This window comes from Notolepis coatsorum, assembly GCF_963971535.1.
Source record: "Notolepis coatsorum genome assembly, chromosome: 3".
Lineage (NCBI taxonomy): Eukaryota > Metazoa > Chordata > Actinopteri > Aulopiformes > Paralepididae > Notolepis > Notolepis coatsorum.
The window spans coordinates 68,570,091-68,714,269 of record NC_140167.1 but is presented as its reverse complement, the minus strand read 5'-3'; the positions used below and the strand labels follow the sequence as shown (position 1 = coordinate 68,714,269).

General features: G+C 45.1%; 2 protein-coding genes across 4 annotated transcripts; one reads left to right on the top strand and one right to left on the bottom strand.

Annotated features, from left to right (window-relative positions):
* Positions 1–4,418: 4,418 nt before the first annotated feature.
* Positions 4,419–13,014, bottom strand: polr2h (RNA polymerase II, I and III subunit H). Of its 3 annotated transcripts, none has more exons than XM_084309783.1 (6): positions 12,848–13,014; positions 12,397–12,492; positions 12,210–12,293; positions 6,347–6,440; positions 6,176–6,259; positions 4,419–5,355 (listed from the first exon to the last, which is right to left on the bottom strand). In XM_084309783.1, exons 2-6 carry the CDS (start codon positions 12,467–12,469, stop codon positions 5,238–5,240), a joined length of 453 nt encoding a protein of 150 aa, XP_084165909.1. In that variant the 5' UTR covers positions 12,470–12,492; positions 12,848–13,014; the 3' UTR covers positions 4,419–5,237. The 3 variants fall into 3 exon arrangements, with proteins under 3 accessions (XP_084165909.1, XP_084165910.1, XP_084165908.1); XM_084309784.1 differs by having other exon boundaries at positions 12,397–12,489; positions 12,968–13,005; XM_084309782.1 differs by having other exon boundaries at positions 4,478–5,355; positions 12,397–12,489.
* Positions 13,015–26,558: 13,544 nt separating this feature from the next.
* LOC311225845 (lisH domain-containing protein ARMC9-like) lies at positions 26,559–136,657 on the top strand (the record flags this gene model as incomplete). The annotated part of the gene is given in 19 exon segments (XM_084311238.1): positions 26,559–26,600; positions 27,599–27,697; positions 30,220–30,377; positions 31,965–32,104; positions 40,662–40,819; positions 43,072–43,173; positions 100,439–100,511; positions 103,044–103,194; positions 103,280–103,493; positions 107,648–107,663; positions 112,482–112,605; positions 114,034–114,173; positions 114,703–114,727; positions 114,729–114,765; positions 125,327–125,401; positions 125,994–126,084; positions 128,178–128,224; positions 131,427–131,477; positions 136,538–136,657. Coding segments are annotated over 19 exon segments (1,863 nt in total).
* Between the last annotated feature and the right edge of the window lie 7,522 nt (positions 136,658–144,179).

The following is a 144,179-nucleotide window of genomic DNA, read 5'->3' as shown; positions in this document are numbered from 1 at the left end:
AGTATGGTTTTGTCAATAGTCCAATGTACAATTTTGTTTGTTTGTACAGAGTCTCCCCCCCCCCCCCCCCCTCAATGTACAGTTTTGCTTGTTTATACAGTGTGCCCCCCCCCCCCCCCACCTCCAATGTAAATTACCCAGTATGGTTGTCAATATCCCAGTGTACCCAACCCCCCCCACCCAACCTCCTCCAATGTACAGTTTCTACGTCAAATGTATATACTCCCTTTTCTTGACTCCTTCTGTATCACAAACAGTACTGTATTTGCAAATCTGGTATGTCATAAATGTATAGATGTAGCAGTACTGACTATCTGTATGTCATGTATGTCATATATGTCCTGATGAATTGAAAATGGGGGACCCTGATGTAAACAAGACGAAAGTCTTTCTCTGGTCTGCATCCCCTTAACAATTGTGTGTATTGAGCTGTACTGTATTGTACCCATTCTGCAATCTGTTAATAAAGTTTTCAATCAATCAATCAATCAACACGGACTAGTAAACGGGCGCAGCCCTGAGTGACAGCACGCACATGTTTTGGTAGTGTCCAGATCCCGGAAGCGTGTCTGATTTTCCCTAACGGAGTTGCACTTCCGCGTTCGGTTTGCGCGATCTGATTGGCCACTGACGTTTTTTTCAGCGCCAATCGCGTTACTCCTAACAAACTGGAGTAACTCTTTCGAAGTCGCTCTCTTTCGAAGTTGGTTAAGGTTAGGGTTAAGGTTAGTTGGTTAAAGTTAGGGTTAGTTGGTTAATGTTAGGGTAACAGCCTGCTTGTTAGGAGTGGCCAATCAGATCGCGCAAACCGAACGCGGAGGTGAAACTCCGTTGGGGAAAATATACGGGGGGGGGGGGCTGCAAAGCCAGCCCATAACGCAATATTTTTCACATACGTTGTTTATAAAATTATCCGTTAAACTTAAGCATTCCCACTAAAAAAATAAATGTCCTTATCGGCTATGGGATCTAGAGAATATCCAGTTTCAGATTCGACATCACTTCCGGTTGGTAAATACATACGCATAGCTGTACCCCAATTCAAACCTTATTATTATGAACAAAACAATCATATATAATATAGTAATATATACTTACAGTGGTGTGCAAAGGTCTTAGACCACCAGAGAACATTTGGTATGCACAGGAACTCAGCTTTTTGGAAAACAGGACATTTTGTTTATTTTAATTGTATGCATTTCATTTTTCTTCATTTTTCTGAGCAAATAAAAGCGTACTGCCCAGATAAATAGTCGCAACACAACTTTTCTCATGTGGCCTAAGACTTTTGCACAGTACTGTATAAAGTGCAGTCCAAAAGTCCAGTTTTTGGCTCTGTACTCCAGCACTTTGACTATGAGGTTAAAGTGCAGACGTGCTGCTTTAATTTGAGGGTGTTTACATCCATATCAGGTGAAGCATGTAATAATTGAAGCCCTTTATATACATAAGTTCTAAAACATAGACTGCACTATACAATCTGGAGGGCATGTAGCAGTGCACTAGACTAGACCGCTAGATGTCATGATAAAATTCAATCAAAAAGAAAATACAAATCACCACCCTTCTGTGATGATTCTAATACAATTGGACATGACCTTTTAAATTTGACTATGGAAGTCAATGGAGAAATTGGGACTTTACTTTCACTTCGTGACAGGAGGGTGATGATATATGAACCCTCAGGGACTCGACAACACAACAATCAGAAGTCAACTACATATCCCATACTGTGTTTGAATATTCTGATGGAGAGTCCACCATACACCTAAAATGAAATGTCCCACTCAAATGTACATTGGTCACTCAAATGGACAATTGTCTCTTTAGTTAAAAAAAATATAAAAAATGGGGGAATATACGAATGGCTCCAATTTACTTGACTCACTTGATATGGATGTAAACACCCTCAAATTATAGCTGAACGTCTGCACTTAAAAATCCAATGTGCTTTATTATTGCCAAAACAACAAATGTTTCACTGGACTCGAGACTTACGGACTGTATATACAATAGTAAATTGTCATTTATAATAATGTATATTCCACTTGTAGAATTGAGCCACGACAGAAAGCCACATGTGTGTGAAAACGTCAGACAGGTAGACCCTGCACTTTGGCCTGCAGGCCTCATCTGAACACTTAAACTCACGTAGGGATCTCCACAAGCTGTTGACTTAGCAGCTTTAAATTGATGGGATGTTTTCCGTAGATGCCATCAGTGAAGCTGCACAATAGACGATGTCCCACACGCACAAGTTAAACCTAGTGATTGTCTCCATCCCCATACCAGGGCCCTTGAGTCAGTGGAAGCTACTCCCTTGTCCTGTGACTCCCATTACCACAGACACTGTGAATCCTGTGTCTCACACAAACTGCCTCTTTCAGCTCCAACTATAATTCAATTGCAATCTGCAGAGCGTCCACATTTTACCTTGCTACCACCGAAGCAAATATAGAACGTTAACCTCAGGCGTGTCGGCGAAGCCAAGCGGGGAGCTGAACATTTTAATCACGCAAAACACAACGCGGAGCCTCGTCTTCACCAGCTAACCCTTTCACTGCCACACGACAGAAGGTTAACCCTTTACTATCACTCACACAACCGACGGTCGCCATCGGTTGTGATAGTAAAGGGTTAACCTTCTGTCGTGTGGCAGTGAAAGGGTTAACCGGCTGTCGTGTGGCAGTGAAAGGGTTAACCGGCTGTCATGTGGCAGTGAAAGGGTTAACCTTCTGTGTCACCGCAGTGAAAGGGTTAACCGGTTTGGTAGTGCGGCAGTGAAAGGGTTAATTTCTGGAAATGTTCACGTTTAGCTTGTGGAGTACTCAAAACGCTGTGATCCATGTCATCAGATTTGCGTAGCATTTTCTTAGAAGATAAAACCATTATGACAATTACATAGGTCTAAGTTCACTTGGACCTTAAGCCGAGAATTAAGTCTATTCTTATTATTCTGACCTGATATTATCAGGTCATACTCATCCCCCCCCGACATACCACAAAGCGCTTTGGGCAGTCCTTTGTGCCGGTGGCAATCAGGCTCCACAACCAAGCAGGGCCAGGACGGGCCAACTGCTGTGGACTGGAGGAGCTGGGTTGTGGACTGTAACAAATTAATTTAATTATTTAACAACACATTCATGATTGGACTGGTTTCTTTTTCACCACTTTTTTTTTAGCTCTTTTTAGTCCTATTTTAGCTCTTTTTATCCCTGTGTACTTGTCCATCTTGTTTTTAACACATACTAATAAGTGTTATGTATGTTATGTATAAACTGTTTTTTAATTGCCGTTTTTAAATTGCTGTTACACTGTTTATGCTGTAAAGGACATCTTAATCTCCCCTTGGGGATAAATAAAGGTTTTCAATTCAATTTCAATTTTAAATTTTAAATACGTCAAGGGTCAACATTTTAGTTAGCTAGACTAGATGCGTATCCAGGTGGCGTGTAGCTTTATGCCAAGCAAGCAGTGCAAAAACTTACCGTAGTGGCATGCAGTAATGCGCCTTTCATTTTCCGCCGCCCAGCGCCCAGGTCGCGCGGAAATAGGCTGTCTATTGCCATTCTCTTTGACAAACTCTAACCTTAACCAGCTCCTTAACAACGCCTAAACTTAACCGTTCTAACCTTAACCAACTCCGAAACCATGCCTAACCTTAACCATAGAAATTATATTGCCATTCTCTTTGACAAACTCTAACCTTAACCAGCTCCTTAACAGCGCCTAAACTTAACCGTTCTAACCTTAACCAACTCCGAAACAATGCCTAACCTTAATCGGCGAAAGAATACACGTTAAAAAAAAATCACGTTAAAAAATATTTTCGATGGGATTCGAACTCGCCAGCAAACAAGCCATAGGATCCACAGCCATGTGTCCTTGCCAATTGAGCTATTGCTAGATACTGAATTTAGGGGCGGTGACTTATATATATTGAGCTCCGCTCGTGTCGCATGCGCGGGCACCTCGCGCGAGCACGCCGGCGCACGCACGCACCTGAGCGAGCACGCCGCCGCCGGTGCACGCACGGTAGCATTTGTCTGAAAAGAAGGGCGCTTTACCGCACTAGCGTGCGGTGACGAATGCGGAAGCATTTTTGCACTGCTTGCTTGGCATTAACGTACAGGCATCCAGCGGGCATCTCTCGCAGGGGGAACAAATCTAGGAGGACCGAGGTTGTGTTGAACTTTAAGGTGCCAGAAAGGGAGATAAAGTAAGGAGCGGGTGATAAGAAAATGGGCATATTATGCCAGAGAGAGAGAGAATCCTGGGGGGACAGGGGTGTTTCTTTGGTATTTCAGCTTGGAGAGAGGGCTTTTTCAGTCTTCTTCTTCTGTATTCAGCTCACAGAGAGAACCTGAGAGCAACCTATTTGTAACTATTTTGCTGTTTATGCCAATAAACCTGTGTTATAAAGAGAATACCAGGAGCCTGTGTGTCGTATATTATCTCAAGGGGAGATTTCATTCAAGTGACTTTACTTCAACATCCAACAACACAGTCTATCCTGAAGGAAGACAGGATAAGTAACATTAATTAAAAGTCAATCAAATCTAACAGGAGTATTCAAATACGGAGTTTAGGTCTGGAAAAGCGGTTTTGTAGGGTCTCTAGAAAGTGTTGGATGGTAAAAGTGGGCTGGTACCTAACACAATTTGAGGGGGGGGGGGTATTATTCAACGGGTGAGAAACAAATGTACCACTCAGAAATCACATTACAGACAATGACAAAACATGTAATTTCCACTAATGAATGTGTCTGTGTGGCTTTCATTCCAATTTGTAGAACGTGATGTATTGTAAAATAGCACACCCTTCTATGGATCCATCGTGGTACGCGGTTACATACAATGCGTAGGCACTGCAGTATATTACAACACAAAATGAGCAAGAAAACATCTGTACAGTCTAAGAAGACTGGGTATCCCAAAATCAATTGTATAAAAAGTCTTTATTTACATGATTTCCCAGCAGATGGAGATCGCTCTGGTTCCTTTGCATCACACTCTTTTACTCAATAGTCCATCCCCATGGAAAACCCTTTTTGTAACCAAGTTAATAAAATAAACAAAAATACATATCTTACAGCGTTCCAAGTCCTCCGAGCTTCCCTTGGTGATTAGACATATAAACTCCATACTTTCCACACACAGAGTACGAATGTATGGGTTTTCAGTTCAGTGTGGTGACGTGAAGGAACGTGGCGGTGCAGGAACTGGGCAGAGTGGGGTTTAGAAGGCCAGTTTCTTCATGAGGAGGTAGACCCTGGAGTCCACTTCAAAGCCGTGGAGGTTGTTGGCGTCGCCTTGTAGCCTCATGAGGAGACCTCCGTAAGACACGTAGGCAGAGCTGAAACAACACGGTCAAGGTTGAGACCAGAAGATTAGAAGGAATTAGATGTGAAAAGGTGCTATAGATGACATTCAGCCACTAGATGCCACTTTATCCAATCGGGTGCATTCCACACAGGGAAATGGGAAGTAGGGAGGGGATACATGCAGGCAACTAATGCAACTAAAAATAAAGATTACTCTACATAAAGATTTTATCTTATCTTAGCACCTTTAATTAACAGTTTACACTTTAGGCACCCGCGGATGCTCTTCATCTAGAGCGATTAATATCGATGAAAGAGATATACAAGCTGGAAAGAGGATACACAAAAATCCTATTAAGTCTCTTTAAGATGTATTGAGGAGAACTGGTGTTAAAGAAAATATTGTTCAAAATCCCAGGGCACAATCTACAGATGACATGTAAGCGAGATATGTACTGTAAATAATTGCAGCATTATAGAGGCGGACCATTGACAGTCATTTGTCCTAATGCTTATGCTGAATTTAAATTGGGAGACATACTGAATGGCACTGTTCCAATATAGTTTAACATGCTGAAAAAGCCATGTGAAATAATCAGATTTTATTTTTACAGACGATATTTGGCCGATTGTAGAACTGCCATTTCTGTGACCTTTATACTAATATATTTTAGCTTAGGTGCCAAGTGAACAAAATAATAGCAATGACATGGACCTGTTTTCAAAGAACAAATAGATTTGAATTAATTGATCGTCCAATTTAAGTGGTTGGGTCATTTAGGACAAACTAGGCTCTCGCTATTGACATTGTTGTAGAAATAGATTTAGAAAAAGTGAAGCTACGTCACTCACAGGCGTGTGGCTGCTTCTGTAGAGGTCTCGTCACCTTCGATCTTGTAAACCTTCCCGTACATGACGTAGTCAAACTGGTCCGCTCTGGAAAATTCAGACAGAGCCAGATCAGATAACAATACACATCTGAAGATGTCAAATACAGACCGACAACACCATCAGAGATCATACCTAGACGGCCGGTCATCCTGTGGATTGTACTCCCCGTCGTCAGGTGTTCCATCTTCATATAAAGTGCTGGCAATAACCAATCGGAACTTGTCACCTTAACGAGAGGGACATGGGGATACGTATTGTATTCATAACACAAACACTAATAAGACAACTCGTGCTAATCATCTTAAAGGAACACGCTGATATTATGGGAAATGTGATTGCCAAATTTCCCTCGGGATGAATAAAGTATTTCTATTCTATTCCATTACCATCTTCTTCAGAGTCAGACAAGAAGATAAGAAGATACCAATTTCCTCCCTGTGCGTTCAGTAAAAAGCTCTCCGGCTGCAAGCTAGCCTAGCTTAGCACAAATGAATGGAAGCTTAACCGGGGAAAGAACTTGCCGTCACACGATTGGTGCGACCAGAAACATCAGTGGCCAATCAGAGCGCAAAACGGGAACGCGGAAGCATGCACCGTTTGGGTTAAGAATACAGGCATCCCTAACACATAGTTCTGTCTGTGAATTACGTTGAGCCACCACAAAAGATGAATCCAAAGATTAATCCAGTAAGAATAGTACTAGGCTATATAACATACATCTTTGCAAGTAGATTACATTAGCAAAATGCCCTTTTGACATATTCATAATCATGAAAGTTTATTTGGAAGTATTTTATATTCTGTACTTAGTTTTAAAGTGGTCAGACAGTTCCCTCTGTATGTAATACAGACAGTCTTCACACATTCATAAATAACACTTACAGAAAAGCTTATTGTGCACTGTAATAAAAGACGTTTTGTTCAATGGGGGATTTTTTCATGTACCGAATACCGTGAAGCCGTGGTATTTTTGCCCATGGTTATCGTACCCTCAAAATGTCACACCGGCACATGCCTAGTCTACACTATAGGCTACACTACTAGGTCTACACTATACTATAGTTTAAGGCTACTGTCACTGGTTTACTGCATTACAGTACTGTTATATTGTCGTTTTTTTTATCAATAAAAAAAATATATTACATATATACCGGTATTGTTGGTGCTCCTTACATTTTGGTGGGTGCTCCTACATTTTTGCTGGTGCTCCCAACTTTTTGAAGTTTGGAGCACCAGTGCTACCAAGTAAAAATTTTAATTTCGAGCCCTGTATACACATATTCACCACGGTATAAAACGGGAATGTATGGTATTCTGTATTCTGTACTTCTGTATGACAACTATTAAAGAAACTTGAAACTTGGATGAAGAAATTATTTCTTTTTCACAAATTGAACGATAGATACTCTATGTCAAATGGGCAATAGTATTATATCCATAGCTATGATTATAATATAGTTTGAGCCCTGCAAACAGCGCCATGTATTCCTATTCTTTAAAGCGGTGGCCTTCTTACTAGGGGTGCACGATATTGATTTTGACCCCGATACCGATAACTTTCTGCTCCTCAAGGCCGATACCGATAACCGATATTTATTGTATTATAAAAAAAGAATTAATGTAGATTCCTGTAGTTTTGACCTAACCAGATTTATCATGACATGATTGTTACTACTATGAACAAAACAAAGCCAAGACAACAGTTTTGACTGATAAAGTGACCATAGTTATTTTTCCAAATAAATATAATTTGAATCAGAAAATTCACAATCCGTCAACAACTTATAATACATCCAACCTAACAAGTCACCTGCAACATCACCACCGCTACGATGGTGTGTTAAAAGCCTACAACGACGCGCGAGCAGCTAAAGCTGCTGTGAATCCAAAGCCAGCTACAAAGGAACCCGCAGCGCTTGTACCCATTGACGAGGCGTTTGCTAAATTAAAGAAGTTTGACAGAAATGACCCAAGGGCTCAAGCTGCTAGCTTTTAAGCAGTGCTTGGTGGTGCAAATTAACCTGGCTACTACAGAGCAATAAGCTTTAGCTGCTTGCGCGTCGTCGTAGGCTTTTAACACACCATCGTGGTGATGTTGCAGGTGACTTGTTAGGTTGGCTGTATTATAAGTTGTTGCCCTTTTCCCTCCTCGTGGAACTTCTGCATTGCATTTGTTACAAACTTTTTTCCTCTGAAACTATTCCCACACTACTGACGCCATCTTTGTTTACATCCGCGCTGCCTCTGAAACTTATGTGGCTACATCACAGCCAAGAAAGGGAGCGCTGGATTTGTGTAAAACGCCCTCTTCCTAAACCACACGCTATCAGTCGTACCACTGTACTGGCAAAACGGGAGGAGCCTACAGTAAAAACAAATGCCCTTCATCCCAATTCACCCACACCGCATTTTTTTTTACCAAAAAATATATTATATATTATCGGAGCTAACAATAACGTTATCGGGTTTATCGGGATGACGTCATAATTGCTGATATCGGCCCGATAATTATCGTGCATCCCTACTTCTTACCACACGGTACACAGCGCCATCTGGCGCTGATTGAGTTAAGATGGCTAAAATTATATGCAAGCACAGAAACAGAAAAAAAGTATAATAATACTTTAGACAGTGTTAAATACAATTTAAGATTATTTTTAAAAGTGAATCTACTGTAAATGCAGCAGAGGTTTTGAAGCACGTTATTGCAAAGAGTTAATGCTCTAAAAATAAAAGATCTCCTTAAAGCGTTGGTTTTTGGACCTGGCAAATCAAGCTGCCCACTACTGGAACCTCTATTGTAATGCTCATTGCACAGTATTACTAAAAACAATCTGTTTATGTATAAAAACAGGAGTTTTACTGCTCATGACCAACTTGAACAGCACAAGTATCAGCTCAGTGAGGATTATGTTCTTTGATTTCTCCAGCGCCTTCAACACCATCCAGCCGTCACTGCTAGCGGAGAAGCTCTCTGCGATGCAGCTGGAGCACGGCTTGGTGGCCTGGATCAAGGACTATCTCACTGAGAGGCCACAGTACGTCAGACTAAAGGACAGTCAGTCTGACGTACTGGTGAGCAACACCGGCGCCCCCCAAGGAACTGTGCTGTCACCCTTCCTCTTCACCCTCTACACACCTCAGACTTCTGCCGCAACTCAAGCGGGTGCCACCTGCAGAAGTTCTCAGACGACTCCTCCATCGTAAGCTACATCACCGACGATGATGAGGAGGAGTACAGAGCCCTGGTGGAGAGCTTCGTGGGGTGGAGCGACAGCAACCACCTCCAACTCAACACCAGTAAGACCAAGGAGCTGGTGGTGGACTTCCGGAGGGGCAAGAAGAGGCCCCCCCCGACTCCCATCTCCATCCGAGGGGTGGATGTGGAGATGGTGGACTCATACAAGTTCCTTGGGGTACACCTGAACAATAAACTGGACTGGTCGGACAACACAGAGGCCCTCTACAGGAAGGGACAGAGCAGGCTGTTCTTCCTGAGGAGACTCAGGTCCTTCAATGTGTGCAACAAACTAGGGATGCACGATATTGATTTTTTGACACCGATATCGATATCGATACCGATAACTTTATGCTCCTCAAGCCGATAACCGATACCGATAACCGATATTTATTGTATTATTAAAATAATATTTTGATCAAATTTTTTTCTTTTTTTTTAACATGAAACAAAACATATCACAATACAATAATAATACGTCAAATGTATATACTCTCTTTTCTGGACTCTTTTCGTATCACAAACAGTACTGTATTTGCAAATCTGGTATGTCATGTATAGATGTAGGCAGCACTGTCTATCTGTATGTCATGCATGTCATTATGTTATGATGAATTGTAAATGGGGGACCCTGTCCCTGATGTAAACAAGACGAAAGTCTTTCTCTGGTCTGCATCCCCTTAACAATTGTATGTATTGAGCTGTACTGTATTGTACCCATTCTGCAATCGGTTAATAAACTTTTAACCAGACAACAGAAACAAAAGCCAAGACAACAGTTTTGACTGATAAAGTGACCATATTTATTTTTCCAAATGAAAATTCACAATCCGTCAACAACTTATAATACATCCAACCTAAGACGCTCAAAGCTTTTTTTTCCTTCTTTTTTCAAAGCTGTCCGCCTTGAAAGAAAGGCTTTGAGTGGACACATAGCAGGTCGCCTGCGGCATCACCACCGCTGGTGTACGACGGCGCGAGCACGCTTAGTTGTACCTATTGACGAGTCGTTTGCTAAATTAAATAAGTTTGACAGAAATGACCCAAGGGCTCAAGCCGCTAGCTTTTAAGCAGTCCTTGGTGGTGCAAATTAACCTGGCTACTACGGAGCAATAAGTGACTGCGTATTCAACCAAAGGTTGCATCACAGCCATGAAAGGGGCTAGCTTTGCTTAGCTCCCCGCGTCGTTGCAGGCTTTTAAGTTAACACAACACACCATCGCAGCGGTGTTGATGCCGCAGGTGACCTGCTAGGTTGGATGTATCACAAGCCGCTGCACTTTTCCCTCCTCGTGGAACTTCTCCATTGCATTTATTACAAATAGCAAGCAAACTTTTCCTCTCTGAAACAATCCCCACTAGCGTCGCCATCTTTGTTTACAACGCGCTGCTTTCAAGAAACGTACTACGTGGCTACGTCACAGCCAAGAAAGGGAGCGCTAGATTTGTGTAAAACACCCTGTTCCTAAACCACACACTATCAGTGGTACCACAGTACTGGCAAAACGGGAGGAGCGGACAGTCAAAACAAACGCACTTCATCCAAATTCACCCACACCGCATTTTTTTTACCAAAAAATATATTATATTATCGGAGCTATTAATAACGTTATCGGGTTTATCGGGATGACGTCATAATTGCTGATATCGGGCGGATAATTATCGGCCCGATAATTATCGTGCATCCCTACAACAAACTGCTGCAGTCTTTTTACCAGTCTGTTGTGGCCAGCATCCTCTTCTATGCTGTGGCATGCTGGGGAGGCTACATCAACTCAAGGGACACCAACAAGCTCAACAAGCTGGTGAGGAAGGCTAGCTCAGTGGTGGGAGTCGAGCTACCTAGACTTGAGGTGATGGTAGAGAGGGGGATGATAAGGAAGCTGGCTGCCATCATGGAGAACCCCTACCACCCCCTCTACGACGAGCTAGTCAAGATGAGAAGCTCGTTCAGCCACAGACTCATTCCCCCCCGACACTCAACTAACCGCCTCGGACAGTCCTTCATACCAGCGGCCATCAGGCTCACCTCCAGGCTCCACAACAGGGGGCAGCGACAGCGACTGCTACCAGACATTGACCTGGGACTTATAGGAACCCAAGGAGGACAACCTACACTACCTTAGGCTTACTGCACCCTATGTGGATACTGTGATACTGTGAATAATGTATATTTCAGTGGATACCGTGATACTGTGAATAATGTATACTCAGTAGATAGTAAATTATAACACTACCTCATGCATACTGCACCTTATGTGACACTGAATAATGTGAATATTCCTCAGCTAGTCAGATAGTAAATTATATTGACCATATTGATCAAATTGTTTACACTGCCTGTGTTGTTTTTTACTACCTGTATACTGTGTTGTTTTACTACCTGTACCCCCCCCCTCCCCCCATGCTGCTATGATGCCTGAATTTCCCCAAGGGGATCAATAAAGGAATATCTTATCTTATCGTATATTAAAAGACAATCTATTTTCAACGTTAAGCCAAGAGAGGCGGGCATGCATACTGCTCACATTAGACCTTTTAGTGAGCAGCCCAGTACCAACCGTGCTGCCCTGTTCTGGACCACCTGGAGCTTCTTGATTGCAGCCAGATAGCTTTCTATTCTACTGAATACACAGAGGAAATTGGTATATCTTCTTGTCTGACTCTGGAAAAAGATGGCAAGCGCATTTTCCATAATGTTGGTGTGTTGTTCCTTTAGTATAGACATTAGACAAAGATGAAAACGTCTCGTCTTACCAAGATCCACAGGATAGATCTGGATGTTCACATCCAAGATGAGGTCCATCTTGAAGGACTCACTTTCGCAGTGTAGACGGGACACTGGAGAAAATAATCAACCATGGTAGGTCATCAAGCAAAACAAGCTTGTTTGAAACAGAAACATTTCAGTAAACTTGTGATGTTAGTTTAGTTACACTCTCACCTCTGTCAAACTTCTTGCCATCAGGATCAATATCTTTCACATCAAAGATGTCCTCAAACAGAATGCCAGCCATGTTTCTCTTGGTCAATGGGCCTTCTCGGGAGAAAGAGAAATAGGGCAAATCAATACTAATATATTTATACAAAAGCTTAAAAAGAAAGTGCCCAATCCGTGTCGTGGTAAATAGGATCCACTTCACTCAAGTCTGCAAATTGTAGCCTATATCATGAAGCGTAACTGTAGATTGGCTATTTATACAACTTGCCCCATTCAATACATATAGCGTTAATGACAAATACATGTTTATCTGCCAGGCAGTTGTGAACTTGCCTGGATGCCTGCTGGCTCTAGTTAGCGGTTAGCCTTGTAGCCGATACCCCATAGGTTATGCATACGAGGCTTGTTAGCACTTTAGCATTAGCTTGTTGCTCGTAGATATCTCTCAACTTACTTAAAACAAGACGGATTTCTTCAGATGATCACACTTTGCCCTGCCTACTTTTTCTATCGGTGGCAACGCGTGATAAAAGTTGCGCTGGGTAAGTTATGTAAGTAAAATGTCATTCATTACTGTGAAATCAACGGTGCCGCGCAGCAACAATGTGCTTCATGACCTTTGACCGTTGACACTCGAACTCCAATCTCTTCCGGTAGAAAAACGGTAAAATAAAATAACGAATATTCAGGAAATGTAGCTCAATATAATATTGCACAATTTACAATAATGTATCTTATTGAAATATGTTTTTTCCCGCTAAAGATATTAGACCAAATAGTTAGACCAATTGGTATTAGTACAATAAAGACCAAGCATGGCTTTGTCAGTATTCCAATGTACAGCCCCACCCAACCCCACCCCACCTACCCAACCTCCTCCAATGTACAGTTTCCATGTCAAATGTATGTCAGTATTCCAATGTACAGTGTCCCCCCCCCCCCCACCTCCAATGTACAGCCCCACCCCACCTACCCAACCTCCCCCAATGCACAGTTTCTATGTCAAATGTATATGCTCTACTTCTGGATTTTTTTAGTATCAATATTTGAAAATCTGGTATGTCATAAATGTATAGATGTAGCAGTACTGTCTATCTGTATGTCATGTGTGTCATATGATGAATTGAAAATGGGGGACCCTGATGGAAACAAGACGAAAGTCTTTCTCAGGTCTGCATCCTCTTAACAATTGTATGTATTGAGCTGTACTGTACTGTACCCATTCTGCAATCTGTTAATAAACTTTTCAATCAATCAATCAATCAATCAGTCATTATTTGCGACGTTTGTCTCCACTTTCCAGCTTCGGTTTCACAACAATCTGGTTGCTAGGTGTTTTGTGTACGGTTTCTAGCATCATAGATATCTATATATAATATAACACTATATAGATATCTATGGCTAGCATGGCTTGCTAGCTAGCGCCTCTTGTTTTTAGCCTCTGTGCGCAACCATGAGTGTAGTTGACGCGCTTTATTTCTAAACCTAGCCGCATTTCTGGCAAGACGCTCTCTGGTTGGCCGACGCCTGTTTCTACACTGGTTAAGCACTCTTTCGAAGTTGGTTGAATGAATGAATGAATGAAAACTTTATTTAACAGATTGCAGAATGGGTACAATACAGTACGGCTCAATACATACAATTGTTAAGGGGATGCAGACCTGAGAAAGACGTTTGTCTTGTTTCCATCAGGGTCCCCCATTTTCAATTCATATAGACATTTATAACATACATGACATTTATGGCATAGGGACATATAGGTATTTAGTACTGATACATTTGTGACATAAACGGTATTCAAATATACAGTACTGTTACCCCTAGATCCTGATTGATTGATTGATTGAAAACTTTATTAACAGATTGCAGAATGGGTACAGTACAGTACAGCTCAATACATACAATTGTTAAGGGGATGCAGACCAGAGAAAGACTTTCGTCTTGTTTACATCAGGGTCCCCCATTTTCAATTCATCACTGACAGAGTATATACATATGATGGGGAGGGGACTGTACATTAGGAGGGGGTGGGTGGGTGGGAGAGAAATATACATACGGCGGGGAGGGAATATATACATGCGGTGGGGAGGAGACTGTCTATTAGGAGGTGGTGGGGGTTTTGGGCATTTACGGTGGCCAGTTTCGAATTGCAGCCTCCCGTAGGTGCTCTTTAAGAGCGGTTTTGAATGTGGGCAGGGATTCACATTCCTTTACAGCTTTGGGTAGGGCATTCCACATTGTTGTGGCATAATTGCAAAACGTGTTTAGTCCCTTGTTTGAGCCGAATCTGGGTTTAACATGATTTGTTGAGCTTCCTCTGGTGTAGTGGTTGTGGTATTCACTGACCTTTGGGAAGTATTTTGACATGTACATGGGCACCCCGGTCGTATAGTGTATCTTGTAGACCAGGCCCATTGCAAGTTGCTGTACTCTGTCGTCTACTCTAAGCCATCCTAGGTTGTCAAAGTGGGCAGGGGTGAGGTGGGTTCTGGGGTTCAGGTCAAGTAGTAGTCAGACCAGTTTGTTTTGTGATGTTTGTAATTTTGTTTTAAGCGCCTTTGAGGTGCTTTGGTACCATGAGGTGCATGCATGTACTCTATCCCCCCCCCTCACAGTGAGCTGTGGTGTTCCACAAGGAAGCATACTAGGACCGCTACTCTTCCTAATTTATGCAAATGACATGTTGTCAGCCTGTGACTGCAACTTGTTCCTGTTTGCGGACGACTCAGCCCTGCTGGTCTCTGACAAGAACAAGTTGCAGGTTGAAAAAACCCTCAGCTCGGAACTAGGCAAAATCTGCATATGGCTCGCTGATAACAACCTATCATTACACATGGGCAAAACAGAGTCCATTCTCTTCGGTTCAAATAACAAACTCAGCAAGACCGATGGCTTCTCAGTTGCAGTGGGTGACAATATTGTCACAAGGAAAGACGAAATTACCTACCTGGGTTCCATCCTAGAGGCAAATCTTTCCTGTGACAAAATGGCATCCAATGTAATAAAAAAAAGTCAACCAACGAACTAGATTCTTGTACCAGATCTCCTCTCTGGTAAACAAGAATACCCTGAAGACTCTGGCAGGAGCACTCATTCAAGGGTACTATGACTATGCGTGCACCTCATGGTACCAAAGCACCTCAAAGGCGCTTAAAACAAAATTACAAACATCACAAAACAAACTGGTCAGACTACTACTTGACCTGAACCCCAGAACCCACCTCACCCCTGCCCACTTTGACAACCTAGGATGGCTTAGAGTAGAGTAGACGACAGAGTACAGCAACTTGCAATGGGCCTGGTCTACAAGATACACTATACGACCGGGGTGCCCATGTACATGTCAAAAAACTTCCCAAAGGTCAGTGAATACCACAACCACTACACCAGAGGAAGCTCAACAAATCATGTTAAACCCAGATTCGGCTCAAACAAGGGACTAAACACGTTTAGCAATTATGCCACAACAATGTGGAACGCCCTACCCAAAGCTGTAAAGGAATGTGAATCCCTGCCCACATTCAAAACCGCTCTTAAAGAGCACCTACGGGAGGCTGCAATTCGAAACTGGCCACCGTAAATGCCCAAAACCCCCACCACCTCCTAATAGACAGTCTCCTCCCCACCGCATGTAAGCGGAGAGCCTATTGGGATGCTAGATCCTAATGTGAAACACTGTGATTCTACCTGTCTATCTTTTTATGCTCGCTTATGCCTGTATTTTTTACTGTTGTGAAGCACTTTGAACTGCAACCTCTGTATGAAAAGTGCTATACAAATAAAGTTATTATTATTATTATTATTATTATTATTATTATTATTATTATTATTATTATTATTATTATTATTATTATTATTATTATTATTATTATTATGTATATATTCCCTCCCCGCCGTATGTATATTTCTCTCCCACCCACCCACCCCCTCCTAATGTACAGTCCCCTCCCCATCATATGTATATACTCTGTCAGGATCTAGGGGTAACAGTACTGTATATTGGAATACCGTTTATGTCACAAATGTATCAGTACTAAATACATATATGTCCCTATGCCATAAATGTCATGTATGTTGTGTATGTCATAAATGTCTATGAATTGAAAATGGGGGACCCTGATGGAAACAAGACAAACGTCTTTCTCAGGTCTGCATCCCCTTAACAATTGTATGTATTGAGCCGTACTGTATTGTACCCATTCTGCAATCTGTTAAATAAAGTTTTCATTCATTCATTCATTCATTCATTCATTCATAGTCATAGTACCCTTGAATGAGTGCTCCTGCCAGAGTCTTCAGGGTATTCTTGTTTACCAGAGAGGAGATCCGGTACAAGAATCTAGTTCGTTGGTTGACTTTTTTTTATTACATTGGATGCCATTTTGTCACAGGAAAGATTTGCCTCTAGGATGGAACCCAGGTATATTTCGTCTTTCCTTGTGACAATATTGTCACCCACTGTAACTGAGAAGCCGTCGGTCTTGCTCGAGTTTGTTATTTGAACCGAAGAGAATGGACTCTGTTTTGCCCATGTGTAATGATAGTTTGTTATCAGCGAGCCATATGCAGATTTTGCCTAGTTCCGAGCTGAGGGTTTTTTCAACCTGCAACTTGTTCTTGTCAGAGACCAGCAGGGCTGAGTCGTCCGCAAACAGGAACAAGTTGCAGTCACAGGCTGACGACATGTCATTTGCATAAATTAGGAAGAGTAGCGGTCCTAGTATGCTTCCTTGTGGAACACCACAGCTCACTGGTTTTTTGTTAAGGTTAGAGTTTGTCTTAGAGCGTGACGGCAAGTTCTTTCGACGGTTAAGCTTAGGCACTCTTTCGAAGTTGGTTAAGGTTAGAGTTTGTCTTAGAGCATGGCGATAGAACGCCAGGTAGTTTGCAGGCTGTTTGACGTGGAAATGGGCAAAGACACACTCGTCACGCGATTGGGCAAACGCGTCAGTGGCCAATCAGAGAGCGTCAGAGTCTTTCTCTGGTCTGCATCCCCTTAACAATTGTATGTATTGAGCTGTACTGTACTGTACCCATTCTGCAATCTGTTAATAAAGTTTTCAATCAATCAATTAATCAATCAGTCAGTCAGAGCGTCTGCCAGAAATGCGTCTAGGTTTAGAAATAACGCAGTTGGCGCTACACAGCAGAACGATTAGCTGACGCGCTTGATTGATTAATTGAAAAACTTTATTAACAGATTGCAGAATGGGTACAGTACAGTACAGCACAGTACAGCTCAATACATACAATTGTTAAGGGAATGCAGGGAGCATGTCTATGTTCCCCGGGTCCTATGTTCCCCGGGTTCTATGTTCCCCGCTTTGATTGATTGATAGATTGAAAATTTTAGACCACCAGCCCTGATTCCAAACTCTAACCTTAACCAGTTCGAACGAGGGCCTAAGCTTAACCGTTCTAAACAAGGCGGACATTAATAATTAATAAGATAATAAAAAATTATAAAACTTTCAATCTATTAATCAATCAAAGTCAAGTCAAGTCAAGTCAAGAGTTTTAATTGTCACGGCATACAGGTATACAATGAAATGCGGCTGGTCTTGCCCGCGACGATGTGCAATACAGTGGTACAACATATAATAGAATCCAATAGAAAATACAGTGGTACAACATATTAATAGAATCCAGTAAAAACAACAGTGCAATAAACAGGTACATGGTGTGCCATCTCGGTATCTGTACATAGTATTTACAGAGCATATAGGACATGCTAGGTAGCTCAACAACATGGCACCGATAAGAACCACCAGGGTTAAAAATCGCGCTGAGGCATGGATGCACACTGAAATACTGGCCGCTATGAAAACCAGAGACAAAAAATGCTCTGAACTTCATAAAAGTCAGACAAAGCTTTCCAAAAGCTCAAACAGTGAACTCCAAGCCCACGTGGTTGAACTAAAAATCCAAAGAAACAGACTAAGAAATGACGTAAACACCATGATCAGAACCGCAAAAAGAAATTTCATCAACGACAAAACTGAGGAAAACAAAAACAAACCCCGCGAACTTTGGAAATTACTCAATAATCAACTAGGCTGCAGTAAAAAACTTAAAACCAGATTCTCAAACATAAACATAAAGACGGACAACACGCTCATCACAGACAAGCTGGATGTAGCCAATTACTTAAACATCTTCTTCACAAACATAGCCACAACACTGGTAAACAAACTACCCTCCCACTCAGGGCATTATGGGGTAGAACACATAGTAGCATACTACAAAAACCTAGGGGTCCACAAAGACGACTTCAAACTTGAAATGGTAACAACCGATGAGGTACTCAAAAAATTGAGCGCCCTCCAACCTAACAAGGCCACTGGCCATGACAACATCCCCTCCAAATTCCTCAGAGACGCAGCAGCCGCCATCACCCCAGTCATCACACACATAATAAACCTCTCTATAAAACAGGGGCACGTCCCCAAGGACTTCAAAATTGCGAGAGTGACCCCTCTACACAAAAAGGGCAGCAAATTAGACCCAGGCAACTACCGCCCTGTTTCTATTCTTACCTCCATCTCGAAAGTCATGGAGAAAATAGTCTACGAACAGGTCGAAAAGTACCTGGCGGAAAAAAACCTAATCTACGAATTCCAATCTGGCTTCAGAACGTCCCACTCCACTGACACATGCCTCCTCTATTTGAACGACCACATCAAACAAGAGGTGGACGCTGGCAAATACTGCGGCATGGTCATGCTGGACCTACAAAAGGCCTTCGACACTGTCAATCACTCCATTCTAATGGACAAGCTAAAAGCAATTGGTTTTGATAGCCTATCAGTGAGCTGGATGCAATCCTACCTGGAGGGGAGAGAACAGATGGTAGAGGTAAACGGTACTCTATCCCCCCCCCTCACAGTGAGCTGTGGTGTTCCACAAGGAAGCATACTAGGACCGCTACTCTTCCTAATTTATGCAAATGACATGTCGTCAGCCTGTGACTGCAACTTGTTCCTGTTTGCGGACGACTCAGCCCTGCTGGTCTCTGACAAGAACAAATTGCAGGTTGAAAAAACCCTCAGCACGGAACTAGGCAAAATCTGCATATGGCTCGCTGATAACAAACTATCATTACACATGGGCAAAACAGAGTCCATTCTCTTCGGTTCAAATAACAAACTCAGCAAGACCGACGGCTTCTCAGTTACAGTGGGTGACAATATTGTCACAAGGAAAGACGAAATTACCTACCTGGGTTCCATCCTAGAGGCAAATCTTTCCTGTGACAAAATGGCATCCAATGTAATAAAAAAAGTCAACCAACGAACTAGATTCTTGTACCGGATCTCCTCTCTGGTAAACAAGAATACCCTGAGGACTCTGGCAGGAGCACTCATTCAAGGGTACTATGACTATGCGTGCACCTCATGGTACCAAAGCACCTCAAAGGCGCTTAAAACAAAATTACAAACATCACAAAACAAACTGGTCAGACTACTACTTGACCTGAACCCCAGAACCCACCTCACCCCTGCCCACTTTGCCAACCTAGGATGGCTTAGAGTAGACGACAGAGTACAGCAACTTGCAATGGGCCTGGTCTACAAGATACACTATACGACCGGGGTGCCCATGTACATGTCAAAATACTTCCCAAAGGTCAGTGAATACCACAACCACTACACCAGAGGAAGCTCAACAAATCATGTTAAACCCAGATTCGGCTCAAACAAGGGACTAAACACGTTTCGCAATTATGCCACAACAATGTGGAACGCCCTACCCAAAGCTGTAAAGGAATGTGAATCCCTGCCCACATTCAAAACCGCCCTTAAAGAGCACCTACGGGAGGCTGCAATTCGAAACTGGCCACCGTAAATGCCCAAAACCCCCACCACCTCCTAATAGACAGTCTCCTCCCCACCGCATGTATATATTCCCTCCCCGCCGTATGTATATTCCCCTCCCACCCACCCACCCCCTCCTAATGTACAGTCCCCTCCCCATCATATGTATATACTCTGTCAGGATCTAGGGGTAACAGTACTGTATATTGGAATACCGCCTATGTCACAAATGTATCAGTACTAAATACCTATATGTCCCTATGCCATAAATGTCATGTATGTTATGTATGTCATAAATGTCTATATGAATTGAAAATGGGGGACCCTGATGGAAACAAGACAAACGTCTTTCTCAGGTCTGCATCCCCTTAACAATTGTATGTATTGAGCCGTACTGTATTGTACCCATTCTGCAATCTGTTAAATAAAGTTTTCATTCATTCATTCATTAGTAGTGCAAAGCGGGGAACATAGAACCCGGGGAACATAGGGATGATCCCGGAATGCAGACCAGAGAAAGACTTTCGTCTTGTTTACATCAGGGTCCCCTATTTTCAATTCATGATTCATAACATATATGACATACATGACATACAGATAGACAGTACTGTTACATCTATACATTTATGACATACAAGATTTGCAAATACAGTACTGTTTGTGATACAAAAAGAGTCTAGAAAAGAGAGTATATACATTTGACGTAGAAACTACATTGGAGGAGGTGGGGTGGGGGGGACTGTTGTACATTGGAGGTGGGGGGTTGGGTAGGAGGGGTGGGTGGGGGACACTGTACAACTGTACAAGCAAACCTGTACATTGGAATATTGACGAAACCATACTTGGTCATTTATTGTACATTGGAGGGGGTTGGGTTAGGACATTTACAGGGGCCAGTTTCGAATTGCAGTCTCCCGTAGGTGTTCTTTGAGTGTGGTTTTGAAAGTGGGTAGTTATTCACATTCCTTTACAGCTTTGGGTAGGGCGTTCCACATTGATGTGGCATAATTACGAAACGTGTTTAGTCCCTTGTTTGAGCAGAATCTGGGTTTAACATGATTTGTGGAGCTCCCTCTGGTGTTGTGATCGTGGTATTCACTGACCTTTGGGAAGTATTTTGACATGTACATGGGTACCTTGGTCGTGTAGTGTATCTTGTAGACCAGGCCCATTGCAAGTTGCTGTACTCTGTCGTCTACTCTAAGCCATCCTAGGTTGTCAAAGTGGGCAGGGGTGAGGTGGGTTCTAGGAGTAAGGTCAAGCAGTAGTCTGACCAGTTTGTTTTGAGATGTTTGTAATTTTGTTTTTAGCGCCTTTGAGGTGCTTTGGTACCATGAGGTGCAAGCATAGTCGTAGTACCCTTGAATGAGTGCTCCTGCCAGAGTCTTCAGGGTATTCTTGTTTACCAGAGAGAAGATCCGGTACAAGAATCTAGTTTGTTGGTTGACTTTTTTTATTACCTTGGATGCCATTTTGTCACAGGAAAGATTTGCATCTAGGATGGAACCTAGGTATGTCATTTCATCTTTCCTTGTGACAATATTGTCACCCACTGTAACTGAGAAGCCGTCAGTCTTAATGAGTTTGTTATTTGTTCCGAAGAGAATGGACTCTGTTTTACCCAGGTGTAATGATAGTTTGTTATCAGCGAGCCAGGTGCAGATTCTGCCGAGTTCTGAGCTGAGGGTTTTTTCAACCTGTAACTTGTTCTTGTCAGAGACCAGCAGGGCTGAGTCGTCTGCGAACAAGAACAAGTTGCACTCACAAGCTGACGACATATCATTTGCATAAATTAGGAACGGTAGCGGTCCTAGTATGCTTCCTTGTGGAACACCACAGCTCACTGTGAGGGGGGGGGGGGGGGGGGGTAGGGTACCGTTTACCTCCACCATCTGTTCCCTCCCCTCAATGTAGGATTGCATCCAGCTCACTGATAGACTATCAAAACCAATTGCTTTTAGCTTGTCAATCAGAATGTAGTGATTGACAGTGTCGAAGGCCTTTTGTAGGTCCAGCATGACCATGCCGCAGTATTTGCCCGCGTCCACCTCTTGTTTGATGTGGTCGTTCAAATAGAGAAGGCATGTGTCAGTGGAGTGGGATGTTCTGAAGCCAGATTGGAATTCGTAGATTAGATTTTTTTCCTCTAGGTACTTTTCAACCTGTTCGTAGACAATTTTTTCCATGACTTTCGAGATGGAGGTAAGAATAGAAACAGGGCGGTAGTTGCCTGGGTCTAATTTGCTGCCCTTTTTGTGCAGAGGGGTCACTCTCGCAATTTTGAAGTCCTTGGGGACATGTCCCTGTTTTATGGAGAGGTTTATTATGTGTGTGATGACTGGGGTGATGGTGATGAGACTGTACAGAAAAAATGTATACGGTGGGGAGAAAATATATACATACGGTAGGGAGGAGACTGTCTATTTGGGGATTATCTTGAGTAACCAGGTCATGATTTCTGGAAAGAGACGTTGCTGTTGAGTTTTTCAAATGTATTTTTTAGCACATTGCATTGTGAGTGTCATTCAGCTCCATTATATTGGAATGGCGGCACTGCAGACATCTCTACAGCAGATATATCAAACTCTTCAAAACACACTGAAACTATCTGGATGGATGGATGGATGGATGGATGGATGGATGGATGGATGGATGGATGGATGGATGGATGGATGGATGGATGGATGGATGGATGGATGGATGGATGGATGGATAGATAGCATAAGGGGGGGGGGTAATTTTGGGTGAACCGCCCCTTTAATATAACCATAAGCGGCCGTGTTTCTGTTCTCAGCCTCCACCATTGTTTATTAAGTCTCATGATCCATCAGGGCCAAAACCTCACGCCACAAGAACAGTTTCTTCCCCTCTGCAGTGCGCCTCATCAACAAGGCTCGGGACCCCCCACTGTGTTACATTAACACACCTATACTACACACCTGGACTATATATTTGTAAATACAATCAAACTCTTCATACTTCACTGTTCATACTCTTTGCACATAACTGCCCAATTGCACAGCCCTGCTAAATATTCCATCCCATTGTATTGTTATTTTTATTCTAATTATACTTGACCACATCGTGCACAGTTGTACAGCCCTGGCCTATTTCTTAATTCATAATTCTATTCTATTCTATTGTGTTTCTATTTGAACTTAGTTTATATTCCATTTTATTTTATTCCACCTTGTTTTCTTATTATCTGTCCGTTATTGTCTGTCCGTTAATGTCGCACCGAAAACGACAGAATCAAATTCCTTGTATGTGAAAACTACTTGGCAATAAAGACCTTTCGGATTCTGATGATAGCTGTATAGCAGCGGGTGCCATTCTACCACATGTCCACTATGCTGTGCTACAGACCATCCTCAGAGACATAATCTCACACATCCCCCAAAAACATAAACTTTAGTTTGACAGTTTATTGAGAGTAAATTAGTTTGAATATGGGCCACCAGTGATGTCGGAGGAGGACATTGAATCATTGTGTTAATTACAGCTCCATGAAATGATGTTGATGAGAAAATGGAAATACCTTGTCCTCCCCCATGCTGCTATGACACCTGGATTTCCACAAGGGGATTAATAAAGGAACACTTGACTTGACTTGACTATAGGGACTCTGCTGCCTTAAACACATTGCGCTGTAACTAACCGCAACACAAGGATTCAAGGTCACAGTGCCCCTTTTACACAGTATGTCATCATTTTCTAACCTAATCTAACTTGAACCCAAAACCCTTCCAGAGACCTCAAGTATGGTCATCATCAGTTAGATAGTGACAGTAGGGATGTTTGACTTTGCACCACGTGGCCAACGAGTGAAAAACACATCCCTGTCAAAGGGGACATTATTATTCATTAATTCGAAGAGATTAAACTTGTCAAGAATCTATACGTATATACCCCACATTTATATGGTCAGAGAAATCACGGATTGGGACTTTAAATAATTTATGGTGACCCTTGAGTGTGTCGAGCATGTACCAAGTTTCAAGTTTCAAGTTCAAGTTTCAAGTTTCTTTAATAGTTGTCATACAGAAGTACAGAATACTTTCATACAAAATGCTTCTTACTGTTACGCTCCAGAGACTGTGCTAGACAAGATAGTATCAAATAACATAGTATAGCATGTAATTTAGAAGTAGAAAATGAGGTCACAGTGTTCAGTATAGACATATGTACAATGTTCGATGCAGAATAGACGTAACTGAGTTACCATATAATATACAATACTGTGCAGTGTACTAATGTACAATACTATATAGTGCAAAGCAGAAATGGGATGAGGTACAATTTAGGTACAATTTACAGTAAGGTGTACGAGTTGTAGTGCAATCCTTCATCAATAAATATAAAGTGTGGGGAGTGGGTGCTACAGTGTGTTTGTTTAAAGTGAGTGTGTGCTATAAAGTGTGTGGAGTGGGTGCTACAGTGTGTTTGTTTAAAGTGAGTGTGTGCGTGTGGATGTGTGTGCTATGTGCGTTTGATGGTTGTTGTTGTTGTGTAGTGTTCATTGTTCGTTTAGCAGCCTGATGGCCTGGGGATAGAAGCTTCTTCTGAGTATTTCTGTGCTCGCCTTGAGACTCCGGTATCGCTTGCCTGACCGCAGCAGTTCAAAGAGGCAGTTGTTCGGGTGACTGGAGTCTTTAATGATTCTCTTAGCCTTGCCCCTGCACCGCTTGTTGTAAATGTTCTGGAGGGTGGGGAGCCCCCCTCCAATTGTGCGTTCGGCTGAACGTATCACTCTTTGTAGTCTGCTTCGGTCTTGTGCAGTGCTATTCCCAAACCAGGAGGTGATGTTGCCAGTCAGGATGCTCTCTATTGTACATGAGTAGAAGTTCTTAAGGATCTTCTGACTGACTTGGAACTTCCTTAGGCGCCTGAGGAAGTAGAGGCGTTGTCGTGCCTTCTTCACAACACTGTCAATGTGTGTGGTCCATGTCAAGTCCTCGGATATGTAGGCTCCGAGGTACTTAAAGCTGTTGACTCTCTCAACCGGTGCCCCGTCGATGCTGAGGGGGCTGTAGTCCTTGACCCCCGACCTCCTGAAGTCCACAATCATCTCCTTTGTTTTGCTGACGTTCAGGGAGAGGTTGTTTTCCTGGCACCATCCCGCCAGGACCTTGACCTCTTCCAGGTAGGCCCTCTCGTCGTTGGCAGAGATCAGGCCCACCACCACTGTGTCGTCAGCAAATTTGATGATTGTATTGCTACTCCGCTGAGCCACACAGTCGTGTGTGTACAGGGAGTAGAGGAGGGGACTCAGAACACAGCCCTGGGGGGCCCCTATGTTGAGGGTGATGGATGAGGAGGTGCAGTTGCCTGCTCTCACCACCTGGGGTCTGCCCGTCAGGAAGTCCAAGACCCACTGGCAGAGGTCATAGTTCAAGCCCAGGTCCCTGAGCTTGGCTATGAGTATGGAGGGGACTATGGTATTGAATGCCGAGCTGTAGTCGATGAATACCAGAGTCACAAGGTGATGGGTTGTCCTCTGGTTTACACTTCTACCCAGTCCTTGCAATTAATTAGTCTTCAGTCAAATACTAGTAGCCTTTTGGCTGTGGCTGGTAAGTCTGTCACTTCTGTTTGCCATTTCTTTCACGTATCCAACCTATCTCTTTAGATTAGATTAGATTCAAATGTATTGTCCTATTATTGGTAGGAGTACAGTACAAGAAAAATAAGTTTGGCATCCAACCAGAGTGCAAATGTAGCAGTAAAGTTTAATAGTAATAATATACAATGTACAGGTGAGTAAAACTGGATATAAAATATATGAATTAGCACTACAGAGTAATAGTGCTAGTCAGATGGATGTACAGAGTTGTAGTTTAACTAGTAAGGGATATGTACAGATATAGATATAGTATCTACATATATGTAAAAAGGATTATATGCAGGTATATACAGACAGATGTGGATAGATATACTGTGAATGAATATATATGACAATATATACATGCTATCATACATATGGGTTATATGCAGGTGTATAAGTAGGTATATAAAAGGATTATATGCAGGTATATTCAGACCGATATGGATATATGGGGTAAATATATAAATGTGTATATTTATATTTTCTATCCTATAAACTACATTTGGCTGCTAATAAGTCAAATTGGCTGGTAAAAGTCTTAATGTGCTAAGTAACCACTGTGATTGGTTGATAAAAAGCTGTATTCTCACACCCTACTTGTACCTGCATAGTGAATTGGCAAGACAGAACCAAAATAACAAGGGTACTTTGTAGGCATTCACTTTTTACCAGAGGGCCCTTTTACTTTTATGTCAATGCAGAGAGGAATGGACAGGAAGTCTCTTGAGACATCAGATATGAAAATAATGGCTAAAAAGAACTCCAATAAGAAGCTGGAGTCTCAAACGGTAGTCTGTCTCCCCTGGTGGTCACCACTCCACCCCCTCCTAATAGACAGTCTCCTCCCCTCCGTATGTATTATTCTCTTCCCACCGTATGTATATTTCTCTCCCACCCCCTCCTAATGTACAGTCTCCTCCCCAGTCCCACCGTATGTATATATTCTCTCCCCACCGTATGTATATTTCTCTCCCACCCCCTCCTAATGTACAGTATCCTCCCCATCATATACTCTGTCAGGATCTATGGGTAACAGTACTGTATATTTGCATATCGCTGCTGTCGGGACAAAACCTCATAACTCCAAAAACCCAACTTTTCAGCAGATGAAAAAAACGAACACAGATTTGAGGGTGAATAGAGTTAGGAGGTTTAGACAGATGATCGGTTTAATGCTTTCCCATTGTTTAAACTTTGTAAAACCCACACACACATATGGAGGATGATCTACAGAGTTGATTTATATTAAAAAAAAAATATAAAAAAAATGGAGTTATGAGGTTTTGTCCCGACAGCAGCGATATCATATATGTCACAAATGTAACAGTACAATATACCTGTATGTCATGTATGTCCCTATGCCATAAATGTCATGCTGTCATGTATGTTGTGTAATGTCATAAATGTCACTATGAATTGAAAATGGGGGACCCTGATGTAAACAAGACAAACGTCTTTCTCTGGTCTACATCCCCTTAACAATTGTATGTATTGAGCCGTACTGTATTGTACCCATTCTGCAATCTGTTAAATAAAGTTTTCATTCATTCATTCATTCATTCATTCCATTCCCAATGCAATTAATGGAACATGTACAGTAATCGATCGAGTGATTGGGTCATATTGATTTAGTCAGTCATTGCACCGAGATAAGACATTTATACACTGTATAAACCTGTGGTGTGGTTTTTCAGCTGCTCATCATGATATACGTGAGGCATTGTTCACCTCCTGACATGTACACAGCTGTGTTTTATTACTGAAAGAGATCCTTATGTGCATTTAGGATTCTTGGACGCCGGAGTTGAAGGTGAAGCTGGACCAGTTCCTGTCATCAGTGACATTGAAGGCCTCCAATACTCCAAGGCTGCTGGCTACTTTATATGTATCCTTATAAGTGTGGCATACATTACTCACATGTTTTATATGTATCTTATAAGCATGACATACATTACTCACATGTTTTATATGTATCTTATAAGCATGGCATACATTACTCAATACTCACATGTTTTATATGTATCTTATAAGTGTTGCATACATTACTCAATACTCGCATGTTTTTATATGTATCTTATAAGTGTTGCATACATTACTCAATACTCGCATGTTTTATATGTATCTTATAAGCATGACACAAAGACACATTACTCACTCACATGTTTTTTCTGAAATGTCTGCAGCACAGGTTCTTTATAAGGAGCTTTGGACATTTGAAGTAGTGACGGGTGACAAATATATATATTTGTATGAAGATATTTTGAGCGGTTTAATATCAGAAACAGAGAAGCGACGCTGTGAGAGAGAGATGGAACACCAACGTGGTCACTGTGTGGCGAGCCCTGGCTTTGTGGCCTTGCCAGGTGGCGAGTGGTCAGCTCTCTGAAACTCAGTATTCCACGGCGCACTTCACAGCCCTCACTGAGACGCCTGGCTGAGCCCGCGACACGCCAGGTACCAGCAGCTCTGGCTGAGCCCGCGACACGCCAGGTACCAGCCGCTCTGAAGCCCATTCGTAGCAAACAAAAGCCTCTGGAAATTGGCTGTGAATAATAAGTGGAAAAATCAAATCGGCAGCAGTGACTCAGGAATTCAGGTCATTCCAAGACCGGCTCTGGCTCCTTCAAAAAGCCTTTCTCTGCCGAATAAAGAGCTTGTTAAGATGCAGACTGCCACCCAAACCAGAGTGCTTCTCATGCTGCAAACACCCTCTCTGATATTTGCCCACCAATGGGTACGTTAGAGGAGCAATTCCACTGCAAAGCGATATTATACCCGGCAACCAGATTGAAGCGTAACTGGTTGATTCTCTCCAGTGTGGCTGTGGCCAAAGCGATCACTGAGCCAGACGTCACAGTGATGCATAGCTCTGCCCTTTTGAAGACGGGTGGGTCATTCACATCTCCTGATACCTCGATCGGCTTCCCTCTCTCTCTCTCTCTCTCTCTCTCTCTCTCTCTCTCTCTCTCTCTCTCTCTCTCTCTCTCTCTCTCTCTCTCTCTCTCTCTCTCTCACACTCTCGCTATCCACATAGCTTTTAAAAAGGTGTGGAATAAAAGTATTGCTTATTGATTAATGAATTTATCATTTAAAAAACAGTTTGCAGGTCCAAAATGAATGTTGTTGTTTACATGTTGCAGGCATGTGGAATGCACCTGGCCTGGTTAAATGACATGCTGGTGCTGTGCGACATCTATCTATGTTATCTTTTTTTTGTATCTACTTTTTCTCCCATTTTTCTATTTTTTCTCCCATCCCAATTTCGTATCGTCCAATTCTACCCTCCCCTGTCTCGAACGCTGTTAGGCCATGCCTCCCACAAGCCGGCTGCAATGTGGACTAAGCCTTACATCACGTGTCCCCTACGGTACTTGAGGAAGCAGCCGTCGCATCTTTTCACCTGCACAGCGCAATCTCTCAGCGTCGGGGGTCTGCGTGGGAGGGACACGCCGCCCCCGTCGCTTCCTGATTCTGCTGCGCAGGCGCACCAACCGACCTGTAGGAGTCGCTGTCCACAACGTCCGATCCCCACCCATCAGCTTCCCACCCCCTAATACTGCCAATTGTATTAGTATGAACGACCAGCCAAGCTGATAGCAATGCGGAGAGCTGGGCTCGAACCCAGCGTCTCCTGCATTGGTGGCGAGCGCCTTGCCCACTACACCACCTAGCCGCCGGCTGAATGTTATCTATAGCACCTTTAAGTCACTGACTGACTCAAGAGGGGAACCGAACCACATCACTGTTGGGGGGACAACTTGTTTTACTCTGGTACAAATACAAGAGATTCCAAGCATGGTCACACCTAGTGTCAACCTCTCTCAACCCCACCCACTGGTGGTTTAAATGGCAAATGAGAAAAGGATACACATTCAACGACTATTGTTACTTTGATATAAAGCACAGGGTGTTGAGTGTCTGGCCGAGCGTATTACATTGTCATGGAATATGTTGTTTATGTAATAGTAACCATCTGTTATGTTGGAAATACTTGGAATAATCAGACAACACGTTGTTGCAGCTTAACAGTTTTTACTCAACTGAGACACATGCATGGTAACGTACACCAGAACATCAACGTCAACGTCACGTCCGGCCATATGCCGTAACGTGAATCTCAACACATGAACACGACACTGTCGCAATAGTCAGAACACTGGTTAAAGTGCTGGCACTCGCTAGAGTACCAGACGTAACATATGTATCTGGGGTGATGCCTGTGGTGGCGTGTTGAGTAGCCCTGCTGTAGTGCAGGAGCGTCTGTTGGAGACCGTTGATGAATGTGCACCCTTGTGCCAGGTGGGCCCTGATGCCATTCTTCAGGGATTGGTTCAGCCATTCCACACCCCCGTTCGCAGCCGGGTTGTAGAACGACGTGCGGATATGACGTATCCCCTTACCCCCCAGGTAGGAGGCCAGTTCGTGGGAGATCATTTGGGGGCCATTGTCCGTCGTGATTCTCTTGGGAAGCCCCAGCGTGTGAACAGGGACTCGAGAATCTCAATCAGCACCCCGGCTGTGACCGAGCCCACGGGCGCCACCTCAGGCCACTTGGAGTGGAGGTCGTAGACCACAACGAGGAAACGCTTGTGGTGCGGTACCCCGTGCAGTTCACCACAGACGTCGAGCTGCAGGTGCTCCCAGGGTTGGGACGGCCAGTCCAATGGCTGCATGGGCGGGGCTGGGGCCCTGGTCTTCCCGCTCAGAAGACAGGGAGTACAGTCCTTGACCAGGGTCTCGATTTCGCTGTCGATGCCTGGCCACCACACCAAGTCATGACACCGCTGTTTGAGCCTGACTATGCCCAAGTGGCCCTTGTGCGCCATAGTAAGGACACGCGCCCGAAGGACACTCGGGACCACAGTACAGAGCCCACGAGCGACGCAGGAGTCGTTCCAGCACGACAACTCGTCCCGGAGTCTGCTATACGAAAGCAGCTCGTCAGGTGTCCTCGCCGGCCAACCCTGCCTGATGTAGGTTGAGAGCGCAGAGAGGACAGGGTCAGCAGACGAGGCATCCTGGAGCTCCTGCAGCGACACTGTCTCTTGGAGGGGAGTGTGGAGGAGCTGGACCAGGTCATGCTCAGCCTGGTCCTGATCGGGAGTCCCCGTGGGGGATTGCGTGTGACAGTAGGTCAGCTACCACGTTGTCCCGGCCCGGCGTGAACTGCAAGCCGAAGTTGTACTGCTGCAGGCGGTCAGCCCAATGATGGAGGCGGAGCGGTTTGTGGCCAGTGCCTGACGTGGCGAGGAGGGTAGTGAGAGCCTGGTGGTCCGTCCTAAGCGTGAATGAGCGGCCGTAGAGGTACATATGCCAGCGCTCACATGCCCAGATGCAGGCCAGAGCCTCTCGCTCCCCCACTGAGTACCTCTGTTCTGTGGGGCTGAGGGCTTGTGAAGCGAAAGCGACCGGCCTCTCCACTCCCCCATGCAGCTGTGACAGTACTGCACCAACGGCTGCAGTGGAGGCATCACACGTGACGAGGGTGGTGCTGTCTAGGTCGAAAAACGCCAGGACTGGTAATGAGGTGAGCTGGGACTTGAGGAGGCGCACAGCATTCGAGCAGGCAGGTGTCCAGAGCCAGGGCTCGTCCTGCTTCAACAGCTTCCGCAGCCGCCATGCCCAGGAAAGAGGCCACCTGGGCCACTGAGGTGGGCTCTGGGACATGGTGTATGGCCTCTGTGTTTGACTGGAGCAGTTACATGCCGTCAGCCGAGAGGCAGAACCCAACAAAGTCAATGGTCGTGGTGGCGAAGACACACTTCTCGCTGTTGAGTGTGAGGTGGTGCTTCGCCATCGCACTTAAAACGCTATGGAGGCTCGCGTCGTGACTCGGCAGTGGCCCCGTGCACCACGATGTCATCAAGGTAGATGGCCACCCCGGGGTTCCCAGCGAAGACGGAGGCCATGATCTTTTGGAAGCAGCTGGGGGCGGAGCTTAAGCCAAAAGCCATGCGTTTGTAATGGAAGACCCCTCTGTGGGTGATGAACGCGGTGAGGTTGCGGATCTCTGGGTGTAGTGGCACCTGGAGGCACCCCTGACGAAGGTCCAGTTTAGAAAACACCTTGGACCCGTGGAACTGGGCGGTGACCTCCTCTGTGGTTGGCAGGGGGTATTTATCAGGGACGATGGCCGTGTTTACCGCTCTCAGGTCCACGCAGAGTTGCAGCCCCCCTGACTTCTTCTTTGCTACCACCAAGTTGGAGATCCAGGGCGGCGCCACCTGTTCGATGCTGTCGTCGTCCAGCATCTTCTGTAACTCGGTGGCGATGTTCTCACGGAGAGCCAGGGGCAAACGGCGAAGGGGCTGGATGACCAGAGTAACTTTTTGGTCGAGCAGGGGCTGGTGAGCGAAGACCTGGAGGCAGCCCACGCCGTTGAACAGTGCAGGCCACTGTTGCCGCCAGGAGACAGCGGCGGCGGTGTGGATCTCTGAGCCTGTGGTGTCCAGCAGAGAGAAGCCACTGAAGAGGTCGAGGCCGAGGTGGTTGGTCCCTCGGCGTGCGATGTTGAACTCGAAGGCAGGTGGAGGGAGCCAACGATGTCGATCTTGGAGTTGGCGTAGCCTCGCAGGGTGGTGGTGGGCGGGCCCAGTGGCTTGTGGGAGAAGAATTGCGAGTACGTCGCCCAATTCAGTAGAGACACTGTGGCTCCAGTGTCGAGGAAGAGGGGCAGTGTGATGTCACCGACCACCAATGAGCACGTTTTGAATGGTACTCGTCCTGAGCTGACATTATGGATGATAGTGGTCGGTGGCTTGGAAGCGCTAGCTGGGGCTGACCTGCAGACCTTGTGGAAGTGGTTTAGCCTCCCGCAGTTGGAGCAGGCTTTGCCACGGGCAGGGCAGGTCTGGGCTCTGGAGTTGTGCGAAAGGGAGCCACAATTCCCGCATGGCTGGCGTGCACGGTCACGTGACTGGGAGGCTAACAGTATACTGTCCCTGCTGTCGTCTGCACTCACGTTGAGGAGGGACACCCTTGAGCTGAGCGTGCTCGCAGCCTCTACTGGCGTGTGTGTTGGGGCTGGGGGAGGTAGACAAACTAGCTGCACAGCTCATAGCAGATTTCACCTGCACTGCTAGGCTAATAGCTACTGCTAATGTGAGTTCGTCATTTTCCAACAGTAGTCTTTCCCTGATTTTATCACTGTTAGTGTTCACTATTAGTTGGTCTCTAACCATTTCATCTTGTAATGCCCCGAATTTGCATGAGCTAGCCAAGCCCCGTAGGTCCGCAACGTACTGCGTTATTGACTCGCCAGTACGTTGATGCCTCCGTCGGAATACAACTCGACGGAGGAGTGCACTCTGTGGAGTGGCGAAATGTCCCTTTAAGAGCGCCACAACCGAGGGCGGTTGGGTGGCGCAGCGGACTAAGCGCTCGTCACCAACGCGAGAGACACTGGTATCGAATCCGGCTGTCAGCGTTGCCTCCGGCTTGGCCGGCCGTCATACTGGCTCAATTGCTAGAGTCAGCGGGAGGGAAGCCGGTGGGGTGGTATTCTGGTCGTTGTAAAACAGCGACTCCTACAAGTCGGTCAGGGCGCCTGCACAGCAGGGGAGGGAGATGGTGAGGGTAGTGTGACCTCCCACACATTACACCTCACCAATGAGAGTCTGCGCTGGCAGGGGAAAGATGCTGCTGGCTGTCTCCTATGTCTCGGAGGAAGCATCTGATAGACTTCAGGGCTCCCTAGACCGACCAGTGGGGCGCACATGCGAGCAACGACCAGGAAGGGGAGGGGGGAATTGGCATAATGACAAAAAATTGGGATGGGAGAAAAACACAGAAAAACAGGAGGAGAAAAAGTGGATAAAAAAAAGAGCGCCACAACCGACGCATATGTGTCTAAGGTGCCAATCGTTTCACACACACGCTGTCCCTCCACACCTAAACAGTGCAATAGTAATGCACGTTTCTTCACCGCGGATATATCCAAACCGGTAGCCAGAAGATACGTCTCGAACGAGGAAATCCAGCACGCCCACGGGATGGGCGGCTCACCAGGTAGAGGTAGGAAGGGTGGAGGCGGTGGGATAGAAAATTCAGCCATCTCTCGTCGCCAATGTTATCCAATCCAATCCAATCCAACTTTATTTATAAAGCGCTTTAACAGCCACAGGGGCACAAAGTGCTGTACAGAGGGAGCATATTAAAAACTATAAGCAGCACTAAAAACAGAGAAGAAAAAAAATAGGTAAACATAGGCAGCAATACAAATTTAAATAGATCAGAGTACTTAACAGATTGCAGAATGGGTACAGTACAGTACAGCTCAATACATACAATTGTTAAGGGGATGCAGACCAGAGAAAGACTTTCGTCTTGTTTACATCAGGGTCCCCCATTTTCAATTCATCATAACATATATGACATACATGACATACAGATAGACAGTACTGCTACATCTATACATTTATGACATACCAGATTTGCAAATACAGTACTGTTTGTGATATGAAAAGAGTCCAGAAAAGAGAGTATATACATTTGACGTAGAAACTGTACATTGGAGGAGGTTGGGTAGGTGGGGTGCAGGTTGGGGGGGTGGGGGGGACTGTACATTGGAGGTGGTTGGGTGGGGGGGGTGGGGGGGTGGGGGGGGGTTGGGTAGGAGGGGTGGGTGGGGGACACTGTACAACTGTACAAGCAAAACTGTACATTGGAATATTGACAAAACCATACTTGGTCATTTACTGTACATTGGAGGGGGTTGTGTTAGGACATTTACAGGGGCCAGTTTCGAATTGCAGTCTCCCGTAGGTGTTCTTTGAGAGTGTTTTTGAAAGTGGGTAGTGATTCACATTCCTTTACAGCTTTGGGTAGGGCGTTCCACATTGATGTGGCATAATTGCGAAACGTGTTTAGTCCCTTGTTGGAGCCAAATCTGGGTTTAACATGATTTGTGGAGCTCCCTCTGGTGTTGTGATCGTGGTATTCACTGACCTTTGGGAAGTATTTTGACATGTACATGGGTACCTTGGTCGTGTAGTGTATCTTGTAGACCAGGCCCATTGCAAGTTGCTGTACTCTGTCGTCTACTCTAAGCCATCCTAGGTTGTCAAAGTGGGCAGGGGTGAGGTGGGTTCTAGGAGTAAGGTCAAAGTCAAGGTCAGACAACACGTTGTTGCAGTTTAACGGTGTTTACTCAACTGAGACACATGCATGGTAACGTACACCAGAACATCAACGTCACGTTCGGCCATATGCCGTAACGTGAATCTCAACACATGAACACGACACTGTCGCAATAGTCAGAACACTGGTTAAAGTGCTGGCACTTGCTAGAGTACCAGACGTAACACCATCATCTCTAGAACTGACCCAACAGATTCAAATACAGAACAAATAAATTAAGTGTTCGACTTTATCAACCAAAACATTTCTTTTTCATCTGCAATGGCCTCTTTAGGGCCAACACAGATGCTGTTATGAATACTGATGTGATAATCAAAGGTCAATACAGATGCTGGTTATGAATACTGATGTGATGCCAGAGGCTGTGATTGTGGTTTTCTGGGTAATAATTCACACAGTGTCCAAAAAGTAAGAAAGTGTATTTACTGATTCAGTATGGACCTTGTCTTGGACTACATACAGTATTCAATGACCAGAGACACGTAATATTTTTATTGCCATGAATTACACATGATGTTTGTCAATTAAAATGTCCAAGTTAAAAAAGTTAATTGACTAGCAAATTAGCTAAAGTTAGTGAACATTATCGATGGCTTTTATATTTATATAGCTAGCATAACGTTAGACAATTACACTTCATTGTACATGGCACAATTCAAATGGGATAAAATAAGTATTTGTCTCTCACCCATTCTCCTACGTAGAGAGTTGGACGACATTCCACTTGTCCGGTGCTACCTATACTCATATTATTTTCTCTTGACATATTGAACAAGTAATATTGTATTACTGTTCCCCACCCATATTTTTTGTCTTATAAATAAGAACCGAAAATGTAAGACTAGGCAAGCCCGACCTGGATACATCGGGATATATGTATGATTAATGTAAACATGATTGTAATGTGTACCGTATATTCAATGTCTAACACTCAGTGGTACTTGATGCATGCACTACTGCCACTACTGGCTACTGGCTAGCAAAGGTTAAGCCACTAAAGCACCACCACCATACACTACACAACCCCCTCTTATGTATAAAAGAGACTAAGAAAGGCGTCTGGGTGGCGTAGCGGAGATTGCGCTCGTCACCAATGCAAGAGACTCCAGTCTCGACTCCCCGAGTCAGCGTTGCCTGCGGCTTGGGCCAGTCGTCATACTATCTCAATTGGCAGAGGTAGCGGGTGGAAAGTCGATGGGTGGGGATTGGACGTTGTGGACAGCGACTCCTACAGGTCGGTTGGGTGACGCCTGTACAACAGAGACAGGAAGTATCGGGGGCAGCGTGAGCCTCCCACGCGTTACTCCTCGCCACTGAGAGTCCGCGCTGTCTGGTGAAAAGATGCGACTGGCTGTCTCCTTGTGTACCGGAGGGGACACGTGATGCAAGGCTTCTATCCTCACTACAGCCGACCAGTGGGAGGCATAGTCTAGCAACGTTCAAGACAGGGGAGGGGAGAATTGAAGGGGAGAATTGGCGATATGAAATTGGGATGGGAGAAAAATAGAAAAATAAGGAGAAAAAGTGGATAAAAAAAGAGACTAAGAAATATGGGGGGAACAATAATATAATATTAATTTTTCAATAAAATAATATGAGTAAAGGTAAAACTGCTTAGATTACTTCCTGTTCAGGCAGAGATGTTTGACAGTGGAACATTGTGCAATTCTCTGGGTAGGAGAGTGCTGAGACTCGTGTCGACCTGCCCCTGGTTCCCAGGTCTGGCAAAAAGATATTTAATACATTTCATGGCATCTGTTCAGCTTTGTTTATTCACTGTGTCCATGGAAACGACAATGAACACAGCCATAAAAGTATGGCTTCCTTATGCAGAAAAGCCATAAAACTATAGTCTGTCTACTTTTCTGATAACTACATCACTGCATAACTCATAAATGTTCAGACAAGCTTAATATTTGGTTATACTCTGTATACACTCAATTATTAAAGTTATTTTCTTTGAAACTAATTTGGTCACGGATGTCTGGATTTGGCACAAATGTTTTCTCTCTTGGGCAGAGGTGTTTAGCAGGCTGTGACGTACAGGCGTAGAGAGAGGCTCTGTGTAGGAGTGCACAAAACCCAACAGTAAACAGGATAAGGTTAAACACAGACCACTACACCCAACAGTAAACAGGATAAGGTTAAACACAGACCACTACACCCAACAGTAAACAGGATAAGGTTAAACACAGACCACTACACCCAACAGTAAACAGGATAAGGTTAAAGGAACACTCTCCTAGCTTAGCACAAATTAATGGAAGCGGATACGGACCACTAGCCTAGCTGTTGGTTAAAAACACCTCTCCCTGAGTTTTAAGCTAGGCTAGTGATCCTAACTAGGCTAGGAAACGTAAGGTTATCCTATAACCCTAGTTATATGATACTGGCTGAGCGTCTCGCTCTGCCTTCTGAGATAACCCATTATCTCAGAAGGCAGGGCATTACCCAGGCGTCCTGTTCTGGGGCAGCCATTGATGGTTTGGCTGCTGAAAGGGTGAATCTGGAGGAGATGTGTCTGAACCCTACTGTGGTTAACACCATCCGGAACGCGCGCGCTCCGTCCACTACCGCGGTTTACGCTGGGAAGTGGCGTATTTTTCAGGAGTGGTGTGAGGTTGGGGGCATGGACCCAGTGTCTTGCCCCCTGGACTCGGTTCTTTCCTTCCTCCAGTCTATCCTGGATAAGCTGTCGGCCTCGACGGTGAGGGTATACGCCACGGCTATATCCTCTTGTCACGTGGGCTTTGAGGGCGGTACGCTGTTCAGCCACCCTCCAGTGAAATGTTTCCTGCTTGGTGCTCAGCGTCTCAAGCCTGTGGAGCGCTCTCTGTCTCCGAGTTGGGACCTCCAACTGGTCCTGGGTCGGTTGTCGGAGGCCCCGTTTGAGCCTCTTGAGCAGGCGCCGTTGGATCGGCTGTCTTTTAAGACCGCGTTCCTTTTGGCCATCACCTCAGCTCAACGTGTGGGTGAGCTGTGTGCTCTCTCGGTGCGGCCTGAGTGCCTGTCTATTCGGGCCGATAGCGGGGTGACTCTGAGGCCTAATCCGGTCTTCGTGCCAAAGAATATCCGGAGCTCTTTTCGCTCCAGGGATATTGTGATTCAGGCGTTTCATCCTCCTCCTCACGCTAGTGGGTTGTAGTCGAGCCTTCACCTGTCGTGTCCTGTCCGTGCACTGGGGGTTTACCTTAGTCGTACGCAGGGTCTCAGGGCTTCCGATCAACTGTTTGTTTGTTACCGTGGCCCTTGCGCAGGTGAGGCGCTGTCCAAGCAGCGCCTGTCACATTGGTTGTGCGAGGGCATTGCCTTTTGCTACACGTTGGCTGGACAGGTTCCCCCCGGGGGCGTCAGGGCGCACTCCACTTGTGGTGTGGCGGCCTCTGCTGCCCTGTTAGGGGGGGCCTCGGTGACATTTGTGCTGCGGCTTCCTGGTCCTCCCAGAGTCCTTTCGTTAGGTTTTACCTCATGGATATGACTGGGGGTTCTGTCTCCCAGGCGGTCCTGAGGTCTGGGACCTCTCCTGCATCCCGTCATCAGGTGGGCTAGCAGGGGTGTGTGGGTGTGGACTGCGGGGTGCTGTGTCACACGTGGTCCCGCTTGCGCTGTGCGTTCGGGGGTGCCTGGTTCCCCTTTTTTCGCACTTTGGTGGAGTTGACTACCTCCCCCCCTTCGTTAGGACGGGCAGATGGATGGGACTCCCCTCCTCCCAGGCTGGGGCTTACGGGCCCTCAGGGGGTGCATTTGTCGGGGCCACGCATCCGCTCTGCCCTTTATCTCAGAAGGCAGAGCGAGACGCGAAGCCAGTTGATATATAACGTAAGGTTATCCTATAACCCTAGTTATATGATACTGGCTGAGCGTCTCGCTCTTTAGCGCCCTGAGGTCCCTTGGATGTTTTCCGTTTATGGGAATCGAACTGGGAAGGGTGAGGCGTGACCACTTCCGGCGTAATATAGGGGACGCATAGGAGTGGCGTGGTCACATGCAAGTGGGTGCATTTGTTTTGTTCCCCGGAGCACACTAGGTGCTGGAGATAATGGGTTATCTCAGAAGGCAGAGCGAGACGTGAAGCCAGTTGATATATAACCTTCTTGTCTGACTGCACATTTCCCATAATGTTGGTGTGTTTAAAAACAGACCACAAAACCCAACAGCAAACAGGTTAATAAGGTTAACAAGTTTACATGCCAACCCAATATCCCAACCCAGGTGTCTTATCAAGGTTTCTATGAGGACAAAAGTGTATCCAGGTTATTGAAAACGTGATGTGATGTTGACACCTGGCGACACGTCACCAAAACGCTCCCCTTGAATATTCAAAAATATAGTATATGGTAAATGGTGCATTTATATAGCACTTTTATCCAAATCGCTTTAGATTTTGTTCCTCACATTTTACCCATTCACTCACACACCGATGGCGGAGGCAACCATGCAAGGTGCCAACCTGCTCATCGGTAGCAGTTAGGGGTTAAGTGTCTCGCTCAAGGACAAGGACACTTCGACACGCTGCCCGGGAGGAGCGGGAATCGAACCGGGAACCTCCGGATTACCAGACGATACCTCCCGAGCCACTGTCACCAACATTTTAACACAGCATTAAAATGTATATATCGGTATCGGAAATTAAGAGTTGGACAATATCGGTATATCGGTATCGGTAAAAAAGCCAATATCGAGCATCCCTACTAAAAACCCAAGGGTGTCGGTTGGGTCAGTGGGACATTTGAGTCACAGATCCACGCCTCTGCCTCAGCCTAAATCCACTGAATCCTAAGCAAACCAACGACACAGTAAATAGGCTCTCACTCCGGGTGAAACAGGATATTCTCCCCGCCCGACACACAAAATGCATATTTGATTATAATCCGTGGCAAGCTGTAGGATTCCTATGTGTGTTTTCCTTAACACGCGTGACGCAGAAGGAAGGAGGAGGGAGCACCAACGGTGATTGTTCCTCCCCAGTCTCCTATGCAGAGGACATACTTCAGTTTGTAATCTCACAATTATGACAAAATGACCACGACCAGAAACCCAACCCCTTGATGTGTGACTGTATTTTATTTGTCTGTGTGTCTGTGTGCGTGTTTGTGTGTGTGCGTGCGTGCAGGGGTGTAGCTCCAGATTCTGGGCCCCATGAAATAATGTATGTGAATGCGAGCGCGCGTAAGCGCGCGAGATAATTTTTTTTTGGCCATTTTTTTATTGATAAACGCATAATATGGTTTTTACCTATACATTCGGATCAGCAGTTCAGCACCTGCACTGTTGGTGGGTGAGCCTAGTAAAGGATGTCGCATTGCGTTCATCTTCAATGAATGGACCAATGCAATAGTCTACCAAAGCCCCCCCCCCTCTCTCTATATATCTCACACACACACACACACACACACACACACACACACACACACACACACACACACACACACACACACACACACACACACACACACACACACACACACACACACACACACACACACACACACACACACACACACACACACACACACACACACACACACACACACACACACACACACTTCAGAAACAAACATAGTATCAATGAGAGCAAATAATACACCTGAGTGATGTCTAGTAAAATATTTTTATTTTATTTTTTATTTTTTTGGGCCCCCCCCAGTGCTGGGCCCTTGGAATCATCCTAAGCTACCCCCCCCCAGCTACGCCCCTGCGTGCGTGCACAGAGACCATGCAGCAGTCGCAGCTGCAGCTGGTGGAGTCGGAGAGGCGCGCGTCCTGCTACATGAGGCGCTTCACCAAGATGCAGGCCGACTACCACAACCTGATGGGAGTCGCCGCTGAGCTGGTGGACTCACTGGAGGCCACCGTCAGTGGGAAGATGGTAGGGCGGACTGAGAGCACAGACACAGTCACAAACAAGCTGATGAGGGTTGCTCGTACACACGCACATAAGCGCTAAACTGATACTAGGGCTGCACGAGTATGGCAAAAATCGTAATCACGATTATTTAGATTTGAACCATTATTTACCAGGGTAGGTTCTGTTTTAACCGGTATTTACCATGGTACGTTCTGTTTTTAGTATATCAAAGCAGGGTAGCCGGACCAGCACTCACAGGTTCAATGTTTTTTAATGGCAGCCTGAATAAAAAGCAGACATGTTTCGGACAATGTCCTTCTTCAGTGGTATGGCTAGCCAACTTTATGGGATTACAGCACCCAGTGTGAGAACTTGTGAGCGCGGTCTAACTTGACTATATAGGTTCTGTTTTTAACCTTTATTTACCATGGTAGGTTTGATTGATTGATTGATTGATTGAAAATTGTATTAACAGATTGCAGAATGGGTACAATACAGTACAGCTCAATACACACAATTGTTAAGGGGATGCAGACCAGAGAAAGACTTCCGTCTTGTTTACATCAGGGTCCCCCATTTTCAATTCATCATAACATATATGACATACATGACATACAGATAGACAGTACTGCTACATCTATACATTTATGACATACCAGATTTACAAATACAGTACTGTTTGTGATACAGGTGATATAGGTTCTGTTTTTAACCTTTATTTACCAGGGTAGGTTCTGTTTTTAACCTTTATTTACCAGGGTAGGTTCTGTTTTTAACCTTTATTTTTAACACCCTGCTTCACATTCACACAGTTACATACATTCACACCTGGGAGCTGCTCAGTACAACCACAGTCTGATGACACTGTTGACCACTAGGATCTGCCCAGTACAACCACAGTCTGATGACACTGTTGACCACTATAGGAGCTGCCCAGTACAACCACAGTCTAACACTGTTGATCACTAGGAGCTGCCCAGTACAACCACACAGGGCCGCCTGGGAGAAATGCGAGGCCCTGTGCGAGATTTAAACGCGATGAAAAAGGGCCTCGCGGGAAGGGGGGCCTTGCAAAAAAAAAAAAAAAAAAAAAAAATATGTGTGCGAGGCCCCCCTTCCCGCGAGGCCCTGTGCGACCGCACTGCTCGCACACCCCCTGAGGCGGCCCTGCAACCACAGTCTAACACTGTTGATCACTAGGAGCTGCCCAGTACAACCACAGTCTGATGACGCTGTTGACCACTAGGAGCTGCCCAGTACAACCACAGTCTAACACTGTTGATCACTAGGAGCTGCCCAGTACAACCACAGTCTGATGACGCTGTTGATCACTAGGAGCTGCCCAGTACAACCGCACAGGGCCGCCTGGGAGAAATGCGAGGCCCTGTGCGAGATTTAAACGCGATGAAAAAGGGCCTCGCGGGAAGGGGGGCCTCGCAAAAAAAAATTAAAAAATAATGTGTGCGAGGCCCCCCTTCCCGCGAGGCCCTGTGCGACCGCACTGCTCGCACACCCCCTGAGGCGGCCCTGCAACCACAGTCTAACACTGTTGACCACTAGGAGCTGCCCAGTACAACCACAGTCTGCCACTGTTGACCACTAGGAGCTGCCCAGTACAACCACAGTCTGACACTGTTGACCACTAGGAGCTGCCCAGTACAACCAGTCTGACACTGTTGACCACTAGGAGCTGCCCAGTACAACCACAGTCTGACACTGTTGACCACTAGGAGCTGCCCAGTACAACCACAGTCTGACACTGTTGACCACCGAGCAGCTGGAGCAGTTGGGGGGTTAAGTGCCTTGCTCAAGCGCACTTCAGTGGTTGGTATTGAGGGACGGGAGAGAGTTACTCATTCACTTCCCCACCCAGATTTTAGAACATCATATGCGTCTGGTGTTTCTTTTTAACACAATGAATATTATTGAAATGAAAAACAGTAAATTAATAAATAAGTGAGAAATTATATAAATAAAACAAATAATAACAGTATTATTAAATAATCATAAAGTAGTATTAAATAATAATTGTACCTTGATTATCTTGTTTTCATGATCGTGGGAAGCCAAAATCGTAATTGAAACACGATTAATTGCCCATGCAGCCCTAACAGATACACACACCTGCGAGGACACAAAATATATATATGCAGACGTCTCGTACACAAACACACTCGACAACTAGACGACTTGGGCCGCTAACGACACGGCAGCCGCCTTCTCCTTCCTCCCTGCTCTTTTAAAAGCTCAGGGGGCCGCGGTGTTGTTCACAGATCTCCCCAGAGTACCTGCGGCAGAGTGTCTACGTCCGTCTCTTCAGCTGCCAGATGAGGCAGAGCGTGGAACAGAGCATCGACTTCACCAGGCCGGGCACTGTGAGTGAGGGGACACACACACGCACGCACGCACGCACGCACGCACGCACGCACGCACGCACGCACGCACGCACGCACGCACGCACGCACGCACGCACGCACACACACACACATGTACAGAGGACGCGACCCTGGTCAGACGCCTCTGGTTTTAGCTCCGCAGCGATGTACTCACTTTTAGCTATTATGTTTGTTTTTTCCACTTTTCTATTTAAAGCAACACTGGCGGGTACGTCATACGACCGTCAGACACTTATGGACCTGAACCCCGGGCTCAAAGAGGAGTTTGGAGACACTTTTGACCTAGAATGGCCAGCAGAAATCAGACGGGAGAATGGCGGCAAGGAAAAGGACAAAGGAAACGGCAGGAGGAGACACAGAGGGAGACGTGGAGGTATCAGATTGAGACTAAAAAGAGCTGCTTACCGCCCAGCAATTCCATCCATCTTTCTGGCGAATGCCCGTTCGTTGGAGGGTAGGATGGATGACCTGAGAGCGAGGGTCCGGTTCCAACGGGAGATGAGAGACATCAACATTATTTGTCTCACAGAGACATGGCTCACGTCGACGACTCCGGACAAAAGCGTATCTCCCTCGGATGCCTTCACAGTCTTACGTGCAGATCGTACCCCTGGCTCAGGAAAGACCATCGGCGGCGGAGTCTGCCTCATCACGAACAATTCCTGGGTTAATCCCGAGGGGGTGCAGGTTCTCTCAAACTCGTGTTCGCCGGACTTGGAACATCTTTCTATCCTGTGTCGTCCGTTTCATCTCCCGAGGGAGTTCACCGCGGTCGTCATGACTGCCGTGTATATCCCCCCACACGCGAATACGGGCAAATCGCTGGGCGAACTACACGATAATCTCAACAGACACCAGATCAAACACCCAGACGCAGCGATGGTAGTGGCCGGCGATTTCAACCAGGCCAACCTGAAGAAAGTGATGCCGTCCTTTTTTCAGCACATTGCTTGCTCCACCAGAGGGAAAAACACACTCGACCACTGTTATTCCCCGTTCAAAGCCGGTTACAAGGCAGTAGCCGCTCCGCCATTAACGGGGTCCACAAGCTCGAGCGATCATGACTCCATCTTGCTATTTCCGGCATATCAACAGAGATCACGTGACGCCGTCGTGTCACGTGAGACAAAGAAGTGGACCGACGAATCAGAGGCCACGCTCCAGGACGTGCTTACAGACACGGATTGGGATATGTTCAAAGGAAGCGCCAGTGACGTCAGCGAGCTAGCAGACACAGTGGTGTGTTATATCACAACAATAGCCGATGGTATTGTCCCCAGGAAAACGGTGTGGATTTTCCCAAACCAGAAACCGTGGGTGGATAGCACTATTAGAGCAGCTCTGAACTCTCGTACCACCGCCTACAACCTGGGTAGAGAGTCAGGAAACATGGAGGAGTATAAGGCTTCAGTCTATACTCTACGCAAGGCTGTCAAACTTGCTAAGAGGACATATGCTGATAAACTGGAGACACAAATGGCACAAAACGACACAAGAGGATTATGGCAGGGACTGAAGACAATAACTGACTATAAAGTCAGCGCCCCCTCAATGGGGAGCGACGACGCCTCCCTCGCGGACAAGCTCAACATCTTCTACGCTCGGTTTGGTGTAGACAGTGGCGCTGCTGGCTCTCCGGCTAGTGACGTCACTGGCGCGCCGGCTGTTGTGGAGGGGGGGGGGCAACCGCGAGGGGGGGGGGACGCTCTCTCGTTGTCGGAACACAGTGTGAGAAGAGCATTTATGCAGGTGAACACCAGGAAGGCTGCTGGCCCAGATGGCATAACAGAACGTATACTCAAGACCTGTGCCAACCAGCTGGCCCCTGTGTTCACCGCCATATTTAATCAATCACTGGCGGAGTCAGTGGTCCCTGCCTGCTTCAAGATGTCTACCATCATCCCTGTGCCGAAGAAACCCTCCCCAGCATGTCCAAATGACTACAGACCGGTGGCACTCACCTCTGTGGTCATGAAATGTTTCGAGAGGCTGGTCAAGGACCACATTTGTGCCTCCCTCCCCAGTGATATGGACCCTATGCAATTTGCATACAGGACAAACAGGTCCACCGACGACGCGGTCTCCCAGGTACTGCACAGCACCCTCTCGCACCTTGACCGTCAGAAGGGGGGCTACGTGAGACTGTTGTTCATTGACTACAGCTCAGCGTTCAACACCATAGTCCCCACCAGACTGGTGGACAAGCTGATCGAGCTAGGTCTGAGCTCCGCCCTGAGCGCCTGGGTACTGGACTTTCTGAGCGAAAGACCCCAGGCGGTCAGGGTGGGGGGTCAGACCTCCAACACCATCACCCTGAGCATCGGGTCCCCCCAGGGCTGTGTTCTGAGCCCCCTGCTGTACTCACTCTACACACACGACTGTGTGGCCAAGTTCAGCTCCAACTCCATAGTGAAGTTCGCAGATGACACGGTGGTGGTGGGGCTGATCTCGGACAACGACGAGAAGGCCTACCGGGAGGAGGTTGAGGTACTGGAACGCTGGTGCCAGGACAACAGCCTGCTCCTGAACATTGGTAAAACCAAGGAGCTGATCGTGGATTATAGGAGAGGACAGCAGGAGACGCACACACCACTGATGATTAACGGGGCTACCGTGGACAGGGTGAGCAGCTTCAAGTACCTGGGGGTCCACATCTCAGAGGACCTGACATGGTCAACACACATAGACACAGTAGTAAAGAAGGCGAAACAGCGTCTCTACCACCTGAGACAGTTAAGGAAGTTCAGAGTATCGGGAAAGATACTCCAGTCCTTCTACTCAGGAGCTGTAGAGAGCATCCTGACCGGAAACATCACTGCCTGGTATGGAAACAGCACGGCACAGGACAAGAAGGCCCTACAGAGAGTGGTGCGCTCCGCCGAGCGTACCACGGGTATTGCACTACCCCCCCTGCAGGTTCTATACAACAAGAGGTGCAAATCCAGAGCCTGCAGGATAATGAAAGACCCTCACCACCCCAATAACAGCCTGTTTCAGCTGCTGAGGTCAGGCAGACGCCTGCGAACCCCAGCTACTAGGACAGAGCGGCTTAGGCTCAGCTTCTTCCCCCAGGCCATCAGAGCCATGAACAATGAACATTGAGTGCTCAGAACATTGAACTGTCCACACACAAGCACACATGAACACACACACGAGACGCACACTGTGCACGCTCACACACGAGCAGCCACTTAACACTTTATGGCCAAAGGAAAGGACACTTTAAATTAGAATAACAGGAACAGTGTATTGCACTACCAAAGCTAACTAGCATGTCCCATATGCTCTGTAAATAACTATGTACAGATACCGAGATGTCACTCCATGTTACCTGCTACCTGTTACTGCACAATGTTGTTTCCTTCTTTTGATTCTATTATATGTACCACTGTATTGCACATCGTTGCGGGCAAGACCACCCGCATTTCATTGTATACCTGTATGCCGTGACAATTAAAACTCTTGACTTGACTTGACTTGACTAGTCTGATTTCTGATTCAGAATTGAGCTTTATGGTAGTCATTCTTATTTTAGGCTACTCACGTGATTCTACACATAAACTCCTTTAGTGGAGGTTTATTGTTTTACTTTTTCCAATATAAACTCCTTTTATTAGGAGGTGTCCTTTTGGCCTATTTACTTTTATACTATACCTCTTTATTGAGAGTAGTCCTGTTTTTGGGACTTGATTTATTTTCTTAATTACTCACTTTGAGATTTCCACCTGTAAAGGTTGTTTTCTGTTGTTTAATTTCTCCCCTCTCCTAAAATACCTGCGTAAGCAGTCTAGTGGTTGTCCGTTTTACGGATAACTTTAAGAGTCCCTGTTATCTGTTCATGACCCACACACACACATACACACAGCCCTCACAACATCTTGATATTTGTCTAGTCTAGTGTGTTCATTAGATGGGTGAAATCCTCTTTCAGTGCCTCTGTGCCTGTTATTTATGTGCCTAATATTTTTTTATATATATTCAACTAAGAGGTTGGTCAGTCAACTACGGCTCCTTTCGACCGATTAGTTGACTAATCGACTAATAGGGGTCAGCCCTACACTGTACATACTGTACCTCAACATATAGTCTACCATATACTGTATATATTCCCATTTATATTCCTGCATATATTTCTGTCCATATATTCCTGTTCATATATGTATTCCTGTTTATATATTCTGTATATATATCCCATACCTACTCTTATTAGTTATGCCACTGGCCAGTACAGTATATACCAGGGGTAGGCAACCCTAGGCACGCGTGCCTACATAGGCACACGGGGGCATTTGCATAGGCACAGGGGGCAGCAGTAAAAAAAAAAAAAAAAAAAAAGTATATATATATATTTTTTTGCTTTGAAATATTATAGTGAAATATTTTGCACTGTTGTCGCATTTATCTTGTTGAAATCCTCCCACAGGTTCTTTTTACTACCACATATTTAATTGAGAACCTTTATTTGTTTATTATTTCATTTTAGCTGGAAATACATTGCTACATCATTCAGTAACATTTGCAGAGCCTTATAACAAAAACATTATTACGGTCACCATTGTGACCAGTGGGATTAATCAACCAATTTTATTATTTATTTTTCTATTTCATTGAACATTGCACATGTTAAAAGCCATTTTTTTACTCAAAATGTGAGTATTACCAATCAACTTGTGTTCTTAAAACAATGACAATAAACATAGTTTTATTAGGTTGAAATAATGTGGTTGTGTACTTATTTTTCTGTTAACTTATTATGGATTGAAAACTGAAAACCTTAATGCGCAGTAACTGAACTCAATATTTTTAAGTTCTGGTAACTTTTTTTTTTTTTTTTTTTTACAGTGTAGTCTTGCGATCAATCAAAACTTATTTACACGATATACCTCACATTCACCCTCCATTCACATCCTGGTGTTCTCCATTAGGCCTGTAGGTGGAGCTATGACAGCACACGTACAGTACACAAACCGATGGTGTGTGATGTGTCCAAAAATGAATGGGCAAATGTGAGTGAAATGGTCGCACTGTATGCAGCTGTTTGTCTGCATTGCATCCCCCCCTCCCCAACTCAGATTTAGGGTTGATACAACCATCATAATAATATTGTTAATAATAACAATAACAATAATGATGTAATAATGTAAAAATTATCATTAAAAATACCTGATTATGAGAAAAAAAATTACGATGCATGGAATATTGTTGAGGCACACTAGTTACAACTATATTTCAAACAGGCACTCCATGTCAAAAAGGTTGCTGACCCCTGGTATATACCATAGTGGCCAGTATAGTACCATATGGCTTACTGTGTGTATTTATACCTCTATCACTGTACAGTACATACAAATCTGTACATACATCAGATTAGCATATTACTCAGTAGCTTCATTTTTTATATTCCACTTAATCACTTGTACTGTAGCCTATATATATATTTTCTTTATTATTATTTTTTTTCCATTTTATTTTTTTCTCCCATCCCAATTTCGTATCGTCCAATTCTACCCTCCCCTGTCTCGAACGCTGTTAGGCCATGCCTCCCACAAGCCGGCTGCAATGTGGACGAAGCCTTACATCACGTGTCCCCTCCGGTACTCGAGGAAGCAGCCGTCGCATCTTTTTCACCTGCACAGCGCGATCTCTCAGCGTCGGGGGTCTGCGTGGGAGGGACACGCCGCCCCCGTCGCTTCCTGATTCTGCTGCGCAGGCGCACCAACCGACCTGTAGGAGTCGCTGTCCACAACGTCCGATCCCCACCCATCAGCTTCCCACCCCCTAATACTGCCAATTGTATTAGTATGAACGACCAGCCAAGCTGATAGCAATGCGGAGAGCTGGGCTCGAACCCAGCGTCTCCTGCATTGGTGGCGAGCGCTTTTCCCACTACACCACCTAGCCGCTGTACTTTATATTGTTAATGTACTTTACTGTTACCTAGCACTCTGGTTAGATGTCAACTTATTTCCGTTGTACTGTAGTTGTGCTGTACGATGACAATACATTTTAATCTAATCTAATCCTCAAGTATGAGCACTCAAAGTTATTTCAGTGAAGTTGCCCTCAAGTAGGAGTAAGGGGTAATTGTCTCAGAATTGCTTGAGTAAAGTGCTTGGTTACTTCTGTATAAACAGAAACCACTGAAGTTTTGTGCATAATTGCCCATTTTGCCGTGGTGTTTGCAAATAGTTTGAAGGGTCGTTATCCACCCAGGGTTTGGAGGGCGGTCGCTTTAACTTATATCAACAACGCTAATCATCAGAGGTAAAGTCCAGAATGACAGCTTTACAGAAAACATCAGAACTCATCGTACTCAATACTCAAATAGACAAAACATACTCAAATAAGAGTAATACTTAATTTTTTGTTTATTGCTTTAAACCACATATTCCTATCCTAAGCATTCGTTTAAGTTTAGGAAATGCAAAATAGGTGATTTCTAATGGGTTTATGGTCATCCATGTCCCATGAAGTAAACAGTAAAAAAAATTATTATAATAATAAATACAAATTCCAAGTGCTGTATCTTGTATCTCCCTTCTCTTTGCTCTCTTCTACCAATCACTTCATGGAAGTTCTACCACAGCCATCTCCCGTGTGTCAGCACAAATTAAGATGTTTAACTTGTAAAATGTTTAACAGTAATTGACATCCTGCTGCGGGAGATCATTAGCGGGTCTTCTGTACACTATCAAAAGAGACTTTCATCTCATTTGTGAAGAGATAAGAGGCTCCAAGATCTCTCCCTCGAATCTGCGCTTTCACTCAAATGCTTCCGATTTGATCAGGGCCGATGTTCCGAAGGGTGCCCGCGTGATATTGATGCTTAACCCTTTCACTACCACACTACAGAAGGTTAACCCTTTACTATCACACTACAGAAGTGAAAGGGTTAACCCTTTGTCATGTGGCAGTGAAAGGGTTAACCTTCTGTATTGTCGCAGTGAAAAGGGTTAACCATTTGGTAGTGTAAATTAATGCAACACTCCCAGACATAACCCACACGAAGGTAAGGAAAAACTCACTAAAAACCTAGCAATAGGAAAAAAGCACCACAGGCAATATGGAGGGGAGAAACCTTAGAAGGGCCGTTCAAGGGGGGATCTCCCTTCTTATTGATTAATTGATTGATTGAAAAGTTTATTAACAGATTGCAGAATGGGTACAGCTCAATACATACAATTGTTAAGGGGATGCAGACCAGAGAAAGACTTTCGTCTTGTTTACATCAGGGTCCCCCATTTTCAACACTGTACACTGTAAATTGGAATACTGACAAAGCCATACTTGGTCATTTACTGTACAACTGGGTTAGGACATTTGTAGGGGCCAGTTTCGAATTGCAGTCTCCCGTAGGTGTTCTTTGAGAGTGTTTTTGAAAGTGGGTAGTGATTCACATTCCTTTACAGCTTTGGGTAGGGCGTTCCACATTGATGTGGCATAATTGCTAAACGTGTTTAGTCCCTTGTTTGAGCCGAATCTGGGTTTAACATGATTTGTGGAGCTCCCTCTGGTGTTGTGATCGTGGTATTCACTGACCTTTGGGAAGTATTTTGACATGTACATGGGTACCTTGGTCGCGTAGTGTATCTTGTAGACCAGGCCCATTGCAAGTTGCTGTACTCTGTCGTCTACTCTAAGCCATCCTAGGTTGTCAAAGTGGGCAGGGGTGAGGTGGGTTCTAGGAGTAAGGTCAAGCAGTAGTCTGACCAGTTTGTTTTGAGATGTTTGTAATTTTGTTTTTAGCGCCTTTGAGGTGCACGTAGTGTTAGTAGTGTTGATATAAAACAGGCGAAACAGTTGATAAGCATGTACATATACGAGTAATGAAACACAAATAAGTACATGCAATGGGGCAACAAGGCTGAAAGGTTGCATTCATGTTTTTATTGGGAAAGACTGGCATATTTACATTTACATTTAGTCATTTAGCTGAACGCTTTTTATCCAAAGCGACTTACATGTCCTGTACGACAAGTCAGCAGGAAGGGTACGACTCTTACAGCTGAGTAAACAATGTTCATCAAACAGTGCTGGAACTTGGGTGCTGCATTGTTGAGTGCATAGTAGTACATAGACATAGTATAGTAGGAAGAGTGCATGATAGTATAAGACAGTAAGAAGGTTGTTTTTTTCCATTTCAGATATTGATTGAAGACGTTTTTAGTCTACAGCGAAAGATTGGTCGGGTTTCGGCTGTCCTAACTGTGGTGGGAAGTTCGTTCCACCATTGTGGAGCAAGGACCGAGAATAGGCGGCTTCTCTTTGATGACCCTCCCGGAGCTCGGATAGGAGTGGGTCTGAGGATGCAGAGCAGAGGGGTGTTGAGGGTGTGTAGTAGAGACCATTGACCGGAGGTAGGCGGGAGCCGTTCCCTTCACTGCGCGATATGCCAGGTCGAGGACCTTGAAGCGGATTCGTGCGGCGATGGGGAGCCAGTGCAGGTCCCTGAGAATTGGGGTAACATGGGCCGACTTTGGTAGGTTGTAGATCAGACGGGCGGCTGCGTTCTGGATGAGTTGAAGAGGCTTAGTGGCGGTGGTCGGTAGACCAGTGAGAAGCATATATAATAATATACAGGTGCATCTCAATAAATTAGAATATTGAGGAAATATATTGGTTGCCTCCATGCCACGCCGCATTGATTCATGCATAAGGAGCCCTGACCAATTATTGAGTGCCTATACTTTTCTGTAGGCCGACATTTCTGTAATATATAAAAAAAATAATTATTGGTCTTATGTAATATTCAAATTTTATTATTTATATATATTTTTTAAATAAATAAAGGCTTGAAATATTTCACTCTGTGTGTAATGAATCTATATAATATATATTTTTTTGAATTGAATTACTGAAATAAATGAACTTTTCCTCAATATTCTAATTTATTGAGATGCACCTGTATACAAAGCACACAAGGCAATGTCACTCAGCAATTAGGTTTGCTACAAATACCCACTTTTCAACACTGTGATTTGTACACATCTGCAAATTGGTCATCAGTACACTCTCGACGAGAAATTAATTGGCTTACACTCATTTACAAACCCCTCCTTGTTCTGACCCCTCCTTATTTTATACACCTGTTCTACTATGCCACATCTACTCCCTATAACACCAGAGCTGGTCACCATATCTCACTAGATGTTCTCCGTGTTAACTTCCTTTGGTCAAACCTCCTTCCAAGTTGCTGCTCCCAGCAGTTGGAACGAGGTGCAAAAGACTTTGAAAGTAGACAAATTGATCCCCCTCACTACTTTAAAGGACTCTATCGCAGAGTTGTTTACACCTGCAACAACTGTCACCCAGTCTTTTAACTCTTTGCCCGCCAAACCCGAGAAAAGTCGGGTTTCGTCGCCAACCGTTAAGCACCAAACCCGACTTTTCTCTGGTTTTGATCCTTTGATCTGTTTCCTTTGATCCCCGTTCTAAACACTCGGGTCTCCCTGGCACAGCTGCCTACGTTGGAATTGCAATGACGATCGAAGCTCGCCAGGTGGCAGTATCGCCTACCTTTTGAACTGGGATAGTTTAGTGTGGGGCCACTTTAGCACACACACACTGCAAGAACTCCTCCCCCTCAGAGGGAATCAGGACAGAGCGACCGCTCTGAGATTTTCTCGCCTCAAACCTATTGTTTCCCATATACACGAGTATACACATATACACGAGTAATCGTGATCATGATGGGATCACTGGGATTATTCTTTTTGGAGTACCTTCTGGCTAAGGTAAGGTCTATTCTATGTCTATTTTACCGAACCTAAAACATGTTTTTGTACCGATCACAATGTCGTATTTTACCGGACCTAGAACATGCTTTTGGTACGATCGCAGTTTCGAGTAAAATTTTGTTAATTTTTGTTAGTTTGATGTGTGCTTTAATTATTTCCCTTAACTCTGTGATGTATCTATCGTCTATCTCTTTTATCTTTATTTTTTATTCTTGTTAACACTTTGGTTGCCTAAGGTTAAATTAATGATATACCATAGATTGCCAGCGCTATTTGTCTATGGAGAAAGTCCCCTTCTTTGCAGGGCTATAACTTTTTAAATTCTATTGCTACATTGCCATTATTAGGGCCCATTCAAAGTCCTATATGTATTGTTCATTGTGTAGCAACGTTAAACTTTTTCATTCACATATTCATAGTAAAGTATGGTCTAATGTATAAGTATGTTTTCATCTCTTTCTGCAGCTTTCTCCAGAACGTGATATATAGCCCCAAATGCATTATATTGATGATGAAATACAGTTTGATGGCAATCAGCGCGATATAAAAAATTCCAACTAGACGTACTTCTAGAAGTTACTACACGTCATCTGATGTTGACCGGATGGGCGAGGGGGCGTTTATAATTCCGTGGGCAGCGTTATACCAATCATCTAATGTGGGTCAAATGTTGATAATATCAGTTATTATCGAAGACGGTAACGTTACACGCTGAAACTCACCCCAGTCTCCGCGCGCCGTTGGGCGATCATCGTCGAGTAGAAATTTTATCATTATGGGATATATTATTACCCGGTCCATCTCCAGCTTGTATAATGGTATATACGTCCAAATCATGTTGTTTATCGAGTTATTGGCAATCGATCGCTATGTAGTGTGACGAGCTAGAGTCACGGGACATGTACCGAGTGGCCGGAAGCAATACGGACGTCTAGCAAAACCTCTACTGCGCTTCCTGTTAAGCGGTTGCGCCGATCGGCCACCAGATGGCGCTCCTGAACCGCCAGAGAGCTCAGTGGGTCCTGCTGGTGGATCTCAGGCCAGCGGAGGGACATTATGAATCCGATCGCAGATTTTTGAAATATTGATATAAGGACGCTGTACAGCGTCCCCCGGCAACTTTAGCATGGCCAGCAAAGACGTGAGAAGACGCGTCCCGGCACCCAAAGTGTTAACCTTGGAGAGGCCCTTTTGTCCTCTCTCCAGCCCTCATTTATCAAATATTCTTAGAAAGTGTTCTATTTTCATACGTAAGCACAGAATTTAGAATGTGTGCACGCACAAAAAAAACAGGATTTATCACACGTGCGTACACAGGTCCTACGCACACCTGTCTTGATAAATATCACTTTGATCTTGGAGCTTGTGCATGGTTTTAAGTATTTGCATACCAGAACCGCCCCGATTATCCATATATGGTCATGAAACACCCCCATGGGATGTGAAATAATGGTCTAACCCGAGCGAACTCTGAGAGACTTCACTGAGAGCGAGAGTGATCACCGAGGTCCAACCAACAAATTGAACGTATATACAGCATTTCCCGTTGTGAACAATCTTATTTGGAAACATGACACACAGAATAATAGTATTTAGCGTTTTATTTTAAACAATATTTAATCTGATGATTATAGATATTTTTAGAGAATAAATAAATCCAATGAAGTTGCCAAGTTCACAGACAACTCCGCTGAGGAGGAGGGAGCGTGTAGACTATCTTCGGTGCGCCGGGAGCCAAGGATGTTGACTGACCCAGTCCTGCTACAGAACCAGCACATTGACAGAAATAAATGACAAGCTGACCCGACATTAAGCACTGTAATGACTGAAATGAAATCAATTTCAGCAGGCCAACTCTGCGCTCTACAATGCCTATTATGTGCGCTCGTCATGAGCCCATGGTTCTGGTCAGAGTCATTATGGCTTCAGTGGATAACCCTGATCTGCATTTAAGTGATGTTTTAGGTACCCCAGTAATAACATTACAATTGAATTAAATACAATTAGGCCTGAATGAGACGCGGCCACCGGCACATTATCAGCCAAAATGCGCATCGCAGATTATCTGTACATTGACCGAGTGGAATCCCGTTCACATTACTGGATTTGTTTATTGATGGAGCATTGAAAGCTATATGGGTACAGTCTATATATTGCTCCGATGATGTTGGGTAACCTGGCGTAAAATCCTCTCTGGCCTCCTGTTATTGATATATGGATATTGTATATGGTTGGTGGGGTTGGGATCATCCCTATATGTTCCCCGGGTCCTATGTTCCCCGGGTTCTATGTTCTCCGCTTTGATTGATTAATAGATTGAACATTTTATAATTTTTTATTATTTTATTAATTATTAATGTCCGCCTTGTTTCGAACGGTTAAGCTTAGGCCCTCTTTCGAACTGATTAAGGTTAGAGTTTGGAATCAGGGCTGGTGGTCTAAAATTTTCAATCAATCAATCAATCAATCAATCAAAGCGGGGAACATAGAACCCGGGGAACATAGGACCCGGGGAACATATAGGGATGATCCCAACCCCACCAACCATATACAATATCCATATAACATAGACATGCTCCCCTGGGGTTGGGGAAATTAGACATCCAACACTGCGTTTTGCTCCACGCTCCAATGTGGGTCTCAAATTGCGGTACAAATCAAGGAGAATGTGTCTCGGGTAGCGAACTCTACTTAATATTATTATGTTCTCTCTCTCTGCAAATAGACATGCCCTATATCTCTGAAAACATCTGAGCGCACACCGGAGAAGTATTCCTATAATAACGCTATGAACCAGGCTGAATTCATTCGGAAATACCTATTCCACATGCTATTTAGGGTTTGACAATAATTACACTACTATCACTATTTCACAATGAACTATAATGAATTACGGTTCATACAGAACACGCGCCAGTGTCGGGAGTAATGCACAGAAGCTTATTTCCGCATTGAAACATGCATGAAACTGATGAGCGCATATGCCGTCCGTCTGCAGTATCATATTCTACCACCGGGCGTCAGGTACGCATGCTCCGAGCTGTGCGTAGATATAAGCACAAAGTCAAGTTCATGTTCAAATTGATAAATCCCACACTTTGCTTAGAAATGGTCGTACGCACGGGTTAAGCACATATCTGTGCGTACGCAACGTTGATAAATGAGGGCCCAGGCCGTTATTTTAGAATTTGTTCTTAATGGACCTGCCTGGTTAAATAGTTTCAATAAAACAATAAATATATGTATATCAAACCTGCACTGTGCCGGTACATAAACCATTCATATTAGTTATGGTGGAATTTCTAGAGTTCTCTTTGTTTGTCTGAATACTGGAATAACAGATTGTGATCTAGGGGAAGTAGAACATATTTTAGATTTCCTGGAAAAGAACATGTATTTGCTTTCACGTAATGTCCCGAGGAGGGTGTGCCGGAATTACTAACTAATTTATTGAATATTTCACAATTGGTCAACCTGAGATACACCTTCCTACAAACTTTCCATCATCAATCATTCTCATCCGTCTGGGCTGAAAGCAAAATATCACAAGCCAACACACACTCACGAAACAAAGGCGCTCGAGTCACATGACACGGGAGAGGTCACACACTGCCTCCAGGGCAGCCGTTTCTATGCGCGGCCAGATTATGTTTGTGATTTGATTACCATTGTATGGTTGCATAAAGCCGTGTCAATCTCTAAGTGACTTTGAGCTTCCCGTGTGGCTTGCCAGCGCGGTGGTGACAAAGCGCGAGCCACGAGGTGTGGAACATTTCTGGCCTGAAAAGAGAGCCCCTTAAAACAGTGTGCCCTCGGCTATAGGCTGGATGAACAGGAGTTGTTGGTGTGGCTTGGCCACACAAAGAGAAGAGAGAAAAAGAGAGAGAAGAAAAGGAGAAACTGTAAATCTAATAAAATCAAACGCAAACACGCGTTAATGTCCCCATGGGCTGGACAAGTCTTCTTTAAACAGGTCAAGAAGAAACATCACAATAAATCAAGAACAAAAAACCCATGATGAAATCCAAAACAACACTCCCAGACATACCCCAGCGAAGGTAAGGAAAAACTCACTAAAAACTGTTGTTTTGGATTTCATCATGGGTTTTTTGTTCTTGATTTATTGTGAAAAAAGCACCACAGGCAATGTGAAGGAGAGAAACCTTAGATGGGCCATTCAAGGGGGGACCCCCCTTGGATGTCGGTGATAGTAGTGTTGCTATGGATAATCGATGGGTGGAGAATAAAACAGGCAAAATAGTTTCTATGTATGAACATAGTCATGTAATAAAACACATATGTACATGCAATAGCAGCTGGGGTACATAGGAACATTTTAGAAAGAAATCCTCAGAGAGAGATAAAACATGGTTCAGAGACTCCTGGATCTGAGACCCCTGGATCTAAGACCCTGAATCTGAGACCCCTGGATCTGCAGCCCCTGGATCTAAGACCCCTGGATCTGAGACCCCTGGATCTGAGGCCCCTGGATCTAAGACACTGGATCTGAGGCCCCTGGATCTAAGACCCCTGGATCTGAGGCCCCTGGATCTAAGACCCCTGGATCTAAGACCCTGGATCTGAGGCCCCTGGATCTAAGACACTGGATCTGAGACTGCTGGATCTGAGGCCCCTGAATCTAAGGGGCCTTTCTCACTCACCAATTGGGGTCGAATCAGCGCCCCCGGGGACGGGGGGAGTGTTCTCACTCAGACGGACACGCCCCTTTTGGGTGCGAAGCGGCGCTGATTCGGAATACCCCCCGCTGAACCTGGGACGCTTGAAATAGGTGGTCTCGGGTGCGGGCCAGTGGGAGCTGGGGGCGTGACACACACAACGTCGTTACTGTAATGCTTTTCATGCTTGCTTGAATTTTGGGCAGATAAAACCACACAGCAACAACTGGACAATACCCACAAAAACGATATTTATGGGCAATTTGAGAGTTCAGACAGTACTAGGCTAAGCTAACTAGTGTTAGCCGTTAGCTTAGCGTCAGCCCTGGGAAACGCTCAAAAGCGAACTCTACAACACCATCCATTCGTGATAAAATGGGGTGGGTTATATTGACAAGGCTTGACAACAGAGGTTCAAATATAACTTCATATTTATTGGTTATTTGTTCATTTTATATCAGCATTCAGTCTCCGCCGTCGTGTTAACACACTTCCTGTTTACATTTTCGAACGTGACATCATCGCCTACGGCAAGCGTAAATGCTCAAAACGCAAACCGTAAACAGAACCCGGAGCGAACCAAGACTGAAGTGTGTACACAAACTAGAGGGGGGAGAGGGAGGGGGGAGTTCGCATCAGATCTCGGAACGGACCAGAACGGAATGGAATGGAACCGAATGGGTGAGTGAGAAAGTCCCCTAAGACCCTGGATCTGAGGCCCCTGGATCTGAGGCCCCTGGATCTAAGACCCCTGGATCTAATACACTGGATCTGAGACCGCTGGATCTGAGGCCCCTGGATCTAAGACCCTGGATATGAGACCCTGGATATGAGACCCTGGATATGAGACTCCTGGATATGAGACTCCTGGATATGAGACCCTGGATATGAGACCCTGGATATGAGACCCTGGATATGAGACTCCTGGATATGAGACCCTGGATATGATACCCTGGATATGAGACTCCTGGATATGAGACTCCTGGATATGAGACTCCTGGATATGAGACCCTGGATATGAGACCCTGGATATGAGACTCCTGGATATGAGACTCCTGGATATGAGACCCTGGATATGAGACCCTGGATATGAGACCCTGGATATGAAACCCTGGATATGAGACTCCTGGATATGAGACTCCTGGATATGAGACTCCAGGATATGAGACCCTGGATATGAGACCCTGGATATGAGACCCCTGCGTCTGCTTATTCGCTAAATACGTGGGGAAGTTGGCCGAGCCCTACATAACCTATGCTACTGGCAGAAACTGTGTAGTTTCATAAGAAGCCCTTGTTCAAATCATAGGCATAGTTTTATATAAGGACGCTAGGGACGGGGGACTACCAAAGCCATGGAAACACAAATTGTCCCTATCCCTGTCCCTTAAAAAGATTGCAGAGTGAAAACTGTGGTTTTGGTATTATAATTCACAACAATAGACAATAGAGTGCAATAGACTGCTGCAGTAATTTTACCAGTCTGTAGTGGCCAGCATCCTCTTCTATGCTGTGGCATGCTGGGGAGGCTACATCAACTCAAGGGACACCAACAAGCTCAACAAGCTGGTGAGGAAGGCTAGCTCCGTGGTGGGAGTCGAGCTACCTAGACTAGAGGTGATGGCAGAGAGGGGGATGAGAAGGAAGCTGGCTGCCATCATGGAGAACCCCTACCACCCTCTCTGCGACGAGCTAGTCAAGATGAGAAGCACGTTCAGCCACAGACTCATACCCCCCCGACACTCAACTAACCGCCTCGGACAGTCCTTCATACCAGCGGCCATCAGGCTCCACAACAGTGGGCAGCGACTAGCGGCCTCCATGCTCCACAACAGGGGGCAGCGACTGCTGCCAGACATTGACCTAGGACTAATAGGAACCCAAGGAGGACAATAACACTACCTTAGGCATACTGCACCTCATGGGGATACTGTGATACTGTGAATAATGTATATTTCAGTAGATAGTAAATTATAACACTACCTTATGCATACTGCACCTTATGTGACACTGTGAATACTGTGAATATATTTTTCAGTTAGTTAGATAGTAAATTATATTGACCTATTGTTTACACTGCTTGTGTTGTTTTTACTACCTGTACCCTTCCCCCATGCTGCTATGATACCTGAATTTCCCCAAGGGGATCAATAAAGGAATATCTTATCTTATTAACATCGCAGTCTTGCAAAACAGAGACTTTTTATCTGTTGCGAAAGTGTGGATTGACAGCTGCATCAGCGAGTTATCCTATTATATGCAATATCCAATCAACAACCTGGACTTTCCTCCCTCCCTCGCCTCTGTCCCAGTATCTCTCGAGATAAAGCTGGGAACGAGGGTACTGTCCCAGTGAGTGTCAGAGCTCTGTCACAGCCGCCCACTCATTGGTCACGTTACTCTCATGAGTGCTTCATTAGCGAATTTTGATTAGCAGCAAATCCAAGTTTGAAGTTCTTGAACAATAGGCTACAATAGGCCAATTTAATAATAATAATAATAATAATAATAATAATAATAATAATAATAATAATAATAATAATAATAATAATAATAATAATAATAATAATAATAATAATAATAATAATAATAATAATAATAATAATAATAATAATAATAATAATAATAATAATAATAATAATAATAATAATAATAATAAATTCAATTTGTACCGCACTTTACATTTGTAAAAATCTCAAAGTGCTACAGGAGATAAAGACAAAAGTTAAATGAATAAAACAATTAAAATGAATAAAACAACCAATGAAATGGAAGAACATAAAAAAATAAAATAGATTAAAATAATGGAAAAAAAATGTATAGAAGTAAAAATAAAAGTAAAAGAAAAATTCAGGCAAAAGCCTTGTTAAAAATAAATGTTTTTAGGCCCCTTTTAAAAGCCTCGACGGATTGTGGTGCTCTCAGGTGGATGGGGAGAGCATTCCACAGTCTGGGTGCGGCAGAGCAGAAGGCTCGATCGCCCATGGTGTGCAGCTGAGTCCTGGGGGCTTTGAGAAGGTAGGCTGTGCCGGAGCGGAGGGAGCGTGAGGAGGACTGGGGGGTGAGGAGTTCCTTGAGGTAGGCAGGGGCACCACCATGTACGTACTGGTGAGTGAGGAAGGAGACCTTGTACTCGATCCTGTGTTCCACGGGGAGCCAGTGAAGTGATCTGAGGGTGGGGGTGATGTGATCATATTTGCGCACCCTCATCAGGATCCTAGCAGCGCTATTCTGGATGGTTTGCAGTTTTTGAATGCTTTTACTAGGAATCCCGATGAGGAGTGCATTGCAATAGTCCAGCCTGGAGGAAACAAAGGCGTGGACGAGTTTCTCAGAATCTGCCAGGGTGAGTGAGGAACGGAGTTTAGTGATGTTTCTGAGGTGAAAGAAAGAGGAAAGTGGGGGTCCATTTTCACGCCCAAGTTTGTGACAAGGGTGGAGAGGGGAATGTCCTGACCGGAGAAGGAGATGGTGGTGTTACGGACCCTGTCCTTATGTATGTATATAGAGGGAGTAATGGCGGCACGGTGGTGTAGTGGTTAACACTGTCGCCTCACAGCAAGAAGGTCCAGGGTTCGATTCCCGCTTGGGGACCAGGTTTCCATGATGCCAGGTACCCAGGTGGGGTATCTCCCAGGCCTTTCTGTGTGGAGTTTGCATGTTCTCCCCGTGCTCGCAAGGGTTTCCCCCCCGATAAGATAAACCCAATGGAAAAACATGCACAACAACAGATCGCTAACGCTGTGGCGTCCTTGATGAAGACGGACAGGAGCAGTTGGATTGGTCCCCTGGCGCGGCTCACGTTGACGCCTGTCTGCTCCCGGCTGCCCTTGGGGGGTGTTGGGGAAAATGTGTATGGGGTGGACTAGTTTAATATAGGTCAACTAGCAGTGCTGAAAGACGGTCTGGCTGACGTTCTTAAAACAACTTGGACAGATGGACATTTCAGTACGGTACGTTGTGTGCTGGTAATCTCGGACATCGTATCGTTTTCATATCTTGTTCTTTTCTCTCTTTCATACATACACAGCACACACACACAGACACAGGCACAGCACACACACACAGACACACGGACACACACATACACAGCACACACACACAGACACAGCACACACACACAGACACACAGACACACGGACACACACATACACAGCACACACACACAGACACAGCACACACACACAGACACACAGACACACACAGTCACACAGACACACACACACACACACACACAGACACACACAGTCGCACAGACATACACACCGACACACACACACACACACACATTCCCTGTGACACAATACACACATACAATACACATACGTCTGTACGCAGACGCACACACACACAGACACACACACACATACACACACACACACACACACACACACACATCTCACTCTCTCTTCAATGTTCTTAAATGTTTTACATCATATCGTGTGTTTACATCATATCTTGTTTATCTCTCTTCATGTTCTTAATGTTCTTATCTCTCTCCGATGTTAAATCTACGTATCATCTTAATGTACGTCATGTCAGATCTGACATGATATGATACGTCATCATATCTGTCATGGGGGGGCAGGACTGAGAGGGGATTTAGGGGACAGGCAGAGGGATTGAGGGTAGAGTGTTTTTTGTTCAAGCTGTGGTGATCCTCTGCTCGACCCATAGCTCTTGCTGTTAAGAACTTCTTTTCTTAAATAAATTACCTACTTGTTACAATTGGAAATATCGTCTCCTGCTGTGTTAAACAACCTTCAGCCACAACATTTGGTGACCCTTGACCTGTAGATCGCTCCACCGGGCCTTTTCATACGGCCAGTTCCTGGAATCTCCCGTAAACATTCTGCCGGTTGTCGACAAAAAAAGGTAAGCGTTGGGCTTGTTATATAAATATCCGTCAGAGTTTCTGCGGGAGGAGAAAGTGAGCTGGTTGTGTGAACTGGTTTTCTGGATGGACGGCTAAAAAGAATACGACTGATGAGGTGTTTACACTGGGGCGATTCCTCTTTTAACAGGCTATAAGTACGCCACTAATCAATTTTAATTGCATGTTTTCGACCTCTGGTCAAATTTTTCTCCATCTCTTCAAACCTCTCCCCGACCCTTTTCCCTGATTTCTTAACGACACTCTCCACATACACACATAACTGTGCCTTCTGTCCTCCGTAGATAAGACTCTCAATTTTCAAAAACAAAAACCGGTACCTCTGCTGTTATTCAAAACACACTATCACAGCTGGCATTCTCTGTGTCAAACACTATTGTTCGTTTTCTTATTGGCTTGTGAGGTTGTTGCTACAGAGAGGCTAGCTGTCCTACACACACACACACACACACACAAAGTCACACATACAATACACACACACACACACACGCACACACACACACAGTCACACACACGTACACACACACAGTCACACACACGCACACACACACAGTCACACATATAAACACACATACACAGACACACACGTCTGTACACAGACGCACACACACACACAGACACACACACACATACACACACACACACACACAAACACACATACACACACACACACATCTCACTAAATCTTTATCTCTCTCTCTCTCTCTCTCTCTCTCTCTCTCTCTCTCTCCTGGGTTTGCTCTCTTGGGTTTGCTGACCCCTGGTGGTAGAAAACACACATACACACAACCACACACACACACATACACAGTCACACACACACACACACAGACACACACACACACACACACACACACATAGACACACACACAAACACACACACATTCCTGTGTCCCGGTAGACAGCGGGTTGTGTCACACACACACACATACACAGTCACACACACACACACACAATCACACATACAAACACACACACACACCGACACACACACAGACACACACACATAGACACACACACACACACATTCCTGTGTCCCGGTAGACAGCGGGTTGTGACACACACACACACCGACACACACACACACACACACACATTCCTGTGTCCCGGTAGACAGCGGGTTGTGACACACACACACACCGACACACACACACACACACACACATTCCTGTGTCCCGGTAGACAGCGGGTTGTGACGCACACACACACAGTCACACACACACGGTCACACACACACACACACACACAATCACACACAAACACACACACACACCGACACAAACACAGACACACACACACACATAGACACACACACACACACACATTCCTGTGTCCCGGTAGACAGCGGGTTGTGACACACACACACACCGACACACACACACACACACACATTCCTGTGTCCTGGTAGACAGCGGGTGGTGACGCACACACACACAAACACACACACACACCGACACACACACAGACACACACACACACACACACATTCCTGTGTCCCGGTAGACAGCGGGTTGTGACGCACACACACACAGTCACACACACACAGTCACACACACACACACACACAATCACACACAAAACACACACACACAATCACACACAAACACACACACACACCGACACACACACACAGACACACACACACACACATTCCTGTGTCCCGGTAGACAGCGGGTTGTGACGCACACACACACAGTCACACACACACAGTCACACACACACACACACACAATCACACACAAACACACACACACACCGACATACACACATACACACACACACACAGACACACACACCGACATACACACACACACACACACACACACACACACACACACACACAGTCACACACAGACACACACACACCGAGTTGTAGTAGCGTTGTAGAGTAGTAGATCTAGGTTAACTGTGTCCTGGGGTAGTTGTAGAGTAGTAGATCTAGGTTAACTGTGTCCTGGGGTAGTTGTAGAGTAGTAGATCTAGGTTAACTGTGTCCTGGAGTGGTAGTTGTAGAGTAGTAGATCTAGGTTAACTGTGTCCTGGAGTGGTAGTTGTAGAGTAGTAGTAGCTGAAGTACAACCACACACACACACACACAACACAATAAACACATATACACACTATACAACGATGCATACAGCAGAGGACATACTGTTAGACCGGAACCCGCTGATAAAGAACCTAATTCTCAAGGTTGGTGTCCGGTGGCAGAGGCGTACAAAGGCCGGGGACACAAAATGGCCTTCCGGAGGTACTTTTGATCTCGACGTATGCGAAGAGATGAATGTAATGATTCGTAACCACAAGCCAGGCGACAACAGCAAAAAGAGGTTGAAAAAGAGGACAGAAGAGTTGGGGGTAATGAAGCTCTACGCCCAGAAGGGGAGAGCATACAGGCAGGAAGCTTTAGCGCTAAATCAGAGAGAGACGGATATAGGGAAACCAACATCCCCACCTTATGTCACGCAATTGCCGGTGGGCACTGTGACAATAAGAGGAGAATATGAGGAGACGGAATTAGGGACCCCCGCTAGGTCAGAAACCCCCGCTAGGTCAGAAACCTCCGCTAGATCAGAGACCTCCCTTAGGCGAGATACCCCCCCCAAACTGACCCCGCAGGATCTCTATCCGAAAGTCCTGGCGGCATATGGCGAGACAGTACGTCGGAAGTTGTATGATGCAGAGGAAGAGGAGGTAGAAAACCTGGGCAGGCAGAGGGAGGGAGTCGGGGGGAAGATAGAGGAAGAGGCCCGTCAAAATATGGCACAGCAGACATCAGGGAAACACGGAGCGTGTGGCCACACTAAACTGTTGAATGAGGAGGAAGATGAGAATGACACAAAACCAGGACAGGAGAAAGGAAACATTACAGGAACCCTGACTTTCGCCCCTACATTCGTGGGAAGTGTGACAAGCACAGGCCAGTTTCCCCTGCTAATAAAGGGGAACGATATCTTTCACATGCCATGGTCACCTCTAGACATCGATGGTTTAATAGTAAGACTACCGGACCTTTCAGAAGGAGCCTCCAGGTGGATCACGCAGTTTGAGGAAAATACGTCATCTTTTCTGCTAGCAGTGGGTGACGTCAAATCCCTGTTGACGCGTTTGCTAGGAGTTGGTGCCTGCCGGGACATCATGGGTGATACATCGATGCGAGTGGCATGCGACACGCAGGCCCATGATGGAGACATATTCAACGCGCATAGAGCGGCGTTGTGGTACAAACTCAGGAATCAATATCCATCACGTATTAATCCGGCAAAACTGGCAGGCAACCCCATAATGGAGACGGAAGGGCCTGGCGCCTATGTGAACAAAGTACTGAAGGAGTGGAGAGGTGAGCTAGGACACAACCCAGAAATTGACCCGTTGCAGAGAGCGATGTTTAGAGAAAGTGTGATGAGAGGGCTTCCAGAGGTGGTTAAGAATAGACTGGAAGACGTGGTGGGGTTAATGGACATGACTTATCCTTTGTTCTGTGCACATGTAACACATAGTGTGGAGAAGCAAAGGGCTCAGGAGCAGAAAGTCAGGGATCAGGATAGAAATGACGCAAGGAAGTTAACTCAGCAACAACTGCAGCCCCAAAGGAGGTTGCAGGCAGTAATGGTGTCATCTGCTACCTCTCCACCCATGCAGGACCAGGGACCCCCGCCTGCACCTCAGGTAGTGAGAAGTTATGGCTATAGTTCACAGAACCAGGCGTCCAGGCGGCAGGCAGGGAATGGGCAATCAGGCCCACGGTTTACACAGGGACCGGGGAACGAACAACAGTTTCCCCGTTTCCACTGTTGGAACTGCGGCATGCAGGGACACAGGGAAATGAGATGTAGGCAACCATACCGTCCCGGCTCGGAGTATGGAAGACCCGTGCGCCAGGGGGAGTCACAAGGGCCCCACGACCAGGGGGAGACAGGAGGGCCCCGAAACCAGGGGGGTAATCACTAGGGGTGCCCAGAGAATGCGATGGGGGGAAATCAAATGATTGTGGTTTCCAAGGGAGCTGAGCAAGAACCTATTCTGCAGGTCCTAGTGGAGGGCAAATTAACAGAGATGATGGCAGACACTGGAGCAGGTTTTTCCTGCATAAAGCAAAAATACGCCGCTCACTTACCCCAGTCTGGACAGTATGTTCGGACGGTCGGATTCTCGGGAAAAACACAATTAATACCCACATCAGATCCAATCTCTATGACGTATAACAACAAGACCATAACAATACCTGTATTAATTTCGGACAGCACCCCGCGCAATCTCTTGGGACGAGATGCAATGTGTAAACTAGGCTGTAAAATCCTATGTACGCCCGAGGGGATTCAAATTGAACAAGACGTGTACCAAATGATGCTACAAGGGACGGGGGAGAAAGAGGCCACTGTGTTCTGGCTGGGCAACATAGATGCAGAGCTGCAAAGGGTCTGTGCCCCCTGGGAGCCATTTCTGAAAACCCAACTGCCTCAGTCTAGACAAACAAACATGGAGGCACATTGCACACTACAATATTTGACGAATAGTGACCTAGTTAGGAACAAGGCATGGTTGCAGGGACAGCCCGAGCAGGTGCAGATTAACTCATCTACGATAATTGTAGGGAGACAGGGCGCGGCGTTGAGGGTTAACACGGGTAAGTATCTACGGGAACAACATAGACTAAGAGACGCCGCCCCACACATCACTCTGAGAATAAATCCTGGTTACGAATCCGAACATCTAGGTTCAATGATACAGGAATCCGAGACTCAAAGGTGGGTCTCCACGGAATCTCCGCTAATTTGGAACAGCGCAGATGGGAGTTTCATAAAAATAATGATTTCCTTTTCAGTTTTGGCAAAACCGCAAGTAATCAGATTACCAGGAGACCCTTGCGTTATTCCAGAGGCGGATGCTTTGCTGGAACAGGACATGTTGGCGCGCACCCCGGAACGGTTGTGGTCAAAACACGACACAGATGTGGGTCTAATATTGTCGGCACAGCCAGTGAAGGTCAGGTTAAAGAAGGGTTGTAGACCACCCTTTATCAGACAGTATACAATGAAGCCAGAGTCGGAGGAAGCTATATCACATCAGATTGAGGGACTGTTAAAGGGGGGAGTGCTCGTCCCTTTCAAATCCAGATGTAATACACCTATCCACCCAGTGCTAAAGGCGGACAGGGCTAGGTACAGACTGGTACACGATTTGAGGGCGGTGAACGACGTGGTGTCTGGACCAGAGGCGGAAGTCGCTAATCCACACACCCTCCTGACAAACATCCCGAGTAGCTCGCAGTACTATACGGTCATTGATCTCACGCAGGCATTCTTCAGTGTTCCATTGGAAAAAGAGTCTCAGTATCTGTTTGCTTTTACCCACAGGGGGAAACAATACTCTTACACCCGGTTGCCACAAGGGTTCGCGCACTCGCCGCATTACTTCTCGAAGGCGCTCAAGGAAGACTTGCAAGGAGTGTGCGACACACTACTCAGCACGGTTTTACTGTATGCAGATGACATTCTAATCTGCTCGGATACACGTCAGCAGTGCCATGAGGACTCCATCAAAGTTTTGAGTGGATTAGCCGTGGGAGGCCACAAGGCATCCCGTTCAAAACTGCAGTACTGCCAGCCAAAAGTTGAGTACTTGTCTCGCGTCATTCAAAAGGGCATAAAAAACATCTCACCCACGCAACTCGAAGCTGGATCCAAGGCACCTAGGCCATTGACGGTCCGACAGATGATGACGTTTTTAGGGATGACTGGGTACAGCTCTGAGTGGGTGGAGGACTATACGATAGCGACAGCGCCGTTGAGGATGATGATAAAAGAGGCGGGTACAGACAAGCTTCGCGCTCCCTTGACATGGACCGAGGAGGGGGAGGACGCGTTCATAAACATTAAGCGTCTGTTGTTACAGGCCCCTGCCCTGGCGCTGCCGGATTATGAGAAGTGTTTCCACCTATTCGTCTCACATAGAGCGCAGCATGCGACAGCTGTCCTGACTCAAACACAGGGGGGGAGTGGGAAAAAACAACCGATAGCATATTACTCTAGAGCTCTTTCGCCGGTGGAGCAGGGTCTGCCACCTTGTTATCAGGCCCTGGCCGCAGCACATTTGATTTGAAGGCAACGGCCATGACAATGGGATATGACATTTGCATTTGGACACATCACAAATTGGCAAACTTGATTGAAAGAGGCAAATTTGTTCTGACCAGCCAACGGCAACAGGCTTACATGAGGCTCCTGCAGTACTCGGACGTTACGATAAAAACATGCCACGGCAGTAACCCGGCGGATCTGGTACCACTCCCGAGCGAGGGTCAACCGCATGAGTGTGAGGTGGAGGTACAGGCTTTTGTGAAACTCCGTCCTGATTTGGGAGTCGACCCGCTCGCGATAGCAGAACTCTCACTTTTTGTGGATGGGTCCTGCTATCGGGAGGGGGAAAATTTAAGGTCAGGATACGCCGTCGTACAGTGCAAACCTAACGGAGAAACACTAACAAGAAAGGCCGAACAATGCATGCAACCATGTTCGGCCCAGCTTGCAGAACTAATAGCACTAACAGAAGCATGCATAATAGCTAAAGATCGCACGGTTAACATCTTTACAGACTCTGCGTATGCGCATGGCGTATGCCACCTATTCGCGGCCATTTGGAAGGCAAGAGGCTTTAAGAAATCGGACGGCTCACCGATCCTTCACCACAAGCAGGTTGTGGCGCTTATTCAGGCTGTAAAGTTGCCCAAAAGCATTGCTATCGTAAAGTGCCAGGCACACAGAAAAGACCTGTCCTTTGTGACGACGGGAAACAACGCGGCGGACGAGGCCGCGAAGGCGGCGGCTGCGGTGCCGTCCACGGCTGTTCTGATGTTTGCGGCCGAACTGACGACTGAGGTAACTGAGGATAATTTGAGTGATCTTCAGGACTCAGCCACGCAGGCCGAGAAACAGTCGTGGACGGAGAGGGGGGCTGTAAGGGGGGCAGATGGTCTGTGGAGGAGTCATAACGGTTTGATAGTCGCCTCCATCGATCTTCTGTCCTTAGTGATACCTGAGGCTCATGGTGTTGATCACTGTGGAAGAGCAGAGACCCTGAAACGAATCACGAAAATGGGATTTTGGTCCCCAAAGCTTTAGGCACAAATTGACGTTACACTAGCCAGGTGTTTAACATGCTTACAGGGCAATGTGCGCAAAGGAGTACCGACAGTGGCGGCTTACACACCCCTCCCTGAGGGACCATTCAGACATCTGATTATGGACTATACAGACATGATAACGCCAGTGCAGGGCAAACGATACCTCCTGGTAGTAGAGGACTGCTTTAGTCGCTGGATTGAGGCCATTCCATCTAAACACAAGAACGCGGACACAGTGATCAAGTTCCTGTGTCGCGAGGTCATTCCGAGATTTGGAATTCCCACGATATTACAAAGCGATAATGGCCGCGAGTTCATCGACAAGGTGGTTAAAGGGCTGATGCAGAAATTAGGTATAAGACAGCGCCTTTCCTGTGTCTATAGTCCCGGGTCGCAGGGGAAGGTGGAAAGGGCCAATCTGGTCATTAAAAACAAACTGTTGAAAATCTGTATGCAAACTAAGCTTAACTGGATTGATGCTTTGCCACTTGCTCTGATGGCTATTAGAAGCAGCGTAAACCGCCAAACACAGCTAACACCGCATGAAATGCTTACAGGCCGCAGCATGCCAGCACCGCCATTTAGACACCTGGCTAGGGGCCCGGCATTAGATATTTTTGAGCAAGATCTGAAAAAATATCTTCAGCAAGTGACTAAAATACATGAAGCTGTGTTTCGACAGGAGCAGAGAAAGGAGAGAAAGGGGGTGAAGGAGGCGGAGAAGGAAGCCACCAAACCGAGACTGATCCCTGGGGACTTGGTCTTCGTAAAGGTCCACAAGAGAAAGTGGTCATCACCCCGGAGAGAGGGCCCGTACGAGGTGATCCGATCGACTGGAACGGCAGTCCAAGTCAAAGGATCAGCGACCTGGTTCCACTTCAATCACTGCATAAAGGCCAGCGGCGATCTCTTGGGGGATACAATCGATCGCAGTTATGCAGAACCCGACATGGAGGGTCCGAGACGGCAACTGGAAGGTGCAGTGCCTGCTGATGCTCCCGCAGATGTTGGCAGCAGTGTGCGGACGGTCGGCCGGGCACAACGACGTCATTAAGAACCGTCACGGTCGACCCGTCCTTGAGGATGACGGGTTTGAGTGGGTAGGAGTCCCACGGGGTCCCGCTCAGGCTCAAGTACCAGCAGGCTTTCATGACCAGGCTCAGAATCAGGCGCCCCCTCTTCCCTCCATCGAGGAAGGGGGGGAGAAGATAAGACTACAACCAAAAGGGGTGTTTCCCGTAGGACCGCAAGGGCATGTTTTTGATTTTGACCATTCCCCCGTTACAGGCGGGGATACTTACCATTATACTAACGAGGATCGGGTTGTGGGGGTAGATAGGAGAGTTGAGCCTGTCCCGAACCAATCACAGGGGACAGGGGTGAGGGGAAAAAGGGAGGTCAAGGACACTGAGTCGGAAGAGGTGGGGGGACAGGATATGTTCCAGAGGACAGCCGGAACGTTGAGGGACTCAGTGGGCTCACTCTGGGCCAGGTTGAGGGGTTTGCTTCCTTCCGGGGAACAAGATGGGGGCGACTATGACTATGACGAGGAAGACCCGGAGGCTGACCCGATGTATAGGGCGGCTTTAGGGAATGAGTGGTTTAAGTGGGTCCAGTACACGAGCGCGCAGAATCAGATAGAGGATTGTTATGTCTGCTCCAAGGCACGTCCGGATAGGCTGCTGGTGAAGGGCACGAAGTTCAGTTGGGCTCAGTGTGACAGGGACGCAGAGGCATGGGAGGGGCCCCATAATAGTCGCCCTTGGTGCGAGGCAGAGTGTTTGGGGTTTCTCGGCTCTAGTCGTTTTAAGGCGGCAGGAAACGTCACGGATTTCAAGGATGTCACTATGCGGGAACGTTGTAGGAAATTGGATGTACGTGTGCAGGGGGTAGCGACGGGGTTGCCAATACCCAGAGGTGTCAAACTATGGCTGACCAAGGATTTCGAGTGCTTGCAAAAGGAGGGGACCCGGGATGTAGGGGAGGTGGCAGAGGGGCGGTGCACTACTATTTGGAGCATCACGACTAACTGCACGAAAGAAGGAAAGTGTGGACACGGGGTCGTGTTAAAGGGAGTGGATACCAACCCACGGCCTGTAGCTTGCCCTTTTCATGTCCAGGATATGGCACTGGCGGACCAATACTGGCTCTGCGGCGGTAGGAGGTTGAGGAATACACTTCCTTTAGATTGGTCAGGTAGATGTGCCCGGGTTCAGGCGATCATGCCAATGGTGGTCCTACCATTATCAGTGACGGAAGGACCTTCTGAGTCTCCTATCTCTCGAACGAAGCGTAGCTACAAGGCAGACCCAAGGGTGTATCTGGACAGCATAGGACAGCCAAGGGGCATTCCAGCCGAGTTCATGGCTAAGAATGAGATTGCGGCAGGGTTTGAGTCTATTCTGCCATGGATATCGGTCAATAAGAACACCGGGTGGATCAACTATTTGTTTTACAATCAGCAGCGGTATCTCAACTACACCGAGGAGGCGTTGGATGCAATGGGGGACCAGATGCACGCGACCAGTACGGTGGCGTGGCAGAATAGACAGGCTCTGAACTGGTTAATGGCGGAGAAGGGTGGAGTCTGTTCCATGTTTGGACAGTACTGCTGCACATTCATTCCGACGAATGTGGGGCCAGGGGGAAAGTTCTCCGAGGCCATGGCTAAGCTGAAGGATTTGAGGGAGGAGTTGAGGGGGAATTCTGGCCGGAATGAAGAATGGTGGGGGAGTGGGGTGTTGGAAAGATTGGGACAGTGGGGAAGCATAGTGATGCAGACGGGGATATCCATTGGGGTGGCAGGGTTGATATTGGTTCTCCTTTTCTGTTGTGGTATGCCTCTCTTGGGTAGGCTGGTAACTTCACACGTAACGAGCCAAATGCTGATGGTGGGACAGAAAGAGATTGAGCCACAAATCGGGCCATATCCTCAGCTTTATGCTGCCTTAGAGGGAGACGAGGGGATAGAGGATTAGGGGTATGGTGAGGTAGGGACATTTTCTTTTTGTTGGTTCTTTCCTTTAAGAGTGACGGGGGATGGTCTGAGTGCAGTTTTGTTGGTTTATTCCTTTAACTAGGAATTTTAGTCTGATTTTCTAATGATCCTTCGGCATAGAGATTGCAACCATTGAAAATCATTGCATTGTTTTTTATTTTTTTATTATTTTTTGTTTATTTTACTTGTGGTCCTGGTCAAACCGGAATGGGAAGGGGCATCGGCAGAGTGTCGGTTCTGAGCCTGAGGAAGCATTGAGAAGAAGTGGTCTGGGGATCGGTTCTGGGGACTGGAGGGACAAAGGGGGGGGCTAACGCAGTGGGCAAGATGGGCACCTCCCGTCGAAGATGGGGGGACACGTGGTGAGGTCGGTACCAGCGCCTCCCGTCCAGGCATGGGGACATGCTTCTACGAGGACTGGAGGTGTGGCGTGGTGGTTGCTGTATTGGCAAAGTGTGACTTGTGGCAATACGGTGAGGAGACTATGGCGTGGGCATGGAAGGGGGGCTGAGCGATGGACACTGGGACTCAATGTTATGGAAGAGACAATGTCATTTTTTTTTGGGAGGGATGTTCTATGTTTAGTTCTGACGGTCAACTTCTCCTTTCCCTGATGAGAGTCGCGGTTTCCGGCCGGAACTGTGGCTCATTTGGTAAGCGGTGGAGGTTGGGGGGATTTGTCTGTCAGGTTAGGATTATAAATTGGGGTATTTTTTTTTTTTTTTTATGTTTTATTATTACTCTTGTTTTGAGCGGTTTTGTGTTTATTGTGAGAACGGTAGTCAGCCTTTGTTGGTCCGTTAGGGGTCCAGTGAATGAAGTAAGGTTTCTTGTTTAGTTAGACATTTAAAATTTATTATATGGCTAGGTTTCTTGTTTAGATCAGCCATTTAAACTTTTATTATATAAATATGGTTTCTCGTTTAGTTAGACGTTCACATTTTCTTGGTTATATGATTTGGGTGGGACTAGGGATAGCCCCAAATGGGGGAATGTTGGGGAAAATGTGTATGGGGTGGACTAGTTTAATATAGGTCAACTAGCAGTGCTGAAAGACGGTCTGGCTGACGTTCTTAAAACAACTTGGACAGATGGACATTTCAGTACGGTACGTTGTGTGCTGGTAATCTCGGACATCGTATCGTTTTCATATCTTGTTCTTTTCTCTCTTTCATACATACACAGCACACACACACAGACACAGGCACAGCACACACACACAGACACACGGACACACACATACACAGCACACACACACAGACACAGCACACACACACAGACACACAGACACACGGACACACACATACACAGCACACACACACAGACACAGCACACACACACAGACACACAGACACACACAGTCACACAGACACACACACACACACACACACAGACACACACAGTCGCACAGACATACACACCGACACACACACACACACACACATTCCCTGTGACACAATACACACATACAATACACATACGTCTGTACGCAGACGCACACACACACAGACACACACACACATACACACACACACACACACACACACACACATCTCACTCTCTCTTCAATGTTCTTAAATGTTTTACATCATATCGTGTGTTTACATCATATCTTGTTTATCTCTCTTCATGTTCTTAATGTTCTTATCTCTCTCCGATGTTAAATCTACGTATCATCTTAATGTACGTCATGTCAGATCTGACATGATATGATACGTCATCATATCTGTCATGGGGGGGCAGGACTGAGAGGGGATTTAGGGGACAGGCAGAGGGATTGAGGGTAGAGTGTTTTTTGTTCAAGCTGTGGTGATCCTCTGCTCGACCCATAGCTCTTGCTGTTAAGAACTTCTTTTCTTAAATAAATTACCTACTTGTTACAATTGGAAATATCGTCTCCTGCTGTGTTAAACAACCTTCAGCCACAACAGGGGGAAGGACGACGGGATGGGTTAATCGCAGAGACGAATCGCATCGGCGATTCTAAAGAGACAATGCATGCGTGTGTGTTCCGGTGTGTGTGCTAAAAACTAACCGCTGTGTGTACCGCTAAAAAACATTGAGTGTCGTTGCATGCCGAATAAAGACCTCTGCAACAGGTCCTGCATTATTATATTATTATTATATGTATGTTATCTGTTGTGTGTGTGTATATAGGCATGTTTTGGTTGTTCTGTTTTTGTCTCCCTCCTGTGTAACATATCCCATTCTCAGGTGTCTCCCAGTTGCAGCACCAGCAGCCAGCTGGTCAATCAGCAACTCACCCCAGTGCAACGGCAGGTGAAGCTGATCTGCAATCAACATCCACTCTCCCTTTATATATCACATTTTGTGGAGTGTTAGTGAGCTCTCTGGTTTATTGGTTGTGGTAACTATATTCTGTGTCTTTGTGGTAGAGCCCTCTCTGTCGTTTGCTATAGAGCCGTGGCTCTTTGTGTGTTTTGGTATAGAGCTGAGGCTCTTAGGTAGTTTTGTGTGAGAGCTAGTCAAAGCTCTGTGTGAGCTGGTTTTGTGTGAGAGCTAGTCAAAGCTCTGTCTGAGCTGGTATTGTGTGAGAGCTGGTCAAAGCTCTGGTTGTCTATACTATAGCATAGTATCTTTTGTGTTCCTTATTGTTGCACATTTCTGTTAACCCTAACCTGTGTATACTTGTTTCTCTTTTTTGTGTCACCCAGCCTATGGTGATTGTCTTTCTTTTGTATTAATCTTTTGTTTCGCACACAGGGACAATTGAGGACAGGAAGATACCCTGGGGTCTACATTTTGCATCACGTAGGTGACCTGATGTTAAAGACACCAGCCTTAAGCCCTTCCCATAGTCGAGCGGACCGTACACGGAGCAGACTCCCGCGGGCTCAAAGCGGACCCAAAGGGTACTCAAAGCAGACCCAAAGCAGAGTCCAAGTGCGAAGCTCCTATTTTCTGACGTGCGGACGTCCGCGGCGCCCACTTGGTGTCACACAAAATGCTGCTCGGGGTCTTTGTTGACCATGACCTGCATTAAATGTGACACCGCGCAAGGAGAGTTTGAGATTAGCCCTTGACGCCATCGCCATCTTGTGGTAAAAACGATGGCACAGATAGACGCACATTTTGAGGAGAGACTGGCAAATGAAGTACAGAAATACAGACATTTATATGATACATCACTCCGGGACTATAAAAAGCTGGCGCCACTAGCTGTATGTATCTGTAAACTGGCGTGAGACATGTAGGAAATTGGTCCGTGGAGGTCCGCTGAGGTACGATCGACTATGAAAGCTCAATGAGTCCAGTGGACCTCCACGGAGTCCAGTCCGTGTACGGTCCGCTCGACTATGGGAAGCGCTTTAGAATGAGCACCGCCACCTGTAAGGGGGGGTGGGATTTCATTTCCTTTTATATTTCATTTGGTGCCACTGGTAGTCCTCCTTGATCTCTGTGTTGCTATGTTTTATAAATAAATACTATTGTTTTGCAAATTGTTTCCTGGGTTTTGTGTCACTGCACCCTCACCTACCCTGTCTGTGGCCTTGTGTTGCGTCTCCTTACTGGGGTACGTAACAGTGGTGATGGTGGATGACCGGACCTGGTGTGGGGTACCGATCAGCATGGCTTCAGTTTTGGAGCTGTTGACCTGGAGAAACCTGTGGTTCATCCACACCTTAGTCTCCTCCAGGCAAGCGGTCAGTGTGGGGGGTGATGAAGGTGATGATGGTGTAATCCGGATATACAGCTGGGTGTCGTCAGCGTAACAATGGAACGACACACCGTGCTGGCTGATGATGCGACCGAGGGGGAGCATGTATAGGGTGAACAGCAGGGGGCCGATGACGGATCCCTGGGGGATACCACAGGTGACAGGGTGGTTGGAGGATGTTGCGCCTCCAAGGGAGACACACTCAGTCCGACCAGCCAAGAGGCTGTGGGGAGGGGATCCAGAGCACACATGGATGACTTCATCCTCCCGATAATGGCCTCGACCTCACGCTGCATGGTGTCACTGAAACAGCAGAGGAGCTGGGAGACTTCAGGCTGTAGGACAGCAGGTGGAGCAGGTGAAGAAGAGGAGCCGGGGAGGAGAGAGCGGATGCCCTCAACTTTGGCTGTGAGAAATGACATGAAGTCATTACACCGTCATTATACCAATTTGCTATTTGTATGCAGGAAGTGCACATGTAGCCCAAATGCATCAGTTCAGGAGGTTTAATTAAAGAAACATCAGGATCATCTGATTTTCTTTGTAGCTAAGAAAAACTGCTCAAATTAGTGCAAATAATATTAAGTGTCCCTATCAAAGCTCAAATCAAACCCCTGGTTCAAATGAAAGTAAATGAGCTATTGCATGTAAAAGACGTCAGACAGGGTATCATAAGGGTAAGATTAGAACAGGCAGTCAATATCACTTACATGATAGTCTGGCTGACTATGACTTAACTAAAGGGTGCATGACCATTTACACTGTCCTAACCATCCTCAATGAATCATGATTTCATGATTTCGATTTAAGGCCAAAATTCAATTACATTTTAGATTTCTTTTAGATTTCTTCACCTCTTCAACAGATGGTTAAACTACTGTTATCAGTCACGAATTTGTAAGGAAAAACACAGCTTTCTGCAAAATTGTAATTAAACCTTTATAGATAACAAAAGTAATAAGCCTTCTATAATATGATTTATAATTATTTAAAAATAAATAAATGAATAAAGAACTGGCTTTTCTATTTCGCAATCATTATGTACTGTGACGATCATGTAGCTTGTGTTCATCCGTCCGTTGTCAGGACTATTCATTCTGCATTGTACACTTTACATTTCAACAACTAGTATTGATTATAATAGTGGTGGAAGGGTATGGTAGACACACCTGGCAACCTGTCGCTATTTTATCAATGACGCCAATATCGCTAGATGTTGTTTTCACAAGTCACAAAGGAAACCACAATGCTTCCATACCGCTGACTTGAGAGAAGCGGGATGATCTTCAAGCGGTATCCATTGTGTCTCGAAAAGGTAACGTTAGCTTACTGTGTCATCGGCTAACGTTATGCACTGTGGCCTGTGGCACGTCGGTTTCCATTTACATCATAAAAGTTGGAGCACACACGTAACAAACATAACATGACTCAGAAATCTAGTTTCGATCATTGAAATTGAACACTCTTTAAAGGGAAGGAATTTGACATGAAACTGTATGGCAGGTTGTTTGTGACTTCACTTCTGATCTGGTTGTTCTCTTCTGCTAATACAACATGAGATGAGGAGCACATTCAGCCATAGACGTATCCCCCCACAATACACCACAAACTGCCTCAGCCAGTCCTTTGTGCCAGTAGCCACCAGGCTCCACAACTGTGGGCACAGACTACTGCAATTGCTGGATAACTAATAGCTGGTGAACATGAGTACTGTTAGGACTATCTGACTCTTAATAATAAACACTGCACGGACTCTCTCCAGCAAGTCGTTGCTCATGTAGGCCTGCAGTACCGTGTCTCATTGTTCCCCATGGAGAGAGCGAGTCAGCCTCTGAAAACAAGGCAACAGGCACAAGCACTGATTAAGACCCAAATAACTGCCATTACCTGACACTGGCACTACCTGACACTGGCATTACCTGACCATGACATTACCTGACACTGGCAATACCTGACCATGACATTACCTGACACTGGCATTACCTGACCATGACATTACCTGACACTGGCACTACCTGACACTGGCATTACCTGACCATGACATTACCTGACACTGGCAATACCTGACACTGGCAATACCTGACAATGACATTACCTGACCATGACATTACCTGCCACTGCCATTACCTGACACTGCCATTACCTGACACTGGCAATACCTGACACTGGCAATACCTGACAATGACATTACCTGACCATGACATTACCTGCCACTGCCATTACCTGACACTGCCATTACCTGACACTGGCAATACCTGACACTGGCAATACCTGACAATGACATTACCTGACCATGACATTACCTGCCACTGCCATTACCTGACACTGCCATTACCTGACACTGGCAATACCTGACACTGGCACTACCTGACACTGGCACTACCTGACACTGGCACTACCTGACACTGGCACTACCTGACACTGGCACTACCTGACACTGGCACTACCTGACCATGGCATTACCTGACCATGACATTACCTGACCATGGCATTACCTGACCATGGCATTACCTGACCATGTCATTACCTGACCATGACATTACCTGACCATGACATTACCTGACCATGACATTACCTGACCATGACATTACCTGACCATGACATTACCTGACCATGGCATTACCTGACCATGTCATTGTGGAGATCAACGTGGTATATCGGTTTGTCCGACTCTCACTGTAAAAAAGCTGCATGACTCTGATAACTTTCTTTAACGTAGCGGATGGAAGGGGTCCCGGAAGGGGTTCACATTAAAGGAACGTGCCAACATTATGGGGAAATGCGCTTACCATCTGCTCCAGAGTCAGACAAGAAGATAGATACCAAATTAGATCTATACAAATGAATGGAAGCTGATTTGGACCACTAGCCTAGCTGTTGGCCAAAAACACCTATCCCAGAGTTTTAAGCTAGGCTAGTGGTCTGTGTTCACTTCCATTAATTTGCGCTAAGCTAGGATAGCTTGCAGCCGGATAGCTTTCTACTGCAGAGGCATTTAGCAGATTTTTAACCTGAATCCTATTGTTCAGTTTTGAGGAGGACGAGAGCTCGGCTCACTAAAAATAAAATAAACTAAACACTAGGCGTGGTTGTTGCCACATGAATTCTAAAGTCAACAAATGAACCCTTCAGACAAACAACTGTTTTGAAAATATTTTTGGTCAGTCCATATATTTGCCATAAAGTTAATCCAGATCAGAGTGGCATCCAAGTACTAAAGCTCTACTATCTTTAACCACTCCGACATAGTTACCATCTTTAGATAATCAGGTTTGAAAACATTGTTCCTCTTAAAAACCTATATGGACTTATATGGTTCTTCATCTGAGGGATTGAAATCATACTAGCCTTTCGGGGGAGTGCTGCTACAGCTAGGGATGTCCCAGTCAAGTCTTTCTGCCCCCGATCCCAATCAGAGTAATTTAATGGAGTATCTGCCGATACAGAGTCCCGATCCGATATTCATATTTTCCTAGATAATATAGCAGCACAGTGCACACTACAAGTACATTAATGTTAGTAAAACCATTTCAATGTAGATAAGCTATGCTTGGTATTTGAATAGTTCTGCTTAAAGAAATAGACTATATCACACCTGTCCCTTAGTGGTTTTCATAATCTTTATTTTTTTTTACAAAAAAGGATCTGAATTTCGGGTATACCCGAATATACCCGATACCGATCAATACAGATTCATAAAAATAAGCCTGTGATTGGCTCAGATTCCGATCTGTCCAATCCGATTGGGACATCCCTAGCTACAGCTAATGACAGCAAGTGTAACAAGTGCACAGTCTTATCGAATTACATAAGATAGCTCTGACTGAAGGCCAGGGAATGACCTATGTTTTACATGAGGCCTCCTCAGCCAACACAGGGCCTGAAGCAACAGGGACTTGAGTCTGTCAGAGCCTCCCAGCAGGTCCTTCTTCAGCTTCTCGTAGTCCAGGGAAGGCAGCAGTGGCACTTCCTTAGGCCTCCTGGAAGTTAGTAGAGAACTACAATTCAAGTGCCATGTGGGAGAACAGAGTGTAGTCATAGGGGAGGAATGGACAGAATGCATGGGAAATCTATGCCGTTGTCTTTGTGTGAGCAAACAAAGTTTGAAACAAGACTCACTGTGGCGCAATGGATGCTCGGAGCATTGAAGAGGCCTGTGATCATGAGAGAGAGAGAGAGAGAGAGAGAGAGAGAGAGAGAGAGAGAGAGAGAGAGAGAGAGAGAGAGAGAGAGAGAAAGAGAAGGTTTTATAATTATTTTATAGTTATTACAGGTGACATTTATTCCCCTTTGTACTTTCAACACAGCGGTGCACCTAAAACCACATAATCACTGTCCATAATTACTTGTTGTTCCTTTTTATAGAAAAGATGTCATGACATAAATGAGGGGGCTCCATGCCTGCGTGGAAAAACGCAAATCCCTTCATGCTCACTACTGTATATGCTCCTAAATTAAGAATTAAAATGTTATTCCTATGGTCCTAGGAAAGTTCAATCAATATTTGTAAACACAAGCTTCTCTCTCCCGAAGCCAGAAACCGGAGTTTAGTGAGACTCAAACTTGAGATGTCATCAGAAGAAGGTCTGGAGCTGTCCCGTTGCCTGGGAACGCTCCAATGAACAAGAGACATATTTTTTAGTTTTTATACCCAAATTAGTTTTGATCTAAGTTAAGTGCTCTCAGTTCTGAATCAGAAAATGTACCCGTATACTCAGAGAATGACACAGAATGTCCCTCTGAATGCCCCCAGTGTCATGGGGTGTCTTGGATGGGGATGTGGTAGGGATTGATGTGTGGGGTGTTCGGGGGACTGACTGTTCCGGGGGGGGGGGGGGGGGGGGTTCACATGCCTTCGAGCGACATTGTACTATTGTACTTATTTTATACCTATTCTTATGTCTGAAATGTATGCAATTTTTATTTAGTCAATTTGTGTGCTGATTTTATGCCTATGTTCATTTTATACTAATTGCTGTGGTGCACTCTGGACTGCGGTCCATGTGTGAAGAGTACTATATAGATAGTTATTAATATTTTGTATTGTTATATTGTAGAAATGTGTGCATTGAAATGTCTGTAAAGTCTTGACGACATTGAAAATGAGGGTGACCTCAATTGTAATCTCGAGAATAAATAAAGGTTGATGACGATGTTTCTCAATTCAGTGTCTATGAAGCTGCAGACCTCACTATATATTATGGTACCTGATGACATCATGGGTCAGACCTCACTGTATATGGTACCTGATGACATCATGGGTTTGAGTTTTAGCGCTCTAGTTTTTGGATTTATGGGAGAGTTGTTCATGTTCACGAAACGTTTTATGGACTTTCTTCAGATTTGGAATAACATGTGCAAATTCTTAAAATTGGGTGGCATTATCCCTTTAACACTTTCACTGCCGCGCTACCAAAACGGTTAACCCTTTCACTGCGGCGACACACAGAAGGTTAACCCTTTCACTGCCACACGACAGACGGTTAACCGGCGACCGTCGGTTGTGTGATAGTAAAGGGTTAACCTTCTGTCGTGTGGCAGTGAAAGGGTTAACCATGAAGCATTCTCCATCTAGAACAGTCGTTGTGGTTTCAAGCTACATTATGAGCGTATTCATGCGTCGGTTCTGAAACATGCTGCATCCCCGGGCATTTTGGCAACAGCGCCCATGCAATGTAATGAGTGACAAGAGGAGACCGTCCAATCCGACGAATGGAAAGGACCAGAGTGGGGTGAGAGCATTTGTAAGACACACAGCTAATCTCTCCTTATGTGTCTGTATCTCCTGAATCTCCCCTCTGGGATAAATAAAGGTTTTCAACAATCAACTTATGTGTCTGCATCTCACTTCACCGGTGCTGTAAGGCCTATAACTCTCCTTGCGTGTCTGTATCTCACTTCACCAGTGCTGTAAGGCCTATAACTCTCCTTGTGTGTCTGTATCTCACTTCACCGGTGCTGTAAGGCCTATAACTCTCCTTGCGTGTCTGTATCTCACTTCACCGGTGCTGTAAGGCCTATAACTCTCCTTGCGTGTCTGTATCTCACTTCACCGGTGCTGTAAGGCCTATAACTCTCCTTGTGTGTCTGTATCTCACTTCACCGGTGCTGTAAGGCCTATAACTCTCCTTGTGTGTCTGTATCTCACTTCACCAGTGCTGTAAGGCCTATAACTCTCCTTGTGTGTCTGCATCTCACTTCACCGGTGCTGTAAGGCCTATAACTCTCCTTGTGTGTCTGCATCTCACTTCACCGGTGCTGTAAGGCCTATAACTCTCCTTGTGTGTCTGCATCTCACTTCACCAGTGCTGTAAGGCCTATAACTCTCCTTATGTGTCTGTATCTCACTTCACCGGTGCTGTAAGGTCTATAACTCTCCTTGTGTGTCTGCATCTCACTTCACCAGTGTTGGAGTATCTTGTATTTTCAGGAAACTTGGAAAAGGGGCGACTTAGCAGGGGGCTATAGCATGGGGTTTCAAGGAACCAATTACGAGGTCCTAACTACTGAAAGGGATTTTTTTGGCCCTGAAATCCAAGCTGAAGACTGGATGGTTGAGTCTGGTAGCTGGAGTAAAAGGTCAGGGAAGTGATCCATGTCGTCTTAGAGGATTGGGTGCTTTGAGCACATTCTTCTGCTTTGGTGTGTAGAATGTGATACAGAAGGGTGGGGGCCGAGGGGGTTTCCTGGATCCTGTTTTTTTTAATTGCCCTGTCGTGTGTAGGGGCAACAGGTGAACACGTTCCGGGGTGACATTTGACAAAGGGGTGGCGGGGGGGGACGAGGGGGTGGCGGGGGGGACGAGGGGGCCCCGGGACATTGTGACCTGCAGCGACTGCCACCAACGGATTAGCACACACACACACACGCACACAAACAGGTGTTTTAAGGACAGGTCTGTTCTCAGGTTCTCAGTTTGTCGCCAAGACCTTGAGCCCTAAATTGAAATGTATAGGGGAACCCAGTACACCTTTCAGAAGGGAGGCAGTGAAAACAATTTTAAATAAATAAATAAAAGTTGCATTCGAATTTCTATATTTTTTCTAATAGTGACGATTTATTTTCAAAATCGCCGACAAGCTTGACCTGGATTTCCTTCCCATACACAGTTTACATAAGAGTTGTCTTACATCACCGCCATTTCTGCTTCACACTGAGTAGCCTCTAGGGAGTATTTAAAACCATTCACTGCTGTTGTTATTGTCGTCCAAGTATAGTATCATCTAGCTCTTTAGGTGGCCCAGGACTAGGAGGTTAGGTTTCTCCCCCATAGCTATGTGAACAGAGAGAGAGAGAGAGAGAGAGAGAGAGAGAGAGAGAGAGAGAGAGAGAGAGAGAGAGAGAGAGAGAGAGAGAGAGAGAGAGAGAGAGAGAGAGAGAGAGAGAGAGAGAGAGAGAGAGAGAGAGAGAGAGAGAGAGAGAGAGAGAGAGAGAGAGAGAAAATAAATATTGTGAGAGCCATCTCAAGACTATGCGAGAAAGAGTCCAATAATTACACCTCAATTATGGTGTAATATTGCGACAGGGGAACAGTCACTCTTTATGCCAAGAATAATGCCTGGTCTTAATCATGAAAGGGATAGCCCTGAATGGAAATTAGGACATCTTAAGGGGGACAATTGGTTTTGTATTTTTCTTTTTTAAAGAAAGCCAAAGATCTTTCTGATGTTGCCCTTTCAGTATCTGTCTGTCTGTCTGTCTGTCTGTCTGTCTGTCTGTCTGTCTGTCTGTCTGTCTGTCTGTCTGTCTGTCTGTCTGTCTGTCTGTCTGTCTGTCTGTCTGTCTGTCTGTCTGTCTGTCTGTCTGTCTGTCTGTCTGTCTGTCTGTCTGTCTGTCTGTCTGTCTGTCTGTCTGTCTGTCTGTCTGTCTGTCTGTGTCTCTCTCTCTCTCTCTCTCTCTCTCTCTCTCTCTCTCTCTCTCTCTCTCTCTCTCTCTCTCTTTCACACAAAAAAAATACAGGAACATACTATTAAAGTGTTTATTTAAAGGTGCTATAGATACCATTTTCTATAGAGTAACCTTTTTTTATTTATTTATTTATAAATATTACCTCTTTCACAGCCATTGGCAGTTGCACAGCCTGTTATTTATGGTAGTTTGACTGATATATCAGGGATATTTCAGGGTCAGAGCCAATCAGAAGTGTCAGTCTGTTGTTGAGTGTTAAACGCCATTTTGAGACCTAACATGAGAAAACTTTAAAGGGTGAGGCAGACATGGCTGAATGTGTCCAGGTATGGCAAGCAAGCATCTCATAAAGATGGCAGCATTCTTGTATAGCGCTCTTATATAATTATAGTTATTAAAACTATTGCTATGCACGTTGCCTATAGGGAGGTGTAGTCTGACGTCACTTTAGTTTCCCGTGCGGTCCACCTGTATAGGGATTTATCATTGGGAAAATGTATTATTGGCTATTGTAATAATTCTGCCTCAAGAACATTGGCAAGCTTTCCATTTTTGCACAAAATGAGTTCCCGTCTATCACTAACATTATTGTTTAAGCATTTTTGGTTGAAATACAATTACACGTAATTATTTTACGATTAATTGCGAATTGTTTCATGTTGAGCTATAGACTGTTGAGCCATGGCAATGTTCATGCTTTATTTGTTTTAACGAGACGATTTAGAAATGTGTCCAAATTGGAAATACATTGCAATTTCAAGTGAGGTGGACCAGCCTGAAACAACAACGACGTAACCACTACACCGCCAGGGGCAGTGTGCTCCACGTGACACAGGACTGAGAAGTGTCGGCAGGAATGGAACAACAGGATTCTCAGAGAGATTCACTCAGTTTAGCAAGTGTTGCCTCCGGCTCTACGCTGCTAATGAGGAGTAAAATCATAGTTGTATGTTTGTATGGTACTTAACATTATGCACCTATGTCTGGTAGGAGGTTGCTGTATTTGTTTTATATTGTGGCCGTGTTGAGAGAAAGAGAGAGAGAAAGAGAGAGAGAGAGACAAGTGAGTGTACAAAATAAAGAAAAACACTTTATAAATATAGTGTGTGATCATAGATTAGAAATAGAGAAAGGGAGACACTTTAAATCTTGGAAGCCAAAATAACAAAGACTGTGTAATCATTGTGATCTGCAGGAGGCAGAGACGGAGGCACATTTCCTGATGTCCTTCAAAATATCACACAATTAGAACAGAATATTTGCCCACATTTTTTGAAATAATCCCTAATTTTAGCTTGATCCCTCAAGAACAAAAGATAGCAAAAGAGAGTATGAACAATCCTTACCTCTAGTAGCACAGTTTGTGTTAGAATGTTACAATCTCAGAGAGACGAACCAGCAATTCATTCCTATTTCTGCATTAATTATATTCTATGGATTTATTGAATTTTATTCTTTGATTGTTGTTTGATGTTTATTGTGTTTATTATATTGCTTTTGCAACGTAGGTCTTTTTTCTTCTTCCTATAATGCCAATAAAGCAACTTTGAATTTGAGAGACAGGATGGAGAAATATCTGGCTGCTGCGTTTCCCCAGTTTTACCCCACACTTACTAATGATAATGATAGTTTTTGACTATCATTTGACTAATTGTCAAAAACATGTAGGCCTAGCCATAACACGTAACCAATAAAAGGGACTCTGCTTTTAAATAAGGTTTTACAGTAGGTTTATACTAATGTTTGATTCTGATGTGCCAAAGGCAGTGCTGAGGAAGAGCACTTGAGACATCACTCAAAAGACACCAGAAAGTCAACTGCTAATTCAAATATTACACAATGTATGGTATATTCATACATACTGGGAAGGGTTTGATTCGTAGGTGGAAAATAAGCTTTATGTAACTTTCTTTAAAGGAACATGCCAACATTATGTGAACTATGCTTATTTCCTCTCTGCGCGTTCAGCAGAAAGCTATTCAGCTGCAAGCTAGCCTAGCTTAGCACAAATGAATGGAAGCGGATACAGAGCCTAGCTGTTGGCCAAAAACACCTCTCCTGGAGTATTAAGCTAGGCTAGTGGTCCATATCCACTTCCATTCATTTGTGCTAAGCTAGGGTTTGTGCAGAGGAAATTGGTATCTATCTTCTTGTCTGACTCTGGAGAAGATGGTAAACACATTTCCCATAATGTTGGTGTGTTCCCTTAACCAATTGTAAATCAGGGTATATTGGTCTGTTTTATTACCAACGTAGACAAACCTTTTACAGCCATTACAATAAGTACTTCTTGTCTTGTGTTGCCTGTGTATCAAGAGCTCAATCAATCAACGAGATAATACAATATTTACCGGAAATGCAATATTTATAAAATACGATATTGCTCCTATGTTTTAAGTGGATTTGAACACTCCTGGTGTGCGCTGATATTACTTCAATCTTGAAGCGTTGTATTGATCTGGCTGCGCCCTGGATGAAGAGTGTGCGCGGGGCACCCACGGATTCTTATACAATATTTACCTATTCAAATCAAATCAAATCTCATTTATTTGTAAGGCCCGACAACACATGTTAATGTCCCTATGGGCCGGACACGTCTTCTTTAAACAAGTCAAGAAGAAACATCACAATAGGTCAAGAACAAAACACCATAAAGTCCAAAAAAATATATAAAATAAATGCAAAATAAATGCAACACAGACATACCCCACACGAAGGTAAGGAAAAACTCATTAAAACCTAGCAATAGGAAAAAATGCACCATAAGCAATGTGGAGGGGAGAAACCTTAGAAGGGCCATTTCAGGGGGGATCTCCCTTCTTAGATGTCGGTGATAGTAGTGTTGCAGTAAAACAGGCGAGCAGTTGGTAAAGCATGCACTCACATGTGTGAGTAAGTGCATGCGATAGCAACTCAAGTTCAAGTTTCTTTAATAGTTGTCATACAGAAGTACAGAATACTTTTGTACAAAATGCTTCTTACTGTTGCGCTCCAGAGACTGTGCATGACAAGATAAGTATGAAATAAAAACATAGTAAAAATTAGAAGAAAAAAAAGAGGTCACAGTGTTCAGTTTAGACATATGTACAATGTTCGTAGACGTAGTTACCATACAATATACAATACTGTGCAGTGTACTAATATACAATACTATATAGTGCAAGGCATAAATGGACGAGGTGCAGTTTAGGTACAATTCACAGTAGGTGTACGAGTTGTAGTGCAAATCCTTTATCAATAAATATAAAGTGTAAGTGTGTTTGTGTGATCTAAAGTGTGGAGAGTGGGTGCTGCAGTGTGTTGTTTGTTTGAGTGAGTGTGTGTGTGCGTGTGGGTGTGTGTGCTGTGTGCATTTGATGGTTGTTGCATAGTGATTATTGTTCGTTTAGCGATTATTGTTCGTTTAGCAGCCTGATGGCCTGGGGATAGAAGCTCCTTCTGAGTCTTTCTGTGCTCGCCATAAGACTCCGGTATCGCTTGCCTGACGGCAGCAGTTCAAAGAGGCAGTTGTTCGGGTGGCTCGAGTCCTTAATAATTCTCTTAGCCTTCCCCTTGCACCGCTTGTTGTAAATGTTCTGGAGGGTGGGAAGCCCCCCTCTAATTGTGCGTTCGGCTGAACGTGTCACTCTTTGTAGTCTGCTACGGTCTTGTGCAGTGCTATTCCCAAACCAGGAGGTGATGTTGCCGGTCAGGATGCTCTCTATTGTACATGAGTAGAAGTTCCTAAGGATCTTCTGACTGACTTGGAACTTCCTTAGGCGCCTGAGGAAGTAGAGGCGTTGTCGTGCCTTCTTCACAACACTGTCAATGTGTGTGGTCCATGTCAAGTCCTCGGATATGTGGGCTCCGAGGTACTTGAAACTGTTCACTCTCTCAACTGGTGCCCCGTCGATGCTGAGGGGGCTGTAGTCCTTGACCCCCGACCTCCTGAAGTCCACAATCATCTCTTTTGTTTTGCTGACGTTCAGGGAGAGGCAGTTCTCCTGACACCACTGTGACAGGTTCTCTACCTCTTCCAGGTAGGCCCTTTCGTCGTTGGCAGAGATCAGGCCCACCACTACTGTGTCATCAGCAAATTTGATGATGGTGTTGTTGTTCCGCTGTGCTACGCAGTCATGTGTGTACAGGGAGTAGAGGAGGGGGCTCAGAACACAGCCCTGGGGGGCCCCTATGTTGAGCGTGATGGATGAGGAGGTGCAGTTGCCGGCTCTTACCACCTGGGGTCTGCCCGTCAGGAAGTCCAGGACCCACTGGCACAGGTCATAGTTCAAGCCCAGGTCCCTGAGCTTGGCTATGAGTTTGGAGGGGACTATGGTATTGAATGCTGAGCTGTAGTCGATGAACAGCATTCTCACATAGTTCCCCTTCCTCTTGTCCAGATGTGATGCTGCTGTGTGCAGCACATGGGCTATGGCGTCCTCCGTGGACCTGTTGGGGCGATATGCAAATTGCAGAGGGTCCAGGTTGATTGGGAGGGAGGAACAGATGTAGCCCTTCACTAGCTTCTCAAAGCACTTCATGGCTATGGAGGTGAGGGCTACAGGGCGGTAGTCGTTGAGGCAAGCGGGCGTAGATTTTTTGGGTACAGGGATGATGGTGGACTTCTTCAGACAGGTGGGGATGACGGCCTGTTCCAAGGACAGGTTGAAGATGTCAGTGAATACCGGGGCCAGTTGGTCGGCACAGACTTTTAGGACGCGGCCGGGGATGCCGTCCGGTCCTGCTGCCTTCCTGATATCCACTTTTTTAAAGATCCGTCTCACCTCATGCTCTGTTACCCTGAACACTGAGTCTCCATCAGCAGACCCCCCCCCCCCCATTGCCGTGGTTTGTAGGCTGGTGTTGTTATTCACAGCCTCAAACCTCGCATAGAAGGAGTTGAGATCATTTGCTAAGGAGATGTCACTGTTCAGTTTGAGGGGGGTTCCTTTGTAGTCTGTCATTGTTCTGAGGCCCTGCCACATGCCTCTAGAGTCAGCCTGTTCAAACTGAAGTTCAACTTTATCCTTGTAACGCCGTTTTGCCTCTATTACTGCTCTCCTGACGTTGTATCTTGCCATCTTGTGTTCTTCCATGTTGCCTGTCACCAGCCCGGTGTTGTATGCTGATGTGCGCACTTTCAGAGCCTCACGGACGGATTTGTCTACCCAGGGCTTTTGGTTTGGGTAGATATTAATTTTGGTGGTGGGGATTATTACTTCTACCTGAGTACAGACATAGTCAGTCACCGTTTCGGTGTATTCGTTAATATTGGCTGTGTTATCACGGAGTACACTCCATTCTGTGCTTCCCAGCACTGCTTGGAGTGACTCTACTGACGTCACGGTCCAACGCTTAACCTCTCGCGAGACCACCGGCGTTCGCTTGAGACACTGTTTGTACTTAGGCAAAAGAAAAATTGCTGCGTGATCGCTTTTACCGAATGGACTAAGAGCCTGTGACTTGTACCCATTCTTAAATTGCGAGTATACATGGTCTAATATGTTCTCGCCTCTGGTGGGACAGGTCACATGCTGATAGAAATTCGGCAGCACCTTTTTAAGACGCGCGCTGTTGAAATCCCCCAAGACCAAAATGGCCGCGTCAACGTTAGCTGCCTGGAGTTTGTTTACCTCGTCGTGAAGTTTTGAAAGTGCGACCTCAGTGTTCGCGTGTGGTGGAATGTACACTCCGATGAGGATGATGGACGTTAACTCTCTTGGGAGGAAGAAGGGTCGACATTTTATCGTGATAAACTCCAGGTCTGGGGAGCAGTGGTTAGACATTTCTTTTGTGTTGCCTAAATCGCACCATTCCTTGTTTATCATGAAGGCAATGCCGCCTCCTTTCTTCTTTAGTGACTCTAATGCCGTCCGGTCTTTTCGTAGAACGAAGAAGTGGTCTGCCGGTTCTATTGCATGATTCGGGACATCTGGACTCAGCCAAGTTTCTGTGAAACAGAGGACGTTACAATCCCGAATGTCCCTCTGGAATTGGATCCTTGCTCTGATGTCGTCCAATTTGTTTCCTATCGATTGCACATTGGCCAACAATATGCTGGGCAATGTGGTTCTGTGTCGTTTGGACCTCAGTCTGTTCCGGACCCCGGCTCTCTTTCCTCGTCTTCGCGGCGGCTTTTGTCCGTGGCCGGCATAACAAAGGATCTCGGCAGGCCATTTCTGCTGTTCAGCGATCCGATCCAGAGAGCAATCCAAACGGTAAGTTTTTCTTAATCCAATGTCAATGATTGACTGACGGTCATACACATATAATGCACCAACAGTTGGTGCAAATAAAACTCCTAATACTATAAAAATTAACAAAATAAAGCACAGTCTCGTCGGAGCGATCAGAAAGGCAGCCATCACAGCAGCGCCAACTGAGAGTTCCCATGTTTGTAGTAGGCGGAGATGGAGCAATAAATACAGTTATTGGTGACAGTAGAATCATAGTATATAAGAAAATTGTGAAATTGAGTAATAGATAGAACTACTGCAAGCGTATGGATACAGGATGAGATACAAGACAATAGCTCAGGGCCGTATGCCCCGGGGGGCAGGAGAAGCCACTCAGAAGGTTCAGCACTGCAGGCCAGACAGGAGGCGGTATGAAGCTGTTCCATGGGACCGGTTGAGACAGAGACAGAGGTTAAAAAGGTTCTCCCATGTCTGCAGCAAAGCAGACATGGGAGCAAATAGACATCCTAACTAAACTAGACAGATTAATCTAAGGGTCAGTCCCCGACCAGGTGAGATCAGGGTAGGTTGAAGGAGAGAGAGAAAAGATGGGTCTTAAGCAGGGATTTAAAAGCTTCGACAGAGCAGGCGTCCCTGACGACGGCAGGTAATTTGTTCCACAGGTAGGGAGCGCGGTAGACAAAGGCTCTGTGGCCGGCGGATTTCTTTTTAACCATAGGAATCGATAGAAGCCCCGCATTTTGTGAGCGCAGAGCACGAGCGGCCGAGTATTGACTCGATTGACTATTGACCTTTGTATCAAGAGCTCAGTCAATCGACGGGAGAATGGAAACACGACTCTGTTCCTATTGTAGAGCACGCCGTTTGTCCACATTTGGATTAGTCCTTGAACACTTTCCATCCGCAAACCTTAACACCTGTGACCCTGTAACAAACATGGCCTCAAGTCAACACTCACCATCAGAAGAGTTGGGAACACGTCGTTCTATCTCATAGCAATGCATGCTTTTCATCGCTGCCTTCAAACGATTCCTCCTTTTGATCCTGTAGGACAAACTGTGCATGGGGATATTATAACATACATGTGCGTGGGAAAAGCTTCTTATAACGACCATTCTTCCCTCCCTCTCACAGGTCTCTCTAGGCTCTTAATAAAAAAATAAATAAAGGTAACATTAGAGGAACTGGGAGAGAGGGGGGTGTCAGGGCTGTGACCTACGCGCAAAAAGAAAGCACAGGTAAAGTGATCAGACGGCGACAATGAAGGTGGTGTTTGGTTGGGAAGGAAGACAATGGCCGCAACGTTTGGGAACAAGCAAACGTTTGATGGAGAGCTACACCCTTGTTTGTGCTAAACAAGTGGCAGGGGACAATCAGGGGCATTGTTATCTCCGACGAGGACATACATCGCATTAAAAACTAGGACAATATAATGGGAGCTACTGGGATACAAGACGCATGTAGGGCAAGTACAATGGAGGCAGAAGAAAGGTATAGGAGCGGTGGTGGTGGAGGAAGAGGAGAGAGAAAACAAGAAGAGGAGGAAGAGGAAGAGAGAGAGAGCGGCGGGGGGCGAGTGAGACGAGGTGGGGGGAGAAGAATAGAAGATGAAAATGTATGAAACTTACATAGCCGTCATCATAAGGACTCAGAGTAATATCCCTTTATAGGCAGGGTGACACACACACACACACACACACACACACACACACACACACACACACACACACACACACACACACACACACACACACACACACACACACACACACACACACACACACACTCACACACACACACACAAAGAAAGAAGTTGTTGAGTCAAAGCAAATACAAATGCTGGCAGATACACAGGCCAGTTTAGATACACAGGCCAGTTCAGATACACAGGCCAGTTCAGATACACAGGCCAGTTCAGATACACAGGCCAGTTCAGATACACAGGCCAGTTCAGATACACAGGCCAGTTCATATAGAATGGCCAGTTCATATAGAATGGCCAGTTTAGATACACAGGCCAGTTCAGATACACAGGCCAGTTCAGATACACAGGCCAGTTCAGATACACAGGCCAGTTCAGATACACAGGCCAGTTCAGATACACAGGCCAGTTCAGATACACAGGCCAGTTCAGATACACAGGCCAGTTCAGATACACAGGCCAGTTCATATAGAATGGCCAGTTCATATAGAATGGCCAGTTTAGATACACAGGCCAGTTCAGATACACAGGCCAGTTCAGATACACAACAAACACAACCGACACTACAGTAGGGTCTGGTTTTGATGCGGAGGCGTTCGGCAGATGGCTAGCACATGGGTAGGGCTCCAGGCCGCGTGTGGTCTTTTACCAACAAACTTGCAGTTCCGCGTTCGGGTTCTGCGATCTGATTGGCCACTGACGTACGCTCTCTCTACGCCCAAACAGCGTGTTACGCTAGTTCTGCCTCTAACGCCGCCGGGGCTGCGATTGGAACAGCTAGGGTGGTCGTCAAGCTGGACCGCATACTCAAATGAGTACACTGCTGTGAAAAGCTGCCCTTGAAACAGCAGCAATACAGCTCTTCCTTCAGCTGAAGTGATGACCCGAAAATTACTCAAGTCCAAATTGTCAACGGTTTGCTTTAAATTGTATAAGCATTCCGTGATGGTTGCATAGTCCAAGATATGGACGTTGAGAAGCTTGTTTTTAACTGTTAAACGGTCGCCATTTCCCTGCCGATGCAGTGACATGAAAACGTGCCTATCTGTGTCCTCCCCTGGGACAGGTAACATATCGACAACACTCCGCTGTAGTTTCTGGAATTAAATGATCACACAGAAGCATGTTCCTCTCTGTTATAAATAAAGATTGCCGGTGCCACTGCTGAGTCAGTATATATATGCACAGAAAGTTTGCAGTGGAAAGTCTCCTTGCATTTCGAGTAGTTAGGCTGCACTGCACATCAAAAGACAATCATGTCTGACGTTTTGCAGCGTGCAGCGAATCCTTGGAAAAACGTGTTGTCGATATGTTACCTGTCCCAGGGGAGGACACAGATAGGCATGTTTTCATGTCACTGCATCGGCAGGGAAACGGCGACCGTTTAACAGTTAAAAACAAGCTTCTCAACGTCCATATCTTGGACTATGCAACCATCACGGAATGCTTATACAATTTAAAGCAACCCGTTGACAATTTGGACTTGAGTAATTTTCGGGTCATCACTTCAGCTCAAGGAAGAGCTGTATTGCTGCTGTTTCAAGGGCAGCTTACTCATTTGAGTACACGGTCCAGCTTGACGACCACCCTAGCTGTTCCCATCGCAGCCCCGGCGGTGTTAGAGGCAGAACTAGCGTAACGCGCTGTTTGGGCGTAGAGAGAGCGTACGTCAGTGGCCAATCAGATCGCAGAACCCGAACGCGGAACTGCAAGTTTGTTGGTAAAAGACTACACGCCTCCAGGCCTCATGATAGGAGGGTCGTAGGTCATGGCCCCCGACCAGGGTGCTGTCAGAAAGTGATGTTGTTGTCCAGTAGGGAGCACTCTGTCCTCTGGTCCTGGCAGTAGCACTGCACCCTGTTCAAGGTGACGGGGACACTGTCATCCTTCAGATGAGATATTAAACAGAGGTCCTGACTCACTACGCTTGCTAAAGAACCCAGGGTGTCTATCAAGCGTCTGGGTGGTGTAGAGGTAAAAGCACTCTCCTACCACCGCAGAGACCGGGGTTCAATCACCAGCAGGGGTGTAAAGTACTTGAGTAATTGTACTTCATTACAATACTTAAGTACTGTTTTGGGGGATTTGTACTTTACTCAAGTATTATTAGGTTTGTATACTTTGTACTTTTACTCCATTACATTTCAGAGAAAAAAAACACACTTTTTACTCCTTACATTTAAAATGCAGACCTACAAAGTACAAATCTCGCAGGTACAACCATTTTAATTAGTATATTTGAATTGTTTATCTGGCCAAACTAACGTTAACGTTATTAATCCTGCGACCGCAGGTAAACAGCCAATCAAATCCCCATGAATGGAAAATTAACCCGCCCATACCCATGCTGATTGGTCCTTGTGCAATACTAGAAAGCGGGGATCTTTGATTAAACACCTGCTATCAGAAGAATAGACAGTCAGAGTGACAAGACATAGAAGATGGCCACAATGAGTGATGAAGAGGACGAAACGGTCGGCGACGGCGTGGATGGACAAGACGAGCATCCATGGCCCTATCTACATAAAAAATACATACCGTACTTTTCGGACTATAAGCCGCGGCTTTTTTCCCCATTTTTCGACCCTGCGGCTTATATAACGGTGCGGCTTATATGTGGACAAAACCCGAAAATCGAAATATTGCTTTTTTTACTGCATTGAAATGTTATTTATCTGTTCCCTTATTTGCTAAACTTAATACAACTTGTAAATGAGTTAATGTTATTTGTCCGACAGTATTGTGTCCCAATGGGAGTCATTCTCTGTAGAGGTGGGAACTTAAACCTCAATATAAGAACGGCCATGCACCACCACTCACAGAATCGAGAAAGAGCAATCAATCTGTCAATCCTTTCCGTGTCCGGGCCGGGTGAGGTTTCCCATGTTGAGTCAAATTAAGCCGCAGGCTCCACTCCTTACATATGGTAATTAAACATTAAAACACATGCAGCTTAGGGCGGTTAGGTGGCCGAGCGGAGATTGCGTTCGTCACCAACCCCGGAGCTGTGAGCTGGATTCGCCTGTTCGAATCCAGCTCACAGCTCCGGGGTTGTCACCAGCTTGGCTGGCCGTCTGCACTAATACAATTGGCTGTATTAGAGGGTGGGAGAAGCTGGCGGGGTGGGTCCGGGTCGTTGTAAACAGCGACTCCTACAGTTCGGTCGGGGCGCCTGCTAAGCGCGGATAGGACTGTTCTCGATGAGAATCCGCGCTGCCAGGTGAAAAGAAGCGGTGATTGGCTGGACGTGTGTCGGAGGAAGCACGTGGTAGCCTCCACTCTCCCAGATGATCTGACTGTGGGGGGTAAGTGCGCAGCGACCAGGAAGGGACTGGGAATTGGCATACGACTAACATTGGGATGGGAGAAAATCGGAGGAAAATGGAGGGGGAAAAAGATTAAAAAAAAAAAAAAAAAAACACATGCAGCTTATAGTCCAGTGCGGTTTATGTACACATCATTCAATTTAGCTGCTGCGGCTTATAGTCAGGTGAGGCTTATAGTGCGAAAAGTACGGTAGTTCAAGGACTCCAACCTTATAGTGTTGTTGAGTTGCCATCATTAAAAAACCTGATAAATGGTTTGCGACCAAGCACTAACGTCATTACGAGGCCCACTGTCCACTCGAAGATCAGCAAAGCTGCTCAAACCATGAATGAGAAAGTCACTGCTGCTATGAGTGAAGTTGAATGGATCGCGACAACAACAGATTGCTGGACAGCCAGACGAAGAGGTTTCATTGTGCTAACCGCTCACTGGATCGACACTGAAAGCTTTGAGAGGCGTTCTGCTGCAGAAGACTGAAGGGCTACCATACTTTCAATGTTTTGGCCAGTGCCTTAAACGACATTCACTTGGGAGTACAAAATCTGCATTATGCTGTGGTTAATATTGTGATATTATTCAGGGTATACTCCCAGTATTTTGTCTTTAATATTGTGATATTATTCAGGGTATACTCTAGTATTCTGTGGTTAATATTGTGATATTATTCAGGGTACTCCAGTATTCTGTTTTTAATATTGTGATATTATTCAGAGTATACTCCAGTATTCTGCCTTTAATATTGTGATATTATTCAGGATAATCCAGTATGCTGTGGTTAATATTGCGATATTATTCCGGGTACTCCAGTATTCTGCCTTTAATATTGTGATATTATTCAGGATACACCATTCTGTTTTTAATATTGTCATATTATTCAGGATACTACAGTATTCTGTCTTTAATATTGTGATATTATTCATGCTGTGATGTGACGTTAGTTTACCTTCAATGGAGAAGTGCATTAAATAATTTTAATGCAAAAAAAGTGTCCTCTGTTCTTTTATTTCAGCATGGTCTATCTGTCACAGAACACGTTCCATTGTGGGCAGAGTGTATGCTTGGTTTCATTCCAGCCTTGCCTAAACACCAGCTGATGATTTCACTAATTGGCTCACCCCTTCAACTAACTCACCTGGCAATGTATAGTTAAAATGAAAACTTGGCCGATGATGGAATGAGTTTGAGAACCCTGGTCTATCCCTTTCCAAAAAAAATTTACTTTTACTTTTTAGTACTTAAGTACATTTAAAAGTAGGACTTTTTTACTTTTACTCAAGTGTGTTTTTAGCCAGATACTTTGACTTTTACTTGAGTCAGATTTTGAGACAGTACCCATACTTTCACTTAAGTATAATTTCTGGGTACTTTTTACACCCCTGATCACCAGTGGTACCAGGTTGGTGAGACGGTCCTACGAACACTGCAGTGTTCACGGGTGGGAAGCAGATTATAGTCCTGATCGTTGCAATATCGACTCCTACTGGTTGGTTCCTGTTCAGCGGGGAGGAGATCTGGGGGAGATAGCGTGAACCTCCATACACGTAACGCTCTGCCAGTGAAACTCCTAGCTGTCAGGTGAAAAGAAGCGGCTGGCGACTCCACATCTATCGGAGGAGACATGTGGTATAGTCTACACTAGGGATGGGTACCGAACTCTACTTTTAAGGGTACCGACCGAATTACGTCTGTACTACCAAATACCGATTCACGTTAGATCAATCGATGCCACATTTCGATACCTAAGAAACCAGTTAGAAAATTATCCGAATTCCAATTATGCGCAATTGTCATTTCATTATAGACACAGACCAGGACGGACCTTCAATGACTCGCAACTGTCATTTCATAATAGACACAGACCAGCGCAAACAGCAGCTCCAATGCGTCTAACATGCTTTGCATCCTCGCCATTCCTGTATGTCCACGTAGCGGGCTGAGCCTCTCTCTACGTTCAATGATTTAAAGTAGCCAAACGTTACATATAAAAAGTATAAAAGTATAAAAAGTAACTGAATAGGTGATGATAATAAACATTTAATTTCATTAGCTGAAATATTCTAAAATCATTAAGTCTGCTATACGCCATTCTCCCTTTGTGTGTGTGTGTGTGTGTGTGTGTGTGTGTGTGTGTGTGTGTGTGTGTGTGTGTGTGTGTGTGTGTGTGTGTGTGTGTGTGTGTGTGTGTGTGTGCGTGCGTGCGTGCGTGCGTGCGTGCGTGCGTGTGCGTGTGCGTGTGTGGCGTGCGTGCGTGTGTGTGATCGTGCAAGCTCGCGTCCCATCTCTGGTCTTTGGAAAGACCAGATGAGGTCAGAGGAGTTTGATAGTATTTACTGAGGATGGCCAGATAATGTTGCTATTTAAACTTAAAAAATAATGTGTACTGTATAGATGATCATGCAACAAAAGTCTTTCTCTGGTCTGCATCCCCTTAACAATTGTATGTATTGAGCTGTACTGTACTGTACCCATTCTGCAATCTGTTAATAAAGTCTTCAATCAATTGTAGCACCCTGAATATTCGACTATTATTCAGAAGTGCTGACTTGCCTTTTATCTCCCCTTTGTGCACAAAGACATATTAACTAGTTTCCATTGATATTCCCTCGAACAATGACGCGGGTTTCTCCTTCTCTCACCGAGAACTAATATGGATTATAAACAGTAAACTGGATCATATTCTATCCACCCAGTGCTTCCTGTGGGGCTAGTTGGCGGTACCAGCAGGGGGCGGCGGGGGCAGGCGGAGCGTACGAGAGAAGCAAGCAACGAGGAAGAGGGAATCACCTGGAGGTGAGGGGAACAGGAAGACCTCTTCGGCGTTGGATGTAGCCGTGAACGGTCGCAGCTACAACGGGAGGTGCTTTGGAATAGCCCCGTTAAAGAAGTGAAGCCAGAGAGCCCCGCCGGAGCGAGCGACGGGTGACGAGACATACTTGCTAGTGACGGGTTATCCTAGAAGTATCCGTGATAGCGTGTGAGTAAGAGAAACCGAACCCAAGGACTAACGTCTAAGCTTACGAGACTAACATCTAACGTTATCGGGTTATAGTAGTTACTGTGTGCGGTATATTAGCATGCCGCTAACGGCTCTGTCTGACTTGAGTAGACTACCGAGCGCGAGGCGCTGAAGAGACCGGTGGTGTAGCCAGCCACGTTGCGTTAACAGTATAACCGGCTAGCAGGAGGGCTGTCTGGGACCCACAGAGTAGCTTCAGTTAAGGTAGGGCTAGATTATTGTCGCGCGTCGACCCAGCACTGGCCGTCAACAACCTGTCTTCGCCGGCGTTCTGCATCGGCTCTGCACCGGCTGTCTTCAGCCCAGCACGGGAGTTCGTCCCGCCCAGCAGAGGTCGCCATCACCCAGCACGCGCTCTCAGCCCGCTACTGCTCCCTCTGCTCCAGCCCCGCTTGCTAGCGCCCGTGACGAGAGCGTTCGACGCCATCTTATCACCCGGACAGTGGTGGTGCGGCGAGGCCGCCATCTTGGTTGAGTACATTAGAGCTTTGGTGCTCGGGATCTTATTGCACAGTACACCGTGTGATGCGGCCTACGGGTGAAGCTAATGTTGCTAACTACAGTTCATAGGGGTACCCCATAAACATTACATGCCGGCATTAGTATAGGACTTTTGTTTTGGTAAAGTGGGCCCACCTTTTCATTTTTTTTGAGTGTGATAACGTGTTTGTTCTTTAATAATATTTTCCCATCTAATTAACAAAGGTTACAGACCTGTTGTATTATAAGTAAAGCCTTAGAGAGGTATTATCACTACCATATAATTAAAGCCTGAGAGAGGTATTATCCCTGGTACTAACCCAGACGTGGGTGATGAGTCAAGCACATTGCAGTATATTATATTTGGGGTCGGCCATACCTGGTGCTATACGGTGTGGGTGTATAATATAAGTGTCTACAAGGTATTGAGTTACAAATTGAGTAATAGTAGGACTTCATTCTATTTGACCCATTCCTATTAAATCTTTGTAACTGACCAGTATAAGTAACGATAAAGAATTAGATGGGAGTTCTGTGTGCGTGTCCATTCCTGAGCCTATTATCAACTCTTTTGGTGTGGGTAACGTTAATACAATTAACCCCTTCCTATCCAACTTTCCCCTTTTCATTATAAGGTTTCTAGTGGTCATCAAGGGAGGGTACTGCTTGCGGGAGGAACGAATCTATTTATGCATATCAGTCACTAGGTGTGGGAGGGTTAACGGAGGTATTCAGGGAAGTGAGAGCGAGTTGGGGAGTACTGCTGACCGCCCCGGAGTGGCGAGGAAGACCAGAGTACCAAACCAGGTTGGTAAATCCCGGGCCCCATTCACTCCCACTACCGGGCCCCAGTTTGACGCTCCAGGCCCAAAGACGAGGGTGCAGTCAGACGGAGCTCTACTGCGTCCAGCTACCTTGTGACTGCCAGCAACCGTTCCCACAAAGCAGGGATAATCCACCCTGCTACACAATCAATCAATCAATCAAACATACAAAAATTGTTATAGGAACGGTTTGGGAGACGGAGGTAGGGAAGGGGTTTAGTTTGTGTGGTGTGATAACAATGTTGAAATTGAGAAGTTTAGACGTTTAGTTTAGTTTTACAATAGAAATAAAAATTTAGTTATAATGAAAGTACCAAAAAAAGATACCGGTGGGTATCGGTTCAAATGTGAACTGTACCCAACCCTAGTCTACACCCTCCCCAGACCAACAGTAGGGCAGCGCAATGACCGCAACCGTGGTACACACTAAATTGAGGAGAAGAAATATAACAAAAATGTAGATGGCGAGTGAGTTCCCTGGCGTTGCCAAACCCCAAACCAGGTCTCCCGACACCAATACCACCTAATCATCCTTAACTGGCTGATATCAATGTTTGTCTCCCAAACCTTTCGGCCACCGTGTGTGGTTAGCTGTGTGGCAACTGTGGCTTGTGTTTTGCCAGTGCGAGGTCGAGTTATTCTCTACATTGTCAAAGCGCTTTGTGTCCTTTTTACGCTAAATAAACGCACTCGGTGTCACTCAGACTGATTTCACAATGGCGGTCCAACACTGGCAAGAAGGCTTGGCAGCAGAAAGGGAGTGCCTTCAGGCTGAAGGTACAGTATGTTTTGTAGTCATGAAGGTGCTCTGTCCCTGCTCAATAGGCCCTCTTGAATGACAGCACACTTTATTTATACATTTCCTTTCCATGTGTTGTTACGCTAAGGGCCTGATGCTTATATCAGCAGTGTAAAGCATGAGTTATCAATGAAACAACAATGTTTACACAAAGTCAAAACCGTGCTGAGGAAGCCGGCGACTGTGTTTCTCTACAAAACTGTTTTTTTGTGGGCGAAGTTTGTGCGCAATCCAGACTGCTATGTTAATGAATGGTATACATAGGCTGTAGTAACTAAACGTTAACAACATGTTAAGAGGATAACTCACACATGGGTCCTATCATTTTGCTATCGTTATCATTCGCTAAATCAAATCAAATCAAATCAAATTGATTTGTAAGGCCAGACAACACACGTTAATGTCCCCATGGGCCGGACATGTCTTCTTTAAACAAGTCAAGAAGAAACATAACAATAAGTCAAGAACAAAACAAGAACACCATAAGGTCCAACCAATTTAAAATAAATGCAAAATAAATGAATGAATGCAAACACTCCCAGACATACCCCATGCGAAGGTAAGGGAAAACTCACTAAAACCTAACAATAGGAAGAAATGCACCACAGGCAGTGTGGAGGAGAGAAACCTTAGAAGGGCCATTCAATGGTCGTATCTATGGGCAGTATTAGAAAGGATGGGGTTAGGAAAAGGATTCATTGATATGATTAAAGTATTATACAAAGACCCATCGGCCATGATTACAACAGGTATAATCACCTCCGGAACATTTCCGGTATCACGCTCTTCTAGACAGGGTTGCCCTCTTAGTCCCGGACTATTCGATTTATCACTAGAACCTTTAGCACATTATATAAGACAATCCCAACTCATAGAACCAATCGTAATCAAGGGCACACAACACAAAATGTGTCTATATGCGGACGACGTAATACTGTTCATGCAAAACCCTAACACCGCAATGCCTCATCTTCTCAAGTTGATTAATGACTTTGGCGACCTATCGGGATTTAAAATAAACTGGCCAAAGTCGGCTTTCCTTCCACTGAACGCCCCTGCAAAGAATACAAGTCTTCCAGAAGAAATACCAATGGTTAAACACTTTAGATGCTTGGGAGTTGAAGTATTCCCTACCATAAGCCAAACGGTGAAACACAATTACATAGAAATCCAAAATAAAATAAAATATGACCTTGACAGGTGGTCAAAACTTAAAAACTCAGTACAGGCACGGGTTTCAATAGTTAAGATGGATGTCTTACCTAGAATCAACTTCATCAGCTCAATGCTTCCGTTACCCCCTCCAGATGGTTACTGGAAAAAATTACACTCTTCCAAATATAATTTTATTTGGAATAACAAACCACCACGTATAAAAAGATCCACCGCACAGAGAAACAAAGCCGACGGAGGGATGGCAATTCCAAATTTTTTCCACTATTTTAAGGCGTACACTTTAAGACCACTGACAACCTGGTTTGAACCCCAAGCATCAGTATCCTGGAGAAATTTAGAAGTAAATATAGTAGCACCACAGAGACTGCAGGACATAGTATACACCAAAATATCAATTAAGCAATGCAAACTGAAATTTGGCCCCATAATTACACATGCGATCCGGATATGGCGTGAAACACAAAAAAAATATTCTAACCCACATAAATGGCATAATCATACTCCCTTATTCAATAACAATGCACTCCTGATTAGAAAACGACCTATAAGATTCCCTAGATGGGAAAAGCAAGGCATACATACATTAGGAGATGTTTTCAACAAACAGGGTATTTGTAGCTATGATGAAATAGAAAAAAAATTTAATCTCACCGGTTCCACCGGCACAGACGTTCCAGCGCCTTATGGACTCTGTGCTACGAGACTTGGATTTTATTTTTGTATACTTGGATGATATCCTCATAGCCAGCGCCTCTAAGGCTGAGCACATGTCCCACCTCCGGATGCTTTTTGAGCGGCTAAATGAGCATGGACTGATAATCAACCCGGCCAAATACCAGTTTGGGCGGTCGACCATTGACTTCCTGGGGCACAGAGTCACTAAGGAGGGAGCGGTCCCTCTTCCCATGAAGGTGGAAACTGTGATGAATTTTCCCCGGCCGCCCACGGTTAGGTCACTGCAGGAGTTTCTCGGAATGATAAACTTTTATCACCGCTTTATTCCCCAGGCGGCTCGGATTATGCAGCTTTTGTATGAGGCCCTTAGGGGTAAAGCGCCAAAACATGCTGTCGACTGGTCTGCAGAGAGAGACAAAACTTTTCTGGATGCCAAGGCTGCCCTAGCCAACGCCACCATGCTGGCACATCCTTCCTTTAAGGCCCCGATCTCCATCACCACCGACACCTCAGATTTTGCCGTGGGCGCAGTGTTTGAACAGTGGGTAGGCGGGGCTTGGCAGCCGCTCGCTTTTTTCAGCCGCCAGTTAAGCCCCAGCGAGCGGAGGTATAGCACCTTCGATTGGGAGCTCCTCTGCGACAGCTCTCATGTGTCTCAGAGTTCACTACTGACATTCAACATGTGGCAGGTAAAGCAAACCTTGTCGCAGACTGCCTCTCCCGGGCTGTAGCGGGCGCCATCCACTTGGAGTTGGATTACACCGGTATGGCGGCGGACCAGGCTACCGACCCTGAAGTGCGAGATTTCAGGTCAGCCACCTCAAGCCTGCGGTTAGAGGATGTGGTTTTTGACAGCGCTGGCACCACACTCCTGTGTGATGTCTTTATGGGACAGCCCCGCCCCATCGTTCCTACAGGATGGAGGCGGCGTGTTTATGACGCTGTTCACGGCCTCTCCCACCCGGGAAAGAAACCTACGCAGAGACTATTGTCCCAAGTTTGTCTGGCCTGGGCTTAGGAAAGATGTGAGAGACTGGGCTGACTCCTGTTTGGAGTGCCAGCGTGCTAAAGTGTACCGTCACACCAAGGCCCCCTTGCAGCACTTCCCTGTACCTGAAAGGAGGTTCGACCACATGAATGTTGACCTAGTGGGCCCCCTGCCCCCCTCACACGGCTTCAGTTACCTCTTTACTATGGTAGACAGGACTACCCGTTGGCCAGAGGCAGTTCCACTGTCAGCCACGACGTCCGCCGAGGTGGCCAGGGCCTTTATTGGAACCTGGGTCGCCCGGTTTGGCACTCCAGCCGACCTCTCTTCAGACCGGGGCCCACAGTTCACGTCCGAGCTCTGGAACACGGTCGCCAAGAGCCTGGGCGTGAAGCTACACCGGACTACGTCATACCACCCGCAGGCCAATGGGTTATGCGATCACTTTCACCGCTCAATGAAAACAGCACTTTGGGCCAGCCTTACGGACAGCGGCTGGGTCGACCGGTCCCGTGGGTCATGCTTGGTCTCAGGATGGCCCCCAAGATAGACCTTCAGACCTCCTCGGCCGAGCTGGTTTACGGTCAGCCTCTGCGGGTGCCAGAGAGTTCCCATGTTTGTAGTGGGCTATTGTAGGATTAGGGAGTGGCCATATACAGGAGGGTGTAATGATAACCTGCACGGTTAAGTCCTATCGGCGTGGGAATATTGTGTAGCCTACTAGCTATGTGAGGGCTGTGTGTATGTGTGTGTGTGGGTCATGAGCAGATAACAGGGACTCTTAAAGTTATCCGTAAAACGTACAACCACTAGACTGCTTACGCAAGTATTTTAGGAGAGGGGAAAAATTAAACAACAGAAAACAACCTTTACAGGTGGAAATCTCAAAGTGAGTAATTAAGAAAATAGTCCCAAAAAACAGGACTACTCTCAATAAAGAGGTATAGTATAAAAGTAAATAGGCCAAAAGGACACCTCCTAATAAAAGGAGTTTATATTGGAAAAAGTTAAACAATAAACCTCCACTAGAGGAGTTTATGTGTAGAATCACGTGAGTAGCCTAAAATAAGAATGACTACCATAAAGCTCAATTCTGAATCAGAAATCAGACTACACTTCAATATAATGAACGTGACCAAAAGGACAGCCAACACTAGGAAATGAAAAAGCAGTTGACACTGCGATCTCCAAACTTAAATAGACTCCACATGGCCATAGGCACAGCTGCACTGCATCAGCTGTAATCAAGCCCACACACCTGCCGACCCATGAGGCAATTAACCACAGGGAACAGGGATTGACAGCTATCCCTCACAGAGAGGTGAAATAAAGCAAAAATAGACAGCTGTCCCTCACAGAAAGGTGAAATAAGGCAAAAACCATGACAGGACCCCCCCTCTAGGGGGCGGCTCCAGACGGACCCTCCGAGACACGTCTCCGAAACTCCCGAACAAGCTCAGGGTCCAAGATGTCCCTGGCCGGAACCCATGTGCGTTCCTCTGGCCCATAACCCTGCCAGTCCACCAGGTACTGTATACCCCTACCAACCCGCCTACTGGACAGGATACGCCGAACAGTATACACAGGTTGGCCATCAACGAATCGAGGGGGAGGTGGAGGTCTCTCTGCAGGAACCAACCTGCTCCTCCGAACCGGCTTAAGGTGGGATACGTGAAATGTAGGGTGTACCCTCATTGACGAGGGTAACGCATCGTGACTGGGTTTATCTTGCGAACAATAGTGAAAGGGCCCACAAAACGGGGAGCGAGTTTGCGCGACTCCACCCGTAATGGAAGGTCGCGTGTGGAAAGCCACACCTGTTGGCCCACACGGTAGGAAGGCGCAGGGCGACGGTGTACATCCGCCAACCGCTTGTGCCGGGTCGCAGCACGCACAAGAGCCAAACGCACCCTCTTCCATGTTGCCCGAGACCGACGGATAAACGCCTCGGCAGATGGCACCCCCACGTCCCTCTCCTGTTCAGGAAACAGTGGAGGCTGATACCCAAACTGAACCTCAAATGGGGAGAGACCAGTGGATGCATTGCACAATGAATTATGTGCATATTCTGCCCATGCCAGTTGGTGACTCCAAGTGGTCGGATTGGAGGAGGCCAAGCAGCGAAGCGTACTCTCCATAGACTGGTTGGTGCGCTCTGTTTGCCCATTGCTCTCCGGGTGGAACCCTGATGACAGGCTAACCGTCGCACCCAGTATAGCACAGAATGCCTTCCAAAACCGAGCAGTAAACTGGGGTCCACGGTTCGACACCACGTCCTGGCAGATGCCATGAATTCGGAAGACATGGTCAACCACCAGTTGAGCGGTCTCCTGAGCAGATGGCAGCTTGACCAGCGGAATGAAGTGAGCTACTTTGGAGAACCTATCCACCACCACCATGATGACGCTGTGACCACCAGAAGGAGGCAGACCAGTCACAAAATCCATGGCGATGTGGCTCCACGGACGACTAGGAATGGGCAAAGGATGAAGCAGCCCTGGTGGTGACTGTTGAGAAACTTTGTTCCGTGCACAAACGGGGCAGGCTGCCACAAATTCCCGAATGTCCTTCATCATACCAGGCCACCAGAACCTTCTGGCCAAGAAGTCACGAGTTCTGTGCACTCCGGGATGTCCTGTCAGCCGAGAGGAGTGGCCCCACTTCAACACCCGAGAACGAATGCTGTTTGGTACAAATAACCGACCCGGGGGCACCCCACCCGAATCTGGTTCCAAACGTTGTGCCCTCCGCACAGCAGAGTCAATGCTCCATGTCACAGGAGCTAGGATCTGTCCTGCAGGAACAATGGGCTCAGGAGGACGGTCCTCTTCTGATCCATCATATAACCGGGAAAGAGCATCCGGCTTGATATTTTTAGACCCGGGACGGTATGTCAGGAGGAAATTAAACCGAGAGAAAAACAGTGACCAGCGAGCCTGTCGCGAGTTTCTCCTCTGAGCACCCTGGATATATTCCAAATTTGTATGGTCTGTCCAGACTGTGAATGGGTGTTCAGCTCCCTCTAGCCAATGGCGCCACTCCTCCAATGCCAACTTGACTGCCAACAGCTCTCTGTCCCCAACATCATAGTTTCTTTCAGCCGGCGAGAGCCCACGTGAATAGTATGCACATGGGTGTACCTTACCGTCGGACGATGAGCGTTGAGACAGAATAGATCCGACTCCAAGCTCAGAAGCATCCACCTCGACGATAAATGGCAGGGATGGGTTAGGAGTAATGAGGATAGGCTCAGAACTGAACCTTCTCCTAAGCTCAATGAACGCTGCCTCAGCCTTGGGAGTCCACTGGAAATGGGAAGGTGCTGTTTTCCTGGTGAGTGCAGTGATAGGTGCTACCACTGAACTGAAATTACAAATAAAACGACGGGTAGAAGTTTGCAAATCCTAGGAATCGTTGCACCTGCTTGACCGAGACGGGTGTAGGCCAGTCTGTCACTGCTGACACCTTCTTGGGGTCCATTTGAATCCTCCCCTCAGATACAATGAATCCCAGAAAGGACACAGAGCGGACATGGAAGGCACACTTCTCAGCCTTCACAAACAACCGTGCATCCAAAAGGCACCTCAAGACCTGCCTGACATGTTTGACATGGTCAGAAATGGACTTGGAGAATATCAGAATGTCATCTAAGTAGACGAAAACAAACTTCTCCAACATCTCCCTGAGCACGTCATTGATTAACGCCTGAAAAACTGAAGGGGCATTAGTAAGACCAAATGGCATCACCAGGTATTCGTAGTGACCATTATGAGTGTTGAACGCGGTCTTCCACTCATCCCCTTGGCGTCTGCGCACCAGATTGTAGGCATTGCGGAGATCAAGTTTGGTAAAAATGGATGCCCCCTGGAGGCGTTCGAAGGCCGAGTTCATCAGGGGAAGGGGATACCGGTTTTTTACTGTAATGCTGTTCAGACCTCTGTAGTCGATGCAGGGTCTCAGTCCTCCATCCTTTTTTCCCACGAAAAATAATCCAGCACCCGCAGGTGAAGTGGAAGGTCTAATAAAACCGGTAGCCACAGCCTCCTTGATGTAGGTGTTCATAGCTGCGCTTTCGGGGACCGACAACGAGTACAAGGAACCACAAGGGGGAATAGAGCCCAGCTGCAATTCGATGGCGCAATCATAAGGTCGGTGCGGTGGCAGGATGCTAACCCTTTGTTTGCTAAACACCTCACTGAGGTCAGCATAGACAGTGGGAACTCCCTCTGGTAACGGGTGTGACTCCACGCTCATGATGTTGGTGCTCTCCATGAGGGGGTCAACTGTACAGGTAAGCGAGGAGAAGTCCTCACACAGAGCCTCTAAACTGTCTAAACTGTCCTCCGCCAGAACCTCCTCACCGAGGGAGTCCCATTCAAACTGTGGATCCCATTCCAAACTCCCATCCTGATCGACAGATGGCTGGGAGTGCAATGGTTGAGAGAGTGGGCTCTGGAAACCAAGACCGCCCACTGCTTCAACAGGATCACAACCGCTCTCACTAAACTGATCATAACTCATGGGTAACGGAGGAATTTGGAAACAACGTGACGGCATTGGGAGCCCCAATGCATTACAGTGTCCCTCTCCTCACCCCAATTTATCTGTGGCTTGTGTTTACTAAGCCAAGAATGACCCAGCACAATGGGATACGTGGGGGAATCCACCAAAAAGAATCGAATGCGCTCAGAATGGTTCCCATAAGCAACCCGCATAGATAAATAATTGGTTATTTTGGTGACACTGCCTGTACCCAATGGCCGTCCATCAAGCGCCGTGACACTACAGGGCTTATGGAGGGAATGTACAGGTATTTTAGAGTCCTTAGCCCATCTGGAATCGATTAAACTGTCCACTGCCCGTGAGTCTAAAAAGGCGTCAACCTTAACAGACTGCCTATTCCAGCCTAAAACCACAGGCAAAAAGGTTCGAAAGGGGGTGATGTGATGTCTCACTAGTGTCTCTCGGCCCACTAGCGAGACTGACTGTTTCCCTTCAGTTTCAGACACTCCACCCTCGTGTGACCTTTTCTCCTGCAGTACCGGCACCAGTCCACATGAGAACCAATCTGCCTGGAGTCACGCACAGAAGTGCTGTCCACCTGCATAGGTTCAGACGAGCTGGCCACTGAAGGTTGTGGAGGAAAGGACGAAAAGTTGACCCCGCCTCTCACGCTCACGGTCTCTGATCCGGTAGTGACCAGTGTGTCAAAAGTGTCTGGAGATCCCACAACCGCCAAAGCATCTTTAACCTGATTAGATAACGCGTTGGTGAACAAAGTGATGAGTGGTCCCTCAGGCCAGCCTGTAGCCCCAGCCAGTGTCCTGAAAGCGATGGAAAACTCAGCTACACTACTGGCGCCCTGGCACATGCGCGTCAGCTTCATGGCGACCTCTTTATCGTAGAGTTCATGATCAAAAACAATCTCCATCTCATTCATGAGTCCCTGTTAAAACTGGAGCCTGAGCCCGTATGTGTGGAACAGCCCAATCGAGGGCAGGTCCCTCCAACAGGGATAGAATTAGGGCAACACGTGAATCCTCAGACTGAAAACTAGAAGGCTGGGCTCTGTACACTATTTGGCATTGTGCCAGAAAACCACGGCATTTACCTGACTTCCCATTAAAGCGTGAGGGGAGCTGGACTTTAGCCTCACAAGGTAATGACCGGGGGCCTGTGAGTAGTGCTTGAGAGACATTAGGTGGGCTCTGGTGAGGGGGAGGTAATTGTGCATTGGCTATGCGGTCAGCCAAATCACGCATGGAACTATCCATCTTGCGCAATCCTTCATACATCTCCCCATGCTGTTGCACCATGAGAGCTTGTTGTTGTTGTAATTGTATGATAGCTTCCTCATGTGAAAGCAATCCTTGACGCTGCGTAGCTAGTGCTTGTTCGAGACCTGTGTTATCTGCTGACCCAGTCATGGCTTTTTCATTCTGTGAGGACTGTGTGTATGTGTGTGTGTGGGTCATGAGCAGATAACAGGGACTCTTAAAGTTATCCGTAAAACGGACAACCACTAGACTGCTTACGCAGGTATTTTAGGAGAGGGGAAAAATTAAACAACAGAAAACAACCTTTACAGGTGGAAATCTCAAAGTGAGTAATTAAGAAAATAAATCAAGTCCCAAAAAACAGGACTACTCTCAATAAAGAGGTATAGTATAAAAGTAAATAAGCCAAAAGGACACCTCCTAATAAAAGGAGTTTATATTGGAAAAAGTAAAACAATAAACCTCCACTAAAGGAGTTTATGTGTAGAATCACGTGAGTAGCCTAAAATAAGAATGACTACCATAAAGCTCAATTCTGAATCAGAAATCAGACTACACTTCAATATAATGAACGTGACCAAAAGGACAGCCAACACTAGGAAATGAAAAAGCAGTTGACACTGCAATCTCCAAACTTAAATAGACTCCACATGGCCATAGGCACAGCTGCACTGCATCAGCTGTAATCAAGCCCACACACCTGCCAACCCATGAGGCAATTAACCACAGGGAACAGGGATTGACAGCTATCCCTCACAGAGAGGTGAAATAAAGCAAAAATAGACAGCTGTCCCTCACAGAAAGGTGAAATAAGGCAAAAACCATATAATAATAATAATACAGGACCTCTTTAGGGGGGTCTTTATTCGGCATGCAACGAACTGGACATGCAATTGGAGCGGCACACACACACCGGGATACACACACACACACACATGCATTGTCTTTCCTCAGTCGCCGATGCGATTGAGTCTCTGCGCTTGACCCATCCCGTCGTCCTTTCCCCCATGGGCAGCCGGGAGCAGATAGGGCGTCAACGTGAGCCGCGCCCCGGGGACCAATCCAAGTGCTCCTGTCCGTCTTCGTCAAGGACACCACAGCGTTAGCGATCTGTTGTTGTGCATGTTTTTCCATTGGGTTTATCTTATCGGGGGGGAAACCCTGGCGAGCACGTGGAGAACGTGCAAACTCCACACAGAAAGGCCTGGGAGATACCCCACCTGGGTACCTGGCATCATGGAAACCTGGTCCCCAAGCGGGAATCGAACCCTGGACCTTCTTGCTGTGAGGCGACAGTGTTAACCACTACACCACCGTGCCGCTGTGGTGACAGATGTATACATCAGTGGACCAATTGCATGCTTTTGCAGAGGACAAGAAGCCTTCAGTCGACTCCTTCAGACATTAAGCACCACCCACAGCCCAAATGGAATAATAAAAAGAAATTAAAAATTAAAAAGAAATGTTAAAAATATAAAAAGTCGACCAATAGTCGAGTCATTCTACAGAAATGCACACTTTTCTGTCCCCAGCCTTTGCAGAAAGCATACACTTTAAACAGACTTTGTAGTCACATTTAATTGATATATTTGAATAATGTAAAATGTTCTTTGAACAATTATACCTATTTGAGGCAAGAATTGGGCAATATTTGTTTTTAATCAATTATATGAAATTCCAAGTACAAGAAAAGTGCTTGTCCCCAATGTCATGTATTGAGGTTTAGGGGCATATTTAAAGTTTACAAATATATTTCTCTCCCATTTTAAATGCAAGAATGTATACACCACTATCACATGTATGAAGTCGCTAACATAAAAAAACTAAATACCAACTAAATATTATAAATAATATAATGGAAATAGCTGTCCCCTGGTGTCATGTCACTGGTGTTACCGCTTAAAAAAAATCCCTATTCTGAAAAAATCCAAAGACTTGTGACATCACTTCCTACTTCCTACATCCTACTTCCTGAAGAACTGTGAATAAAGGTAAATTGTCAGTCTGCTGTCTTTTTTCAAATGTTGGAAATGTTCTCATTTATCTCATAATTTCATACAAGACATTTAGCTGGTCACTGGTATGGCCTATTTTTTAAGAAGATATCAATACTCAATAATCAATACAAATTGATTAAATTACATATTTTAATGAGTTTAGCATGATTAGCAACATGTGGTTTGAGGTACTGTAGCTGCCATTTTGTAAAATACAGATTTCATGAAAATGGTCACTGGTGTTACCATCACTGGTGTTACTGCTCTTAATTAACACCAGTGACGACCAGTAACACCAGTGACTATCTTGTGTAAATAAGCTTTAGTAAAAGCTTTTAAAGAAGTTGTTATGCATACAATATAACTCATTAGTACCCATTTCATGATCACAACTAAATATAAATATAAATTATATAAATAAATATATATATAATATATATATAAAATAAATATATAAACATATATAAATATATAAATAACTAAAGTTATTTGACTTAATGTCAGTGATAATATTTGGTTTTGTACTAAATACACCATTTTCTATCTCAAATAAGTAATTGATATTGAATAAAACAATCATTAGTGTTTTTTGTGTCACTGGTGTTTTATTGTGTCACTGGTGTTACTGTATTTTTTTGGGTCATATGAAATCAAACGTGTCACATTTGACTTGTAAATGATTTTATATCAATTTACCTTTGCTTCATTCAAGAGTTAGGATGTTAAGGACACTATCATTAAATTTGTATGACTGTCCTTCAAATATTATTATTATAGCAAAGATATGATGGTGTTAAGCAAACGTCACACAATCACACTTTTCACAAACCTGATTAAAATAAATAAATACATAATCTCCAAATTGTTTGCATTATCATTATCCTACTGTGCCTCTGACTATAATGTGCAGAATAGATTGTGAAAAAACATTTCTAAAAATACTTTAATATTGTTGAAGGCATGAGGTAACACCAGTGACAAAGATGGCACAAGCATTATTTAAGTCAACGTAAATATATATATTTTTAATCATTAAGCTCTCATTTATGTGGATTCATGAAGTCAAAGGGTTAACCAATATTGTAACTTAAGTTTAAATGTTGGAAAATTAACTACATTTTAAGACCTGTTGCTATTCCAAAAGTGGGCGTTTCTGTAGAATGACTCAGTCGACTAACGGCAAATGTTGGCCAATCATAGTCAACCATCCAAATCCTTAGTCGGGGACAGCCCTAGTACAGTGTATGGTGGTTGGAGGCAGTATAGGAGTTCAGAGTTTATACAGTATTACAATATATTTCAGTAACATTTCCTCCTCCTGGTTACTGTTTCCAGGACGAGTGTATCTTTCCCAGATCTCCTCTCTGCTCAAGCTTCTAACAGAGCTGCTCAGGAAAGAGGAGAAGGACTCTGTGACCAGAGAGAGCGTTCTGGTAGCCCTGCAGAAACTCAGCCTCGGGTACACTTTACATCTATCTACTGTGGTGTATTTATTTGATTGTTTTCCAGAATAGGCCACAGGGCTTTCCACAGGGTCTTCAGACAAGATGGTGCTGAGTCACAACTAGTGGGTGGTCTGGAGGGGGGCTGTGCCCCCCGTCCGGCAGGCAAAAACATTTGCAGTAAAGAAAGCCATTTGCTGTAATTTCCTGCAACTTATATAATAAAAAAATAAGAAAAGTTCCAAAAAAGTTATTTATTTAAGTACAGTGTATAAGGTATAAGCTGGCCCCAAGCTTTCACTGCAATTTTTTTTTAAATATTATATATTTATTTATTGTTAAACCTTTGTTAAATTGTGCCGCTGGCGTGTTGTCATAGTGGTGCTGCGCCCCTATACCATTGTTTAGGGAAAGCCCTGTGTCGCATTTGTGTTGCAGTTGTGCCGCATTGAGTTTGTTACCATAGGAAATTGCTAAGATCTTTGCCATCATTATGATTCCATTTGATGTCATATAGACCGCAGACGTGACATCCATTTGGCCCCGCCCCCTGGTTCAAAAGTTCCTACACTTTACTATGGAGAGTGTATGATATTTTGCAGTAAACAGCAATCCTCTTGAAGAATCATCAGCATTAATGAGTGTACTTATAACTATTTGATGAGACAAAAGAAAATGTAGTTTTACATGAAGGACACAAGAATAGATTAGTTGATCTACAAACTACAACCTGCAGCCTTGTCGTAATGTCATATACATAAGTACCTACCCAGCCGCCATGCTAACCGTCTGCTGGAGGCTGGCACAGTGTTCTCTAAAAGTCTTTCGTGGCTGAAAATAAGCTAACCTAGCTAGTGGTTAGTTGTTTATACTTGAAGGTGACTGGTGACTCCTTGGGGTATATAACTTCCTCATTTCAGTCTCAAGTTAATATATGATTAACCTTATCGGCAGAAGTTGTATTTGTTTACAACATATTAAGAAATAGTTACCGTGAAGTAGTAAGGTACAGTGAAATTTGTGGCTGGGTAGGCAGAGTGAAGTATATTAATTGTTGATCACTGGCTCGGTGGGGTAGTGGCATTGTCGCCTCACAGCTAGAAGGTCCTGGGTTCGATTCCCGCTTGGGGACCAGGTCGCCGTGTTGCCAGGTACCCAGGTGGGGGACCTCCCAGGCCTTTCTGTGTGGAGTTTGCATGTTCTCCCCGTGCTCGCAAGGGTTTCCCCTCCCAATAAGATAAACCCAATGGAAAAACATGGCGAAGACGGACAGGAGCACTTGGATTGGTCCCTGGGCACGGCCCACGCCGCAGCCCATGTATGCTCCCGGGTGCCCCTGGCATTATGTCTTCACAGAAAAGTCACACTAATGCTTAGATCAACATCAACCTTTGTGTGCTTTCATATCCGTTGACCCCTCAGCGCCTGCCATTGTGTCTTGATAGGCGGAGTCAGCAGACGGCCATGATAGCGGATGATCTGATTGTCTGGCTGGTGGATGAGCTGCAGGACTCTGATAGTCTGAGTGACTACATGCTGGAGTATTCTGTGGCATTGCTCATGAACTTGTGTTTGCGCACAAAAGGTACACTCTTACTACACAAGGTCATCCTTCTTTAACCGGTTATTAACAGTTAACTGATGAGCTTAAATTCCGCAGTGAACCAATGGAATTAATGTTATTTTTATCAGTAGTTTAAGACTGTCCCTAATGTATCACTTGCCTGGCTTCGCATGCTCGGCAGTCTTTATGAATGAATCCGTTGTTCAACCTGTTTTCAAAACAAATCACTCACACTAGAAAAAATTCCTCTTTTTAAACATACCACAGAGCAGTTCATTGCGCATAGTTTTTGTTCTTTAAGTTTAGAACAACATCGTTTACGGAGAATCATACCTGTGTCCCTGCCAAAAAGGATAGCTAGCAAAAAGCGAGGCTAGCTTGCAGCCGGATAGCTTTCTACTGAACGCACAGTACAGGAAATTGGTATCTATCTTCGGAGACGATTTCCCATAATGTTGCCGTGTTCCTTTTAATACCAGTGAAGAGAGTAGAGCGCTCTTTGTATTGTCAATAATATGATTGTCAGTGTGTGATGGCTGCCTTGTCGCAGGAAAGAGGAAGTGTGCGGAGAGCGCCGGTTCTGACCGACCTCCTGGGACACAAGAACCACGTGGTAATGCACACACACACACACACACACACACACACACACACACACACACACACACACACACACACACACACACACACACACACACACACACACACACACACACACACACACACACACACACACACACACACACACACATATACACACATATACACATACACACTAAATACGCCAAGCACAATCTCAGCTGGCTTGTCTCCACTGGCTGTATGTCCCATGTTACCCTCAATGGATTAGAGCTGGGCGGTTCCTGATTCATCCGCGTTAAAGATCCAAATCTTTGTACTGAATCAGGAATCACGAGTCTGAGGTCTCCATTAACCGCACTGGCCCGAAATCGGGCCGTCATGCACGCACATTGCGGCACTTTGCGAGCGTCTACCGGCTCAGGCCTGCATTTTCCACCGAACATATAATATACTCTTCGAAACATCTATTTGCGCCGTTCGAACGCCACCTCACTCGACCAATTCCGTGTCTCGGTTCTCGAGTTACATGACGATATGTCAGGCAAGTGTCTTTTTACAGGCCGCGCGTCAAATGCCCACGTCGGACAGTATACACTCGAGAACTGACCAATCACAGCTGATGGCAAAAAAGATTGGTCAGCGTTGTAGCCAACGAGTGTCCCCTTCCAACGTTACCCCACGTGGGGGGTGCGAATATAGGAAGTAGGTGAAAGTTGACGAGCGAACACGAGTTGTGACTCAGACCTCAGAACGCACGGAGGTGGATGGCAGAAAAGGATTTTGGGAACAAATTATTTGGTGTTGATTTACGAAAACCTCTCAAACACAAATAACGGATTTTTATCAAATTTGGACCTGTACTACATAAGATTTCAGGCTATGGAACCGCAGTATTTTCCAGCTCATACTGCTATACTGGAATAATGGAATGTGGAATCTTGCAACCACTAAAGAAAAATGTGAGTACACGAGTTCAAGTTCAACTCAAGTTCAAACCTCTGTTATGTCTGTAGAGCATTGTGTTAGTCCGATACACAAGCTTGATACGTGACGGCCTCCGTACTACTCTGACGTCACTCAGAAAGTAAACACCGGTCAGGATAGCAGCAATACGACTAGGCTGTATCATGTCATCCCCTGTAAGCTATCTATATTAAATCACCATCTATGCTCACCTGCCTACCTCTCGTCTTTTCTACATGGTGTCAGACGTTGTGGACACAGTCGTCAACCCGCGTCCGAAAGTGAAAAGTGAAGGTTTAGGAGGTAGCCTATAACTAGGCTATATAACGCACGAGAGGCTCCCGCCAACCGGAGACTCACATTCAGCATGGCGGAAGGATTCCGCAAACCAGGTCCACTCGTGTTTGACAGCCACGTTGCGGAGAACTGGAGAATATTCTAGCAAGAGTATGATATATTCATTGCTGCCGCACTCTATGACAAGCCGCCTCGCTCTCAAGACTTCATCTTGCTAAACCTGGCTGGCTCGGAAGCCATAGAGTGGGAACGGGCGTTCGTATATGCAGCAGCCGTGCGCGATGGAGAAGAGGGGGAGGAACAAGAAATAGTCCCCGCACAATCAAGAGAAGACCCGGAGTGCCTGAAAAGGAAATTCCGTGAGTTATGTAATCCACAAACAAACGTCACAATGGAAAGGCACAAGTTTAATACAAGGAGCCAGAAACAAGATGAGACAATTGAAGCCTATGTCAGCGATTTAAAAATCAAAGCAAAGAGCTGTCAATTTGGACATTTGCGCAAAGAGCTAATCAAAGATAGACTTGTGTGTGGCATAATGAATGATGGCATGAGAAAGCTACTACTCCGTGACAGCAAACTAACTTTAACCAAAGCAGTTGAGATATGTCAGATCCACGAAATGACAGAACAACACACTAGGACACTGGCTGCACCAAAGCAAAGCACAACCAACGTAGATAGCCTACGGCACAGAATGAAAGAACGTGTTTACAAGAAAAAGCCAAATACAGAGCATTCAACTCGGTCCATAGCCAGCTGCAGCAACTGTGGAGGCAGCCACGAGGCCAGACGAGAAAGGTGCCCTGCATTCGGCAAACAGTGTCATGGATGTGAGAAAATGAATCATTTCAAGCAGTACTGCAAATCCACTCCAGGAAGTCACAGAGACAATCAACAACACCAATACAGAAAAAAGCACGCTGTGAACCAGATTGACAGAACAGTATCGTCAGGCAACAGCGACGATTCGTTCTACTGTGATGGGGTCACAGTAGCGACGAACACAGTCAATACTGTGGGATCACCAGCGACACAAAAGAGTGAAATATTCTGCAGAGTCCAGGTCCACGGAATCCCCGTCGAGCTCAAAGTGGACACCGGAGCCAAGTGCAACGTGATATCTCGCAAAACGTTCAACCAAGTGAAATACAAAGAGAGAGTGGATCGTTCCAGAACAGCGAGGCTGATTGCTTACAGAGGACATTAAATATACACCTTGGGGACAGCAACCCTAGCATGCTACATAACAGACAAGTCCCACTCCCTACAGTTCCACGTGGTGCAACCAGACGTTCAGACGCTGCTGGGTTTACAAGACAGCCTTAGCATGGGACTGGTCACACTCAGCAAGGAGATACACCAGCTACATCTGACAGACGAGGAAAGTTTTTCACACAAGATGTTTTCGGACTATTCAGACCTCTTCAAAGACGAGGTGGGTAGGCTCCCCTACACCTACTCCATGAAAATCGACCGAGAGGCCACACCTGTCGTCAGGCCAGCACGCCGGATCCCAGTCGCTATGCGAGAGAAGGTCAAGATGGAACTGGACAGAATGGCAAGCACAGGCATCATAACCCCAGTCACAGAACCCACTGAGTGGGTATCTTCTATGGTAGCAACCCACAAGAAGAACTCAGATGACATACGCCTCTGCATTGATCCACGAGACCTAAACAAGGCGCTCAAACGCCCACATCACCCAATGCGCACCGTGGAGGAAGTAGCAGCACATTATGCCAAACTCAACCGTGTTCTCAACACTGGATGCCAAGAGGTCCTTTTGGCAAATACCACTGGATCACAAATCATCGCTACTGACCACATTCAGCTCGCCATTCGGACGATTCCGTTTCCTCAGAATGCCCTTTGGCATAAGCAGCGCCAGTGAAGTCTTCCAACACACAATGGAGCAAATCTTCGCAGGATACCCCTGTGCAGTGATAGTCGATGACATCATCGTTGGAGGAAGCAGCGAGAAAGAGCATGACGAATATCTCAGGAAAGTCCTCGACAGAGCATGTGAAGTCAACTTACGGCTCAACTCCAAGAAATGCAGTTTCAGACTGAAGGAAGTCGGCTACGTTGGACACCTGTTCACAAGTCAGGGTCTAAAGCCAGACCCATCAAAGACGCAAGCGATCAGCGAACTGCCTGCACCAGAAGATGTAACGGCTCTGCAGCGGTTCCTCGTCATGGTAAACTACTTGGCCAGGTTCGTCCCAAACTTCAGTGAAATCTCAGCCCCCTTGCGACACCTAACGCACCATGCCACGGAATGGTGTTGGTACAAGCAGCACCAAGATGCATTTGATGCGCTGAAACAGTGTCTCTCAAACCCACCCACGCTGATCTACTACGACGTCCGCAAGCCTGTCACACTCACGTGCGACGCTTCCCAGTATGGCCTAGGCGCGGCATGTCTACAGGACGGTGTCCCAGTCGCTTATGCATCCCGCACCTTGACGGAGACGGAAAGGCGATACACGCAGATTGAGAAGGAGCTTCTCGCAGTGGTGTTCGCGTGCTCCAAATTCAACGACTACATATACGGAAAGCACATCCAAATTGAAACGGATCATCAACCGCTGGTCACCATCCTGTCAAAGCCCCTACACACGGCTCCAGCCAGACTGCAGCGTATGATGCTTAGACTCCAAAGGTACGATTTCGAGCTGAGGTACTAGAAGGGAAAGGACATGTATCTTGCGGACACGTTGTCACATGCTCCCAGACAAACCACAGACCGGCTTAGTGGTGAAAAGACAGACTTTGAGGTCATGACAGTGAGACACATTTCCTCATCACGCCTGAACGAGCTCAAGGAACACACAGAAAGGGACCCAACCCTGCAGAAAATATGCAACATCATCAACCACGGATGGCCTGCGAGGGAGTCGACGCTGCCGGCAGGGGCTCGCCAATACTTTGCATTCAGAGATGAGCTCACAATCGACAATGGCGTCATCATGAAGGGTTCAAGAGCCGTCATTCCCAAATCGCTGCAAATGGACTACATCACGATCCTGCACAGAGGCCACCCTGGCACAAAGTCAACCAAGCGCAGGGCGAGGGACATTGTGTTTTGGCCTGCCATGGCAAAGGATATCGAGGAGAAAACGGCATCATGCCACGTCTGCAACAGCACAAAACAACACCAACAAAGGGAGCCACTCAAGCTGCATCCCATTCCAGACTTACCGTGGTCAACCGACCGACCGACATCTTCGAGTGGAATGGACGTCACCACCTGGTGCTGGTCGACTCATACTCAGGTTGGTTCGAGGTGGACCTGCTGCGTGACATCACATCCAACACAGTGATAACAAAACTGAAAAGACACTTCGCTGTGCATGGAGCCCCACACAAAGTAATATCGGACAACGGGGCCCTCGGCCTGGGACTTCGACCATGTGACCAGTAGCCTGGAGTTCCCGCAGGCGAATGGACTAGCGGAGAGAGCTGTGCGCAGCGCGAAGCAACTCATGGAGAGGTCCAGATGGGACAGAACAGCCGTCTTCCTAAATCTGCTCAACCTCCGTAACGTTCCACGTGACCAGTCACTTGGGTCACCGGCTGAGCGGCTTATGTCAAGACAGACACGTACCACCCTACCCATCTGCAAGACACTACTGGTTCCTAAGGCAAAGGACAACAAGATTATCAAAGCACAGCTCGAGAAGAAACGCAGCATTCAGAAGTCGTGCTATGACAGATCAAGCAGGCCCCTCCAGCCACTGGCCCAGGGACATGTAGTGAGGTTACAGACTCCACATGGATTCGACCGGATGGGCACAATCAAGAGCATCTGTAAGGAACCAAGGTCCTACGTCGTGGAGTCAGAAGGAGGAGAGTACAGAAGGAACCGGAGACACCTTCTTCCCGTCTCGGAACCGGAACCGCCACAGGGTGACCTCAGCGACCCCTGCAACCCCAACATCACTCTCCAACCTCCGACTGGCCAACCCGAAGGCAACAGTCACCCTGTCACTGAGGAGGCAGACGCTCAACAATACGCCCGAATACAAGAGACTGTTCAAAAGACTCACCCGCTTGATACGTGACGGCCTCCGTACTACTCTGACGTCACTCAGAAAGTAAACACCGGTCAGGATAGCAGCAATACGACTAGGCTGTATCGTGTCATCCCCTGTAAGCTATCTATATTAAATCACCATCTATGCTCACCTGCCTACCTCTCGTCTTTTCTACAATGTCATTAGCACTAAAAGAGATCAGGGCCCTCATTTATCAACGTTGCGTACGCACAGATATGTGCGTAACCCCTGCGTATGATCATTTCTAAGCAAAGTGTGGGACTTATCAATTTGAACTTGTGCTTGACTTTGTGCGTATATTTACGCACAGCTCGGAGCATGCGTAGCTGGCGCCCGTTGGTAAAATATATTATTACAATAAGGAAATAAGCTTCTGTGCATTAGTTTCAACACTGGCGTGTTCTGTATGACCCCCGTAATTCATTATAGTTCATTGTAAAATAGCAACAGTAGTGTAATTATGGTCATAACCCTATAAATAGCATTTGGAATAATAGGTATTTATCTCCGAATGAATGCAGCATGGTTTATATAGCGTTATCGGAATATACGGGGTGTACTGACTGACTGCGCTCCGCTTAGCTCAACTCGTTATTATTTTGCACACAGACTGCAGAAACACAGGGAACGTTTTGATTATATTTAAAAGGCTTTACGTTAAACGAAACAAGTGGAATTTCGAAGCTGTAAGCAGAATACAAGTCATATGAACACCCACGATATAGTGTTCTTCCCCCTTCCTACTGTATAAGAAAGAATAAAAAACGCATTGCAATGAGAACAGAGGGTGTATGTGTATTACAAAACCCTTGCAATAATGTGTCTTAAATGAATGAAAAGCATACATGCTCTGGACACAGAGCATATATCGTGTGGGTGATATGACTTGTATTATGCTTACAGAATTCCACGTATTTAGTTTTACAATGTCAAAGCCTTTTAATATAAATCAAAACGTTCCCGTATTTCTGCAATCTATGCGCAAAATAATAAGGAGTTGAGGTAGATACACACTCAGAACGTATTACATGCTGGTATGCTGATAGAGTAAACTATTATATTATATGAATATGAATAGGAATATGATATAAGGTATACACTGGTCCGTCCGCGAGGATAGCGACGAGGAGTCAGATAGCCATTAAATGCCATTTGAGAATATAGGCTATTAATGCAATGAAAACATATAATTTAATGTTTTCATAAGCGTAAAGATACAACAGCTAGATTAATGATCAAGTTAGTTTACTGTGCAGGGTTCGCAGGGCTGTGCATTGTGCTATTATATATGCGCAAGTTACTGTTGCATAATGTAGGCTATGGCTGCTATTATATGTAATTCATAGGCTACCTAATAGTATATGATTTTTAGAGGCATCTATTTTGTTGTCGGTATTAGGCTAATACCGACAACAAAATAGATGCCTCTAAAAATCATATTATAGCCAATCGAACACAACTAATAAAGGCATTCATATTACAGCACGGTTATAATGACACACCACCAACGCCAAACAGTGGTCAACGAACGGTCTTTATTAGTATTTTGAGCTGTCCAGGCAGAATTGCAGAAAGGTTTTCATTAGCAAAGTCTTGCGAAAATGCATGTGTTTGGGAAGTACTGAGCACACGACTGGATAAACGAGTAGTAGTTAGTAAACAGATGTTTTGATATAGTTTTGCTGTTGTTAAACTTAATCTTAACACATTGAGTGCCACGCCCCTTTGACCCTATAATGGGCTAGAGTGCCAGCACTGAAGTCAATGGGAGGTCGGGAAATTTGCGAAGGCTTAAACTATATCTTAAATTATGGCTATGGGTCTAAAACACCCCTCGCTTATCAATGACTTGCTTGCAGTCGACAACGGATTGTTTTTTTATTGGTACATTTCCGTTTTATACCATTTTGAATACGAGTATCGTTTTGGAGAGTTCTAGTAATTCCAGAGAAATTCCGCGATAATAGCTCTTTAGTGGAATACACAAAACACATTGACATTTTTCGGCTGATTTATGAATAGTTTTCAAATAAACGCTAGATTATCGATAGTATATGTGTACTCATGCACGCTAGAGAAGCGGGCTGAAAAATATATTATCCATGACCTGGTCAGCACTAACGTCATACACACACAGACACGCTGCGATGGCTGAGAAAAAAACATCTGATTAACCCAATACTGATAAAATAGAGTCCTTACCTCACATCAGATGTTCTGAAGATGAATCCAATTCCTGATCGCCATTCCAAATATTGATCGCGTTTATTGATCCAATGTTATAGCACCAAAACACATAATCAACGCTGCTCCGAGCCTCGCCAGTGAATGTGATAACACGATACTGCTTGCCAGAGAAGGGAAAACCCTGGACCGGACTTTTTTTCTGATGCACATGCCCACCCAATCCAATCCAATGATGTGCATTACCATCCGGGAGATAATAGGCGGCGGTATTTGCCCTTTTCGAGCTCAGACCCATTTCCAATGATAACGTCAGGCTGGATGGATGAAAAATGTATGGATATTGCTAATAAAAAATGAGAAAAAGACGAGAAAACTCGTCATTGGCACTCAACGCATGGCGAGTTAACACGACTAATCTCGTCGTCGGCACTCAATGTGTTAATCTCCATTAATTCAAATTCATCAAGTATGGCTATTGTTATTATTATAATTTCTTTTATGAATGCAATGCTTCACATGGTGACAAATAGATTTTTGGGTGAAGTGTTCCTTTCATTATTGAATGAGATGCATCTGTCGTGTGGGGATGGCTGGTTTGGTGTGAGGATGGCTGGTTAAGCTGATCAGACCTGGGAGCAGGTGTGGCAGGTGTGTTGCACGTTGAGGTAATCAGTCGGGCCACTGAGGACAGCTTCACCTGTCATGACAAGTTTCCATTTGCTCTGGCTTGTACCATCTTGCCACCTCTTCATGTGTATATCTGCCTGTGTCTCGGAGAGCCCTGTAAAAAGCCACTTCGTCTGGCAGGGTCAACTGCTACACTACATTTACATTTACATTTCACATTTTACATTTAGTCATTTAGCTGATGCTTTTATCCAAAGCGACTTAGTTCAAAAACACAGAACCGGACTACACAAGCCCCTTTTTATTTACACGTTTATTTTGTACATTATCTAACGTTAAAACGAACCTAAACTAACGTTACAACAAACCTAAAGTTTAAACTAACGAACTAACAAACGTAACAAACAAACTAAATATAAGTATATTACACTAACACTATATACAAGAACACAAGCAAAAACAAACATAAACACGGCTATTATATGGGTTGTTATCAATGGGTTGGTTGAGAAGGGAAGTGTCATCTATCTAGGGAACCTAGCTACATACGGGGTACAATGTTGCATAAGCTGCGCAGGGATGTTGCAGAAGCATAAAGGCAGAGTGTCTGCAACATTGTTGCGTTGTCGATGTTGTGTCGCAGTCGTGTCGCAGTTGCTGTAGCATGTAGAAGCCTTTAGGCTGTCATATAATAATATTTGAACAAATGGAAGTATTGATTTCGTCGTAACGAATGATACAAATCATTAAAAAAATATACCGTTAACTGGAATATGTTAGTTTCTTAAACATATGTTGGATTATGTAATTGGTTTGTCATGACAAACCAATAAAAAATCGCAAATTAACCGGTGGTTATCCTATAGCCCTAGTTATCATTTCAACAAAGTGGAGCCGCAGGCGAAGACTTCCATAGCATACGGCCATACGCCATCAAATCCTCTTACCTTGACGATTAAAAGCCTCCACAATTTAGTAAACAGTATACCCATGGCTGGTGTTGATATTTTACGATGCCAGCTTGTGAGAATTCATTGTAGCCAGCCAGCTAGCGTTGATGCTATTCAATTCTATCATACCCAACTAACGTTAATGCCATTCAGAATTTATTAACATAGCTACAACAACACACAGTAACGTTAATATAATTACATGCATCATTGTTTACAATGAACAGTGGTCTAATCGAAAGGACTGGACATGGACAAGTTAAACAGCAATCAATTAATTTAATACTACAGGTAGTTCGAGCTGCACTTTTGTGCAGGCCTATATGACCACACCACAGCCACAGGGATATACGGCTTTGACGAGCTCTCTCTCTCCTGCCGATTAAATTCAGCAGCTTTTCCTTGAGTGCCTGTAGCTGCCTGCATTTGCACAATGGCATCCATCCCTGCTACTAGCTAATGTTAAAACTAACCTAAAGTTAGTTGTTCACCAACAATCTCAACATTTGTATTTAGCGTCTACAAGTTCTGTACAACAGGTCAGCAGGAACTCTTTCAGCTAAGTAACACTGTTCATCAAACACTGTTGAACTTGGGTGCTACGGTCTTGAGTGCATAGTAGTAAAGACAGATTAGCATAGTCGGTAGTAATATAGGCAAGGAAGATTATTTAGTTGCAAAGTGCATGATAGTAAAAGACAGTACAAAGTTTATTTGAGAAATTTTCTTCCTTTCAGATATTGATTGAAGAAGTGTGTTTTTAGTCGATGGTGGAAAATCTGTCTGGTTTCGGCTGTCCTGACTGTGGTGGGAAGTTCGTTCCACCATTGTGGCGTGAGGACCGAGAATAGCCGGCTTCATCTTTGAACTATCTTTCTAAGAACTACTGAACTAAATCACAGTAATCCTGCAGGGCACTAGATCTAGCAACCTGGTGGAAGTTAACAGCCGCTAGGAGTGTTGGCTCCCTCCCATTGATGTGACTGACAGGCCTGTAGCGGAAGAAGCCCTCCAGACGTATCCACGTAGCAGTGTCCCCAAGCCATTTTAGCGCTTTCTATGTTTTGTTGTGGGACTCTACACCTGAAAAGTATCCTAATTTGTTTTTATTTAAATCACTTTCCTCTTTTTGTTTCACCTTTTGCCTAGGCATCTGTGCCTGTATTTGCCTGTATATTGCACTCTGCTGAAACATGTTGGTCTAATAAAATGACATTTGCATAGAGAGAAGTGCGTGATCATCCTGTATCTTGATTATGGCCTTAGTCTACCTTTAGTCAGCACCTTTTGTGGGAGTGCCTCAGCACAGCAAAGCCGTAAACAAATTCATATTCATTCATGCAATTCATATTCCGTCCTGTAAATGTTATTTTCCCTCTTCATACCTACACTGTTGTTCCCCCTCACGCTGGAAAGTTAGCGTAGTAGCTGTTGTTGCTTTATGCTTGAAATGACCAGATTTGGAGGCCCTGATGTTTGCGTGTGCTGCATGTGTTTGCTTTCACAGAACCGTACGTACGTGAACGGAGCCCTTTACAGTATCCTGTGTATTCCCTCTGTGCGGCAGGAAGCCAGGGAGATGGTGAGATAAGAGACGTGGATTTGTTTGGCCAGGGGGTAACAGTCCAGGGGTAGGAACGTAAACAACTGAGTTATGACACTGTTGATGTGTGCAGGCTAAGTGCAGCAAGCGCTACTTTTCCCTTTTCAGTCAAGGCCTAGTTTTGAATGAACCCTGAATCTCTCCAGGGGGATTAATAAAGGAACATCTTATCTTAATCATAATGTCATGGGCATTTAATGAACTCTTGGAGGTCATTTTTGCCTTAAGTCTCTGTTTTTTTATTTATTTATTTTTTACCCTGGTTTTCAACCCTGGTATCAGTATTCCATTACATCAACACACACACCACACCTTGGAAGGCCAGCAACAAATGTTGATAATCAAATGACAACTGAGTTATTTCTCCTTCTTCTCCTCATCCTCCTTCTTCTCCTCCTCCTTCTCCTCCTCCTCCTTCTCCTTCTCCTTCTCCTCCTTCTTATTCTCCTTCTCCTCCTCCTTCTTCTCCTCATCCTCCTTCTTCTCCTCCTTCTCCTTCTCCTCCTCCTCCTTCTTCTTCTTCTCCTCCTCCTCCCTCCTTCTTCTATGCATGTGGTTCCTGTGTGTCTGGAGTGTGGAGGAGATCCTGAGCTGTTACAGCAAGGAGGAGAACCCAGAGCTCCACAGGCAGATTGAGTTCATCATCAAACAGCTGAACTCAGGTCAGTTTCCCGCCTGTCACACTTGGAGCGAGGCTGGCTCAATGTTGTTTAGATGAGAATAGAGGAGGTGCCTAGCCCTTTCACTGCCACACTACCAAACGGTTAACCCTTTCACTGCGACAACACACAGAAGGTTAATGTCTCGTCCGTAACTAGGTGTGCCGTCTTCAGCCCGGCTTTTGTGAGTGCCTTCGCACTTTAGAGAGTTGTCTCATAGTTCTAGGGATCCGCGGTATATCGGCCCATATCAGAGATTTCTGTTTATTTATCAGCATCTGCCAGATGAGCAAAACTAGGCAGATGCATATATATCAGCAAACAATCGTCCGATCACGATTTTTAATACTCAAGTCAACAGCAGAAACAGAAGAGAAAAGACAGATTATTGTTAATTCTACAGTGTTTTCATAACTTTCAGGATGTACACATTTGGATTACCTTAGGAATTTGTTTTCATACAGACCACACCCCATTGATATATTGATACAAAAATAGCAACACCGGGGCCCCGCAGGGGACAGTCCTCTCTCCCTTCCTCTTCACTGTCTACACCAACGAATTCCACTATCGGTCAGAGTCCTGCCACCTTCAGAAGTTTTCTGATGACTCTGCGATAGTGGGATGTATAAAGGACGGTGACGAGAGGGAATACCGGGAACTGGTAGTGGACTTCGTCACATGGTGCGATAAAAACCACCTGCAGCTAAATGTGGCGAAGACCAAGGAACTGGTTGTGGAGCTGGGGAGGAGGAGGAGTGCACCTGTGACCCCCGTTTCCATCAGGGGAGTTGATGTGGACATGGTTGAGGTGTACAAATATCTCGGTGTGCACATCAACAACAAACTGAACGGGTCAAAACACGCAGAGGCACTGTACAAGAAGGGCCAGAGCCGACTCTACTTCCTCAGAAGGCTGAGATCTTTCAATGTCTGTACAAGGATGTTGAGGATGTTCTATGAGTCGGTGGTGGCGGGCGCCTTCTTGTACGCTGTGACCTGCTGGGGCAGCGGACTGAGAGCAGGGGACACAACCAGGCTGGATAAGCTGGTCAGGAAGGCCAGTAGCGTGGTTGGGGTGGAGCTGGACTCCCTAGCGAGGGTGGCGGAGAGGAGGAGCCTTGCTAAGCTCCAGGCCATCAGGGAAAACCCCTCCCACCCACTATACACAGACTTGGCTGACAGGAGGCGCATGTTCAGTGCTAGGCTCACACTACCCAAATGCAGCACTGAACAGCACAGGAAGTCCTTCATTCCAACAGCCATCAGACTACAAAATCCTTCATTCCAACAGCCATCAGACTATACAATGCATCACTGTGCCTCACTGCATCACTGAGCACAGAGCGGCAGCTCCATAGTGGCAGGAGGTCGCGACTAGCGGCCTCCAGGCTCCACAACAGGGGGCAGCGACTGCTGCCAGACATTGACCTAGGACTAATAGGAACCCAAGGAGGACAATAACACTACCTGATGCATACTGCACCTTATGTGACACTGTGAATACTGTGAATATATATTTCAGTTAGTTAGATAGTTAATTATATTGACCAATTTGTTTACACTGCTTCTGTTGTTTTTACTACCTTTTACCCCCCCCCCCTTCCCCCATGCTCAGTATATTTTTACTCTATTTATTTATTTATTTATTTACTGTATATTTTATTCCATTTTATTCTATTTTACTCTACTCTTATCCTAGACAACTTGATTTGATTTGTGTTATTATTCTAATTCGTGACCTGTCCTGTCTAAATGTTTAAATGTTGAGCGATTTGCAGTGTCAAATTTCCCACGGGATAATAAAAGTATTTCTATTCTATTCTATTCTAAATGTAATTGTAATTCACATAGTGTAGATATTTAACCCACCAGGGAAAGGATGGAGTCAATGTCCAGCAACTTAGTTGTCCAGCATCTTAGTTGTGTTATTTATTAGTCTAGTCTGTTTGTTACATTACATACTGTGAGATGAATCCTCAGAGAAATTAGTCTGAATTCCCATCCATCATTTCATGTGAGCAGGTCAAAGCTGTAGAGCTGGAATGCTGGATACATTTGTGCCTATTTGTTTATTCTGACTGTTTCCTTGCTAGATGAAGAAGAGGGGGCGGAGTCAGATGAGGAAGAGGATGACGATGATGTAAGGCTGCACCCTCTAGACACAAGGGGAATTGAAATCCCCCACCACCACCTTCACTGCCATAAACACCAACACACACATACACACACACACAGGGCAGGAAGCTAACTTTTTCTGTTGGTTCATAAATAGGCCCCTTTCACATTGGCCATTTTGATGTGGCATAGCAGGGTTGGGAATTCACCATTGTGCCTTGTATGATAGCCTTGGCCTTCTCTTGCAGAAAGGTGCAACAAACACTGGTATTTGTTTATTTTTAAAGCAACCTCTTTATATCTGTTAGAATAATAATAATAATAATGGATTGGATTTATATAGCGCTCTTCTCTGACTGACTGTTGCTCTGACTCAGAGCGCTTCACAGAGTCCATTATTCGTTCATACACATACTGGTGGTGGTAAGCTACAATTGCAGCCAGAGCTGCCCTGAGGCAGACTCACGGAAGCGTGGCGAATAATCAACGCCTACGGCCCCTCCGACCACCACCAACATTCATTCACATGCATACACATTCATACGAGGCAAGTAGGTTAAGTGTCTTGCCCAAGGACACAACGGCAAGAATGGAATATTGGAACCTATTCAACTCGATCTAATGACTGGATGGTTCTTAGGGTCCAGTATGTTCTGATCTAATGACTGGATGGTTCTTAGGGTCCAGTATGTTCTGATCTAATGACTGGATTGTTGTTAGGGTCCAGTATGTTCTGATCTAATGCGAATCGCATCGAATCGAATCGCGGTCAAATGAAGAGATTTCATGATGCATTGAATCGTTGCCTGAAGAATCGTAATCTAATCGAATCGTTGTGGGGTCAAATATTTACACCCCTATTTTGTGTTAATCTTTTGTGTTTCATATTCTGTCAATATTGCTTTATTGTGTACTCGTATGATCGTCGTGTCTGTAAATGAGGGAAACCTCAGAAACGTACTACTTTGAATAAAGGTTGAAATTAAATGGAAAAAGGGTAAACACAGGTGTAACTAATAACATTAATTACGTTTCCATTCCATTTAGCTGTGCCAGGACCCTGGTACCATACATGCTGACTCACTGGAATGGCTCTGGCACACTCAAATGGAACAGTTACACCTGTGTTTACCCTGCTATGACACGTCAAAATGGCTGCTGTGAAAAGGGTCTATTCACGTGTGTGTGAGCGTGCTGGAAGAACACACAATCTTCAGGGACCGGTTTCTTCCTACACTGTTCCAACTGGGGTCAAAGAATCCATTGGAGGCTCTTGACACGGCTCTCTCAGTCATCTCATCCGCTTGACTCTCGTTACACAGACGACCCACCGCCACCCCCTGGGTAGTTTCACAACACAGCTGGAGTAACAGTGTACACCGCCAACCCCCACCCGACAGTGACCACCAAGCAAACGAGCCGGCTCTGGGGAAACACCATTACATTTTCAGTTCAAGCTTTTTATTTAAACTCAAAAGGCAACTGAGGCTTCCCTCATTTACAGTCATATCGAATGTAAATACAGAAATGCACACAGCATATCAAATCATAACAATAAGACAACAAGACAAGGCAAAGATGACAAATCGATTAAAACACGTACAACTTGATTGACAAAGGTTGGAGATCAATGTTTTAAACTCCGCAACAGAGGGGAGAATGTTAAGCTTTTTGGACTGTTGGAGTTCATTCTATGAGCTACATGGGCATGATAGCAAAATGCAGATTTATCATCCTCAGAGCAAACTCAGGGGACCTTAAGGGATGAAGGAAATAATCTAAAATAATCTAAATCTAAAACAAAAAAATTAATAATAATCGAGCAAATGTCACTTTTCAGTCTGGTGATAATGTTTAAACTTCTGCATGATCTTAGATCTACAAGTCATCAGCTTGCTAAATCGTACAGAGCAACCAAGCGGAAAGCTTTGTAACACAAGGTTAATAGTGATCTACTGTACAATCTAATCCACTGGATTCCCTAGATAATCTTGATGAAAAAATCGAATTAAATAAAATTGTGATGCCAAGAATCAAAATCGAATCGTGAGATACCCTGAATGGGCAAACCTAACAGCCACAGATACAGTATAGCAGTGTTTGGCCTGATGGCTGCTATTCATTTCCCACCCTGCTTACCTAGTAGCACTCTTTGTTACCGCAGCCATTAGACCTGCACGTCTGCATCAAAAAGAGCTGTCAAAGGAGGCGGAGGGAGTGTGAGTGACAACAGCAAAACAACGCAAAACAAAACAAAATAACAACAGCTCCACATCTGACCTCTTCCCAAACCTGTAGATTACAATCTCACCGTGACATAGATATTGGGTGTCGCCCACCTGCCTGTATGGCGATGGGACTGGCAGGTTGAATTCTTCGGGGAAAGTGGGTTAACTAGATAAGGTAGCACGGGGGGGGGCTATGGGCTAGGGCACTGGGGACCATGTGACCATTGGACCGTGTGTATTCAAATATATTTTAATCCAACAGTGTTATCACTGGGCGTGACCAGGCCGGTTCTCCTTCCCCTCGGCTGTCGTCCCGCTGGACTCGGTCCTTCTCCCCCGTGTCCCCAAATTCGCCCCCAAATCCGTGCTTTGGGCTCCCTATATCTGGCCACTTAAGCCGGTAAAGCAACTGCGTTGGTAATCAAGGCGGGTGGAGGAGGGCTACGGGCTCCTATCTCTGGTCACAACACTGATGACGAAGGTCCACGGCCCTTAATGTTGTCAGTGTTTCTGAACAGGTCTATGAAAGGCCTTTTCCTTTTAGATTAGATTAGATTCAAGCGTATTGTCATTATACAGCACAAGTACAGTACAACGAAAATAAGTTTGGCATCCAACCAGAGTGAAAATGTAACAGTGAAGTGCGATAGTAATATACAATGTACAGGTGATTAAACGGGGTATAAAATATATACATGTATACTACTGTATAATAGTGCTTATCAGTATACTATGTAGTACGTACAGAGTTGTAATATTAATATGTACAGTTGATACAGTTATAAAGACACTATGGTGTAAGTCATACTGGCCAGCAGCGTAACTAACTAGTGAGAATAGAGAGTGAGGGTTGTAGTGTAACTAGTAAGAGTAGGTAAGGGATATGTACAGATATAGATATAGTATCTACAGATATGTAAAAAGGATTATATGCAGGTTTGTACAGTCATTAAGCCGTTTATGTACGTAACTGTATTTTGTTATATTGTGTTGCAACAGGAAGATCTGATGGAGGTGGACCTTGACAAGGAGGAAGTGCTCCAACCACACACACACACACACACACACACACACACACACACACACACACACACACACACACACACACACACACACACACACACACACACACACACACATTTTAATACTTTATTTGGTTCCACAAATTATATTACATAAACAGGGAAAGTGTTTTACAGCAGTAAAACAAAAAGACAGGCACAGAATGAGCACAGAATTGTCAGATCAAGAGCATAAAGTGCATACATGAAATCAAATAAGCATAAAATGAGCATAAAATAGATAGCAGCGAAATTGACAAAGTCAAGGTAAGGCATAGAACATTAAATCACATCGTTTTTCATATTAGGATCTAACATCTTAACTCATTCACTGCCAACGACGAGTATACTCGTTATTGGGCTATTTGTACTATGGTGGAAGAAACAATCCCCACTACCAAAATGAGAGTTTACCCAAATCAAAAACCCTGGGTAGACAAATCCGTCCGTGAAGCTCTGAGAGAGCGCACCAAAGCATACAACGACGGCCTAGTGGCAGGCAACATGAATGACCACAAGGTGGCGCGATACAACGTAAGGAGGACAGTGTCAGAGGCCAAACGGCGCTACAGGGATAAAATTGAACTCCAGTTTGAACAAGCTGACTCTAGAGCTATGTGGCAGGGGCTCAAAACGATGACAGACTACAAAGGCGCCTCCCTCAAACTGAACAGTGACATCTCCTTAGCAAATGACCTCAATACCTTCTATGCGAGGTTTGATGCTGGTAATAACAACACCAGCTCACAAGCCACGGCAAGGGGGGGGGGGGGGGGGTCGGCTGCTGATGGAGGCGCAGTGTTCAGGGTAACAGAGCATGAGGTGAGGCGGACCTTTAAAAAAGTGAATATCAGGAAGGCAGCAGGTCCGGACGGCATCCCCGGCCGCGTCCTAAAAGTCTGTGCCGACCAACTGGCCCCAGTATTCACTGACATCTTCAACCTGTCCTTAGAACAGGCTGTCATCCCCACCTGCCTGAAGAAGTCCACTATTATCCCTGTACCCAAAAAATCCAAGCCTGCTTGCCTCAACGACTACCGCCCTGTAGCTCTCACCTCCATAGCCATGAAGTGCTTTGAGAAGCTAGTAAAGGGCTACATCTGCTCCTCCCTCCCCATCAACATGGACCCCCTGCAATTTGCATACCGCCCCAACAGGTCCACGGAGGACGCCATAGCCCATGTGCTGCACACAGCAGCATCACACCTGGACAAGAGGCAGGGGAACTATGTGAGAATGCTATTCATCGACTACAGCTCGGCATTCAATACCATAGTCCCCTCCATACTCATAGCCAAGCTCAGGGACCTGGGCTTGAACTATGACCTCTGCCAGTGGGTCTTGGACTTCCTGACTGGCAGACCCCAGGTGGTGAGAGCAGGCAACTGCACCTCCTCATCCATCACCCTCAACATAGGGGCCCCCCAGGGCTGTGTTCTGAGTCCCCTCCTCTACTCCCTGTACACACACGACTGTGTGGCTCAGCGGAGTAGCAATACAATCATCAAATTTGCTGACGACACAGTGGTGGTGGGCCTGATCTCTGCCAACGACGAGAGGGCCTACCTGGAAGAGGTCAAGGTCCTGGCGGGATGGTGCCAGGAAAACAGCCTCTCCCTGAACGTCAGCAAAACAAAGGAGATGATTGTGGACTTCAGGAGGTCGGGGGTCAAGGACTACAGCCCCCTCAGCATCGACGGGGCACCGGTTGAGAGAGTCAACAGCTTTAAGTACCTCGGAGCCTACATATCCGAGGACTTGACATGGACCACACACATTGACAGTGTTGTGAAGAAGGCACGACAACGCCTCTACTTCCTCAGGCGCCTAAGGAAGTTCCAAGTCAGTCAGAAGATCCTTAAGAACTTCTACTCATGTACAATAGAGAGCATCTTGACCGGCAACATCACCTCCTGGTTTGGGAATAGCACTGCACAAGACCGAAGCAGACTACAAAGAGTGACACGTTCAGCCGAACGCACAATTGGAGGGGGGCTCCCCACCCTCCAGAACATTTACAACAAGCGTTGCAAGGGCAAGGCTAAGAGAATCATTAAAGACTCCAGTCACCCGAACAACTGCCTCTTTGAACTGCTGCGGTCAGGCAAGCGATACCGGAGTCTCAAGGCGAGCACAGAAAGACTCAGAAGAAGCTTCTATCCCCAGGCCATCAGGCTGCTAAACGAACAATGAATGAACACTACACAACAACAACCACCATAGATCCTCCCCTACACAACAACAACCACCAAACGCACATAGCACACACATCCACACGCACACACTCACTTTAAACAAACACACTGTAGCACCCACTCCACACACTTTATAGCACACACCCACTTTAAACAAACACACTGTAGCACCCACTCCCCACACTTTATATTTATTGATGAAGGATTGCACTACAACTCGTACACCTTACTGTAAATTGTACCTAAATTGTACCTCATCCCATTTCTGCTTTGCACTATATAGTACTGTACATTAGTACACTGCATAGTATTGTATATTATATGGTAACTCAGAACATTGTACATATGTCTATACCGAACACTGTGACCTCATTTTCTTCTTCTAAACTACATGCTATACTATGTTATTTGATACTATCTTGTCTAGCACAGTCTCTGGAGCGTAACAGTAAGAAGCATTTTGTATGAAAGTATTCTGTACTTCTGTATGACAACTATTAAAGAAACTTGAAACAATCGTTGAACGCCAACAGCGAGTATACTCGTTATTTGATCGTTATTTATTTTATTCGATATTTCTATTCATTACAGGCACACGGACTCGGGGTTAACATGGGGAATCATCATGAGAATGTGAAAGTGCAATACCAGCCGCATCATGCTAGACGGCGGTATCGAGCACCCTTTCTACCCTTGTATCTTTCTCTGTGGGATGGCCCCAGGTCTCCGGTTTCATGTTTCCTTGTCAGGCGGGAGCAGCCGTTCTGCCGGTTCCATCGAAGCGTGTCAAATATCTCCGATCCATATGTTGTGGTGGATTATGCCGTCGACGAAATGGACATTGGATATACCAGATGGCGATCAAACAATTGGAATATTATTTTTGGAATACTCCTGGCCACCGGTAAGGACAATTTGACGTACATTTTTGCTTGATCCTGCAATGCTTTCATACCAATCAGGCTGATAACCGTTTTTAGTGTTAAATGCGAATGCCGTTACTGACAATCAAATAATCAGAAACGACCCCCCCCCCTTTCATGCATTCATGATGGAACATAATAGCTATGATATAGATTTGATTTCGGGATAATAGCGTATACTTATATTCACCACGGTATAACACGGGAACGTATGGATCGAAAAATTCATTATTTCTAACATATTGAACGATAGATAGGTGATGTCAAATGGGCCATAGTATTGTATCCATAGCTATAATATAGAATATAGTTATAGCTCTACAAACAAGGTGACTCAGTCCTATATTTTAACGTGTTGCAATGCGACCACATGGCCATGGATAATCCCCGGTGCTGAATGAGTTAAGAGGCCTCTTTATTTACGGTTTGATTATCACTGATACACATAAAATAGACATATAAAAGTGCTTCAGCACAGCAGTATTTTAGATGTTTAGAGCTGTCAGAGCCATAGGTCTTTCCCCCATTCTAAGGTACATTATAGAACAATTACAGTTCTGAATTATTTTACAGACCAGTTCTGAATTACTTTACAGCATAATGTGACTCGGATCAGATTTTGTGTAAACAGTGTGAGCAGCACAAATCACATGGAATCTGATCTTTTCAATTCTGATTTGTGGTCCTAAATCAGATACAGGTCAGAGTTTTTTGCAATGCGACCTCAGTCTGAACAGTGATGTGACTTTCAACTTTTACGTCAACATTTGTCACAATAATTTTTACGCCCATCGTCTTTATTTGTGCATGCAGGTCAGTTCAGGAGTGTGACCAGTTCACACTGGAATCTGATAATGGTCACATTTTTATAAAAAAATTTAAACAGCCAAACAAATAAAATCTGATCTGAGCAATAAATCAGAATTGAGCACTTGCAGTGTGAACATAGCCATACAAACCACAGCCCTAAACACACCCGTCACACATGGTAACTAGATGAAAGCAGCAAGGAGAAGAACCGTGAGTAATTATTCTGTTTCACGTTATTTATTATTAACTTCAACACCTTCCTCTCACCTCCTAGATACATTTTGACGTTGGCCTAATTAGCCCTGTGGAGTTGGCTACCTAGCTCGCACACCTATGATGGCTGATGTATTATGACACCCCTATTATTAGCTGTGATTCTCTGTGTGTGTGTGTGTGTGTGTTGTGTGAGAGAGAGGGACAGGGGACACTCCCTGAGAGGAAAGTGTGGTTTTGTGTCAGTGTGTCAGTAAATGACCTGGTTGAAGGACCCAGTTGTGGCAGGTGCTCAACAGTTAGTTCCAGCGTCCCAGAACCACCCCCTCCAAGCCAGCTCCCATTGTCCATGATACCCACACCACACGCCGAACTTCCTCATGTTAAGAATAGAACAATTCCTGATAACACTATCACACATGAAACAGCAACAACAGAGAAGAAAACGTTTTGTTTACTTTGGCCCCCAGCTGACATTATTTCTCCGCAACCAAATCCACTGACTGGCTTTCAATGCTTCTTCCGACATCTCATTTACCGCTTTTCGCAGACTCCACCCACAAATCCCCAACTCTCCCAATAATCATATTCGATCGTGCTATAAACCCTCTGCATTCTACTTCTACGGGACAAACCCTAGCTTTATATCACAATATCATAAACACATTATCTATATCCTGTATCTGTATCTATATCCATGCCTACATATTAGTTAAACCATTGGCTAGTATGGTTTATTAAATGACCTGGTTGAAGGACCCAGTTGTGGCAGGTGCCGTGGTATGGTGCTTTAGAAAAAAGGGATCAGTCGTTATGTGGTTTATCTTGGGACGGGCTAACTCGGACAGGGGGACTTGGCCGAGTCCTTACTGTAAACGTGTTATGTGTCTGTGTCTGTGCGTTTCTAGATCATGACCAACATGGCGAAGGTAAAGAGGAGGTCTGCCCCGCCGCCTCACCAGTCTGTCGACGAGCCCCTGCAACGACCGGTCAACCCAGGGTCTCACCGTAGCACCCACGCCTTGTAGGTTCAGTACTCTTGAACACACACATTTCAACAAACATTTTCTTTTATGATAAAACACAACATACTTGTGTCCTAATGATAAGGATAAGTGCACAGTGAAGAAACCCACTCCCATTGCCAAAAGAAAGTCTAACATGCCTATAAATACTTTGTAGGAATTACACACTATGAATGTATTACGTGGCCCATAATGGCCCAACAGAGCCGTGCCCCTTTGATGTGGCCCCTGATGGCCACTATAACCCAACGTGTAGATATATAGGCAGTGAGAGTCAGCATAACACCAGGGTTATCAAGTGGGCACCTCTCTTCCCCATTGTCCATGATACCCACACGCCGAACTTCCTCATGTTAAAAATAGAACAATTCCTGATAACAATATCACACATGAAACAGCAACAACAGAGAAGAAAATGAATAGTCTTACCCTTTGTTTACTTTGGCCCCCAGCTGACATTATTTCTCCGCAACCAAATCCACTGACTGCCTTTCAATGCTTCTTTCCGACATCTCATTTACCGCTTTTCACAGACTCCACCCACGAATCCCCAACTCTACCAATAAAAAATGATATTCGATCGTGCTATAAACCCTCTGCATTCTACTTCTGCCGGACAAACCCTAGCTTTATATCACAATATCATAAATGCATTATCTATATCGTGTATCTGTATCTATATCCATGCCTACATGGCATTAGTTAAACCATTGGCTAGTATGGTTTATTACCATAGTGTATCCATACTTGTACCACTGTGTATAATAATACTGTGCATACATTAGCTAGCTTAGCATATTCACTCGGTAGCTTCGTCATATATACTCATATACACATATGTACATGTTATACTGCAATGCACTTCACTACTCCTTTGCACTCTGCTTAGATGCCGACTTCATTTTGTTGTATTGTGTACAGTATACTTGAGCAATGACAATACATTTCATCTAATCTAATAATAGGAGGCCAACTGGGATGATCACTTATCCCCATTATGCCACTGGATATGCCACTGTCACGTATCCAAGTGGCAGCCTTCATGCTCTATCAGCTTCTGTCACATGCCGGTTAACCAACCCTGCAACAGTACTTTTGGTGTCTTATAAACCCATGAGGGTTGGGCACTTTGTGTGCATGACACGAAAATACAATTATGAATCAATCAATCAATCAATCAATCAATCAATCAATCAATCAATCAATCAATCAATCAATAAAATATTCTAACTAAAACAATGTGAAAGCCACCTTACTTAGCTGAGTTCCCCCTGCCAATGGCAGGAGAGTTCCCTGTTTCCCTACCGGGTTATTTAAGATAAAATAAGATATTCCTTTATTGATCCCCTTGGGGAAATTCGGGCATCATACTGTAGCAGCATGGGGGGGGGGGGGTACAGGTATGGGCAGGGTAATAGATCTGAATATAAAAATATGAGAACAAATAAACAGTGTAAACAATATAATGAACTCTGAATATAGAAATATGAGAAAATGTAATATTATTTAATAATTGTATATTACACTTGTAGATCTTTCTTCTTCCTGTCACAGCTATACTTGTGAATAGCAGGATGAACTCAGCTAGTTGCATAGGAGCATAAACATATCCCACAATGCATCACTCTAAGCAGCAACACCAGAGACACTCTACTTAGGAGACCGAGCACTCCAGGAGAAACCTGCTGTGCAAAAGATGACGGCAACAGCTAAACGACTTGCTGCAAAACAAACATATTCAGAGAAAATAATGAAATATGATGTTATTTTATGCAGAGGGAAATGATAATCTACTGCATTTTGAGGTGAAATGTGAGCTTTAAATATGTTTAAAATGAATGGATCTCTGTGGTGAGTGGTTGCCATGAGGACTGAGGACTCTGAGGCAGAAACCACTGGATGGCAGCATGTGTAGAAGCTCTTGTTAGTCTTGTTATTTTCCTCATTATCAAGATGGCGGCAGAGTGAGCAGACTTCTCTTGAGAGAGACTTGGGCAACACCCCATTTGGTAATTTACAAAAACAGCCGGCAAAGACCACTGGTGGCTACATCAAATAACTCTGTTATGGCACTATAGGATTCTTCACGGCAAATCTTAATGGCAAAACAATCCGGCCGTATCTTTTTTGAGATATCTTGTTGTTCACAGACGAGCCGAAACAAAACCTCCCTCAGGGACACTTTACACTTTGTGGACCTATAAAATGTTTGTGTGAGCTCTTAAACCTGTTAGCAGTACTTGAATATAAACCGTTTTGTATGGGTGAGAATGAGAATTCAACTTAGCATTTTATGGTTCCATAAAGCCAGCATGCCTTTGGTTGGCTGTGGAGCAGCCGTAGATTTTACATCCAGGTGACATCGCGACTTAAATGGTTGTCTTAGGAGAGAGTGGTGGGTGGCACCTGGCACAGGAGTAACATGTAGATCCTAAGTGGGTGGTATTCCCCTGTAATCTGCCTGAATTGTTTCCTTAAAGGACCGTACCAGTCTAATGTTGACTTCTTGCCATTAGCAGAGAAGAGAACAAATGTTGCGTACATATGTTTATAAAACGGGTAGCTCAAATCGAGCAATCTGATTCTGATTCCGGTTCATAGCCATAGATATAACAAGCCATCAATTACAAGTGCTGCATTTAGAACTTGCTTGAAGAGGGCTTTTAATGATACAGCGAGTTTTAGGTACATTTTCAGGTACATAATGTTTATTGAATATGGACAAAACATACAAACACAATATGTCAAAAATAAAGCACTTTTGAGTAAAAATGTTGTCGAAAAGTCAATGTTTATGTAAACGTTGTGGCAATGCTGCCATGTTGACAATGGACAATGACACTGGTATAGTCCTTTATGTGCTGACAGACTTCAGTTTATAAGAACGCAGTTTGTGCAACAAAAGAGGAGATATTCCAAAGATAACCTACTGTAGCGTATAGCCTGCTCTGATGTAGGCTAGCCTATAGGGCAGACGGACAAAAGGAGTTGACCTCATTGTTCAACTACTGTAAGTGGATAAAATTGACATACTGCATTTAGGCCAATCTGAACTAGCGCACTCGGGCAAAAACTGAGAGTAGGTTCAAAGAAGCCTTTACTTTCTCTAACCGTTAATCATCATGTGTCATCATAGCTCAATGTATCCTCTTGATGGACTGTGCTGGCAGGAGTCCAGGGACTGGAGACTGAATGCAGACCTAGTAGTAAAAATGAAAGGGTCACATCTAGGATAGTCGACTGACCCCGAATAGTCGACTAATCGAGCGAAAGGAGCCGTAGTCGACTGCCAACCTCTCAATCGAATGCAAAAAAAAAAACATTTATAATTTTTTTATTTTATTTTTATTTTATTTCCAAAAGCAAAGACGCCTAGAAGTGTGGCTAACACTAATGGCGCGCATACCAGCAAGGCTAACTGCCTAAGAAAACAGGCACAGAGGCACTGGAAGAGGATTTCACCCATCTAATGAACACACTAGACTAGACAAATATCAAGATGTATCCATCAGTGGACCAATTGCATGCTTTCGCAGAGGACAAGAAGCCTTCAGTCGACTCCTTCAGACATTAACACATTCAGCGCCAGACCCAAGATATCCCGGGTTAACTCGCCAGCGGTTGAGCGCCAGACACAAGATTTCTCTGGTTTTGGTATTTTTTTCTTTTATATTCGATATTTTTATTCATTACATGTTCACGGACCTCGGTGTTACCATAGGAAATCATTCTGAGATCCCCAAAGTACAATACCGGCCGCATCCTGCTAGGTGGCAGTATCGCCCACCCTTTGAAACCTTATTTCTCACCGTGTGTTACATTGTATATGGTTCGGGGGCGGAGAATTTAGACGAAGCCAAGTAAATCGCTTCATCCGACCACTTCGAAACGCATCTAGCACACTCGATCCATAAGTTGTGCCAAATTATGTCCGGGACCAGATGGACATCAATACTGGAAATCGCGATCAGACAATTGGAATATTCTTTTTGGAATAACCCCGATCAAAGGTAAGGACTATCTGACGTCAATTCCACCTTGATCCTACAATGATTTCATATCGATCCAGCTGATCAGCGTGTGTGGTGTTCAAAACGAATGCCGTTACTAGCGATCAAAGCATCAAAAACGACCCTCCCCCTTTCATGCATTCATGATGAAACATAATACCTATTTTATACATTTGATTTGGAAATAGTAGCGTGTCCAGGCAAGGAAACGCCAACGCTTATAGCAGAATTCATGTAGCGCCCTATAACTCAGCTTTTCAGGAATTAGCCCGAATCACTCCTAAACTATACAATATTCACCACGGGATAACGTGCGAACGTATACATGAAAAAATTATCTATTTTTTTGCATGTTCGACGGGAGAAAGTGACTGTCAAATGACCATAGTATTGTCTCCATAGCTATAATATAGAATATAGATATAGCTCTCCAAACATAATGATGCACAGTGAAAATAGGCTATGGAAAGCTGGCGCATTAGCTACAGGGATAAGTGTTAACACTTTCCCGGCCACTTGGATGTGTCTAATATCACTCTAGACGGCCAGCATTTCATAATAGACTTTCATAGTTTGTGAGGCTGTTTGCAGAGCTAAATCTATACTTTATAGTATTGCTATCTGTCCATTCTCATTGTCAATTGAGACCATAAACCGTCCCTTCAAAATGGCTTAAAGAAGAAAAAAAATTCAGCAATACGTTCTCATTTTATAGCGCCGTGAATATAAGTGTTATAAGGGATTTCGGCTGGGATATTTCCTGGAAGGCGAGATAAAGGCCGTTAAGCTACTAACGTGGACAGCCAGTATGGTTTTAGAACAGCTAGATCTACCTCCTTGGCATTAATGGAGCTTGTAGAGGAAATAACGGACGGTATAGAGAGAAAGAAATATGTATTAGGAATATTCATTGACCTAAAAAAAGCTTTTGATACAATAGATCGTGAGATTTTACTGAAAAAGATGGACAGGTTTGGTGTCAGAGGGGTTGCTCTAGACTGGCTGAAAAGCTATATTAGTAACAGGCAGCAATTTGTTCTGATGGGTCAGCACAAGTCACAATGCTTAAACATTACCTGTGGTGTTCCACAGGGGTCAGTATTGGGACCCAAATTGTTAATTTTATACATAAATGATATATGTAAAGTATCTGACATACTGAAACTTGTTGTCTTTGCGGATGACACAAACATTTTATGTTCGGGGGATGACCTTCAGCAGCTTTTAGAAGTGGCAAACATAGAAATGGACAAATTAAAAGGTTGGTTCAACACAAATAAGTTATCACTCAATTTGAAAAAAAAAAAACTTCATGATATCTGGAAATTGTAAAATAATCACTGATCCTCAACTGAAAATTGATAATGTAAAAATTGAGAGAGTATATACAAACACGTTTCTAGGGGTTTTAATAGACCACAAACTCTGCTGGAAACCCCATATAAAATATTTGTGTTCAAAGTTAGCGAGAAGTATTGGTATACTGGGCAAGACTAGATATATCCTGAATCAGAAAACTCTATTATACATTATATTGCACACTCATTGTACCATATCTATCATATTGTGTTTAAATCTGGGGAAATACTTATAAAAGCAACTTACAAAAGATATGCACACTGCAAAAAAGAGCCATACGGATAGTACATCATGGTAGATATTTAGATCACACAAATAGTCTGTTTGTAAGCAGTCAAACATTAAAATTCATGGACTTAATCAAATTCAAATCTGCACAAATTATGTTTCTGGCAATAAAAAACAAATTACCAAGCAACATTAAAAAAAATCACGGCTAGAGAGAGTGCTTATAATTTTAGAGGGACATTAGCTTTAAAGCAACCTACGGTACGTACAACTCTTAAAAGTATGTGCATTGCAGTTTGTGGGGTATCACTCTGGAATGGTCTGGATGCAAATATAAAATTAAGCAAAAATATCAATACATTTAAATGTAGCTATAAACAATCACTTATGGACACATATAAGAGAGAGGAGCTTAAGCAGAAATGTGACCCTATTATTTTTTTCTCATTTGGATATTTGGATATATAAAAAACTGTACTTTTATTTTATTTTTTATTATTTGTTATATTATTTATATTTTTATTAAATTATAATGTCAAATATTGTAAGGAAGGGGCAGGGCTTGATACGTTGTTTTACTTCCCCCTGTTCCTTCTCGAACACTTATTGTATGGAAATAGTCTTTGACTATTTACCTTTTTGTTTTTTAAACTTGTTTTATGTTTCTATGTTCGAGACAAATAAAAATCAAATCAAATCAAATGTTATATCCAATGGCATTTCGGTTATACAGAAGCTAAAGCTAAAACTCAAACTGCATATGATCGGTATGATGGTCCACCACGAATGCATGAAAGGGGGGGGGGGGGGGGGGGCGGAGGACGTTGTTTCTGATTACCAATAACCGCCTCATTAGCCTCATTCATTGATCGAGTGGATGGTTATCAAAACAATGCCTGATCAGCGTGTAATTTACGTGAAAAAGATCTTACCGTGGGCCGGTTGGATCCCCCCGAGCATTTCCCAGTTATCGATCGCCATCTGGTAGATCGATATGTCCATTGGCTGATGATATATTCCCTTACTGCATTGTGAAATCCGCGATCCAAAACGTATTCCGTGCAACAGGCTATAGGGATCGCTTCAGGTGAGTAGAAAACTACATTGGAAATCCAGAAAAAAAAGACAACTTCTGCCACAGGGAACACTGCATTGTTGATACAGCGCCCCTAAGAGGATCTGGCCGGTAATGCACTTTTTCGAATTCAAATAGTAGGGTACATCTGCAGTGTAGCTCGGCGACCTTGAATAGGTTATTAAAATGGAATAAAAGCCTAAACAATCTTGCCACGGAGTTATCCGTGGTTGGTCCCTTAAGCATGGATTCGAAACACGGATATATACGTGGCCCGTCCCGAATGTGTTAAGCACCCCCACAGCCCAAATGAAAAAAAAATAATAATAATAATAATAATTATAATTAGTATATTTTTTTTTATTTATAACTTTTTTTTGCACTACCAATCGACTATCTGCAAATTTCGGCCAATCAAAGTCGACTATCGAAATCCTTAGTCGGGGACAGCCCTAGTTAAGTCACAACGGCACAAAGTTCAAAGGGGCCCACGGCAAGAAGCCTTGTCATGGAGCCAAGTAGCCAGTGACGAGCGGCTGTACACCTGTTGGCCGCCTTCCAGCGTCAGAAAGCCTCAGCTCGCTGAATGAGGTCAGCCTGCTTGCCCTGAAAAAACAGACAAAGACCTCAGCAGCCGAAGCAGGTTGTCTCTTCCTTCCATCTCCCGATGGCTCAGGTTCGGCGCTCCATTGTTCGTCCCCTCGACCTCCCCCCCCCCCCCTGAATCCAACGCGGATACAATGGGCCCGCGGAATGGAGGGGTTGTATTGTCGCGCGCCGCCGTGCCTTATTGTCCCGTGTCCCCGAGCGCTGCCGTTTCCCAGGAACGCGGAGGCTTCTGAAAGGGCCTTAG

Excerpts from the sequence above, each read along its gene's own strand:
- polr2h (XM_084309783.1), bottom strand. The coding sequence starts at position 12,469 with ATGGCTGGCATTCTGTTTGAGGACATCTTTGATGTGAAAGATATTGAT. Across the intron at positions 12,294-12,396 it reads TGGCAAGAAGTTTGACAGAG|TGTCCCGTCTACACTGCGAA; the intron begins GTGAGAGTGTAA and ends TATTTTCTCCAG. Across the intron at positions 5,356-6,175 it reads ACAGAAGCAGCCACACGCCT|CTCTGCCTACGTGTCTTACG; the intron begins GTGAGTGACGTA and ends GTGTTGTTTCAG.